Source organism: Chiloscyllium punctatum, chromosome 19, assembly GCF_047496795.1.
Source record: "Chiloscyllium punctatum isolate Juve2018m chromosome 19, sChiPun1.3, whole genome shotgun sequence".
Classification (NCBI taxonomy): Eukaryota; Metazoa; Chordata; class Chondrichthyes; order Orectolobiformes; family Hemiscylliidae; genus Chiloscyllium; species Chiloscyllium punctatum.
Window position 1 is genome coordinate 7340512 of NC_092757.1, and position 144179 is coordinate 7484690.

The following is a 144179-nucleotide window of genomic DNA, read 5'->3' on the forward strand; positions in this document are numbered from 1 at the left end:
CATTTTCCACACACTCGATCACTCGAGAGCAGACACAGGTCACTCCTTCGCAGTTCATAATACAGAGGGTGGAAACGTTGCTGTCCTGAAGGATTCTCTCCCAGTTTCCTGAAGACAAACGGAGTTTGGGAATTTCTGAATTTTGGTCTAAATTGTGGTTCATCCTGTGTCGTGAAGAAATGTAAACGCAGGGAAAACGTATTCACCCCGTTAACTGCCTGAGGGGCCTTCGGAACAGTGTCTCCTTTTCCTTGGAATGGGATCTCTTCCCTCGGGATCTTATCGTTTGTTCAATTCCCTGACATCCGGCCGTACACAAACAATGTCGGGGACAGAACGCTCCGGGGAATGGCAGTTATGGATATTCCGACCGTGGCAATTACACCATGGTTTGTTGACAGGGCACGGAGGTCCTGGTGGATATGCGAGTACAGAGGGGGCCATTCTTTTCCCAGAGAGGGCCACACCACCAGACCCATTGAAGATGGTCTGAGCTCCCCACCCAGCTCAGTGCAGTATCTGAGGTCTGAGAAAATATCCAGCAATACAGGACAAGCATCAATAACCTTCTCCGCTCTGTCAGGATAAGGGTCACCGTTTTCTCTCTGATCCCTCACACTCACTGTGTATCTGTTATAGCACCGACCTCCGAAAAAGGCTCATGGTCCACCACTCTCACTGCTGCATGCAGCACCTTCTCTCTCTCTTCCCTGCACTTCCACACCTCCCACAGTAAAAACATTGCATAGATACAACACTGTGGACTGACTCCCTCAAGATCCCTCACAATGACCCCCTCCCTGCCTACACTAACACTAACAGCAGGTCCACCCACTCTCACCCTCCCTCACTCCCTCCCTTTCTCCCATTCCATGTGAAACAGCCTGGAATAGACAGAAAGGGCCTATCCGTGATACAGCTTAACAAACTGATGAAAATGGATTTAGAATTGTGACTTGATGGAGAAGGAAGAGGTGTTGGTATTGCATTTCAGAATTTAGGCCCAGGATGACTGAAAGTACAGCCATTCTGTTGATTGGAGTCATATTTTGCAGCAGCAAAGGTTTATAAAATCCGAATGGTTATGGATAGGGTGGGTAGTCAGGGTTTTTATCCAGGTTAGGGGCGTCCAAAACTAGAGGGCATTGGTTGAAAGCGAGAGGGGAAGGGTTTTGATGAGGCCTAAAGGGCACCTTTTCATACAGAGGGTAGTGTGCATATGGAATGAGCTGCCTGAGGAAGTGGTGGAGGCTGATACAACTACAGCATGTAAAAGGCATCTGGATGCTGTCAGACCTGCTCAGCTTTTCCAGCAATTTCCATATTTCTTTTAAAAAATGCATTCAGTTTAACACAGGTATTCTGAATAAATAAAACATTTTATGTTTTAATGTCGCAGGGCCATGCAAACATATCTTTAAATCAACCGAGTCCATTTTTTGCTAAGGGTATAGCTCTATTTATGACAGCAGCAATGATGCACCTACATGGAACAGGGAATGTGATGGAGACCTAGTTTGGACAATGTACAAGGAGACCTCACATGGTCCAGTTTGGGAGAGGATAACATTATTGTGTGATTCAGCTCAGAGAGGGAGAAAATGTAATCTGCCCGAGAAGGAACGGCCGATATGCCTCGCCCTCCTTCATTGTTCCTCATCACAGCAATGTGTGCGAGCTAAAAAAAATTCTAAAGTCATCGTTACCATTTTTATTTTTATAGAATCCCTGCAGTGTTGAAACAGGCCCTTCGCTCCAATAGGCCCATACCAACCTTCCCAACCCATTCCCCTAACTATTGCACGTAAAATAGAAATCCCTGAACACAACAGACAATTTATCATGACCAATCCACCTAACCTACGCAGTTTGTGGTCGGAAACTGGATCACCCATTAGCAGCACACACAGACAAGGGGAGAATGTGCAAACTCCATACAGACAATCACCTAAGGCTGGAATCGAACCCAAGTCCCTGGAGCTCTGAGGTAGCAGTGTGAACCACTATACTACCCTTTGGGTGCTGCCGCACCAGCATTCATTGGAATCTACTCAATGCCTAAATCAAGGGGAATTCAGCCAAATCCAACTCTCCCAGGAGGAAATCCCATTGCTAACAGTTGTGTGAGTACAATATCTTCAGAAGCAGAATGGCGTTTTGGACAATCTTGCAATTTTTCCTTATGTCATGAGTACCAATAATATCTGGACAAGTTCTGTCAAGTTAAAATTGCAGAGATTTCGTGTGTGTGTGTGTGTGTGTGTGTGTGTGTGTGTGTGTGTGTGTGTGTGTGTGTGTGTGTGTGTGTGTGTGTGTGTGTGTGTGTGTGTGTGTGTGTGTGTGTGTGTGTGTGTGTGTGTGTGTGTGTCAGTGATTCATCTTTCCATCATAGTTTGAGTAACATTGCTCTGGATCATAAACGTGTTGTTTTAGCAGATTAAAGAAACTAGCCTGACTTGTTCCTAACACTGACCCTGACCCAGTCTGAGACCGACATCATCGGCTATATCACCGACCTGGTTACATTTAACATTTATTCTGAGCAGTGGAGGAGTAAGACTAGAAAAGGAAACAGTGACACAAAAAGCCGGGGAACTATAGACGGGTGAGCCTGATGTCAGTGGTGGGTAACTTGTTGGAGGAGATTCTGAGGGATAGCATTTACATACATTTGGGAAGGTAAGAGCTGATCGGGGTAGATAACGTGGCTTTCTGCATGGGAAATCATGTCTCATTAATTTGGTTGAGTTTTATGAAGAGGTGACAAAGAAGATTGTGGAAGGCAGTTTGGTAGACATTGTCTATATGCACTTCAGCAAGGTCTTCATTTAAAGAACAAAGAGCAAAGAAAATTTACAGCCCAGGAACAGGCCCTTCGCCCTCCAAGCCTGAGCCAATCCAAATGTACTGCCTAAATCTGTCGAGCAATTCCTAAGCATCTGCATCCCTCTAATCCCCACCTACTCATGCATCTATCCAGACGCATCTTAAATAAATCTAGCGGTCTTCCTCTACCACCTCTGCTGGCAACGCGTTCCAAATGTCCACCACCCTCTGTGTGAAGTACTTACCGCGTATATCCCCCTTAAACATTCCATCTCTCACTTAAAAAACACGACCTCTCGTTATTGAATCCTTCACTCTGGGAAAAAAGCTCGTCTCTATCCACCCTGCCTATACCCTTCATGATTTTGAAATCCTCAATCAGGTCCCCCCTCAATATCCTTTTTTCTAGTGACAATAAACCTAACCTACTCATCCTCTCTTCATAGCTAGTATTTCATTCTGATTGGTAAGTTTCAGTCACGTGGGATGCAGAAGAAGCTAGTCACAATGAGCTTGAAGGAAGAGGGATATTTTTCAGACTGGAGGCTTGTGAGCAGCAGTGTGCTGTAAGAATCAGTACTGAGTTCACTGCATTTCATCATTTAAGTAAAGGATTTAGATGTGAATGTTGGGGCCATAGTTAGTAAGGTTACAGATTACATCAGAAAGGTGGTGTTGTAGATTATTGCAGAGTACAATGAGACCAAAAATAGATGGTACAAAGGGGCAAGTTGTGATAGATGAAGTTTGATTTAGATGAATACGAGGTTTTGCATTTTGGAAAGGCAAATCAGGGCAGAGGTTATACACTTAATGGTAAGGTCCTGGGAAGTGTTGTGGAACAAAGGGACCTAGGGCTGTAGGTACATTGTTCCTTGAAAGTGAAGTCGCAGGTAGACAGTGTGGCGCTGAACACATTTGGCACATTTGCCTTAATCAGTCAGAGCATTGAATATAGGAGTTGTTGTGGCTTGGTGCAGGAGGTTGGTGAGGCCATTTTAAGAATACTGTGTACAACTCGGTTTTCTGCAGAAATGACTTGCACAGATGTTCAGGTCTGGATGTTTGAGCTTTAGGGAGAGGTTGATTAGGTTGAGGTGTTTCTCTCTGGAGTGTCAGAGGTTGAGGGGTAACATTATAGAGGTTTATAAAATCATCAGGGGCATGGATATTCTGAACAGCCATATTCTGTTCCCAAGGATAGGGGAGTCCAGAACAAGACAGCATACGTTGAAGGGGAGTGTGCAAATGATTTAGAAGGGACCTGAAGATAAATGTTTCACACAGAGACTGGTGTGTGTACAGAAAGTGCTGTCAGAGAAAGTGGTCAAGGCGGGTACAATCCCAGGAGGAATATTAGCCAAATGCTGGCATATGGGACAAAATCAGATTTGATATCCGATCGGAGTAAACACACAGGACAAATGGGACTGTTTCCGTTCTGCATGACTCTCTGATTCTATAAGAGGGATGACGAATAATTCTGAAAGGACCTTTCAAGTCGGAATTCTCTTCAGTGGAAGGTTATCGTGTCTCTGTGTTCACATTGATTGAAAGCTGCGTTAGCTAAATATTTGACAGAGAAGTGAGTTATGCATAATGGGACACAGATAGGAAAGTGGGGCTGAGACCCCAAACTGATCAGCTACAATCTTAGTATCTGGTGGAGCAGGATCAAATTATCTAATGACCCGCTCCTGCTCCTCAGTCCCATGTTACTGTGTTCCATTTCGCCCCTCAAACCTACTAGACAGGAGAAGTCGGAGGCTACTTACTCCTATAACCTGGTGCACAGAAACAGAGGTGACCATTCGCCCCTTCAAGAATGTCCCACACGGTTTGACATGATTTGGGAAATGTAATTGGAAAGCCCAGGCTGGGTATGAAAGAGGCCCCTCATCTCTCTTCTCAGAGCTTCCCCTCTCTGCACCTTGTGCTTCATTTGTTGGTCATGTTGTAGACCCAGATTCACTGAGAATACAGCCCCCATACCTCACCTAGGGATGGCTCACAAAATCATCTGGTCTCCCTGACTGCAACATTCAATAACAGAACATTTATGAAAATAACGCCCACTAATTTTCCAATAACAGAATATGAGAACATCAGAAACAGGGGCAGGTCATTCATTCCCCAAGCCTGCCTTGCCCTTCACTAAGATCATGATTGATCTGCTCTTGGTCTCAAATCCGCTTTCATACCCAATTCTTCATCGCCCTCAACTCTCTGACAGTTCAATATCCATCTACGTCCTCTTCAAATACACTCAGTCATCTAGTTCCACAACATTCTTGCAAAAATAAATCTTGACATTCAATATCATGTGTTTGAAGAAAACACGTGTTGTTCCTATACCATGGCCTATTGATATGAACAAAAGATGTTGACACGAGGGTTCAGGGAACAATGACTGGCCCTGATACTTCTGTTGACATCAAGGAGCTTAACAAAACTGGACTTAATGGGAATCAGAGTAAACTCTCTAGTGTTTGGAGTCAAACATGGCACAAAGGAAGATGTTCACCATCTCAGTCCTGGGTCAGCTCTGTGGGAGATCCTCAGGGTAGCTTCCTCTTCACAAAACATCTTCAGCTGCTTCATCAATGTCTCCACGCCCCCACCCTCCCCACCATACGATCAGAAGTGGGGATGGTCACCGAAGATTCCACAATGTTCAGAACATTTTGCTCCCCCGTCAGCTCCTGAACTGCTCTGTGTCCATATGCAGCAAGACCCAGACTCCATTGAGACTTGTGCTATTAAAGTGTCCGTAACAGTCATGTAACAACACTGCCGGACACTGCACCTTGCCACAGGAAAACAAGAGTTCATTCAGCATCTCATGTTGTTTTGACAGGAATATGAGGAAGTCATTTAGCCCATTGACACGACTGGAGAAGGACAGGGACAGCCCACTCAGTGCCTCCAGCCTATTACTCAGGAAGAGGAGTCTAGTCTGATGGACCACACCAGAGCCCCGAGAAAATATTTGAACGTGGTAACCTAGAGTCTATTTTTTTTAAATTTTAAAGCAAATGTAAAATGTCTGTTCCCGATGCAATGTGATAGGTCAGACTACTCGGTGTGAAGCAAAACACCATTATTTAAACACGAAAGAGAAAATTAAACCAAAGAAAGAGGAATTTAGAATAATGTAATTCTATTGGACAAGTTAACAGAATACTAGATCTAGGAACTATTACTAATGAGCTGTTCCAAATATAGGAAAGTCACATAAACACAGCGCCTGGCAAAAAGGAATATTCAGACACATTGTCAAAAACATTTCTCCAATCCAGGAATTAAAAACAGCATCAAGAGAAATTTCAGAGAGAGTAGCAGCCAGGAGACATTCTCTGAAGCTTCCAACTCTGTGGAGAACCCAACAGTTTCTGATGTCACAGAGAAACCAAAACCCAGAGATCCTAATCTGTGAGAGCTGGCCACACCCATTCAGGCTGCATTAAAATAAACACAAGGCCTCCCGAGCTGTTACTCAAATGGTTTTAACTCTCCAGCTTGGAAACGGTCTTTCAATCTCTCTCTTAAAAGAAACCAGGACAAAATAACCTCTTAAAGCTGCAGCATTGTCACACTAGTCAGTACAATGACTGTAAAACAGGAACCAGGGGTAACCAGTCAGGCTCTTGGCCCTGTCCAACCGGACGAGGTTGAAGCCAGTCAGTCCCTTGAGTCACTTACACACGGACAGTAGGAGGCCATTTCCATCTCAATGCACTTACACGGGGGCAGAATGAAGTAATTTATGCTGATTCTTGATGAATGTCTTATGCCCAAAACGTCGATTTTCCTGCTTCTCGGATGCTGCCTGACCTGCTGTGCTTTTCCAACAATAGACGCTCTACTCTGATCTCCAGCATCGGCAGTTCTCACTGTCTCCTAATCGATGCTCTAACATGATGACCAAGTGGAGCAGAGTAAACGCAGACAGACTGCTTGATGTTGTTCCTCCTGACTCCGTTGCTCATGATACACACGTGGGACTTTCACGTGGTTTTCTAGTGGTGAGCAGGGAAGCCATATGTCTTGTGTGAAGTCTCAAAAAGGTACCTTCCATCTCCGAGAAGCCAGCCTGATGTTCTCTATGCAGGGCAGGAGCTGATCGGAATGGATACCTGTTTCAGATGGAAGGTATTGTGGCTGCTGTTGGGGATTGTGAACAACATGATGTCCAGTACAGGGTCACACGCTGACTGCAAAATAACGCGGGGAGAGTTAATTTAGGCATATAAACTATTAGGAAAGTCACGTTAGACTGATAAATGGATTCTCTAAATTCAAATAATGCTGATCTTGCTCATGTTGATCTTGCCTAGTGAACGTCCTGTTCAGTGTAAACTGTATGCCTTACTCTGTCCAAGTCTTTTTCCATCCTGCAATCTGTCTGTCCATGCTTACTATGACCTGCCTCCACTGCTCATAAATGAAGTGTTTCCCTGTACTGAGATACACGTGACAATAAATCAAACCAATCAATCCTGGATAAAGTATGGAATTTCTCAGCCTGGCAATGTCTCTTTTGGAAATAAGTGATCTCTGCAACTCCTTGTGTTCAGCATCACCATGTCTTCATCTCTCACAGCTCTACTGATTAAACACTCAGCTTCTTCACTCTATACTCATGTTACCATCACCGGTGTCTGTTGTATGGAGATCATTCGTTACAAAGGAGATCAAATCTGTACAGAGTGCCCCAAATGTTCTCTCAGCAAGGCTCTACAACAGCAGGAAGATGGCTTTACTTATGTACTCGAATCATCTTACAATGAAGGACAGCATACCATTGACTGCACCCATTACTTACATAGGGTTTGATTCGGAGCAGTCAGCATAGACTTGTGAGTGGGAGATCATGCTTCCCAAATTTCTTAGAGTCCTTTGATGAAGTGACCAGGAAGTTTGTTGAGGGCAGAATGATAGACGCAGTCTCTATATATTTCAGTAAGGCCTTTGATAAGGTTCCACATAGCATGCTGCTCAGGAAGGTTACATCACTTGAAATGCTGGGGGAACTGGCTAATTGGATACACAGTTGGCTTGATGGTAGGAGCAGAGGGTTGAGTGGAAGGATGTTTGTTAGACCGGAGGCTTGGTCCATTGCTGTTTGTAATCTATGTTTTGGTTGAGAATGTACAAGCTATGATTTGTAAGTTTGCAGATGACACTAAAGTAATTGGGAGCAAGATCAGTGAGGAAGTTTATCAGAAATTGAAGCAGGGCCTTAATCAGGTGGGGAAGTGGGCCGAGAAATGGCAAATGGAATTTATTATAGAAGCGTGAGATCTTGCATTTTGGAAACTCAAGCCAAGGTGGGAGTTTCATGGTGAATGGAAGGGCCTTAAGGGGTGCAGTGGGCAGAGAGACCTTGGCGTTCAGGTGCACGGTTCTCTAAGAGTGGAGTCACAGGTAGACAGGGCAGTGAAGAAAGCTTTTGACACACTGGCCTTCATCAGGCAGGATATTGAGTATAGAAGATGGGAATTTATGTTGCAGTTACACAGCACTTTGGTAAGCCCGCACTTGGAGTATTGTGTTCAGTTTTGTCATCTTGTTATAGGGAGGATGTTATTAAATTAGAAAGAGTGCAGAAAAAAAAATAAAAATACGTTGCCAGGACCCAACGGTCTGAAGTTTAGGGAGAGGATAGACAAGCTAGGACATTCTTTTAGCGTGTATGAGACTGAGGGAGTCCTTATAGAGCCGTATAAAATCACGAGGGGTATGGATAGGGTTAATGCTCTCAGTCTTTTTCCAAGATTTAGAGAATCGAGGATTGAGAGGATCAGTTTAAGGTTAGAGAGGAAGGAATAAAAGGGCACCTGAGGGGCCACTTCTTTACACAAAGGATGTTACGTGGATGAACTGCCAGCAGATGTGGTTGTGGGGGTGGGGGTGGGGGTACATTAACAACATTTCAAAAGCATTTGGATAAATATGTGGATAGGAAAGGACTGGAAGGATATGGGCCAACTGCAGGGAAATGGGATTAACGCTGATGGACCTTTACAAGGTGAAGTCGAACCACTCTGTTAATTGGAGACCCGTGTTCAATTCCCGCCTCAGGCGACTGACTGTGTGGAGTTTGCATGTTCTCCCCGTGTCTGCGTGGGTTTCCTCCGGGTGCTCCGGTTTCCTCCCACAGTCCAAAGATGTGCAGGTCAGGTGAATTGGCCATGCGAAATTGCCCGTAGTGTTAGGTAAGGGGTCGATGTAGATATAGGGGTATGGGTGGGTACGCTTTGGCGGGGCGGTGTGGACGTGTTGGGCCAAAGGGCCTGTTTCCACACTGTAAGTAATCTAATCTAATCTAATCGGAAACAAACACCCAGAAAAGCTCGCCTCACCTTGCAATCTGTTCAAATATGAGCGACACAGATCTCCTACTTTCCACTATTTAAACAAAAATTAACAAGTTAGTTTCTTAACTTTAATAGCGAACACTAAGCAACAACTATTCACAAATACAAGCCCCTCTTTTCTTAGCTACTTACTATGTGATTCGAACTCTGTAAAAATATGCTGTTCCAACAACCCATATATTAAACATTACAATCTCAAGACCATACAGTCTCTATCTTCCCTGTTGTCTTCACTCTTCCAGCTGCTGATCTCCCTGGGTCATTTTCTTTTATTGAAAGTAGGTTTACACGAACATGTGTCTTTGATAGAGAGTGTTTGAGATGGCCAGTTAGCACTCCTGCTCTACAGCAGTTGCTATACTGTTGGATGGCAGCAGCTCTCCCTCCAGTGTTCAAAATGTTGGGTTTATATACTCCCCATGATATAATAATTCTCATAATTTGTTTGCTTTCCGGGTGTCCAAACAATAATATTCAAATTCAGTTGGCTTCTGGTATCCTGAGCATTATTTAAACTCTTTGGGTGCATTTGAATGACTATCAAAACAGCAACCAAAACTCAGGTATCCATTTCTTAGCTAATGGTGACATGTGGAACAGTGTGACCTTTAGCTGGCATCTGTGGTTTAATTTCTATTCAGCAAATCCCGTTATGTCTTAAAGTGCCCATACATGTTTTTGGACTCGTAACATCTGACAGAAAATAAAATGAACCAGCAGAATGAAAAGATGGCTACATTTCTTCTCTTCTAATTCTTAATCCCAATTTTATGAAATACAAAAGTATTAATCTCAGTTATATCATTCATATTAACTCTGCACACAAATATAACACTGCAATAAGTCAATTCTTATCTACACGTTTTCCTCTAAATCCGTGAAAACCCATCTGCTATCATATTGTAGGAGCTACATCATGTACATTTTGTAAGTTTAAAGTCGGTAAGATAAGACTCCAATGAAATAGTCTCATATTCTGGTCTTTAAATATTCAAAACAATGTGAGAAATTTGTTGTTGTCCACAACCATCTCCGACATTTGTTGGTCACATAAACATTAAAATATTGTCAGGCCAATACGAAACTTAATCATTCTTGTTCAATAATGGGGATGTTGTATTTATTTCTGGTGGATATTGAGTTTTTTCGTCATGTAGCCAATTGGCCACTCAATTCCATCATCAGCTTTCTATATCAATACATCTCCGAGCCCTATATCCCGAGCATCAAACACAATTTTCAAAGGTTTTCAAAATATTTGGTACAGCTATAACTGGTGCAGGGTAATTAGTCCTGCTTTAAAATTCTCAAATGCCTCCTGGCATTGTTCTGTCCAGCACAATTCTGTGTTCTTCTTTCGTAAATCCATCAGTGGTGCCAATACGCTGCTGAAGTTTGGAACAAACTTCCGATAGAATCCACTCAGTTCCAAAAATCGAAGCACCTATTTCTTCGAGGATGCTCGTGGAAATTCCTCAAAGCCCTTCACTTTTGTGTTCCATGGGGTCAACCTTCCATGTCCAATGTAATGTCCCAAGAATGTCACCTCTGCATTCGTAAATTCTATTTTCTTTAAGTTTATCACCAAGTTTGCGTCTTGTAATCGTTCAACATGCTCTGCCAAATGTATAATGTGAGCTTTCAATCATTGCTAAAGATCACTACATCATACAGATAAACTGCACAATTTGTTCATCTGGCCACAGCTCTTTTCCTGATTCTTAAATGTGGCTGGAGCATTATTCATCCATATGAAATACTCGATTAAGTTTTTTCTGTCATCTCCAGTATCTTTACTAGATAGTTTAACTGACTCCACATTTTTTTAAGATTTCAAATGGGCCACTAAACTTGTTTTTGAAGGGATTTCTTACCACTGGTCGCAATAATAATACGTGATCCCCACGGGAAATCGTCAAAGTTTCAGAGTTTTTATCTGCCACCTGCTTCACTCTGTGCTGTGCTCTTCAAATACTGTTTAGCAAACTCACCTACTCCATGTACTCTCTCCTTCACCTCACACACATAATCTAAGGGTGAGATTTCCGACGTAGGTCCTGTCAATTTATATTTAATTAATTTCAAATGACCTCTCACTGCATGTACGAATATTAGCTCAAAGGAAGTAAAGTGAGTACATTTATTTGGGTCATCTCTAATGTCAAACAATATAATGGGACACTTTTATTCCACTCATTCAGGTAATCAAAACAGTATGCTGTTAACATAGTTTTCAGCGTCTGATGCCAAGTTTTCAAGGCTCCCTGGGATTCAGGATCTGACGCACTTGATTTAAACTGCAGTACGCTGAAGCTATCCATGACTTCCTTAAAGAGCTGAACGGTAAAATGAGTCCCTTGGTCTGACTGAATTTTACTGCATAGCCCACAACGAGAAAAGAAAGCTACCAAGCCCTCCACCTCTCTGTTTATCTTTACACACCGTAATGGAATTGCCTCTGCAAATCTGGTATACACATCCATTATGGTCAGCAAATATTGTTTTCCACTTCTATTTTAGAAAGGGGAGCTACACAACTAATCACGTGAAATGTTCTTCGAATGCAGGAATTGGCAAGAAAGGTGCCGGTTTTATTACTACCTGTTACACACCCACCATTTGGTATGTATGTCATGTACAAAAGAAAACTACGTCCTTGTGCATTCCATGGCACTAGGAATGCTTCTGTACCTTAGGTGACCGCCTGCAGTTAGTTTATGAACTACCCATAACACTCTATGCTACCAGTAACACAATCTGGTGCACTTCGGCCCATTTCCCTTCTGCAGTAACCGATCGGGGTTTCCATTTTAATTTTATGATACTATCTTTAAGTTAATAACGTTACAAAATATATTCTGATTCTTTTTCTTTGTGTGTGCATGTGTATGTGTGTGTGTGTTTGCGTGTATCTGCTGTAAGTCCAATACCCTTTCTGGACAAAACACATCTGCCTGATCCTCTGCCTGTTCAGGTTTATCTTCTGCACCGTTACAGCAAACAGGATGTCAGTTCATTAAGCATCAACTCATTTGTCTTTTTAGTTCGTTTATCCTTCCTGCTGTAATATTTGACAGTGGGACCTTGTTACTATCCAGTCTGCAAAAATTCCTGGGTATTTTTTTCTTTTAACTCACCAATTCCCTCGTCTTCCTTTGGCTTCTGCACTACAAGGGGTGCCTCTCCAATCTCGCCTCATGCGAAATTGTTCCCAAGAACAAACTGTATTCCTAGAACTGACATTGTGTTTCTCACTGTCACTGTTACTTCCCAAATCCTGAGTTGGCATTCCATCCTGCTGTTACACAAGAGAATGCTTAATTTTTGTCCCATTTCCACAAATTTTCACGCACTTGATTAACATGCCAGAAAGAGTGAAACTTCTTTCATCTCTTACGATTAGCGGCCAAGAAAAAGTGAGGGCTGCAGATGCTGGAGATGAGAGTTGAATTGCGTAGGGCTGGAAAAGCACAGCAGGTTGGTGGCATCTGAGGGGCAGGAGTGTTGACGTTTCAGGCGTAAATCCTTCATCAGGAAAGTTGGGGGTAAGGGAGAAGGAAGGGGGTTGAGAAATAAATAGGAAAGTGAAGGTGGAGCTCGGTGGAAGGGAGCTTGGAAGGCGATAGGTAGATGCAGGTGGGGTGTGATGGTGATAGTTCGGAGAGGAGGGTGAAGTGGATCGAAAATAGAACATAGAACAATACAACACAGAACAGGCCCTTCGGCCCACGATGTTGTGCCGAACTTCTAACCTAGATTAAGCACCCATCCATTTACCTATCCAAATGCCGCTTAAAGGTCGCCAATGATTCTGACTCTACCACACCCACGGGCAGCGCATTCCATGTCCCCACCACTCTCTGGGTAAAGAACCTAACCCTGACATCTCCCCTATACCTTCCACCCTTCACCTTAAATTTATGTCCCCTTGTAACACTCTGTTGTACCCGGGGAAAACGTTTCTGACTGTCTACTCTATCTATTCCTCTGATCATCTTATAAACCTCTATCAAGTCACCCCTCATCCTTCGCCGTTCCAACGAGAAAAGGCCGAGAACTCTCAACCTATCCTCGTACGACCTATTCTCCATTCCAGGCAACATCCTAGTAAATCTTCTCTGCACCCTCTCCAAAGCTTCCACATCTTTCCTAAAGTGAGGCGACCAGAACTGCACACAGTACTCCAACTGTGGCCTAACCAAAGTCCGGTACAGCTGCAACATCACTTCACGACTCTTGAATTCAATCCCTCTGCTAATGAACGATAATACTCCATAGGCCTTCTTACAAACTCTATCCACCTGAGTGGCAACTTTCAAAGATCTATGTACATACACCCCAAGATCCCTCTGTTCCTCCACCTGACTAAGAACCCTACCATAGGTGGCAGGACAGGTACAACCCTCAAACTCTACAGCCTCAACGTTGACTTCACCAATTTCCAAATCTCCCCTCCCCTAACCTCTCCCAGATCCAACCGTTCAACCTAGCACGGCCCTCTTGAACTGTCCTAATTGTCCGTCTTCATTCCCAACTATCAACTCCACCCTCCCCTCCAACATATCACTATCACTCCCACCTATAACTTCTTATTGTCTTCCCAGTGACCCTACCATCGGCCCAGCTCCTATCTTCGTATTGATCTTTCAGCCACATTGTCCCTTCACCACATTCCTGATGACTGGTTTATGCCTGATATTCGATTGTCCTGCTGTTCGGATGCTGCCTGATCTTTTGTGCTTTTCCGGCTCCACACTTTTAAACTCCCATCTCCGGCATCTGTAGCCCTCACTTTCTATCGGCCTCTAATAGTATGAGATGAAAGTATTTTCACTCTTTCTGGCATATCAATCATTTCTCAACTATTAGAGACGGAGCAGATCCTGCATCTCACAAAATTATAACTTCTTGTTCTTCTCCCCCTGTTCATTCTGAGTAAACTTTATCTACAGAGGCGAATTCTTTCAGAGATCAGTCACTGCCTCCATACCCAACCCCTGCCTAGGCTGTGCAATTTCCTGCAGCACCTCGGCTCCACTTGGGGTCTCCTTTACCAGTTTCACTAATGCCACTGGCTTAGCATCTTCTACCACATCTTTCCCCAAAGTGCCTCCCTTCAACGACCATCGCTGTGTGTCCCAGCTTACTGCAGTGAAAACACTATTTTCCTGTTCCCTTCTTAAACCATTGGCACTGTAATTTTATGTGTTTCACGCCCTAATAGTGAGAGCACCTGAGGCCTTTCACCTCCTTTCAACTCCCTTGGTCTTCTTTTTTCATCTGTGGTAAACTATTGTGAGCTACTGTTCGTTTTGTAATGTGTGATCTTCCCTTCTCCCAATTTCTATCCCTCACAGGATGAAAATCCTCCCAAAAGCTAAATTTCATCTCATGCACCAATGCATATTTACTTGCCATTTCTGCCGCGCTTCTCACTTCTTGAACTTTCTGTTCATTCACATGAATTCTTACCATCACTGGAAGTGAGTGTTTAAACTTCTCCAGCAGAATAATCTTCCTTTGAGCCTCACAGGTCTTATCCATTTTTAAGTCCAGCACCCATCTTATCAAAATGACTGTGGTTAATTCTTTCAAACTCAACATAAGTCTGACCAGGTTCCGTCTCTATTTTTATGAACTTCTGTCTAAATGCTTCTAGTACTAATTCATAACCAATCAAAATAGCCAATTTGACATCTGCATACTCTCTTGATCCCTCATCTGATAGCGCTGCACGTACCTCACCAGCTGTGCCCACCAGCTTAGTCTGAACGAGCATTACCCATAAGTTCACTGGGAACGTCATCTGCCGAGCCATTTTTTCAAAGGAAATTAAAATAGGTTTGGATATTTTTCCCTCTGAAATATGGCAAGGTAGTAACATAGTTGTATACATCCCTACGTTCTCCCTTCATCTCCAACCTGTTAATTTAACTTTCTTGTCTAATTCCCAGCTTCTGAATTTGAAATTCTCTCTCCCTTTCTTTTTTCCTCTCTTTCTCTTTCTTCTCTCTCTCTGTTTCCATCTCTTTCTTTATCTTCTAACTTCAGTTGCCATATTTGCAATTTAGGTTTTTCTAACTCTACTGCACTTGTCTGTTTCTCTGATACATCAAAGTGCTTGACAAACTCCATTACAATTTCAGGCTAATGCTCTGGCAGCTAGTGGAAGTTAAAAACAATTGACAAAATATTAAGATGCAAAATCTGGTGTCCGTAATCGTGACCTTCAAACCAATGTTGATTGTAAACACCTATTTGCTTCGCAAAGTGAACCTCCCGTGCGCTCCTGGTCTGGCCTAGACGTGACTGCAGACACACCAACATGTGATAAACTCTTCAATGATCATGGAATCCACTAACAAAGACATTCTATTGTCTCAAATTGTTCCGAGGTCTAAAGGATAAAACCACACAGAACACCCGGCCCCAGCCTCAGTATCGGAAAAGGGAATGAGAAACACAGTCCTTTTGACTCTGCAGAGACCTCCTTCCTAACATCTGAGAGCTTGTGACAACATTTACAGACACACAGAAACATCAGGAATGGAGTAGACCATACAACACATTGAGTCTTTCCCATTCCAGTTCATGTTCAAACATCTTCTCAATGCACTTTTTCCATACACTGTTCACATCCCTTAATGTGAGTAACTTGTGAAGCTATAAAATAGAAAGTGCAGTAGTGCCTTGGCCTGTCGAGTTTGCTACCCAATTCAGAATAATGATACCTGGCCCTTTATTTCAACATCGTTCTCCTGCTCTCCCACCATCCCTTTACTGTCTCTAAATTCTTATTTATATTCAGTGTTTTGGCTACCAGCTGTGAGCGAATTCCCCAGGGTCACCAATGTATGAATGCAGACATTTATTCTCATCTCATGAAGCTAATGTCTGTACCTAATACTGTGGCTCCTTGTTTTAGACACCACAGCTGGGTGAATTATCATGCCTGCTTCCAATCTGTCTCACCCTATAAGAGTTTTATATATCTCACTGAGATCTCCACCCATGTTTAATGGATATTGTGAACAGCTGGGACCTGAGCACCGATCCCTATGATACCTCAGCAACCTTCCTCTGTTAAAATAAATGTTGTTTTTCAATTTATTTATTTAATGAATCTGGGTGTGACTGGCTGGTCCAGCATTTATTGCCTGTCCCTGGTTGATCCTTGAGAAGATGGTGGTGAGCTGCCTTGTTGAACTGCTGCAGTCCACTGTGGATTCAGTGATGGTACCACCATTGAATGCCAAGGAGCAGTGGTTAGATTGTATTTTAGTGGAGATGGTCACGGTCTGGCATTTGTATGGCCTGAATATTACTTGCCACTTGTCAGCCTGGATACTGTCCTGATCTTGTCGCATTTGGACATGGATTCCTTCAGTATCTGAGGAGCCACAAATGTTGCTGAACATGGTGCTATCATTGACGACCATCCCCACTTCTGACCTTAAAATGGAGGGAAGCTCATTGATGAAGCAGCCCTGAAGATGTTTAGGCCTAGGCCACTGCCCGAGAGACTCCTACAGACTTGTCCTGGAGCTGAGTTGACTGACCTTCATCAACCATGACCATCTTCCTACGTGTCAGGTATGATTCTAACCAGCGGGGAGTTTGCCTCTGATACCCATTGATTCCAGTTTTGCTAAGGCCCCTTGATGCCACACTTGGTCGGAGGCAGCCTTGTTTTAAAGGGCTGTCACTCTTACCCCACCTCTGGAATTCAGCACTTTTGTACATATTTGAATCAAGGTAATGAGATCATAAGCTGAGTGACCCTGGTGGAACCCACAGTGGGCGTCATTGACCAGGGTATTGCTGAGCAGGTGCTGCTTGAATGCACTGACACCTTCCATCACTTTATAGATGTTTGAGAGTAGACTGATGGGTTGTTAATTGGTAAGTTGGATTTGTTCTGCTTTTTATGTATAGGGGATACTTGGGGTAATTTTCCATGTAATCGGGAAATGTTGTTGTAATGATACTGGAACAGGTTAGCTAGGGCAGTAATAAGTTGTGCAGTTCAAGTTTTCAGTACTATTGCCAGAATGTTGTCAGGGTATGCATCCTTTGGAGTATCCAGTGTCTCCAACTGAATCTGGATGAATCTGGATATTGCGTGGAATGAATTGAATTGGATGATGACTGGTAACTGAATTAATGAGGACCACTGGAGGAGGCTGAGATGGATCATCCACTCAGTACTTCTGACTGAATATTGTTGCGAATGCATCAGCCTTATGTTTTGTCCTGAGGTGCTGGGCTCGACCATTATTAAGGATGGGGATATTTGTGGAATCTCCTCCTCCAATGACTTGGTTAATTGTCCATAACAATTCTCAATTAGAAGTGGAAGGACTGCAGAGCTTAGATCTGAACCGTTGATTGTGGGATCATGTAGCTCTGTCTATCACTAACTGCTTCTACTGTTTGGCACACACGTTGTCCTGGTTGATGGCTTCACCAGGCTGACACATCATTTTCAGGTATACCTGGTGCTGCTCCTGCCCTCAAACACACTTCATTGAACCAAGGCTGATCCTCTGGCTTCATGGTAATTGTTGTGAGGGGGAACTGCAAGGCCTGAGGTTGTGCTTCAGTACAGTTTTGCTGCTATTGCTGAGCAACAGCATCTTGTGGAAACCCAGACTTGCTGCTAGATGTGTTTGAAGTCTGTCTTATTTATCACGGTGATAGTGCAACTGAAAATGATGGATATTACTCTCAATGTGAAGGTGGGATTTTGTCCCTATAGTGACTATGCGGTGGTCACTCTTACCGTTACTGGCATGGGCAGATACTTCTACAGCTGAAATATTAGTAAGGATGTGGTCACGTATGTATTTTCCTCTTGTTGGTTCCTTCATCACCTGCCATAGACCCAGATCAGTAGATATATCCGTTCGGACCCGCCCAGCTTAATCAGTACTGTTACTGCAGAGCTACTTTTGGTGGTGGACATTGAAATCCCCCACCCAGAGTACATCGTGCGCTCTTGTCACCCTCAGTTCTTCCTCCAGATGATGGTCAGCATGGAGGAGAACTGACCCATCAGTTGAGAGAGGCTGGTACGTGGTAATGAGCAGGAGGTTTCCTTTCTCGTCTGTAAACTAACGCCATGAGACTTCAGAGAATACAGAGACATTGTTGAGGACTCCCAGAGCAATTCCCTTCCAACTTTATCGCACTGTGCCGCCAGGTCTATTGTGTCAGTCCTTCTGGTGAGATAGGAGATATCCAGGAAAGGTAATGGAGAGTCTGGGACATAGTCATCCTCACAGCATCATACCTTACAGACAATGTCAGGCTGTCGCTTGACGAGTCGGTTTATTTCAATTCACTGTTTCCGCCAGCTGTCCCATTCTAGAAACATGGCCATATCTTCGCCCCAAACCACTCAGATTTGATTTTACAAACCGGGCTTGAAACTTTACCAAAACCTTGTTGAAAATCCACATGTTTTACATCCATTGGTTTTCTTTCTTTTGTCTCCCAGTCTCTTTCTCAAACATAATTCCCATTTCATAGATCTATGTTAGTGTTTTCCACGGACATTACTTTCAGTCCCAATAATTTCTCCTCAACCAATTGCTTATTATGTTTTATGTTCCATGTACTATGTATTTTTCCACACCAGACTTGGTTTTCCTAGTATTGTTAGAAAGTTCTATGAAGACAGAACTGAAGTAGTCGTTTCATAGTTCTGCAATTTCCTTGTTGCCCTTTCTCCATTCTCTGGTTTCAGATTGTAAGGAAGCTGCACTTGTTTTCTCATATCTCTGATATTGACATAATTTGACAAGCTAGTACAGTTCACTCTTATAACCCCTGGGAATACACTCTTCAGATATGCATCAATTCCTGCCTTAAGCTACTCAATAATCGACCTTCCACACCACACACTCACAGGAGCATAGACAATGTTTCAAAAGAAATACAGCAAAATCTACATTATTCCCACTTTCCCACACCAGACCCATAGCTGGGAATTTTATGACACTTCCAAGTGTTCATCCAATCACTTTTTATTGGTTGTGAGGTTACCTGTGATAAGCCCCTCTCAGGGAGTGCATTCTAGATTCATACACCCTCCAGGTGAAAAAAAAAATTAAAGCCTCTGTGAACCTCCAATCTTTCACTTTAAAGGTGAGTTCCCTTGTTCTTGACTCTCTGACTAAAAGGAACAGCGACTGTCTATCCACCCTGTACATGCTCCTCGTTCGCTTATCCTTCTGAATCACGTCCGGCTCGCCTCTCTGTTCCAAAGTAAACAACCCAAGCTTATCCAGCCCCTGCCCATAGCTGATATGTTCCATCCCAGGGAATGTCCTGGTGAATCTCCTGTGCTCCCCCTCCAGTGTAATCACATCCTCCGTGTAATGAGGCTCCAAGAACTGTAGACAGCATTCCATCCCAGCCGAACCAAAGTCCTGTATAACTCTTACAATCGATGTCATGATGAATAAAGGATATACCGACAGTCGCGTGTGACTTCTTAACTAATCTATTACCCTGACCAGTCACATTCATGGATGTGTGGAGAAGCACCCTCTGAGCTTCCTAGTGTGCTGCCATTGACTGAGTACTCCCTGTCTGGTTCCTTCTTCCAAAGTGCATCACCTCATATTTATTAGGGTTACATTCCATCTGCCATTGATTTGACGATCTGACCAATCCATCTGTGGCTTCCTGTAATATTAACCCTCCTCCTCACTGCCAACCACCAGGCCAATCTTTATGTCAAACATAAACTAACTTATCACAACTCCCACCTCCTCTATCCACACCCCTCCAGATTCACAGCTATACCAGTTATGAGTACCACAAACAATAAGGGACACAGCATTGATCCCTGCGGTACACCAGGGGACACTGGTCTCCAGTCCCACAGTCTTCTCCCACCACCCTTTGCCTCCTGCCACTAAGACAATTTCCATTGTAACTTGTCATTTTTTCCTTGATACTGTAAGACTTTACTTTTATTTTTCAGTTTCCCATATGGAACTTTGTCAAAGGCCTTGCTGCAAAATTAAACCAGCAGCCTCCTCAAACTAATTCAATCAAATTCATTAGATGTGACTTCCCTCTAATAAAGTCATGATGATTATCCCGGATCAAACCTTGTGACTCTGATCAGAGTTCAATTTTCTCCTTCCCTATTTTCTCCAGTAGTTTCCCTAACAGTGATCTAATATTCGCTCGTCTATACTTCCCTGGTCTACCTCCACCACCCTTACTGTGAAGTGGAATCATATTAGCTGTTCTCCAGTTCTCTGGTATCTCCCCTTTTGTCAGATTCTAATTAATATTTTCAGTCAGGTTCTTTCCTCCCTTGTCTCCAACAGTAGACTGTGATCACACTCATCCAGAACTGGGGATTTGTCCAAATGTATTGCAGACAAAGCATCATAGATCGTAGATCAATCTTTTCAAAAGCTTTCCAGTCCATCTCCCAAGTAAAATAGATGTGAAGGTCTTATGTTACAATCCATCAATGTTCTCCAGATTCACACACAGATTGCCCCTTTGGTTCCTAATGAGACTATTTGCTGATTATTCTGTTCTACTTGTACATGTAGAATATCGTGGGATTCTCCCTGATCTCGCTTGTTTGCACTTCGCCATATCCCTGTGTTATTCAGTCCCCTCTCTGTTTCTACGTTTCTTAGTTTCACTTCAATCACCTCACATCTTTTGAAACTCGAGATCACAGGCTGAGTTTTCCCATTAGACAATCTTTCCATTTTAGGGGTTAATCTGGAGAATACCTTTTGCAGTTCCTCTGCTGTCAGCATATTCTATCTTAGATTGGGACTCCCAACTCTAAGTTTAGTCTCAACAACACTCTGTGCCACTGGTGCACGACATCTTCTATATTCCAATTATATTCACATGAATGTAACGCTAATTTTTACTTTCCCATTTGCATATGTTCTTCCCAATACCTTTCGCTTTAACTTCTCTTACAAGCTTACTGTGTGAGTTCTTTAAAAAATGTCCTGAATATCTAACTAAACGTTATGCATTTGTTATTCATTGCCTATGTCTACACGAATCATCTTCAAACCATTCCAAAAAATATGTTTGCCACTTATAGTTTTCCTTTCATCAATGCATGATCACACTCCCCAGTTTTGCCATTACCTTCTCCATATCTAGTAGCACGTTTTTGTAATTGAGTCTAACAGACACCCCGACTGCGGATTCAAGTTAACCGGTCTGTAGTTCACCACTGTCCATCTTCATCCTTTCTTCAACTGTTGTGTAATGTTATCTGCCTTGTCCAGATTGACTAAATATCTTTCGGGAATGTATTGGAAAATAACGTGAAAATCCTCAATGCAATCAATATGTCTATTGCTGCTTTCTCTGAAATTCTTGTATATAGTACATCTGGTCTGTCAGATTTATAAATACTCAATCCAGCTTGCTTTTCAAAGATGACCTCAACACGGATAGAATGATCTTAGACATTAAGACCATAAGACCTTAAGACATAGGAGTGGAAGTAAGGCCATTCGGCCCTTCGAATCCACTTTACTTACACAAGTCCCATGGTCACTTGACATTTCTGGGAGAATTTTTGGATATTCTTCCTTGAAGATAGACACAACGAAACTTTTCCTTTTCCCGGTGATTTCTCTGTTCTCTACAATAAATTATCCTGTCTGCACACCCACTGTCCCACATTTGACCTTGTTTTAACTTTTGTTTCCTACATTGATAGAAGCTTTTTTAGCAGTCTTTATGTTTTACTTTTGTTTGCATTCTTTTTCTCTTTTTGATTTTTTTTTCTCAGTTTCTTGTTCCTCCTTTGCTGGGTCCAACATTTCTCTGAATCCACTGCCTTATTACAATACATGGGGTTTTACTAAGATGCTTCTTTTGATTCAATAGGTAGAAGAAAGTGGGACTGAAAGTGATAGTCGGAGAGGGGGGTGGACCAGATTGATGGGAAGGAAGGTGGACAAATAGGAACGTTCAATGTGTGGTACTGAGTTGGAAGGTTAGACTGGGATAAGGTGGGGTTATGGGAAATGGGGAAATCCACCACGATCCCTTGTGGTTGGAGGGTCCCAAGGCAGAAGATGAGGCTTTCTTCCTCCAGGCTTCCGGTGGTTCGGGTTTGGCGATGGATCAGGCCCAGAACCTTCATGTCTTTGGCAGAGTAGGAAAGGGGGTTAGTGTTCAGCCACAAGACAGTGGAGTTGGTCAATGTGGCTGTCCCAGCCATGTTCTCTGAAAAGATCAACAAGTTGGCGTCCTGTCTCGCCAATGTAGAGAAGACCACATTGGATTTAATGCATGCAATAGATGAGGCGTTCTCTCTCCCTTCAACACCTATCACTTTCAAACCCACCTTCATCTACCGATTGTATTCTTAGCTACCTCCCCCTGCCACACTACCTTCCCATTTATCTCTCAACCCCCTTGGCCCATAAGCCTCATTCCTGATGAAGGGCTTATGCCTGAAACGTTGATTCTCCTGCTCTTAGCATGCTGCCTGACCTACTGTGATTTTATAGCACCACACTATTCGACTCTGATCTCCGGCATCTGTAGTCCCCACTTTCTTCTCACACCTTCAGGGCTTGCATGACTCAGATTTATAATGGTTACTTCAAATAAAACAAAAACTGTTGTGTACTCAAACATCAGAAACCCAATACATTGTGATCACTGTTCCCAAAAGGTCATTTACAGCAAAGTTTTCAATTAGCTCTTCTGATCATCCAACAACAATTCCTAAATAACCTTATCTCGAGCTCGGTGCTCGACATAATGTTAATGCAAACCATCTCACACGTGCTCATGAAATCCATTTTTCCCAGAACTACCATTCATTTGAGTTAACAGTTTAGATACAATTTAAACAGTACATTATTGCTGCAGTAGTCACAAATGTATAGATGTGAAGATGTTTCATAACGTGCCCAACATTTGTATTGCAGCTTTCATTTGATATATAACTCCCATCAATGTTTGCTCCTCCTTGCTGCTTTTTTTACACTCTACGTTACTAGATTCTGTGGAATCTGAGGAACGTGGGCTCTGGGGAGATTAATGGTAGAGATCATCTCGCCACATCATTTATGATCTACTCAAGCGTCATTGTGAGATTTTCCCCAGATCTCCTTTTATGCTGATGGATTAGTAAAAGACAATGATTTTAAACAGAGGTCACACAGTGACTGGAGAATTGTTACACTGAGATAATAGGAGGCCATTCAGACCCACCGATCTCTGTTGCAAGGGACATGGATGAGGATACAAACTATCTGAGACTTCTTTCATGAGAAAGAAGAAGGTAATTGACTCACGTGTCTGTTGTAATGGAACGGGAGAAGATTAATCACTCCCCCGGTCCCATTTCCGTGATACATGAGGAGACCATTCAGTATTTCCAGCCTATGGTGGAGGATTATGAGAAGACCCATCAGACCTTTCAGCTGTTTTACAGCAACAGGAATATTCCATAATCCCCTAACCCTCTAACGCATCAACAGCAGGAGGTCATTCTGGCCTTGGAGATGACAATATGGGAACACCAGAAAGACGTCAATCCATCGAGTTTGTACACCAGCAGGATGATGAGTCCATTCAGACACTCATGGCTCTTGCACAGCAATTGGAGCAGATATCTTAAAAACGTGTGCCCATCAAACAGGAATTCAAAGAAAAATTAAAGCTTTTTGAAAGGGAACAACGTACAATAACTGTATATATTAGGGAATAAAATATAATAATAAACTATTGTAACTTAAGGCAAATTATTAGAATCCATTCTTGAGGAAATTTGCAAAGTTATATTACAATCCATCGGAGACAACATGATTTTACAAAGATTAATCATCAGAATTGAAGTGTTTGCTTGAGTTTCTTAAAGATATGGCAAATAAGATGGATAGTGGAAATCTTGGAGATGGAATATATCTAGTCTTCCAGAAGGCATTGAATGTGTCGCTTCTCCAAAGAGTAAGTGGTAAGATCAGACAACATCGGTTTAGGAGTATTTTATTGGCTTGGATAGAGGATTGGTTAACCAACAAAATTCAGTCAGATGAATAAAATGTGTCATTTCCTTTCTTGGAAAATGCAATTTGTGGGCACCATAGATTTAACTTCTCATGCCTCAACTATTTGCGATCAATATTATTACTCGGTTGACGGGATATAAAATATTACAGCTACATTTTCAGATGACAATAATATTGGTGGGAAATTACTTCGGAATGATTATGCAAGCTATTTAAAACTATATGGCTAGTTTGGGTGAATGGGCCAACATTTGGCAATGAAAATTAAAGTGGATAAATATGGCCAGCGTAATAGAAAGGCTAATTATTATCTAAATGGAGAGAAACTTCAAAGTGCTTTGGTGCAGACGGATTTGGGTGTCTGCTTGCATATCACAGAAAACCTGTCTGCGCGTACCTCAAATAATGAGAAATGCAAACATAATTTCAGCGTTTATTTTTAAAGGATAGGGTAGAAAGATAGGGAGTGTTGGTGCAGCTATGCAAGGCATGAGTGAAGCTTGAACTGGAATACAATTTAGGTGTCCTGCAAAATGAGGTATTTGCATTGGAAGAAATTCAGAAAAGGTTCATCAGATTTGAAGTGTTTGTCTTATGAAGATAAATTGAGCAGTTCTGGCCTATACTCTCGAGTTTATAAGAGTGAAAGGAAATCTCATTGAGGTTTGTAAAATGCTAAACGTAATTGGAAGTGTAAGTGTGGAGTGGATATTTTTTCATGTGGCGCAATCTACAACAAGAGACCAGAGTCTTATTATGGGGAGATAGCAGGAAATTGGGACAGAGGCCGCGATGACATCAACCATTATTGTATTCAATGATGAAGCAGGTTCGAGGGGTTGGATTCGTCCTTCATATTCAGCATTTAGACTGTGCTCCACAGTAATGGTGGAGAACCGTGTATTAAACAGGAAGCAGGCACTCTGGGAAAGTGAGTCTTAATCAGTTTGATAGATCGTCACCAATGGAGTCACACAATGACCAGTTCTGGGTCCTCAAATATTTCAAATCTATGTCAATGATCAGGAGGATAGAACAGATATACAGATTCTAAGTTTGGTGATGTCGCTGTGATAAGCGAGCGAATAAATTATCAAGACAGGGCGGACAGTCTGCAAAACGATACAGAGAGATAAAGGCAATGGATAATAGTTTGGCAGGTGCAATACAACATTTCATTTACAGGAAAAATGGAAGGCCGTATGTTACTGAAATGGAGAAAGATTACAGGGCTTAATGATACTGTGTCCTGGAGGGTTCACTCAGACCCGATCAGGCATGGGAGGTTTTGCTCCATCCCTGATTATCTGCTCCTTGACACTCCAAGTGACCCCATTTCTCTCTATACATATGGAATGCATTGAAGTGTTTGGTTGGTGGTGGGGATGCTGTTTAGGAAAGTGTATCAAGGGGATGGCCTTTATCCAAGATACATTCATTCCTTTCTACATGGACACCCGAAGACGATGGGAATGGCTGCCTGCTTCTGAATGAAGAGGCTGTGGCTGCTGTCAGGACAGGGGTATTCACCAACATGATATACAGTGCATGGACACACTGTAACATTAAAAGAGAGAGTTCCTTCAGTTCCTCGACCGCTCCCCATTGACATGGCTACTCCACAGATGCCATGTACAACATCAGGAATCCCACGATGCTGGCAAAATAAGGATAGCAGCAGCTCCCTGCTGAGGGAGAAACAATATATTTACCTCATCAACTATTTTTATCCTCCATCTCCGAATGGTGACATTGATGTTGACATACAGGGAGATGATGGATATGTCACCCAGTCCTGCCTGGAAAGTTCCAGATCATCGAAGCTGAATGAAACACGACCCTAACAATCACTGACAGCACTGTCCTCCCCCTGGTGTGAAGCTGCAGGACATGTTGAAGGAGGTGACACCTCTCTGTATCTAGTTCCTTGTTCAATCAGGGTCCCCTGACACTTTGCTCCTGGGTTAAGTGTCCCTTGGGAAGCTGGTCTTGGAAATACCAGAGGGCACCCCGTTCCCCACACACACAGACTTCGTGGTTTCAGAGCTTCCCCTCTCTGCAGCCTCTGCTCCATTTGGTGTTCATGTTACTGACCCAGATGCTGTAACTGCAGTTCCCATGCTCCATCCAAAGTTGGGTCACCAAATCCGCAAGTCTCCCTGAATGTCTGAGGCAGCTCAAGGCACAATCTCCAGCAAACCTTCCCTCGCCCCTGCACTAACTTTTCAATAACAGGAGTCAGCCAGAATCCCTTTGGCTACAGATCCCCGCAAAATATTTTAAGAAGGCTGCTTAGCACCAAATCTTTCCTTATTTGAAGTATAGATGTGAAGTGTGCATTCCAGATATGTTGTGACTGGTCAAACCACGCGACATTAAGCAAAATATGATCTATTCAAATGCTTTAGTTAAAATGTAATCAAAGAAAAGAACATTTTAGGATAGCACAAACAATAGATACCGTACCGTCTTGGTATACACTGTTTGGCACAAAGACATATTCAAATACAGATTCTTACATGCAGTTTTCCAATCGAAGAGAAGTCAACATGAACTGAGATCGCAGAGAGAAAAGCAGCTGGGGATCATGTATTGAAACTTCCACCCCTTCTGGGACCCCGAACAGATTAGATTAGATTAGATTACTTACAGTGTGGAAACAGGCCCTCCGGCCCAATAAGTCCACACCGCCCCGCCGAAGCGTAACCCACCCATACCCCTACATCTACATCTACCCCTTACCTAACACTACGGGCAATTTAGCGTGGCCAATTCACCTGATCTACACATCTTTGGACTGTGGGAGGAAACCCACGCAGACACGGGGAGAACGTGCAAACTCCACACAGTCGGTCGCCTGAGGCGGGAATTGAACCCGGGTCTCCGGCGCTGCGAGGCAGCAGTGCTAACCACTGTGCCACCGTGCCGCCCACAGCTTCTGGATGCTGCAGCTAAAATCAAAACGAGAAAACCTGGTCTGGGAGTTCTGGCCACTGCCCTTCCATTGATACCACCGTTTTAATGAAACCTAAAGGCTTTCTCAGTTATTTACTTAAACTGTTTTCAGACAGCAGTTCTGCACCTCTGCTTTTTAAACCTCTCTTCAAAATGAAACTAAAGCGAAAGTAACGTTTTTATAGTGATAGTATCCTCTCAACTCCATCTTTAATAAACTCATCCATCAATATACAAAGTTGGATTCATTTTAGACCTCCTAATCGTCCTCTATTAGTACACTGCAATGCATGTGTATTACATTGACTCTGAGCATACAAATGTTCACAACTCGATTCAATTTCAGTCATTTTACTCCTGCCGCAGAATGCCTTTGTCTTTCTTCATCCAAGTCTCCAGAACGTGTCGAAAATTAAGTTTTCTTGCCCTGTCAACTATATAATTTCAAACTGATTGGCACCAATCGAAACATACGGGAATTTTCCTCACTAAACTTCACCAAAAACTTTAAGGGGTCACGATCAGTGATAAAGATTTGTCTCAGGTATGTTATTCGCAATTTAAATGCTGAAATGTTGTAACACCAACGCAAAGCTCAAGGCCTCCTTCCCCATTGTGGAATAAATCTGTTGGTGTTCCACTGGACACTCCAACCACACGTTACATAATGGAGCACTTCTCATCTCTCCAATGCTCCCTCTGAATGACATAGTTCCTCATGTCTCAGCATAAAATAATTACATACTTCTGTACCTCTTAATGTTGTAACCTCTTTAACTGCTACTTTTGGCCTATGCCAGTAAACCTTACTCTCACAGGGATATGTTTTAAGACGATCTCGCACATTCTTCTCAATCTCTCACAGAAACCAAACTTTGATTTCTGAACCAAATCATCACCATCAGCCATTTCAGCTTCTCATCTTGTCGTTGTCACTCTCTGCTCTTCCACACGAGTTCTCACGACTGCAGGAAGTGAATTGTTGAACTTCTCCAAAGTAAGCGTCATAGCTTTGCTTTGTTTTTAGTACCATTATACAACGTTCAAAATCACTTTGCTTGATTCTTTAAAACTCAATGTGCGTTTAACCAGGGAGCCTTTTTTAGATTCCTGAGACGCTGTCTGTTGGCTTCTGGCACAAGCTCATATGCACTTCAAATGGCTTACTGCACCTGCTCATAATGGCCAGATACCTCCTCAGATAGGGATGCAAGTACCTATCAGATTTGTTTGGATCAACTGAATCCAAATGGTCACTGGCCACTGCATTGGTGCAGCCACATTCACAAATGAAATTAAAAAAAGGTTTCCCCATTCTTCTCATCAAATTTAGATAATATGCGGATGCATTTAAACAGAACCCCATCAGGTTTTTGGCTACTAAAGCGTTGCTCATCCTGACTATCCTTCTCATCCAGCCTACCCTCTACCTTCATCTCCCCCTTTTATGTCAACTTTCCTCTCAAATTGCAAACGTTTGAAGTTGTAACTCTCTGCTTTTCTTCTCTCTTTTTCTCTCTTTCTTCTTCATTTCCTTTCCTTTTATTTCTACTTTTCATCATAATTCAAACAGTTTCAATTCCTTCTCATGTTCAATGTGCCTCATTTGAAATTGAATTCTAGCCATTTCCAAAGATCCTGATGGTAGTCCCAACAAATTTAATTAGAGTCATAGAGTCATTGAGATGTACAGCATGGAAACAGACCCTTCGGTCAAACCCATTCATGACGACCAGATATCCCAATCCAATGTAATCCCACCTCAAACCCATCCAAATGTACCCATCCAAATGCCTCTTAACTGTTGCAATTGTATCAGCCTCCACCACTTCCTCTGGCAGCTCATGTCATACATGTACCACCCTCTGCGTGAAAAAGTTGCCCCTTAGGTCTCTTTTATATCTTTTCCCTCTCACCCTAAACCTATGCCCTCTACTTCTGGACTCCCGGAACCCAGGGAAAATAATTTGTCTATTTATCCTATCCATGCCCCCCATTAATTTTGTAAATCTCTATAAGGTTCGACGCTAACGGTCATTTTGATTGCGAGCAGCAGCTAAGGTAAGACTGTTTGTTTTAAAAGTACTTACCGGTAGCGGGCAGCGGTGTTTTTTTTTCACTCTCTCTTCACAGAAAGAGCGGGAACAACAGGGGGAAGTGACGACGACCAGAGAGGCAGCCGAGACCCGGAAGCAGGTAGAGCGTAAGCTTACCTGGGTAGGTTTGTTTCCCCTTTAAAAGCGCGCAGCTGAAGAACCCGAGGCACGACGGAGGTAGTGCCTCCCACCCGCCCTCCTCCTCTAACCTAATAATAAGATCCGTTGTGGTAAGTAGGTAAGTGCTGAATTTTGATTGTTGTATTCTTTTAGACCCAGTTTTGTTTTAAAATAAAGGTTAGCTTTAGAGGGATGGCAGTGAAGGCAGTGCAATGTTCCTCCTGCAACATGTGTGAGGTGAGGGATGCCATGGACGTCCCTGCTGATTACACTTGCAGGAAGTGCACCCATCTCCAGCTCCTCCAAGACCGTGTTAGGGAACTGGAGCTGGAGTTGGATGAACTTCGGATCATTCGGGAGGCAGAGGGGGTCATAGATTGGAGCTATAGGGAAGTAGTAACTCCAAAGATGGCAGATAGATGGGTGACAGTGAGGGGGACTGGGAGGCAGCAGCCAGTGCAGGGACCCCCTGCGGACGTTCCCCTCAAGAACAAGTATACCAGGGGTAAGTGACGGGGCTCAGGCCTCTGGCACGGAGCCTGTCCCCGCTACTCAGAAGGCAAGGGTGGAGAAGAGCAGAGCAATAATAATTGGGGACTCGATAGTTCGGGGCACAGATAGGCGGTTTTGTGGGAACGAGAGAGACTCACGTTTGGTATGTTGCCTCCCAGGGGCAAGGGTACGTGATGTCTCTGGTCGTGTTTTCCGGGTCCTTAAGGGGGAGGGGAAGCAGCCTGAAGTCGTGGTTCATATTGGCACCAATGACATAGGGTAGGAGGAGTGCTGAGGATGTTAGACAGGCTTTTAGGGAGCTATGTTGGAAGCTCAGAGTTAGAACGAACAGAGTTGTTGTCTCTGGTTTGTTACCCGTGCCACGTGATAGAGAGTCGAGGAATAGGGAGAGAGAACAGTTAAATGCGTGGCTACAGGGATAGTGCAGGAGGGAGGGATTTCGGTACTTGGATAACTGGGGTTCTTTCTGGGGAAGGTGGGACCTCTAAACAGGATGGTCTGCACCTGAACCTGAGGGGCACCAGTATCCTTGGGGGGAGGATTGCTAGTGCTCTTGGGGGGGGGGGGGTTAAACTAACTCTGCAGGGGCATGGGAACGCAGACTGTAGCTTTAGGGTGCAGGACCTGGAGTGTAGGGAGGTTAGGAATATGGCATCAGTCTTAAAGGAGGGTGCCTGTAAACAGAAGAGTGGCTTGAAGTGTGTATACTTTAATGCCAGAAGTATACGAAATAAGGTAGGTGAACTAGCGGCGTGGGTTGGTACCTGGGACCTCGATGTTGTGGCTATTACGGAGACATGGCTAGATCAGGGACAGGATTGGCTGTTGCAGTTTCCAGGGTTTAAATGTTTTAGTAGGGTCAGAGGTGGGGGTAAAAGAGGGGGGGGGGTGGCTTTGCTTGTCAAAGATAGTATTACAGCGGTGGAAAGGAAGATGGACGAAGATTTGCCATCTGAGGTAGTTTGGGTTGAGGTTAGGAATAGGAGAGGTGAGGTCACCCTGTTAGGAGTCTTTTACAGGCCTCCTAATCGTCCTAGAATCGTTGAAGAAAGGATTGCGAAGATGATTCAGGAGAAGAGTGACAGTAATAGGGTGGTTGTTATGGGGGACTTTAACTTTCCTGATATTGATTGGGAAAGCTACAGCTCAAGTTCGTTAGATGGGTCAGTGTTTGTCCAATGTGTGCAGGAGAGTTTCCTGACACAATATGTAGATAAGCCAACAAGAGGTGAGGCCATACTGGATTTGGTTCTGGGTAACGAAACAGACCAGGTATTAGAACTAGAGGTAGGTGAGCACTTTGGGGACAGTGACCACAATTCGGTGATTTTTACTCTAGTGATGGAGAGGGATACGTGTGTACTACAGGGCAAGAGTTATAGCTGGGGGCAGGGAAATTATGATGCGGTGAGGCATGACTTAGGATGTGTGGATTGGAAAAGTAGATTCGAAGGCAAGAGCGTAATTGATATGTGGAACTTGTTCAAGGAGCAACTATTGAGTGTCCTTGATAAGTACGTACCTATCAGGCAGGAAGGAAAGGGTCGTGTGAGGGAGCAGTGGTTTAAGAAGGAATTGGAATCCCTTGTTAAATGGAAGAGGGCGGCCTTTGTAAAGATGAGGCGTGAAGGTTCAATAGGGGCGATTGAGAGTTATAAGGTAGCCCGGAAGGACCTGAAGAGAGAGCGAAGAGCAGCAAGGAGGGGACATGAAATGTCCTTAGTTGGTAGGATTAGGGAAAACCCTAAGGCTTTCTATAGGTATGTTAGGAATAAAAGAATGACTTGGGTAGGAATAGATCCAATCAAGGATAGTAATGGGAAGTTGCGTGTGGAGGCTGAAGAGATTGGGGAGGCACTGAATGAATACTTTTCGTCAGTATTCACTCAGGAACAGGACATTGTTGTCGATATGAATACTGAGGCACGAATAAGTAGAATGGATGGCTTTGAGATATGGAGAGAAGAGGTGATGGACATTCTGGCAAGGGTGAAAATACATAAGTCCCCTGGGCCTGATGGCATTTATCCTAGGATTCTCTGGGAAGCAAGGGGGGGAGATTGCAGAGCCATTGGCCTTGATTTTTGTGTCCTCTTTGTCTCCGGGAGTAGTGCCGGAGGACTGGAGGCTAGCAAACGTGGTTCCCTTGTTCAAGAAGGGGAGTAGGGATAATCCTAGTAACTATAGGCCAGTGAGTCTCACTTCTGTTGTGGGCAAACTCTTAGAGAGAATTGCAAGCGATAGGATTTATGCACATGTGGATAACAATAATGTGATCAAGGATAGTCAGCATGGTTTTGTGAAGGGCAGGTCGTGCCTCACAAACCTTATTGAATTCTTTGAGAAGGTGACTAAGGAGTTGGATGAGGGGTATTGGGCTAATGGTCGGATACTTGGTAGTGTGGAAGAGCAGAGGGATCTTGGTGTCCATGTACACAGAACTCTGAAATTTTTTAGTAAGGCGGTTGATAAGGTCCCCCATGGTAGGCTACTGCAGAAAATAGAGATATGGCATTGAGGGTGAGTTGGAGGTTTGGATTGGGAAATAGGCTGGCTGGAAGAAGACAGAGGGTATTAGTTGATGGCAAAGGTTCATCTTGGAGTGCCAGCACTAGGGGTGTTCTGCAAGGATCTGTTTTGGGACCATAGCTGTTTGTCATTTTTATAAATGACCTGGAGGAAGGGGTAGAAGGTTGGGTGAGAAAGTTTGCGGATGATATGAAAGTCGGAGGAGTTGTAGACAGTGAGGAAGAATGTGGCAGGTTACAGCGGGATACAGAGAAGCTGCAGAGCTGGGCAGAAAGGTGGCAAATGGAGTTCAATGTTGCTAAGTGTGAGGTGATTCACTTTGGTAAGAGTAACAAAAAGATGGGGTATTGGGCTAATGGTCGGATACTTGGTAGTGTGGAAGAGCAGAGGGATCTTGGTGTCCATGTACACAGATCTCTGAAAGTTGCCACCCAGGTAAATAGTGCAGTGAAGGCATATGGCGTACTGGCTTTTATTGGTAGAGGAATTGAGTTCCGGAGTCCTGAGGTCATGCTGCAGTTGTATAAGACTGTGGTGCGGCCGCATCTGGAATATTGTGTGCAGTTTTGGTCGCCATACTATAGGAAGGATGTGGAGGCACTGGAACGGGTGCAGAGGAAGTTTACGAGGATGTTGCCTGGTATGGTAGGAAGATCCCATGAGGAAAGGCTGAGGCACTTGGGGTTGTTTTCATTGGAGAAAAGAAGGTTTAGGGGTGACTTGATAGAGGTGTACAAATGATTAAGGGGTTAGATAGGGTTGACAGTGAGAACCTTTTTCAACGTATGGAGTCAGCTATTACAAGGGGGCATAACTTTAAATTAAGGGGGGGTAGATATAGGACTGATGTTCGGGGTAGGTTCTTCACTCAGCGAGTCGTAAGTTCATGGAATGCCCTGCCAGTAGCCGTGGTGGACTCTCCCTCTTTATGGGTATTTAAGCGGGCATTGGATAGGTATATGGAGGATAGTGGGTTAGTGTAGGTTAGGTGGGCTTTGATCGGCGCAACATCGAGGGCCGAAGGGCCTGTACTGCGCTGTATTCTTCTATGTTCTATGTTCTATTAAAGGTCACCCCTCAGCCTCTGACGCTCCAGGGAAAACAGCCCCAGCCTGTTCAGCCTCTCCCTGTAGCTCAGATACTCCAGCCCTGGCAACATCCTTGTAAATATTTTCTGAACCCTTTCAAGTTTCAGAGCATCTTTCCGATAGGAAGGAGATCAGAGTTGCACACAATATTCCAACAGTGGCCTAAACATTGTCCTGTACTGTCGCAACATGACCTCCTAACTCCTGTACTCAAAACTCTGACCAATAAAGGAAAGCGTACCAAACGCCTTTTTCACTATCCTATCTACCTGCGACTCCGCTTTCAAGGAGCTATGAACCTGCACTACAAGGTCTCTTTGTTCAGCAACACTCCCTTAAGTCCTGCTAAGATTTGCTTTCTCCAAATGCATCACCTCGCATTTATCTGAATTAAACTCCATCTGCCACTTCTCACCCATTAGCCCATCTGGTCCAGATCCTGCTGTAATCTGAGGCAACCCTCTTCGCTGCCTACCACACCTCCAATTTTGGTGTTATCTGCAAACTTACTATGTGTACCCCTTGTACGCGCATGCAAATCATTTCTGTCAATGACAAAAAGTAATTGGCGAGCTTTAGCTGGAATTATCCCTCGTTTTCTCACAGACAAAAGCAAACCCACCTCCAGCTTGTCTGCCAATTCCTACATCTTTGCCTTCATTAACTTTTGTAAAACCCCCAACTTCACTTCTTCCACGCACAGAGAACACTTAGTGACTTAAAAAAAATCTTTATACTCAAAACACTGTTGAAACCAACCGAATTCAAAATCCGGAACAAAAGACAATAACAACTATGATACGTGACCTTTGAACCCAATAGCCTCCTGCTGCATACTCTCCAGTGTCAGCATGAGCTTATTCTGGATTCTCTGGTTTCCTCCCGCAATCTAAAGGGGTACGTGTCAGGTGAATTGGCCACGCTAAATTTTTTGTAGTTTTCATGGATGTGTGGGTTACGTGCCTTAGTCGGATAGGGTAGAGGAATGGGTCTGGGTAGGTTACTTCTCGGAGGCTTGGTGTGGACTTGTTGGGTGGAATGGTCTTTTTCCACACTGTAGGATTTTAATTCTAAACCCAATTTGGTATTATCGATGTCAAAACGGTCAACCTCCGTCAGTTTGCAATGGACCAACTAGACTGACTCAAACTATTTTAAGTAGGTAGCTTGGATGCCAACCTTTTCTTATTTTAAAGGTAGATGTGACGTCGGAGTTCCAGATGTGATGCTACTGATCAAACCACTCACCATTAATTAAAACACAATATATTTAAACACTCTAATGAAATCGATACAAAAGAAGAGGAATTTGGAATAACTTAACTATTGGAAAACATAACTGAATAATGGATACAGTACCTTCTGCAAAGTAATTGTCCCAAAATACTAACATCACCTAAACACACCTCTGGGCAAAAAGGAGCATTCAACATGTATACAGTTCTCCAATCCAGGAGGATATAGAATTAAGAAATGTTTCAGGAGAGTAGCACCTAGGGATAATTTACTAAATCTTCCAACCCTTCTGGGACCCCAAGCACCTGGTGATTGTTACAGCTACAAGAAAAAAAATAGAAAGCCTCAACTGTGCGAGTTGGCCGTTGTTGCTACTATTTATTAAAAAAAACTAAATGCCTCTAAGTTAGAACATAGAACATAGAACAATACAGCACAAAACAGGCCCTTCGGCCCACGATGTTGTGCCGAACTTCTAACCTAGATTAAGCACCCATCCATGCACCTATCCAAATGCCGCTTAAAGGTCGCCAATGATTCTGACTCTTCCACTCCCACGGGCAGCGCATTCCATGCCCCCACTACTCTCTGGGTAAAGAACCCACCCATGACATCTCCCCTATACCTTCCACCCTTCACCTTAAATTTATGTCCCCTTGTAACACTCTGTTGTACCCGGGGAAAAAGTTTCTGACTGTCTACTCTATCTATTCCTCTGATCATCTTATAAACCTCTATCAAGTCACCCCTCATCCTTCGCCGTTCCAACGAGAAAAGGCCGAGAACTCTCAACCTATCCTCGTACGACCTACTCTCCATTCCAGGCAACATCCTGGTAAATCTTCTCTGCACCCTCTCCAAAGCTTCCACATCTTTCCGAAAGTGAGGCGACCAGAACTGCACACAGTACTCCAACTGTGGCCTAACCAAAGTCCTGTACAGCTGCAACATCACTTCACGACACTTGAATTCAATCCCTCTGCTAATGAACGATAATACTCCATAGGCCTTCTTACAAACTCTATCCACCTGAGTGGCAACGTTCAAAGATAGAACATAGAACATAGAAGAATACAGCGCAGTACATGCCCTTCGGCCCTCGATGTTGCGCCGATCAAAGCCCACCTAACCTACACTAACCCAATATCCTCCATATACCTATCCAATGCCCGCTTAAATACCTAAAGAGGGAGAGTCCACTACTGCTACTGGCAGGGCATTCCATGAACTTACGACTCGCTGAGTGAAGAACCTACCCCTAACATCAGTCCTATATCTACCCCCCCCCCCTTAATTTAAAGCTATGCCCCCTGGTAATAGCTGACTCCATACGTGGAAAAAGGTTCTCACTGTCAACCCTATCTAACCCCCTAATCATCTTGTACACCTCTATGAAGTCACCCCTAAACCTTCTTTTCTCCAATGAAAACAACCCCAAGTGCCTCAGCCTTTCCTCATAGGATCTTCCTACCATACCAGGCAACATCCTGGTAAACTTCCTCTGCACCCGTTCCAGTGCCTCCACATCCTTCGTATAGAATGGCGACCAAAACTGCACACAATATTCCAGATGCGGCCGCACCAGAGTCTTATACAACTGCAGCATGACCTCAGGACTCCGGAACTCAATTCTTCTACCAATAAAAGCCAGGACGCCATATGCCTTCTTCCTTGCACTATTTACATGGGTGGCAACTTTCAGAGATCTGTGTACATGGACACCAAGATCCCTCTGCTCTTCCACACTACCAAGTATCCGACCATTAGCCCAGTAATCCATCTTTTTATTACTCTTACCAAAGTGAATCACCTCACACTTAGCTACATTGAACTCCATTTGCCACCTTTCTGCCCAGCTCTGCAGCTTCTCTATATCCCGCTGGAACCTGCCACATCCTTCCTCACTGTCTACAACTCCTCCGACTTTCGTATCATCCCCAAACATGCTCACCCAACCTTCTAACCCTTCCTCCAGGTCATTTATAAAAATGACAAACAGCAATGGTCCCAACACAGATCCTTGCGGAACACCGCTAGTGACGGCACTCCAAGATGAACCTTTGCCATCAACTACTACCCTCTGTCTTCTTCCAGCCAGCCAATTCCTAATCCAAACCTCCAACTCACCCTCAATGCCATATCACTGGATTTTCTGCAGGAGCCTACCATGGGGGAACTTATCAATCGCCTTAATAAAATCGATATATACCACATCTACCGCTTTCCCCTCATCTACCTCCTTAGTCACCTTCTCACAGAATTCAATAAGGTTTGTGAGGCACGACCTGCCCTTCACAAAACCATGCTGACTATACTTGATCATATTATTCTTATCCAGATGTGCATAAATCCTATCCCTTACAATTCTCTCTAAGACTTTGCCCACAACAGAAGTGAGACTCACTGGCCTATAGTTACTAGGATTATCCCTACTCCCCTTCTTGAACAAGGGAACCACGTTCGCTAGCCTCCAGTCCTCTGGCACTACTCCTGTAGACAAAGAGGACACAAAAATCAAGGCCAATGGCTCTGCAATCTCCTCCCTTGCTTCCCAGAGAATCCTAGTATAAATGCCATCAGGCCCAGGGGACTTATCTATTTTCACCCTTGCCAAAATTTCCAACACCTCTTCCCCACATATCTCAAAGCCATCCATTCTACTTATTCGTGCCTCAGTATTCATATCGACAACAATGTCCTGTTCCTGAGTGAATACTGAGGAAAAGTATTCATTCAGTGCCTCCCCAATCTCTTCAGCCTCCACACGCAACTTCCCATTACTATCCTTGATTGGACCTATTCCTTCCCTAGTCATTCTTTTATTCCTAACATACCTATAGAAAGCCTTAGGGTTTTCCCTAATCCTACCAACTAAGGACCTTTCATGTCCCCTCCTTGCTGCTCTTAGCTCTCTCTTCAGGTCCTTCCGGGCTACCTTATAACTCTCAATCGCCCCTATTGAACCTTCACGCCTCATCTTTACAAAGGCCGCCCTCTTCCATTTAACAAGGGATTCCAAATCCTTATTAAACCACGGCTCCCTCACACGACCCTTTCCTCCCTGCCTGATAGGTACGTACTTATCAAGGACACTCAATAGTTGCTCCTTGAACAAGTTCCACATATCAATTAGGCTCTTGCCTTAGAATCTACTTTTCCAATCCACACATCCTAACTCATTCCTCAACGCATCATAATTTCCCTGCCCCCAGCTATAACTCTTGCCCTGTAGTACACACTTATCCCTCTCCATCACTATATCTATGTACATAGACCCCAAGATCCCTCTGTTCCTCCACATGACTAAGAACCCTACCATTAACCCTGCATTCCGCATTCTTATTTGTCCTTCCAAAATGGACAACCTCACACTTGGCAGGGTTGAACTCCATCTGCCACTCCTCAGCCCAGCTCTGCATCATATCTAAGTCCCTCTGCAGCCGACAACAGCCCTCCTCACTGTCCACAACTCCACCTATCTTCGTATCATCTGCAAATATTTTGACCCACCCTTCGACTCCCTCATCTAAGTCATTAATAAAAATTACAAACAGCAGAGGACCCAGAACTGAACCCTGCGGAACTCCACTTGTAACTGGGCTGCAGGCTGAATATTTACCATCTACCACCACTCTCTGCCTTCGACCGGTTAGCCAGTTTTCTATCCAATTGGCCAAATTTCCCTCTATCCCATGCCTCCTGACTTTCCGCATAAGCTTACCATGGGGAACCTTATCAAATGCCTTACTAAAATCCATGTATACTACATGCACTGCTCTACCCTCATCCACATGCTTGGTCACCTCCTGGAAGAATTCAATAAGACTTGTAAGGCAAGACCTACCCTTCACAAATCCGTGCTGGCTGTCCCTAATCAAGCAGTGTCTTTCCAGATACTCGTAAATCCTATCCCTCAGTACCCTTTCCATTTCTTTGCCTACCACAGAAGTAAGACTAACTGGCATGTAATTCCCGGGGTTATCCCTATTCCCTTTTTTGAACAGGGGCACAACATTCGCTACTCACCAGTCCCCTGGTATCACCCCCGTTGCCAGTGAAGACGAGAAGATCATTGTCAACGGTACTGCAATTTCCTCTCTTGCTTCCCACATAATCCTAGGATATATCCCGTCAGGCCCGGGGGACTTGTCTCTCCTCAAGTTGTTCAAAATGTCCAACACATCTTCCTTCCTAACAGGTATCTCTTCTAGCTTAACAGTCCGTTTCACACTCTCCTCTTCAACAATACGGTCCCTCTCGTTCGTAAATACTGAAGAGAAGTGCTTGTTCAAGACCTCTCCTATCTCTTCCGACTCAATACACAGTCTCCCACTACTGTCCTTGATCGGACGTACCCTCGTTCTCGTCATTCTCAGGTTTCTCACATACGCATAAAATGCCTTGGGGTTATCCTTGATCCTATCCGGCAAGGATTTTTCATGCCCTCTCTTAGCTCTCCTAATCCCTTTCTTCAGGTCCCTTCTGGCTATCCTGTATCCCTCCACTGCTCTGTCTGAACCCTGTTTCCTCAACCTTATGTAAGCCTCCTTCTTCCTCTTTACTAGACATTCAACCTCCCTCCTCAACCAAGGCTCCCTCACACGACCATTTCTTTCCTGCCTGATAGGTACATACATATCAAGGACACGTCGTATCTGCTCCTTGAAAAAGTTCCACATTTCTACCACATCCTTCCCTGACAGCCTATGCTCCCAACGTCTGCTCCTCAAATCCTGTCTTACAGCATCGTAATTTCCCTTCCCCCAATTGTAAAATCTACCTTGTTGTGCGCACCTATCTCTCTCCATAACCAAGGTGAAAGTCACAGAATTGTGGTCACCATCACCAAAATGTTCACCCACTAACAAGCCCACCACTTGTCCCGGTTCATTACGGAGTACCAAATCCAATATGGCCTCCCCTCTGGTTGGACACTCTACATACTGCATTAGAAAAGCTTCCTGGACACACTGCACAAACACCACCCCATCCAATCTACTTGATCTAAAGAGCTTCCAATCAATATTTGGGTAGTTGAAGTCGCCCATGACTACGACCCTGTGGCTTCTGCACCTTTCCAAAATCTGTTTCCCAATCTGTTTCTCCACATCTCTGCTGCTATTGGGGGGCCTATAATAAACACCCAACAAGTTGACTGCACCTTTCCTATTTCTGACTTCAGCCCATACTACCTCCAGAGGCAGATCCCCCTCAAACTTCCTTTCTGCAGCCGTTAGACCATTTCTAATTAGCAATGCCACCCCCCCTCCTTTTTTCCACCCTCCCTAATCTTACTGAAACATCTGTAACCAGGAACCTCCAACAGCCATTCCTGTCCCTCATCTATCCATGTTTCCGTGATGGCCACAACATCGTAGTCCCAGGTACCGATCCACGCCTTAAGTTCACCCACCTTATTTCTGATACTCCTTGCGTTGAAGTATACGCACTTGAGCCCATCTGTGTCCACAAGTAGTCCCTGTCAGTGCTACCTTCTCCACAGCCTCCCTACAGTCTTGGACATCCTGACACACAGCTAGCTTACTTGCTGGACTACATGTCCGGATCCCATCCCCCTGCCAAATTAGTTTAAACCCCCCCGAAGAGTGCTAGCAAACCTACCCCCCAGGATATTGGTGCCCTTCTGGTTCAGGTGCAACCCGTCCTGTTTATACAGGTCCCACCTTCCCCAGAATGCAGTCCAATTGTCCAAATATCTGAAGCCCTCCCTCCTACACCATCCTTGCAGCCACGTGTTCAACTGCACTCTCTCCCTATTCTTTGCCTCACTGTCACGTGGCACCGGCAACAACCCAGAGATGACTACTCTGTCTGTCCTAGCTTTTCGCTTCCAGCCTAACTCCTTGAGCTCTTGAATGACCTCCCCACCCCTCTTCCTTCCTATGCCGTTGGTGCCAATGTGTACCACGACTTCTGGCTGCACACCCTCCCCCTTAAGGATTCTGAAGACACGGTCTGAGACGTCTCGGACCCGAGCACCCAGGAGGCAAAAAACCATCCGAGAGTCTCGCCCATGTCCACAGAACCGCCTGTCCGTCCCTCTAACTAGAGAGTCCCCTATAACTAGCGCACTCCTCCTCTCCCCCTTTCCCTTCTGAGTCTCAGAGCCACAGACCCCTTCACTGCTGCTTACACCTGCAAGGCTGTCCCCCCCAACAGTTTCCAAAGCTGTATACTTATTTTTTAGGGAACGACCACAGGGGAACCCTGCACTGCCTGCTTCTTCCCCTTCCCACCTCTAACTGTTACCCAGCTACCTCTGTTCTCCGGCGTAACTATGTCCGTGTAGCTTCTATCAATCACCCTCTCGAATAATCCTCAGTTCATCCAGCTCCAGTTCCAGGTCCCAAACTCGTTCGGTGAGGATCAGGATCTGACTACATTTCCTGCAGACGAAGTCGGCAGGAGTATTGGTGTTCACCCCTACCTCAAACATCCTGCAGGAGGAACATTCCACCGCCTGCGCTGCCATGACAGTACACTTTGTCTCCAAAAACAAGAACACTGAGTCAATAACAGAGTCACTTACCTGTGGACTTTAAAGTTAGGTTAGAGGAGGCCCTACGAAAGTAGGACCTGGGGTCTATAACACACCCACTCAAATACTAATCACTTACCTTCCCGTCCAGCTATGCACTCCAACCTCACTTCCGCTGCCCGCTACAGGTAAGTAATTTTGAAACAAACTGTCTTACCTTAGCTGTCGTCTCCCGGGTTCGCTTTTCCTCGGCCGCTGCTCCCACTCTGTTCGCCGAGCTGGGAATTTGTGTTGCAGATGTTTCGTCCCCTGTCTAGGTGACATCCCCAGTGCTTGGGAGCCTCCTGTGAAGCGCTTCTGTTATGTTTTCTCATGCATTTGTATCTGCCGCTTCCAGTTGTCAGTTCCAGCTGTCCATTGCAGTGGTCGGTATATTGGGTCCAGGTCGATGTGCTTATTGATTGAATGTGTGGATGAGTGCCATGCTTCTAGGAATTCCCTGGCTGTTCTCTGTTTGGCTTGTCCTATAATAGTAGTGTTGTCCCAGTCGAACTCATGTTGCTTGTCATCTGCCTGGGTGGCTACTAAGGATAGCTGGTCGTGTCGTTTCGTGGTTAGTCGGTGTTCATCGATGCGGATTGTTAGCTGTCTTCCTGTTTGTCCTAAGTAGTATTTTGTGCAGTCCTTGCAAGGGATTTTGTACACTACATTGGTTTTTCTCATGTATCGGGTCCTTCGTCCTGGTGAGTTGTTGTCTGAGAGTCGCTGTTGGTTTGTTTGCTGTTATGAGTCCTAGTGGTCGCAGTAGTCTGGCTGTCAGTTCAGAAATGTTCTTGATGTATGGTAGCGTGGTTAGTCCTTCGAGTTGTGGCATGTCCATATTCCGTTGTCTTTCCCTTAGTCATCTGTTGATGAAATTGCGGGGGTATCGTATTTGGCGAATACGTTGTATAGGTTTTCTTCCTCTTTTTGCAGTTCTGGTGTACTGCAGTGTGTTGTGACCCTTTTGAGCAGTGTCTTGATGCAACTTCTTTTGTGTCGGTTGGGGTGGTTGCTTTCGTAGCTGAGGACTTGATCTGTGTGCGTGGCTTTCCTGTATACCTTTGTGATGAATTCTCCATTCGGTGTTCTTTTTACCATCACATCTAGGAATGGGAGTAGGTTGTCCGTTTCTTTCTCTCCAGTGAATTGGATTCCTGTGAGTGTGGCGTTGATGATCCGATGTGTGTTCTCTATATCTGTGTTTTTAATTATTACAAAGGTGTCATCCACATATCTGTCCCAGAGTTTGGGTTGAATTTGCAGTAAGACTGTATGTTCTAACCTTTGCATTACCGCTTCCGCTATGAGTCCAGAGATGGGTGAGCCCATGGGTGTGCCATTGATTTGTTCATATATTTGGTTGTTGAATGTGAAGTGTGTTGTGAAGCTCAGGTCCAGTAGTTTGAGTATGCCGTCTTTGTTGATAATTCACTGTCTTGTTGTCTGTTCGGTATGTCCAGAAGTTTGGGTATTGTTTCTCTGGCTAGGGTTTTGTCAATAGAGGTGAACAGTGCCGTTATATTGAATGATACCATGGTTTCATCCTTGTCTATGTGTGTATTTCTGATGATGTCCATCAATTCCTGTGTTGACTGTTTAGAGTGTCTGGATCCGCTGATCTGGTGTTTCAGTTTCTGATGTAGTTCTTTAGTCAGTTTGTGTGATGGTGTCCCTGGTCGTGATACTATGGGTCTGAGTGGGATGTCTGGTTTGTGCACTTTAGGTAGTCCATAGAATCTGGTGGTGTTGTTAATTTCAAGTTTCATTCTCTGTAGGCGTGCACATGAATGACAGATGGATGGGAGTTTGGTGTGAGGTCGAATCAGATTTGATTCTGCAGGTGTGAAGCCGGGGGCGTCAGCAGCAGATTATTGGCTTCATTAAGACTGTATTTCGTAGCTCAAGGTTCAAACAGCAGATGGAATAAACCAGTGGGATATATTCTGGGGTGGTGAGTATTTCAAGTTAGAAATGGTCAGGGCATAGTCTCAGGAATCAGCTCATCGTCAAAGGGATCACCCACAGTTATGACTTGTCTGCTTCAACCGCAGATATTGGCCAGGATGGGATGGAAACAGTAGAAGGAAGTGAAGTTTGTCACCAGAACAGTAGACAGTGACCTCTATGGTCTTAATATTTAAATAACAATGACAATGATACATGTTCTCCGCTGAAAATGTGTAGGTCACCCATGTGTAACACTGCCAGAGCAGAGAGGGAGACAGTAATTGAACACGTTCATTGATGTAGTTAGTTGTGGTCTGGATAGAAATTATCTGGATTGAGAGTTTCAACAGGAACAATAATAGTGGCAAGATGTGTAGACTATATGAAAGAACAGTAATACAGTCATAACTGGTTTATAGAACACAAATCTGGACAGTGACAATTATCAGGGATACCAACAAAAGCCAGAAGAGGATAATAAAAATATTGAATAATGAGAAGAGGACAATAGATCTGCTTGATAATAACAACCAATTAATTGCAGAAAGAATCCAACGTAGTCGGATAAACTCCTGTTTATTATTGGAATATTCCAGTCTATTCTTCTCAGATTCGGATCCATTGTTGGAACATTCCAGTGAAATGTTCTCAGATTCTGCTTCATACTTGGAAAATTCCAGTCAAATATTCTAAGATTCTGATCCTTTGTTGGAACATTGCAGTCTATTGTTCTCATATTCTAAACCATTGTTGGAATATTCCAGTCTAATGTTCTCAGATTCTGATCCATTGTTGGAGCATTACAGTCTAATGTTCTCAGATTCTGATTCATCGTTGGAGCATTCCAGTCTAACGTTCTCAGATCCTGATCTCTCCTCCCCCTCTCTCTGGAGCTGCTGATCCCTCTCAATGCTGTCGGTAATGGTCCCACTCATGTTATGGAATAACACGTTGATGGAGCCCATTTTACATTAAAATATGGAAACCCCCCACTGAGATAACTAGAATCCATGGAGTTTTGCATTAATCTCAGTCACTGAACAAACAGGCTCAGTTAACCAGTTCCTTGCATCACTTTTCATATCACTATAAATGGAACATTTACTGGGTTTGGATCGAATGGATGAGCGTTCTGGGGGATGCATCATAAATCCTTCAATGGTTTTCATCGTTTTTTCCTTGTATATAAGAGTATCAACAGAACACTGCCGGGGTCTACATATGTTCCACTCTGTTTACGAAAGGAGACAGCTATAAAATAACAGATTGGCTGCATGAAAAAGTCGGGTGGGCAAGTTTCTAGGTACCTCAACACAAAGTACGGTATTTATTGACCAGTATGAGGCTACTCCTGGTTTTAGGTGCTCTGTTATCAAATCCTTTCATAGCCTTGAGACAAACCATTGGGACGGCAGCTCAGAGACATGCCGAAGCAATTCTGTCCCTGTTGGCCTCTTACAGATGGAGAGGAGAAGGCCATTCAGCTCATATTAGCCTCTTGCTATTTGAAAATGTGGAAAGCTGGAATGTTGGCACATCTGCCAAAAAATCATTCAAAACAAAGAGATGTGTCTCTGCAGCTCTACGAGGTGTTACTGAGAGGGTACCAGGAGTACATTGTGTTGTTTGTGCTTCTGTAACTGAGAAGGGATGGACCTCCATCAGATACAGCTTAACGGCTGCTCGTAATGCACAGGTTGCTGTGACATTTACTGTCTCGGGTCTGTTACACAGGACAGGAGGAGGCCATTCAGCCTCTCGAGCCTGTTACAGTGGAACAGGAAGAGAATATTTAACATTTCAAGTCTGTTACGCAGTAAATATTTGTTTTAAATTTGTTATGGAATAGGAAAGACCTGATGTAAACATTAAAGTTCTATTTTTGAACAAGGCCAATTTTGAAAGTGTTAGGCGAGATTTAAATATCCTATTCGCAGGTAAAGGGATGGTTGGAACATGCAAAGCCATCAAAACTTGGATTCAGAGAGTCCAGAGCCAATGTGTTCCTATTATTGAGAGGGGCAAGGCTGGTGGGTGCAGGGCGTGCTGGATGGCTAGATATATTGATGCTCTAGTCAAGGTAAGGAAGAAGGCGTATGTCAGGTAAACAGAGCTTAGATCAAGTGAATCCCGAGAGGAATTTAAGGGCAGTCAGTGTAGAATCAACAGGAAATCAGGCCAGAAAAATGTGAATATCAGATGGCTTTAGAAATAGCGTTGATGAGATATTGAAGAAATTCCACAATTCCATTAATGGCAAAATATTGACTAGGGAGAGATTGGGGCCCCTTAAAGATCAGTAAAACTACATATGTGTGGAACCGCAGGAGATGGGAGGGACTCTAAACAAATATTTCCCCTCAGTATTTAATGCGGAGGATGGTACAAGAGCGAGATAATGAAGAAATATGTAGTGATACCTTGAAAAGTGTCTACATTACAAGGAAGTGTTGGACATTTTAAAGCACATAAAGGTGAACAAATCCCTGGTCAATTGTATCCCAGAAGTTTGTGAGAAGCTAGGAAAGAGTTTGATCAGCATTTTTCAGATATATTTGTATCATTGATTTCCACAGGGGAGGTGCCAAAAGACTGGAGGGCTGCTAACATTGTGTCATTATTTAAGAAAGTAAGGAAAAACCGGGTAACTATAGACCAGTAAGCCTAACGTCAATGGTGACTAAATTGTTGGAGGGGATTTTGAGGGAAAGGATGTATATGCATTTGGAAAAACAAGGACTGATGAGGGCTTTGTACATTGAAGATCACATCTCACTCACTCGGTGGAATGTTTTGAGGGAGTGATGAAGATGATTGATGAAGGCAGGACAGTGGATGTTGTCTTTATGGAATTCAGTACGAAAACCAAAATGTTCTCCAAGGTAGACTGGTTAGCAAGGTTAGACTGCCTGGGATCCAGGGGGAGCTCAGCATTATGATCCAATATTTTCTTAAATATTGGAGACAAGGCGTGAGAGTGGACATTTGTTCATTAAATTTGGAGACCTGTGACCAGTGGCGTGCCGCAAAGATCAACAGTGGGTCCACTGCCTTTTGTCACTGATACAAATCATTTACATTTGAGTATATGAAGTATGGTCAGTAAGTTTGTAGATAATACCAAATTTGGTGGTGTAGTCAACAGTGAAGAATGATCTCTCAGACTATAATGGGACTTTGAGGTGAACCGAGGAGTGGCAGATGGAGTTTATTTTAGATGAATGTGAGATGTTGCATTTTGGCAGACAAATCAAGGCAAAACATATAGGTAGTGTCCTGTCGAAAGTTGCCAATCAAGGCGAAATCCATAGAAATTATCGAATCCCTGCAGTGAGGAAACAGCCTGTTCGGCCCATCGAGTTCACACCGACCCTCTAAACAGTATCCCACTGGACAAACCCCTACTCTATCCCTCTGAGCCTGCATTTTCCATGGCTAATCCACCTCGCCTACTCATCCCTGGGTACTTTACTCAACTTAGCATGGCCAATCTACCCTTATCTGTATATCTTTATACTGGTGGAGGAAAACACATCATCCAGAGGAAACTCACGCAGACACAGGGAGAATGTGCAATCTCCACACAGGCAGTCATTCAAGGATGGAATTAAACCCAGATCGCTGCACTCTGAAGCAGCAATGCTAGTCAGTGAGCTGCTGTGTCACCTTGTGGTGCAGGTTGTCCGTTCCTTGAAAGTGCTGTCACAGTTAGACAGCGCAGTGAAGAAGGCACTTGGTGATCTTCCCTTTATTGGTTCGTATTTTGAGTCTAAACATTTTCTCGACATGTTGTATCTGTACAGGACATTGGTTTGGCCACTTTTGTAATACTGCCTTTAATTCTGGTCTCCCTGCTCTCAGAAAGATGTTGTCAAACCTGAAAGGGTACGGAAGAGATTTAAAAGAATGTTGCAGGTGTTGGAAGGTTAGAGTTACAGGGAGAGTTTGAATAGGCTGGGACTATTTTCAAGTGTTGAGGCTGAGGGGTGACATTAAAGAAGTATATAAAATGATGAGGGGCATAGATAAGGTAAACACTCAGTGTCTTTTCCCAGGATAGGCGAGTTGAAAATTAGAAGACAACGGTTTAAGGTGAGAAGAGAAAAATATAAAAAGGAACATGATGGACACCATTTTCACACAGAGACTGCTGTGTGTACGGATTGATCAGCCAAAAAAAGTGGTGGATGCAGATACAGTTACACCATTTAAAAGACATTTCGATGGACACATGCATGGGAAGCATTTAGAGGGAAATGGGCCAAGTGGTGGCAAGGAGTGGGGGGGGGGGGGGAGATGTTTAGGATATTTGGTCGGCATTGTCGACCGGACTGCAGGATCTTTTTTCTGTGCCGTACATCTCTGAGACTCTATTGCCTCTTGAGTGTCTAACACGGGAACAGGAGGAGGCTATTCAGCTTCTGAATTCTGCCAGTTTGTTTGCCCAATTACTCAGAGTAAAATACAAAAATACATCATTCAGATTTTGATGGAGATTTACAGAAGCAGGAGAATATCTTTTAGTCAAGAGAAGCTGTAAGGATTGTGAAGAGGCTATTCAGTCCCTCAATTCAATTCCACAGGAGCAGCAGATGAGCACACAGCTATTGGAGCCTGTAACACAGGAACAGACGGAGGACATCTATTTTCACAGACTTGGGATCAGGAGGCAGTCATTCGAGATTGGGACAGAGGAACAGGAGGCAGTCATTCACCCGCTCGAGGCTGCGACACAGGAACCGGAAAGAGTCACTCAACTGCTTGAGACTGGGACACAGGAACAGGAGGCAATCATTCAATTGTTCGTGACTGGGATACTGGAGCACCTGGCAGTCACTCAACTGCTCGAGATTGGGACACAGGAACAGGAGGCAGTCACTGAACTGCTGGCGACTGGGATACAGGAAGAGAAGGCAGTCATTCAACTGCTGGCGACTGGGACACAGGAAGAGAAGGCAGTCATTCAACTGCTCGCGATTGGGACACAGGAAGAGAAGGCAGTCACTCATCTGCTCGAGACTGGGACACAGGAACTGGAGGCCATCACTCAACTGTTCGAAACTGGGCCATAGGGAAATCTGGAGGCTGGTGAGGCCCCAGGGTCCTGTTACACAGGAAGAGGAGGAGGTGCCTCACTCCCCACCATTATGGGGCACCGCGAGAGAAGGGGATTTTGCTTGCAACAAACATAAATACATTAATAAGTTGCATTAGTGGTCCATTCAATCCTGCCCCACCATTCACTAAGATTACGGCTGATCTGATTGTGATTTCCTCATTCCATTTTACGGAGACTGTCCTCTCTGCAGTCTTTGCTCCATTTGTTGGTCATGTTGCAGACTCAGATGCTGTAACAACAGTCACCATGACTCATCCAGAGGGTCGGGTCTCAGGATGAGTCAGGATTTGAAGGGTCCAATCACAAGAATGAAAATACAAAATAATGGTATTGCCAGATGTTTAGTTCTCTCACATTCGCAATCAAACTCACATAACCAGCCCATGTATAATACATTCAGGATGGAGCACTGTGTAGATATGGTTAGCGTACTGCTGAATGCAAACCAGCAATATCCAGAATGTAACTCTGTGCAGCCCACACCAAACTTGATCTATAATCCTGGGATAAATATCCAGCGTGGGGTGCTGTGCAGACCGCACTGGATCATTCACATATAAACACGGGCTGTTCATTTTTTCAGTCACACTGTGCTAGATCACTGCCTAGTGTAGGGAAACTTGTAGCCCATCGTGAAAGTGACAGGATGTGCAGCTCCCATGCAGTTACAGCTCCATATCTCCACTGTACCTTGATAAGGCGTGCTGCAGATGTGAAAATCATTGCAAGGGAGAGATGTAAATGGAAACAGTTGAAACACCAATAGTTCTGATTAAGGCGAGTATCACACAAGTATTTAAAGACGAAAAAAACTGAGATAATATCCGTTGAGGTTTTGTGAATGGTGCAAGGAAGTAAGAAGGGGATGGTGACGCTATAGTGGTTGCACTATAAGCTTCCAAATCATGAATGGGAATTGGAGGAACAAATATACAGGGAAACTGGTGAGAGGTGCAAGAGCAATAGGATTATCATAACAGGTGATTTAACTTTTCCTAACATAGTCTGGGACATCCAGATGGTTAAGAAATTCAAGGGAACGTAATTTCTCAAGTCTGTTCAGGAAAGTTTCCCCAAGCAGTATATAAAGGGTCCAACTAGGGAGGGACAAACTCGACCTACTGTTGGGAAATAGGGATGGATAGGTGACGGTGGTAAACTGACTAGTGATATATTAATTTTAAAATGGGAGGGACAAAATTGGTCCACAGATTCAAGTTCTAAATTGGGGCAAGGCATATTTTATTGGAATTAGACAGGGGATTGCAGGGGGTAATTGGAGTAGTTTGTTTTCAGGTAAAAGGATGTCGGGCACGGGGGAGGGCTGTAAAAGTGAGTTAGCTCGAGTTCAAGGTTTACATGTTCCTGTGAGGGGGAAGGGAAAGTGAGGCTGGAAGAGAAAACCCTGGATGACAAGAGATAATGAGACTCTGACAAGAAAAAAAGGAGGCGTGGCTCAGGTTCAGGCAACTGGAATTAAGGGAATCCCTGGAGGTACACAGGGGATACTGGAGTTTAATGCTGAAGGAAATCAGGAAGGCGAAAAGGGAGTATGAGATAGCCTTGGCTGAGAAGATTAGGGTGAATCCAAATTCAATATAGTAAAAAAAAAAGAACAACTAGAGAGAGAATACGATGCCTTAAAAACCAAAGTGGGCGCGCATGTGTAAAACAACAAGAGATGGTTGAGGTCCTCAATTTCCCCTCTGTGTTTATCATGAAGAAGGACATGAAGACCTGTGAAATTTGTGAGTTTAGTTGTGATATCTTGGTGCAGTCCATATCACAGTAGAGGTGTTGTTGGACATATTAGAATGCACAAAGTCAGATAAATCTCTTGGTCCTGACTAGATATATCCAAGAGCACTGCAAGAGGCGAGAGAAAACAGTTCGGGGCCAATGTCCGGGATGACTGGGCAGTAGCAAATGTTGTGCCCTTCTTCAACAAGGGCTGCAAATAAATGCCCTGGAAATATAGACCAGTAAGCTTCACATCTGTTTTCGGTAAACCACTTGAGAAGGTTCTGAGATATAAGATACGCATGCATTTGGAAAGACAGAGTTTGACTTGGAGCAGTCAGTATAGTTTTGTGCATGGCAGATCATGCCTGACAAATTTTGCTAGAGTTTTTTTGAGGAAGTGACCAGGAACGTTGACGAGGGCAGGGCGGTGGACATAGTCTATATAGATTTCAGTAAGGCCTTTGGTAAGACTCCACATGGAAGGCCGCTCTAGAAGGTTAGATTGCATACACTCCAAGGTAAACTGACAATTTGGCGACACAATTTGTTTGACAATTATGAATCAAATGGCTATGGTGGACGTATGCTTGTTGGACTGGAGGCCTGTGACTAGTGGAGTGCCTCAGGGGTCGGTACTGTCTCCATTGCTGTTTGTTATCTATATCAATGATTTGGACGAGAGTGCACAACGCAAGGTTATTAAGTTTGCAGATGACACTAAAATATGAGGGATCGTTTGCAATGAGGAACGTTATCAAAATTGCAGCAGTACCTTGATCAGCTGGGGAAGTGGGCTGAGAAATAGCAAATGGAATTTAATATAGATAAGTGTGAAGTATTGCATTTTGGAAAGTCAAATTCAGGTGGGAGTTTAATGGTGAATGAGAGGGCCTTAAGGAGTGTAGTGGAACAAAAGGATGTTGGAGATCAGGTGCACAGTTGTCTGAAATTTGAGTCACAGATACACAGGACAGTGAAGAAGGCTGTTGGCACACAGGCCTTCAATCAGCGCATTGAGTATAGAAGTTGGGACGTTATGTTTCAGTTGTACAGGATGTTGGTAAGGGTGCAGTTGGAGTATTGTGCTCAGTTTTGTTCACCTTGCTCTAGAAAGGATATTTTGAACTAGAAAAAATGTAGAAGAAATTTACAAAGATGTTTCCAGGGCTAAAGGTTGTAAGTTACAGGGAGAAGTTGGACTGCTCAGAACATATTTCTTTACAGCGTAGAAAACTGAGGGGTTTATATAGAAGTGTAGATCTTATCAGATTATGAGAACCATACATAGGTGTGAATATTTCAAATTTTTTTTGCAAGGTTGGGGAACCGAGAACTAGAGGACATCTGTTAATGTTTGGAGAGAACAAAAATAAAAAGGAACCTGAGGGTCAACTTTTTTACACAGAGTGCGTTTTGCATATCGACTGAGCTGCCAGTGGAAGTGGTTGAGGTGGGTACAATAACAACATTGAAAAGGTAGTTGCATAAATACATGGATAGGAAATGAGCAAGGGCAGGAAAATGGGGTGAGTGTGGATGTAAATTTTGGTCGGCATGGACCAGCTGGGTCGAAGAGCCTGTTTCCATGCAATAGAAATGTATGACTGTAAATACGTGTGTTTCGGGATAGAGACAGAGAGGGACAGGCTGATAAAAATTGTCATGGAAAGATATGTTCACAGGTTTTAGAATGCTGAAATGAAGACATTTCGATAGAATCATGCAACATGTGTCAGTATTATGAAGAACTATGAGTGAATGGAATATTGCTGTGAGTTCAGGCGATGGAGAGTTTTGAATGAGCATTTATTCTGCAGCTTTGAAACTGGGAGTGAGCACAGCCGAGTCTTCGGCTCATTGAACGGTATAAAACAGTAATTTGGCTCAGTGTCATTTTCATTGAGTGTGACAGAGGGACTGTCTGTACAAAGCTGAGCTACTTTCCTGGTGCTACCTTACGAACTCACCTCATTAAATACCACCGACCCAACCACCTCTCATTGAATGCCAGCCCGAATCTCCCATCCATCATGATCGGAGGTACTCATAGTCGCCCAGATGTCCCTAGATCGCACTGGTGCCACCTTTAAAAGGCCGAGAGGCACATGGCTAAGGTTTCTCAGTTTGGAGCTGCCCTGTACAGTTTACCCCGAGCATGGCAGATAAGGGACAATTACACTACAGTTTGTTGACGGAGCATGGTGTGCATAGTGGATGGGCTAGTACAGAGGGGGACCATTCCCTTCCCAGGATGGGCCATGCCACCAGACCCACCGAGCATGGTCTGTGCTCACCACCCAGCTCAGTGCAGTATCTGAGGTCTGAAGAAATATCCACCAATACAGGGCAAGTATCAATAACCTTCCCCGCCCTGTCAGGGTAAGGGTCACCGTATTCTCTCTGCTCCCTCACACTAAATGTGTATCTGTTATAGCACGAACAAGGATCATGCTCCACCACTCTCACTGTCGCATGCAGCAGCTACTCTCTCACTCTCTCTCTCTCTCTCTCTCTATCTCTCTATCTCTGTCTCTCTCTCTCTTACCTTTGCAAAACCCCCCGTACAGTTAGAGAATATTCCGGAGAATACCAATTATGGAATGTTGTACACAGTGTTCCAAATAATGCCCAGTTTCAGGATAATGGCAGTTCCCAGTGTGTAACATATAAGAGGCAGGAATAGGGATGCACGTTTTCCAAATCACACACATTTCAAACCCTGTTGAGGCCATTCAGCCCTTCAACTATCTCTAGCATTTAATCAGGTCCCGGCTGATCTGATGCTTTCCTCAGCTTCATGTTACAGGAACTTTCAGTCATTTAACCCCCTGGGTTCCTGTCACTGACCAGACGGCACTCAAGCACTTTTACCCCAGTTTTCTTCAAGCGCCTGTTTGAGGGCATTTCCCATGGAATGCACTCTCCTAACAGTATATTCCATCAACTATATACTTTCAACTATATACAGACCAAACAAAAATCTACACTTATTTTATGGTTATAGATATCCAATCACACTGAGGTAATTCTGGTTATTTCACTTGACTCACCTTAAATATGAAACCCAAAACAGCTTCTAAACACGTCTTGTTATAAAATACAATTTCGAGCATAGAACGTTCTTACCCTAAGCCGTTATCTTGACCGTTATCTGAATTGTGACACTTTCCTTGTTATGAATGTTTCTCTTGCCCTTTGTCTGTGACTGCTTCTGTGTGTAACAGTTACAAAGTCTCCCACTCGGTTGGCAGGATGGCTGGTTTGTGATACAGAGGGAGGCCAGCAGCGCAGGTTCAATTCCTCACAGTGACAGACGTGAGCATGAAGGAGATAATCTCTCACCCTCAACCCATCATCCGAGGTGTGGAGACCCTCAAGATAAACCACCATGAGTGGTCTCTTTGTTGAGAGTTCTTTGGGACTCTATTCTATCAATGTTATCATTTTAATATTTTTAAAAATATCTTTATTGAAAAAAATAGATTTTTAATATTATAATAAACCAATAACAATACAACTCAAATAACTGATCAAAATTACACGGATGTGCATGTACATACAAAACAAGTTAAACACACTAAACGGACAGAGGAAAAACAAAAATAAACAATAAATAATGAATAAATGATGCAGCTCAGCATAACAAAATTATAGCTCTCGTTCTTCAAGAACATTAACTGATATCCATTTTTATGTTCATTATTCTTCCTCTTTGGATATAAACTGCATTAGATAATATCGTCAGGGCTGTATAAAAGCCCTTCTGAGTGCGGCAGATAAGCCTGTATCACCGTAATCCAAAAAGGTCTGCCATGTCTTATATAAATCTCTTTTTTTTTGGTGCACCATGCTAGTGAAAAAGTCCAAAGGGATATTCTCCATGAAGAGCTTACGATGACCCGGGGGTGGGGGGAGGGGGCGGCGGCGGGGTTTAAGACATCCAACACAACAGAATGCTTTTCCTAGCACAGAAAGTAAGGATATTATTTCAGATGTGCATCTGTGTAAAGTACCCTGGGCAAGTCCAGGAAAAGAGAAACCAAGTCCATCTCCAATTCAGTCCCCTCGACCCACTCTATCACACCTACCACAATACTCCAATATATCTGAAGCCTGCAGCAGCGCTGCAAGCAATGAGTAACAGTACCTGTAGTCATTCTACATTTCAGACATGCTGAACATAATCCCACTTTGAATTTTGAGAGATAATCTGGGGTCAGATAGAACCAGTGAAGAATTTTCAACTGCATGGAATGGGTCCTATTACATTTGAAATCCTTCGAACATTTTCACAAATATCCTCCCAAGTCTACGAAGTGGCCTGAACTCCCAACTCTCTCTCGCAGACATCACAAAGCTGCACAGTCTCGTCTGAGGAGACACTCTCCAACTAATATAAAGGGTACAGACAGAGAGTGCATTCTAAGCAATAGGCACCCACTTCTCTCTATTGGACCTGTAAGGGTCTGTTAAAAGTGTGTTTTTTTTTATAAAATCTCTGATCTGGAAACAAAAAGAAGAAGTCTCTACTAGCCAGTCCATACGTACGAGATATTTGATCAAATGATATCATTGTTTCTCCCTCAAATAGCACATGGTGGCTCAGTGGTGAGCATTGCTGCCTCACAGCACCGGGGTCGCGGCTTTGGTTCTGGCCTTGGGTGACTGGCTGTGAGGAGTTTAATATATTCTCGCCATGTCTGTGTGGGTTTCCTCCCACTGTCCAAAGATGTGCAGGTTAGGGGAATTGGTCATTGATAAATCACCCATCGTGTTCAGGGATGAGGAGGTTGGGTCATTAGACAGGGTAAATATAGAATGGAAGGGGAATGGGTCTGGGTGGGTTACTCTTCAGAGGGTCGAAGTGGATTTGCTGGGCACAAGGGCTTGTATCCACACTGTAGGGATTCTACTAATTCTAAATCACTCAAGCAAGGTACACCCCTGGCTGCCCACTATTTAATCTGGAATCCATTATCCCCGGATGACAACCCAGTATACCAATTACTGGGGTAAGAAATATGATTTTGGCTGTATTGCCCTCGATCTGACGCATTGTCATTCATGCTTTAACAGTATTGATAATTATTGGGTTATGACAATACTCCATCAATGTTGTCATTTTGTCTAAGGACAACAAGGATTCACTTTGTTGTTGAGCGTTCAACATCTAACCGTATTGACGCCGAGTCCTCAGCAGCCCAAACACTAATGTAGGATAAAAACAGCTTAAATGATAGCTTTTAATCTGGGAGATCTACTCCCCGCAATCTGTGGGGTAGTTGCAATTTGGTTAGCTTGATAAAGAGTTGCCAAATAAAAGAGCTAAATCAGCCATTACATCTCCGAAATACCTGTCTGGGAAACAGCAAAGGAAGCATTCACACGGGGTATAGCAAATGAGGAAGGACATTCATTTAATAAGAGTATTGGACCTGGTCAGGATATTGGAAGTGCTTCCCATCTTTGAAGGTCTTGTTTAATTTTGTCAATCACATGGACATCGTTCACGATAATAAATTATCAAAGACTGATGTAATGAATATACCAAAATAGAGAACCCCACCCCCACCATGATCATTTCAAAGGAAACCAGGATTTGCCCTCAACATCAGGTATTTCCCTAAGGCCTCCTATAGGCATGACCTCCAACATAGTAAAAGTAACCTTATAGACCAAAAACGCGACAAGCGAATTAATGCATTACATCACATGAGCTGCCGAAATTGTGGGATTTGACAAAAATCATAAGACCCTCATCTGTATCCAACATAATCTTATGTGGCATCTATCCCACTTCTGGTATATGCTGTGGTAATATTCCCAATTGTGCAGGATGCCACCGAATCCAAGATTGTTACAGGGATGGGGAAGAGATCCACCCTCATGTGGCATTTCTGTGGGTTAAAGAAGAAAATAAAATCCCTACTTGTTATGTGGATTTGCCTCCAGACATCCACCAGCTCTAGTTCTGCACACAAATCCACTAATTGCTTACACTATAACGAGGGTATTGGGGAAACTTTGGACATTCTGCCCACTGTGGGGTCAATAGGACAGTTGAAATCTCCTTCTACAACAATGCACCATGATGCGAGATAATTTAATTTGGAAAATGCAATTATCAGGATTTTAAGAGGGTGCACCGGGAGGCAATAAGCATTCAAAATACTGTATTATTTCCCAAAGTTCAAGGCATTGGGGATTATGATCCTCCCGTGAGTGTCTAATAATTGAGTAATTTAAATAGAAGATTCTTCCTATCCAGTATGGCTTCTTCCCTACTCCTAATATTAAAAGACGAGAAATAAACCCGATCAAATCCGCCCTGCTGTAACGCCAACTGTTCCTTGTCATCAAGGTGCATCTCCTGCAATAGGACAACATTTACCCTCTCCGCTTTAAGGCTACAAAGTACATGTTTTCTCTTGACTGGAAGATGCCCCCTCTTCATGTTCCAGGTACACCATTTAATAACATCATTATCCATATCACACTGGAGCAATATTTAAACTCTAGAGTTTCACATCGAATTGCACATCGCTGATCATTAATGAAAAAAACTCATAGAGCCTAAAAACTGTACAAACTAAGCTACTACAACTAACAAGCTCTCAAAACCTTCCAAAGCAAAACACATAAAGAACCAAAGGACGAAATATAATCGAAAGTTCCAATGACACTCGAAAGGGGAATTTACCTCCCCCACCCCGCCAACTGGGGACGTTTACATATCTTAAAACTTTAAGTTCTGCCCGCCACCAATATGGAATCCAAGGCAATTAACAACAAAAATAGGACTTGAACTGCCCTTCGGTTGGCACTTAGTCAACTTTGTAACTCCCTCCAGCTTGAGCTGCCCCCAGACACGAACAAAGAAAGTGAAAAAGAGTAGTAATACTAACGAAGAAGTTAAAAATGAGTACTCTACCCATCCCTGACTATAATTTAACACTGATTAGTAACAGAAAAATCCAACAAAATTTCTTTAAGGATGAGCATGATTATCTAAATATCCAGCTTACTTTAAAATGTCCACAAAGTTTTCGCTTTCTCTGCAGAATCAGACGAGTTCGTGGATCCATTGAAAGCAATACGGAGCACCACTGGGTACCGTAAGGAATACTGAATACCGAGTTCCCTTACTCTTCTCTTGATCTCATCAAAAGAATTTCTTTCCTGAATCCGCCGCTAAAAAATCCTGAAATAACATAATCCTGGATCTCGTGAATTAAGTCCTTCGGATCTTTTCCCTGGGTTCTGAAAGCTTCCATAAGTCTTTGCTTGTCCCCATAACTATGTAATCGAACAGGGACAGGTTGAAGGCGTTGGTCTGAGTCTGACTTCCGCGCTGTAACCCGATGAACTGTCTCACTTTTCACCCGTCCTTCCTCAGTTTCCAAGTGAAGGAATCGCTGCAGCCAGTTCTTGAAATTTCTTGAAAAAACTCACCGGCTGACCACCTTCTGTCCGCTCCAGCAAACCGTCGATGTGAATATTCTTCATCTTACCCCTGTTCTCGAGGTCGTCATCATGTTCGGTTAAGGTGCAGACCTGTTTTTCAATGGCGACGATCCTCTCCCGAGAGGAATCGATCACGGTCTCTGTCGCTGCAGTTCGGCGCTTGACATTGTCTGTTCTGTTTCCAAGGCTGTCAAGTTGCTGCTCATCTTTTGGAGCACGGCTGAGAGCGGCTCTAGCCACTGCTGAACGTTTCTTCAATCATGGCTTCAATCATTTCACATAACTTGGTGAACTCAGTGAGCAAGGCCTGGTGAGTAACTGGGTCCATGGAACGAGCAGAGTGGGCTGCAGCTTCAGCCTCAGGCATGCACGATGTTTCTGACGGGTGCACCGTGTGTTGAGACTTACTCTATCCTTTCCCCATGTTTTGTCATTGCCCTTTGACAAATCGGGATTAGTAAAGATTCTATCACTCTTTTAGTGTTGATTATAAGTCAACGGCTTGGATGGGGTGGGTTAGAGAACCACTTTGCCCATGTGTTGATGCAGAGCCCAGCAAAGCAGACCTTCTGGATCGCCGCCATCTGGTATTCCCCCTTGACATTTTTTCGATATTGTCATTTCATTTTACATTATATTCCTGGAGGTTCTAAAGCCGTGTTATTTGATACCACTGTCTACATTTCCCTGCACACTGCACATTGCTGCCCATTCCTCAATAATCCTTAACTCTGTTGTTATTTATGAACCTTCCGTCTGTGCCTCAAAAACATTAAGTATCTCTGCCCCCAATACTCCGTGGGGAAGAGTGTTCCAAAGACTCACAGCACTTTGAGAAAACAATTATAAACATTATGATCTGAGTGTGAGATTAGTTTATTTGTGTCTCCTTATCTGAGAAAGGATATAATTACATTGGAAGCAGTTCAGAGATATTTCATTTCACGTATTCCTGGGGCGAAGAGCTTATATTATGAAGGCTTTAACAGGTTACTCTTGGAATGAGAATGAAACATACAAGACGTTGATAAGAGTGGATTAGATATGTACCCACTGGGTGTTTGTATAGTCCAAATTTATTGTCATTGACATAGAATCTCTACAGTGTGGAGGCAGGGCATTCCATCCATTTAGTCCACACTGACCCACCAAACAGCACCCCACCTGGACGTGCCCCGCCCCTCCCCCAGTCTTATCAATGAAATCCTGCATTAACCCTGCATAACTAACCCACCGAACTTACGCATCCCTGGGCACTATGGGCAATCCACTTTAAACTATACATAATTGGACTGTGGCAGGAAACTGGAGCACCGGGAGGAAACCCACACAAGCACGGGGAGAATGTTTAAACTCCACATAGATGGTCGCCCGAGGTAGGAATTGGACCCAGCTCCTTGGTGATGTGAGGCAGCAGTGCTACCCACAGATCCACCATATTCCACCGTTAGTTCTGTTAGTAACTTGTGGCTGACTAAAGAAATCTGCCTGACTTGTTCTTATCACTGAACCTGACCCAGTCTGAGACCTTTATCATCAGCCATATCACCAACCTGCTTACATTTAAAATTTGTTGTGAGCAGTGGAAGAGTGTGACCCTCCATCCCCAGTCACAACTGGAGTGGGAAAATAATCGCAAAGTGGCATTTCATTCCAGTGGGAATTCTCTTTCCCAGAAGTTTGGGATGGCTGATTCTTTATATTATATCGAGGCTAGCTTCGTCTGATGTACCATAGACGGGGGGAATCAGGGATAATGGTGCATGCAGTTAAAAGTGCAGCTGGGACCACAATGAGATGAGCCACGACTTTATTTCCTGGTGGAGTAGTGTCAAAGGGCCGAATGGCCCACTCGTGTCCCTCAACCTTATGTTATGATGTTCCTTTCAGCCCTTCGGATCTGCTACACAGGGGCAGATCAAGGCCACTCCGATGGTTAGGTGTACTTTTGGCAATGTACTTGGAAAATCCAGGCTGGGTCAGGAAATGACACTCACCCCCAATCTCTGTTTCCAGGCTTCCCCTCTCTGCAACGTCTGCTCCAGATGGGGGCGTGTTACAGACCCAGATTTACTGTGAATACAGCCCCCATACCCCACCCAGCGTTAACTCAAACAAATCATCTGCTCACCCGAATGTAGCATTACACAACACAACTTCCGGGATAATAACCAGTTACTTTGCAAAAGCATAACATGTGAAATTACTAAATAGGAACAAGAGTAGGCTATTCGGCCCCTCAAGATTGCCCTGTAATTTAATATGAACATGGCTGATCTACTCCAGGTCTAACTCTACTTTCTTGCCGACCCCTCTCTAGGTTAGGGAATTCCAGACATTCACTACCTTCTGAGAGAAGACATCACTTCACATCTCAGATAGAAATCGATGTTCAATATTCGGTATCTATGTCCTCGAGTTCGAGAATCCACTCAGGTATGGTAACAACGTCTCAACATCTACGTTCTCAAGTCCCTTCTGTGTTTTGTATTTTTCAGCAGTATCACTCCTCATTTATTTAAACCCCAATGAATAATTGTCTCACCATTTTAGAGATTTTCAATAACACAACCCTTTCATCCCTGGAAGCCAGCTAATGAACCAACATAGTTATTTGCTGCATTAGCATGCTGAATTTATGTTTCATACATAGGAACACGCCAATCCCTTTGTACTGTTCTATTTCTGGAAGTCCTCTCCATTAAATGACAGCCTGCCTTTTGATTCTCAGTGTCATCCTCGAACTCGGATGTATATTGTACTCAGTTCCCTCCTTCATACTATCAGTATAGAGTGTAAATAACTGATGCCATCGGCCTGATAGCTGTGCTCCTCCAGCAGATATACCTTTATCATGAAGATCCATTAATCCTGACTCTCCGATTTCTATGTGCTCAGCAATCATCATCCCATGTTAATACGTTCTCCAACATCCTACGAGCTTCCCTCTTGTGTAAGAACTTTTATTTTGTAATACCTTGTGGAAAAGCTCTGGAAAGCCTGGTGTCTAACAGATCCCCTTTATCAAGTCCGCTTGTTACATTCTCAGGTATCTCCAGAAATACTTTGCATGATTTTACAGGGCAAAGTATAATTTCCCTTTCACAAAACCATTGTGAACCTGTGTGAAGCTTTTCTAAATGTCCATGTTAGCCAGGTTTTCAAAATTAAGCTCGTCCCATCTGCTTTCATTTGGCCCATATGCCTCTAAATATTTACCATCCATATGTTTATCCAAATGAGTTTTAAATGTTTTAGCTGTAAATGAATCTACCACTCTTCCTCTGGCAGCTCATTCCATACCCATACCACCCTCTGTGTAAAAACACTGCCCCAGCCTCCCTTGTAAATTTTGGCTCTTTCACCTTAAACCTGTGCCTACTATGGCTGAACTCACCCATCCTGTGTAAAAGACCTTGGCAATTTACCCTATCAATACCTCTGATGATTTTCGAAAATTCTATAATATCATCCCTCAACCGTCTACACTCCATCCAATACTAACTTCAAGAACAAGCATTTAAAGAAAAATACTGCAAATTTGAAACTATAGTAAACATGACAGGTAAACAATACTTAGTCAAACTTCATACTGTGATTTGTTTTTTTTCCCTATTACAAAACTAAGGCAGCATGAAACTCTTACTAGTGCCAATAAGAAGTCAGGCACCTGATATCCTTTGGCTAAAGGAAGTGATGATCTCGACAGTGAAAACGTATTTATGGCCAGAACTTTATACTGCCACATAGTCAACATTCTCCCTCCTGGTCTCCCTATGAACTTGTGTGATTGTGTCTTCTCTATCTTGCACTCAATAGAGAGAACCCCTTTCCCCATTCACACCTTAATTTTAACCCATTTTATATCATCTTCTCATTCACCACTGCTAAAAGCCGGTTTATCTTTGCCAAGCCCTCTTTTCCCTGTCATCAATCTCCCACCTCTGGCAAGGTATTAAAAAGCCAGATTTCCAATGCTTTTCAGTTGTGAAGAAGTGTCACACTGGGCTTGAAATGCTAACGCTGTTTCTCTGTCTCTACAGATGCTGACAGACCTGCTGAGTTTCTCCAGAAATGAATAGGCACAGAACAATTTTTCACAAAACAAATAACTAAGGATACTGGTAATAAAAATACCAAAATTGCTTGAGAAACTGAGACCTTTGTAGAGGGTCACTGAACCTGAAAGCTTAACACTGCATTCATTCTAGAAGATGCTGCAACATCTTCAGCAATTTCTGTTTTTGGACAATTTCCAAAGACGTATGTCAAAGATGCTCAAACATCCTGTCCAACATGGAGCGCCATACACTGGGAACTGAACAATAACGCATGGTGCACAAATTCCTTCACTCTGAAACTGCAGAGGTCTGGCATCACTGACACTACAGAGCTCTGTATCATGGTCAGGGAGAAAAAACAGAGGGAAACACAAATACAGAAGTTGGCATTGTGGAAGAGAAACGATTTAGATCATTACTTCAAATGGATTGAGTTAAAGTAACAAATTAGAGGCGTAACACCAGGGAGAGGCCGTCAGCAGAATGAGAACATGAAAATGCATGTGTTACCGCATCAGAAACTAGCTTAGGTCGAGAATACAGGGTTGATGGGTAAATGGATCTCAGTGTGAACTGCGGGACTGTCAGTAGAACTGAATTGTAGATATTGCAACTCAAACTGGGTTATCATTTGATGCTGTAGATCACAGCAGCAGCAGAAACAGAATTGTATTCAACGGCAATCTGTAACATTTTCCCGACGATAATTCATCAGTCTACCATCAAGCCAGTCCATGGTTCAGTGATGAGTGTGGGTGAACATGCCAGGGTCGGAATCACGTGGACCTAAACCTGTTGACAACCCATTAAAGCTACCGCAATTAACTGGTTACATTCCGACCAGCAGAACTAATGTCTGATGGAGAGGGGAAATGATCCCAAGACTAACAGATCAGATCTAAGCTCTGTCGTCCTACCAAATCCAAACATAAACGTCGATGATCTACAAAACAATTTACTGGAGAAGAGTACTCCACAAATATCCTCATCATAAATATCGGAACAGCTCTGTACATCAATGAAAAAAGTCAAGGATGTGGTGTCTGCACTATCCTCAGCCAGACGTGTTGAGTGGATGATCCACCTCACACTCATCATGATGCCCACAGAATCGCAGGTGATAGTGTTCAAACAATTCGATTTTCTGCCTGTGACATCAAGAAACAGCTGAACACAGTAGATACGACAGAGGCAATGGGCCCTGACCCCATTCCTGCAATAGGACTGAAGACTTCTGGTGCAAACAAGCCGTGTCCCTGGGGAAGCTGTTTCATTTCAGCTCCCACTTTGACATATCCCTGGAAATGTGGAAAATTCCTCAGCTATGTCCAGTCCCTGAATAGGATAATAATTATAATCTGACGATTTACCACCCCCTCAGTCCCATCACGACAGTCAAATTGGTGGGAATACTTTTTGACAAAGCTGTCAAGTAGCACTGAAGTAATCAGGTCAGTGTAGTTTCCGATAGGTTCCCGTGTGGAGATGGTGCAGTCGTGGACATATCATTGGATTACGAATCCACACCAGGCCAATGCTCTGGCAGCTGGTGGAAGTTAAAAAAAATAATAAAACATCGAGACCTAAAATCTTGTGTCAGTAATAATGATCTTGTGTCCAATGTTGATTGTAAACATCGATCTATTTCATCAATATATTTTCAGGAAGTGAATCACCCGTGCTTTTTTGCTCTGGACTAAAAGTGACTCCAGACGCACAGACATGGTCTCTGAATCGGCCAAGTGAGACACTCAGTTGTATCAAACTACTCTGAGGTCTTAAAGGATAAAACCTGACAGAAAACCCGGCATCAACCTCGTTATCAGAAAAGGGAGTGGATACACAGTCCTGTTGACCCTGCATTGACATCCTTCCTAACATCTGAGCGCTTGTGACAACATTTACAGAGCTTTCCCACAGATTGCACAGAAACATCGGGAGAGGAGGAGGTCATTCAGCACATTGAGCTTTCCCCATGCTATTTCATGGCCGAACATCTCCTCAATGCAATTTTCCCCACACAATGTTCATATCCCAAAATATGTTTAAACATTATGAAACATAGTGCTTCGGCCCATCAATATATAGGGAGTTCTCTGATAACACGTATTTATTAAGTACGATTTGACTGCAATGCGATTTATAAAGTGAACTATCATCTTTGCTTCAAATCTGTCCCACCCTGTCAGTTTTATATATCTCACTGAAATCTCCACACATTTTCCTAAAGCCCATATAATACAGGCCCAGTCACCCCAAACTCTGCTCCCACAACTAACCTGTCATCCCAGAGATCAGTCTGGTCATCCTTCACTGCACTCCCTCAATGTCAGGTTAGCCCTTTATTAGGTAAGGACACGAAAACTGCACACGACACTGCACAATGTTCGAGATGGGGTCTCACCAAGGCTCTGTACAGTTGCAGTAAATGACCCTTACTCCTGTTTTCGAAATCCCCTTGAATGAAGGTGAATAAACCATTTATCTTCCTACCTGTTTCCTGCTCCTGCAATATTGCTTTCAGTGACTGGTGTGCAGGGAGATCCAGATTCTTTGCACTGTTACAGCTCCCCACTTGCTGGGTCTATGTCGACTGTATACAGCGTGCCAATGCTATTCCCAGTGTTGACTTCCGTGTTCAGAACTCACTGTCCTACATGGACTTGGAAGGCTGCGCAGAAATAAACAAAAATGCAGCTTAAGTTCATTTATAGATCAACATTTTTCAACCAATCCCTTTTCAAATGATAGGCTGCCATTCAATTGATCCCATCAAAGCACACAGCCTCTTACCTCTGCCATTGCTCTCCATCTGCCAGGTATTTGCCCAATCACTCTACTTGTCTCAATCACCTTGGAACCTTTTGTTTTACATCCTCCTCATCCACTCAGAAGCTGACATCGTTTCGTGTTGTCAGCAGACTTGGGAATATTGCAATTGAGCCCCTCAACCAAATATATGATGTCTATTGGGAATAGCTGGATGCCAAATCTCGATCCTTATTATATCCTCCAAGCCTTCCATTCAAAAATGATTTTATACCTACTCAATGTTTCCTGCCAGCTCTCCCATTCTAAAACCATGACCATATATTAGCCCCAGCCCCACAGGATTCTAATTTGCACAAAAGGTTTGGGGCTTTATCAAAAATCTTTCTGAGATTCCAGTCATATCGCGTTGATACCTTCTCCATAATTTTGCTAACAGCCACTTTCTCAAACATGATTCCTATTTCATAAACCTCTGTTGACTTTTTCTATGCCAAATAATTTCAGTCCAATATTTTCTCTAGAACATTTTAGTTGCTAATTTCATTCTATTACCTTTTTCTCACCAGACTAAAGTTCCCTAGTATTGCGAGGAAATTTTATTTTGTTTTTTGTTTCTTCTGTGAAGGCATAACTGAAGTATTTGCTCCATTGATCTGCTATTTCTCTGTCCTCAATTATGTGGTATCAGACTGGAAGGAAGCTGCACTTTTTCTCTTAATTTTGCCCTTGACGTATTTTCAGAAGATATTACAAATTCACTCATATACCCTTTGATAAGATATTCTTCAGAAACCCATCAATTCCTATCTTAAGATACTGAATTATTGACCTTTCACAGCCATACAATCACAGAAGCACAGACCTCTTTACAATCCGAAATGCAGCACGGTCGACATTAGCCCCACTTCCCAACACAAAACCCGTCGCTGTGAATCATATGGCATTTCAAATGCACAATTACGTATTTCCTAATGATTTTGAGGTTAGCATGACAATTCTCCTCTCACGAAGTGCATCCCAGACCGCAACACACTTTGGATGAAAAACAGTCCTCAAATCCTCTCTAATGCTGAAACCCTTTACTTTAAAAGTGTATGCCTTTGACTAAAAGGAACAGCTGCTGTCTATCCACCCCGCCCATGTCCATTGTAATCTTATTCTCCTGATTCATGTTCTCTGCTCCAAACTAAACAACCCGAGCTTATCCAGCCTCTCTCCATAGCTGATATGCTCCATCACAGGGAACATCCTGGTGAATCTCCTCAGCACCCAGAACTACACACAGTATTCCACCTTGGCTAACAAAAGTTCCGTGTTACTCTTATAATCAATGCTTCGATGTGTGAAGGCTGCTTTTACGCTCCCGCACGCTTTCTCAAATTGTGTGTTACCCTGACCAGTCACATTCAGGGATATGTGGAGAAGAACCCTCTGAGCTTCCTAGTGTGCTGCCATTCATTGAGCCCTACCTTGCCTGGTTCCTTCTTCCAATGTACATTACCTCATATTTATCAGGGTTATATTCCATCTGCCATTGATGTGACCATCTGATCATTCCATCTGTATCTTCCTGTAACATAAGGCCTTCCTCCTCACTGCCAACCACCTGGCCAATCTTTGTATCAAACACAAACTTACTTATGACACCCCCCCACCCCTCGTCCATATTCAAAGCTGCATCATTTATGATAAGGTTTAAAATCAGGAAACATCAGCTTAAAGTTCAAAAGGTTTATTTGGAGGCACGAGCTTTCGAAGTGCTGCGTCTTCATCAGGTAGTTGTGCGCTTTGATGAAGCACTTGGAAAGCTAGTGCCACCGAATAAACCTTTTGGACTGTAACCTGGTTTTATGCAATTTTTAACTTTGTCCACCCCAGTCCAACACCAACACCTCCGAATCACAAATATTAAGAGACACAGCACTGATCCCCGTGGTACACCATTGGACACTAGCCTCCAATCGCACAAACAGCCTTCCACCACCACCGTCTGTCTCTTACCACTAAAGTTGATTTGGATGCAATTTGGCAAGTCACTAATGAGTCATACCTGTTCCCTGGTTATTCTGTTCCGCTGGGCACACTTGAAGAATATCTGGAGATTCTCACTAATTTTGCCTGCCAGTAGGTTTCCATGCCCCTGTGTTAATTAGTCCCCTCCAAGTGATGAATTTCCACCTTATTGCAATCTTAACTGGCCTGTCCCAGATCCTTCCATTATTTGCCTTGAATGTGGAATAGACAACAAGGGAAGCGTTCTGTTAATTGCTAACTTGTCATATGTTTTGTGAATTTCTAAATTTCAGTGACCTACCTCTCATTATTTGAAACTCTAGAGAACACAGGCCGATTTTCCTCATCAGGCAATCTCACCATCCGAGGGATTAATCTGGAGAATATCCATTGCACTTCCTCTGTGGTCAGTATATTCTTTCTGAGATTCGGTCACCAAAACTGTACACAATACTCCAGCTACAGTCCCACCAACACGCTGTGAAACTGCTTCAACGAGTCTTTACATCAATGTTCTGACTCTCTTAAATGAAGGCGAACCAAACTTTAACTTTTCGCTTACATAAATTCCTCCAAATACTCTTCACATTCATTGCATTTACGAACTCACTGAGATCTTATAGAAACCCTTCCGAAAATCCAATATATGCCACGTCTACTGATTCCCCATTATCTATGCTGTAAGAAACAACTTCAAACAATTCCGAAGTTTATCAAGCATGATTTCTGTATCAGAAACGCATGCTAATTCTCTCCATTATTGCTGTTAATTTCTAAATTACAAAAATGTCATCTTGTGTAATAGATTCCAACAGTTTCACTACAACTCTCAAGTTAACTGGTCTGCAGTTCTCCACACTACGTATTTTTCCCTTTCTCTGTTTGGAACCCTTCCATTCATGTATAATGCTTGTTTCACATTTATCCACAATAGTTTCTGGTCTCTGCAGAATGTGCAGGATAATAAAACACAGTCTCGACAGTGCAATTAATACTGCCATTGGTGATTTATTTCTGACATTTTGATAGGAAGTACATCTGTTTCGTCTTAGCAATGCTCAATCCAGCTTCATGTTCAAGTACTACCTTGTTACTGAAATGAATTGACTATATGTCTTTTGCTCCAGGAGTCCGATATGATCACTTGGTATTACTGGGTGATTTTCTGGATCTTCCTCCATGAAGACAGATGCAATGTAACTGATTGTTTTCTTGGCCATTTCCCTGTTCTCCACAATGACGTCTCCTCTCCCGATTACAAATTTCCACATTTGACCTTGCTTTTATTTTGTTTCCTTTGAAATATAGATGCAGATTGATGCAGTCTTTGTGTTCCTGTTTGTTAGCATGTATGTTCTCTTTTTCATTTCCTTTTCAGTTTCATGGCCTTACATTTTTGGATCGTTAATTTCGAATTTCCACAACAGCTGGAATTCTTCTGAAGTCACTTCCCCGATTAACATATTTTCTAATTTGTTATGTTTACCATCATTGAGTCACTTTCTCACTCTTTGGTGTTTGTACCTGAAATAAATAGACGCATGTTTCAGACTTTGCAGTATTTCTAAAAACACCCAGTCCTGACCAGATATATTCAGGAACACCGCAGGAGGAGAGGAGGATAGAGAAGAAATTGCGGGAGCATTGCTTGCCTTTTTTCTATCATCGCTGGCCAACGACGAAGGTCCTGGACAACTGGAATGTAGCGAATGCTGAGCCCGTATTCAAGAAATGCTACAAAGATAAATCTGGGAACTCAAAGACCAGAAATCCTAAAATCTAGTGGGTAGGTTACTTTAGAAGATTCGGAGAGATTGGATATACATGCATTTGGAAAGACAGGGTATGGTGCGGAGAAAGATTAGAATGGTACTGGAAAAGCAGAGCTGGTCAGGCAGCCTCCGAGGATCAGGCAAATTGATGTTTCGGGCAAAAGCCCTTCATCTAATTCAACACGGGAGTTTATGGAAGGGAGATCATGGCTCACAATTTTGTTGGAGTTCTTTCCTCAAGTGACCAGCAACATTGAGGAAGTCCGGGTGGTATACGTAGTCTGGATGAATTCCAGTAAAGCCTTCAATAAAGTTCCACATGGTACGCCACTCTGGAAGGTTAGATCGCATGGAATTGAAGGCGAGCTGGCAAATTAGGTACAAAATTGCCTTGATGGTAGGAAGCAGAGAGTAATAGTGGAAACATGCTGGTAAAACTGGAGGCCTGTGAATCGTGGAATGACTCAGGGGTTGATGCTGGGACCACTGCATATTATATATATCTATGATTTACATGGGACTCTACAGGCAGAATTTATAAGTTTGAAGACGGCACTAAATCAGGCGGCATCATGGAGAGTGAGGAAGGTTATCAGAAATTTCAGAAATTACAGCTGAGAAATGGAAAATAGATTTTAATATAGATCAGTGTAAGTTCTTGCATTTTAGAAAGTCGAGTCAAGGTTGGAGTTTCATGGTGAATGGTTGGGTCCTAAGGACTGTAGTGGGACAGAGGGACCTTGGAATTCAGGTGCATGGTTCTCTGGAAGTTGAATTAGAGGTCGACAGTGAAGAATGCTTTTGGCACACTGGCCTTAATTGGTTTATTTCCTTGTAAATGTTTACTGCACGCTTTCCAGTTTAATAACATCCTTCCTATAGCAAAGTGAACAAAACTGAACATAACGCTACCAATATGGCCTCACCAGCATCCTGCATAACTGCAACATAACATGAGTATCGAAATTAGGGAGCAATGTTGCAGTTATGCAGGCTGCTGGTGAGGCCAGACTGGTAGCGTTATGTTCAGTTTTGTTCACTTCGCTATAAGAAGGATGGTATTAAACTGGAAAGAGTGCAGAAAAAAATTACAAGGATGTTGCCAAGGTCTCAATGGTCTGAGTTATAGAAAGAGGTTGGACAAGCTAGGACTTTTTACTTTTGTGTGTATGAGACTGAGGGAGGATCATATTGAAGTTTATAAAATCATGTCAGGCATGGATAGTGTGAATGCACCCAGTCTTTTTTCCCCAGGGTTGGGCAAGCACAGATTAAAGGGCATCAGTTTAAGGTCAGAGGGGACAGAATAAAAGGGTACATGTGGAACAACTATTTAACACAGGGGCTATTACACATATGGAATGAGAAGTGGTTGAGGCGGATACATTCACAAAATTTAAAAGGCATTCGAACAAATACACGGATAGGAAAGGATTAGAAGGATACGGGGCAATGGCAGGGAAATGGGATCAGCGAGGATGGGCATTTTGGTCGGAATGGGCCAGTTTGGGCTGATGGGACGGTTTCCGTGCTGTCGGACTCTATGACTCTAACAACCATTGCTTGTCTCCCACTGAATGTTATATTGTACTTCGTAAATTCACTGAAGATATCTTGACACTCTAGCCTCCAGTCTTCCATGATGTTTGACTTGAATATTCAAGCATTCTATAATGTATGCAGACCCCTTGTAAAATACACCTTATAAATGCCATTATTCCTTAAAAGCTGCTTCAGACCAAGGTTAATAATTCGTCCTTCTGACCACACAACATCAAATCCGAAATAACCTGCTCTCTCGTTTGCTTCACAACATACTCTTCAACCCACTTCATATACACTTACGGAACTTATTTTTCACAGCTTCAGCTGTCATAGTTAACGCAGTTTAGATACAACTTGCGACCATCCAATAAGACTGCGGTATCCTAAGTAGTTGCCTATCTAATTTCCAGAGGATATGATGCTTAGACGTTCTGCTACCGTTTTGGTTTCGATATGTGCCAATATGTGCCAATACACCAATATGTGCTTCTCCTTGCTATCTGTAAGCTCTACCTGAACTGATTCTGTGGAAGCTGAGGGACAGGTCTGTGTCATAATTAGTGACCGACTTGGACAAGACATTCAGGGAGGCTCACCTCAACGTTGAGATGACCTGAAGAAATGTCCCACAATACTGGGCAAGCAACAATATCCTCCTCGCTCTGTTAGGATAATAGTTATCTTATACTCTCTGCTCCCTCATGCTCACTGTATATCTGTTATGGCACCTAACCCCGAACAAGGTTCACGTTCTGTGTCCAAATAAGGCTCAGGCAATACCACTCTCACTATTGAACTCAGCCACTAATAATACTATATGGATTCCAGACTGTCGACTCCTCATTTCAGATACCTCACACCTCCCTCCACCTACACCAGCACAAACAGCAGGGTCACCCATTCACACTCTCCCTCCATCCCTTTCTCCCATTCCAGGAGAAGCAGCCTGAATAGAATAGAAAGGGCCAAGCTGGGTAGTGGAGTGCCCGATATGCTTTCCTTCACTCCCCTCCCCCCCCCCCCCCCCCCCCGTCATGTAGGGAGGACTCTTAAAGAGCTGGAGAGGACCAGGACGCCTCGTGTGGAGAATCTGAAACATCCACGTCCTACTGACCAGTTATGGAGCAATGTTCAGTGAAATACAATTCTCACTTTAAACCCACTGGAAGTTCATTTCACTTCCAAAAAAATACACAGAGACGCAGACGCAGAAATACACAGACGAGCACACACAATACTTACAAGGAGATAAGTATACATACACGTATAAGCACACAAATACATATACAGTGACATACAAATCGACATAAATACAGATCGAAACACAGGCTGAAACACAGACAGACAGATGTAGACGTAAACACACAGATAACAAGCACATAGACAGACACGCACATACACAGGCACACACACATACAGACACACACAAACAGAGGCACAGATACACACACACAGACACACGCACAATCACTTACTCACATACAGATACACATAGTCACAGACGCTAGTGTCATTAAGACACAAATCGTTATGTTTTTGATTTGTAAGGGGATCAAGGATTCTAGGGAGAAGGCAGAAGAATGAGAGCGAGGTACATACAAGAAATTATTGAAAGGAATTTCCGACTCGATAGGCTGAATGGCCTCAATATGCTCATTTCCTTAATGCTCCTGCGGTATTATGATATCAGGCATTCTCTTCCTGACACAGCAGCAGAGGCTGGGTGCGATCAATATTTGGTTGGAGAGGATCAGCGGGAATGTGGAATAGGTTTAGAGTCCGGAATGGATTATGTTCCTAGGTATACTTAATTATTCTGTCCTTATGTTTAAAAAGAGGTGGTGATTTGATGTTCAGTTAACATTGTTTTAAAATAACAGTCCCCCAATGAAATAAGGACGCCCCTTTCCTTTTAGTGTTGTGCTACCTGTGGTGTCCTCATCCTCAGGGAGCAGTAAAGACTTGGTTATTGAAGGTATTCAAGGCTGAGCTCGACTGATCTTTACTGGACAGAAGGGTCAGTGTTTATGGGGAACAGACAGGAAATGGATGGTCAGACACAATCGGATCAGCCATGAACACTCTGAATGGTGCAGCCGAATGGGCAACTTCTTCCCCTATCCCATGTGTTGTTCCCTCCATCCACCCTCGGGCTGTAAGAGAGATATACTGCTGTCCCTACCCCATGTGTGGTTCCCTCAATCCACTCTCGAGGCTGTAACAGAGATATACTGCTGCCCCATTCCATGTGTTGTTCCCTCAATCCACCCCGCGATGCTGTTACAGAGTTGGGGACCACTCCATTCAGTCAGACCGGATTGTTACAATGACACAGGAGGAGACCATTCCGCCCCTCTAAGGAATTACACAGGAGTATCGAATGAAATAATTCAGCTCGTTCAGTACACTACATAGTCCAGGAGGAGACCATTCAACTCACCTGAGCTGTTACACAGGGATAGGGAAGCTGTTGTTTACAGGAAATAGAAAGTAGAGATAAATGTTTATTTTCAGGCTGCAAAGCTGTAACTGATGGAGTGCCTCAGAGATCACTGTGGGGTCATCAATGATAAACAATCTGTATCAAAGATCTGGAGGAAGGGAAGGAATTGGCTTGGAATTCAATTAGCTCGTACACCAAGATGGTCATTCAATGTGTCGTCAAATGGAGGTTGTGAGTCTGCAATGTGATACAGGCAGGGAAGGTTAGTGAGCAAACCTTCAGCAGAAATAACATAAGGTAAGTTGTCTATTTTGGCATGAATGTTGAAACAATGGTAAACAATTTAAATGGAGAGAGATTGCAGAAATCTGATACAGGAGGTTTCCATGTTCTGCGACATGAATCATATGAAGTCAGATGGATCAAATGATTTGGAAGGTAAGTGGAATGATGCTGTTTTTGGCAAAAGGTATCAGGTTTAATTTCAGGAATATTTTACTGCATCTGTACAGGGCATTGCTGAGACCATACCTGAGTACTGTGCGCAGGATTGATCCCCTAACACCAAAATAAAAAGATATAATTATTTTCGAAGATTTTCAAAGAGGTTTCCCTTTACTCATTCTTGGAATGCCGGCCTTTTGCTATGGGAGATCAGTGTTGATCCTAGCTGAGAAATAGCATTGAACCATCCATGATTTTCTGAAAAGTGTATCAGCTGGATGCATATTATCTACTGTCAGGGAGACTGAAGCTATAGAATAAACTTTAAGAAAAAGATGCATTTATATTAACACACATACTATGAAGACACCTACCAATATTTACAAATTACACAGACACATGTAAGTATGTCTTCAAATTATAAAGTGGGGACATTTCGTTGCGATTGGAAGGAATTGTGTACAAGAGCAATGACGCACCTGCATATAATCCATAATCAGGTTTTCTAGAGAATGTTCCAGGAGATCGCACATGGTCCAGTTGGATGGTCAGTTGACAAAATTGTATGTTGCAACACAAAGAGGGAGAAAAATGTTCCCTGTCTGAGAAGCAGCAGCCGATTGATCCTTCTCTCTTACTTCGTTCCGCCAGATATCGAAGTGTGAGGGCATAAAATCCTCGCGTCATCTTTACCACTTCTGAAGGATTCCTGGTGAGGATTCATTGGAATCTCTCCGCTGCCTGAAACGAAGGGAATTCAGCCAAATACCACTGTTCCAGAAAGAAATCCCACTACCAGTAGCTTGTGTGAGCAGAATAACTTCAAAGGCAAAATAATATTTGGGCCACTCTATCATTTTACCATTTGTTTTGAGTGCAAATTGCTGTGTCTCAATTTTTTCTAGAAAATGGTCTGTTCTGAGACCTAAATCATTGGCACAGCACTCAACTGGCAGCAATAAGATAGGTGTAACCAGTGGAGGAGTGGCACTGGAAAATGACATAGTGACCCTCCAACATTTATTGGAGCACAAATGAGAAATTCTCAAAGGGCTGTTCAAGTGGAAATTACATTCCCCAGAGGATTGTGGTGCCTGGATATTTGCATTTATTCAAAGTTGATTTTGGTATGTAGTAAAATAGTATACAGACAGAAACGTGCTGCTGTGACCAAAAGCACATGGAGCGGTGATAAAGTATCTAATAGCCCACTCCTGCTGCTCAGTCCTATGTTGCTATGTTCTATTCAACCCCTCACAGCTCCTACAAGGAACAGATGGAGGCCACTTGCTCCAAATACCTGGTCAACAGTAACACAGGGTCTCATCAGACCCTCAAGACTGTTACACATGGTTTGGAGTCCGTTGGAAAATGTTATTTGGTTCGAAAGACGCCTCTGATCACCTTTACAGAGTGTTTCCTCTCTGCAACTTGTGGTTCATTTGTTAGTGATATTATAGACCCAGGTTCATCGTGAATACATTCCTCATACCTCAACCAGAGATGACTCACAAAATACTTTACTCTCACTGATTGCAACGTTCAATAAAAGAACATTCCGGAAACTTATAGCCATTAACTTTGCAATTACTGAATATGAGGACAAAATGAACATGATCAGGTCATTTGTATGATCAAACCACTGCATAACATTATGGCTGATCTACTGTTGACAGTAACTCTGCTTTAATGCCCAATTCTTCACCCGTTAGCTCTCGGACAGGTCAGAAATCCATCTACCTCCTATTTAAATGCTTTCAGTGATATAGCTCCCCAGGTCACTAGCCCAGATAATTCCTGACAGTGATTACCTTCTGTGAGATGAAAGTCCTCCCTACACATACACCGTCACCTATTGATATGAACAAGAGGTGAATACGGGCTAGGGAAAGAGCGAATGGCTTTGATATCAAAGCAGTATTGGACTGAGGATGGCATCGGCACCACCTACTTATTTGAGCTAAATGTGGATCAGGTTTAACCTTCCCACTGGACGAGGTCTTTTAGAACACAACTAAAGAGGTTTGGGGTCAGTCGTCAACAATCCTCTCAGTCCCAGGACATCTCTGCAGGAGATCCTCAGGATATGCTCCTCAGCACAAGTATCTTCAGCTGCTCCATCAATGTATTTTCTTATCATAAGATCTGAAGTAGGTATGATGACAGAAGATCACAGAATGTTCAGAACATTTATTCCCCCTTCAGCTCCTGAACCATTCTGTGTACATGTGCAGGAAGACCGGGACAGCATTCTGGTTTGTGCTTATAAAGTGTCGGTAACATTTATGTAACAGCACGCCAGACACTGCACATTTCCACAGTTAAAAGAGAATGTCATTTAGCATCTCAAGCTGGTTGCACAAGCGTATGAGCTAGCATTGAGGAACAGGAAGAGCGACGTACGTTCAATACTCCTGCTCTTAGACAGGAAGAAGAGTGGTCTGTTCAGTGCATCGAGCTGCTAAACAGGAACAGGCAGAGCACAATCAGAGGCTATGCATCCCCATGACACAGTTATACAGGAACAAGGGGGGTCATAGATAGTCCAACATGACAAACCAATGAAAACGAGACTGCACTGATAGAGGACTCCATGATGTTAAATATGGTTCCATTGTTTGTAGAACGTGTGCTGCTTTAACATAGTTTGCTGGCAATGAGGAAGGAAGCCAAATCATTTGTGCCAAGTCTCAAGGATGTATTTTCCATCTCCGAGAAGACACACCCATGTTCTCTATGGGGGTCAGAATCTGGTGGGAATTGTTAACAGTTTTACGATGAAGGTATTGTGGCTGCTGTAGGGATTGCAGACAACGAGACTTTCTGTGCAGGACCCATACACCAAATTCACTGTATTAATGTGGGGAGAGTTTATTCAAAACTGGCGCTCTGTCTCTCTCATGCGACATGGGGATTGGGTGTGGAGTGAGGAGAATATTCTCAGAGGCTTTTAAACTATCGACAATCATGCAACCCGAGTAAAAAATAAGCCATGGGATTTTTCACCGTATCAGTGTCTATTTAGAACATCGTGAGTGACTGTCCCTCCTCATCAAGTTTCAATGCAATCGCCTCTCATTCTCTCACAACGCCAGAGATTAAACTTCACTGTCTCCTCATGGTACCATAATCCCAGGGATTAGTCTGGTGAAACTCCATTACACTGTCTCTGTGGCAAGGCGATCATTCCTTACAAAGGAGGGAAAGTCTGTCCACAGTGTCCCAAATACTGCCTCAACAACACTTTCAGCGATGATCACAATAACTCTTTTTCCTCTTAGACATCTCCACTTCTTTCCTGTGATGTAAAACGACTTTCATTCTCTCTACGATTCTGGAAAGAGTTAACGCTTTTATAATGAATGTATTTTTGCTGCTGTCGGGTTTATGGATAACATGACGTTCAATGCCGGATCACGCACCAATTGAACTGTATTAATGTTGGGAGAGTTCATTCAAACGCCTGAACTTCTCTCTCTCTCTCTCTCTCTCTCTCTCTCTCTCTCTCTCTCTCTCTCTCTCTCTACCCCCCGCCCCCCCAACCCCTCTTTCTCCTCTCATTCTCTCTCTGTCTCAGTTGAAATAGGGAGTGGGGGTGGTTGTGTGGAACGTTCTCAGAGGCTCTTATACTATCGAGAATAATGTAATCTGATTTTTGTAAAAAGCCATGGAACTTATCAGTGTATCATTGTCTGTTTAGAATATCATGAGTGATTGTCCATCCCCCTTAAGGTTCAATGCAATCACCTCTTATTCTCTCACTGAGCTTTACTCACTGCTCATGGTGCCATCATCCCAGGGATTAGTTTGATGAAACTTGAGAGAAAGTCTATCCACATCACCCCAAATACTGCCTCAACAACACTCTCAGGGATTAAAAAAAAACATCTTTTCTCTCACTTAGATATCGCCTTTTCGTTCCTGTGCCACAAAAAGCCATTCCTTCTCTATGCACTCCGACTGACATGGAATTTATTAATCCCTTACATTTGTACATCAGCATCAATAAAACCAGCACCACAGATACCTATGGAGATGCCCATCACTCTCGGGGAGAATTTCAATGAGATAGAATACACCTAAAATAGGGGATGATCATGTACCTGAATGGAAATGAGATGTAGCAATACAGAAAACAGGCAGAGAAAGGGAGCTATCTTTACCTTTGTTCTTCTCTCACAGGATGTATGCAGCCCTGGTCAGGGTAGCATGTTATGCAGATCTTGAACTGAGTGACTGGTTCAGAGGTTCCACAGGACAGTAAAGAGTAAAACACATAACTATGGGTTTGTAATGTTACAACACAGAATAAATCTTCCTGCTTAATTAAAACTAGCATCAGAGAAAAGAATTATCCCATGCGGTAATCTGTGATAATTCTAGGGTCCAAATCTATTTAAAGTAAAAATTAACAACTTTGTTTCTTTAAGTATAACAGAGAATAATAAACGAACTATTTACAACTTCTTCCTCCAACCTGTCTTTGACCTTTCCCCTCCACAGTACTGGTCCGATTAGACTCCTAATTAAGATTTATGAAACAAAACTTCTTATCTCAAAAGCAGGAAGCTTTCGGTACTTCTCCATATTCCTATCTTCTTTTCTTCTTGGGGACTCTGCTTCACCAGTTAGTAATCAATAAAGACACCTATCGGAGAGCTTATTTTTCAGGCAGTCTTTGCATGCAGGTAGCTTGGCATTTCTCCTCTCAACTGTTCAATTTTCCATGGTCTTGTACCGCCAAAGTATTGGATTGTATCATTGGCTGTTAAAATTGTCAATATAATAAATTGAAACTTGTTTGAAGGTGGGTATTTTGGGGTATAATCTAAAATGTTTCGCTGAATCTGTTTCGGGACAATGAGCTAATTGGGTTGTTCGACCAAATGTTTCATTACATCTATTTTTCAGAACCCTTGGTGCTGATAGTTAGTTATTGTTGGGGTTTAATTCCCTCAAAGTTACAGTACACTCACGTGTTCATCACAGAAGTCACACGGAAACCTGACGAGGGAAGCATGACACATTGACTTCCCTAAAGGACTTGAGGCAAGCAGATGGGTTATTATAACAAATGATAATGGTTTCTTTTAGGTTCTAACAATTTCCTTCATGAAATATCAACAGACTATTATTCTGTGGTTCTAGGTAATGAGTCAATTGCTTGACCACCATAAACTTGTTCAAAGAACATGTTGTACATCCTCAAGAGGAATTATTTAGTGACGGACATGTGGTTAGTAGGAACTTTTAACTGTTGCATCTGGATCGTACAAAGGCACAAATAATCGTGTATTTAGAAGTTGCACTGAGACTGAGGACGAGACTGGAATATCATGATGGTGGTATTGGACAGGATTAGTGAGTGAGGAGGGCATGGAGACGTAAATCTGTGACCGATAAAATGGGTTATGGAGTTAGAGAACATTCTGGTTCCTTCTCGCATATCAGTGAGTAATTTATAAATAGTAGTTTGTTAGTTATAATTTATAAGGAAATGAATTTTTGTTTGGAACTGAAGACATTGACTTGCACTTTCCAAAATGTATGTATCAACCTGGTTTAGTAGACAAATACAATGACTTACCAGGAACACTAACTATCGCGAGAATGGATTAGTAACCACCTTGAATAATCCAAAGGATATCCTGGATCTGATATGCTAATGACATCCGAGGCCGAGAAAGCCAGTAAAGACCCAAGGGTAATATCCTGTCCATTGCTGGAACATTCCAGTCTAATGTTCTCAGATTCGGATCCATTGTTGGAACATTCCAGACTAATGTTCTCAGATTTTGATCCATTGTTGGAACATTCCAATCCATGGTTCTCAGATTATGAACAATTATTATAACGTTCCTGTCTAACGTTCTCAGATTCTGACCTCTCCTCCCGTCTCTCTCGAGCTGCTGATCCGTGTTAGTGCTGTAAGTGATGTTCCTACTGAAACTATGGGATAATACATTGAATAGAGCCCATTTATCTTTCAACGATGACAACTCTCTTCTGTGATAATTAGGATTCACGGAGATGGTCATTAATCATATTCACTGAAAAAATTACCTCCATTTAACTTCTTTGAGTTCAATATTGATTTTATTAAAATTCAAAAGAACGTTTAAAATTTACTCATTTAGCTTGGGATATGTGGGGTTTGCTGAAGAAAGCAATATTGGAGATGGCAGATTGAATGCATGTAATCATTCAATCTGCCTCCGATATGGGAGTAATGTCAAAGGATTGTCAGAACATAAACAAGCTTCTCCGTTTATAAATGGAAACATACAGTCTGTAACTACTGATCAGTGATTATGTCAGTAAAATATGGAGAGAACTTTTCTAGTCCATAATCTGACAGGCAAATGTGCCTACGATAACATGAGTTATAACAGACAAATGGCATATATATGTTAACAGAGAATATGATGTGACACACATTTCAAATGGTTAGTCGAGGATCAGAGAGGCAGGTGAGGGTCATGCTGTTAATGTTGTCGATGTCAATCAACTGTGATTAAGTACCATGCATTGGTTTTCAATTTCAGTGTGATTATGATATTGGGGACATGGCTGCAGAGACGGAGAGAGGGAACATGATATTTCCCAGTCATCAGTATTGGGATGTTACTCTTTATGAATCATAAGAAGATCAAATTCCAGGATACATCTCCAATGAGGAATGAGGATAGCCAATATTAACCATACGACCAGAAGACATTGGAGCAGAAATTTAGCCTTTCAGCCCATTGAGGTTGTCCACCATTCACTGATGGCTGTTAAGCTTCTCAACTCCTTTCTTCCGCTTTCTATCTGTAACCCTTCATCCCCTTTACAATCAAGACCCTATCTGTCTTACTCTTAAATATACTCAATTATCTGGCATTGACAGCCTTCTGTAGCAGTGAATTCCCTAGATTCAGCACTCTCTGGCTGAAGAAGTTCGTCTTTATCTGTGTTTGAAAAGGTCTTCACTTTACTCTGGCCCCTTGGGTCCTAGTCTCCCCTCCATTGGAATCATCTTCCCAAAATCCATCCTGTCCAGGTCATTCAATATTATGTAAGTTTCAATTAGACCTCTAACATCCTTCTGAACTCTATCGAATATAGACCCAGAGCTCTCAGATGTTCTTCATATGTTAAGCTTTTCATTCCTGGGACCACTTTCGTGAATCTTATCGGAAAATGCTCCATAGCCGGTACATCCTTCCTAAGATATGGGACCCAAACTGTGCACAATAATCCAAATGTAGCGTGGCCAAAATCTTATAGAGCCTCAGAAGTCCATTCCTGCATTTATATTCAAGTCTTCTTGAAATAAATGGAATCATTTTATTTGCCTTCCCAACTGCTGACAACCTGCAGGTTTACCTTTCAAGATCCTTGGATTAGCAACGCCCGACCTCTCCCCCCTCCCCACACACACACACACACACACACACACACACACACACACACACACACACACACACACACACACACACACACACACACACACACACCCCACCCCAGTCTTCTGAACTTGCTCACTATTTACATAATAGTCATGTCTTTATTTTTCCTGGCAAAGTGCATGACCTCACACTTGCCCACGTTATACTCCACCTGCCACTTCTTTGCTCACTCTCCTAACACGTGCAAATCCTTCAGCAGGAGAAAGTGAGGACCGCAGGTTCTTGAGATCAGAGTCAAAGAGTGTGGAACGAGAAAAGTACAGCCAGTCAGGCGGACTCTGAGGATTAAGACATTCAACGTTTCAGTCATGAAGCCTTTATCAGGAATGAAGTGGGTGGGCGGAAAGCAGTTGAGAGATGAATGCGAGGGGCTGAGAGGAAGGTAGCTTGGAAAGCGATGGCTAAATGAAGGTGAAAGGTGAGAGTGGAAGGTGGAGTGGTTAGATGGGAAGGACGATAGAAAGGTAGAACATTTCAACAGGCTGTGCTCAATTGGAGGGTTAGATCTGGGATAAGGTGGAGGGAGGGGAGATGAGGAAACTGGTGACATTGTGCTGGATACCGTGTGGTTGAAGAGTCCCATGGTGGAAGACGATGCGCTTCGCCTTCCACCAGACGTCCGGAGGCTAGAATGTGGCAGTGGAGGAGGCCAAGAACTTGCATGTCCTTGGAGGAGTGGTAGGGGGAGGCGAAGTATTCAGCCAGTGGGAAGTGCGGTTGTTGGATGTGTGATGGAGATTGTTCCCTGAATCGGTTTGCAAGTTGATGTCCTGTATCCCCAATGGAGAGGAGACTAGGATCAATGGACAGAGTAGATTAGGTGTTTGGATGCACAGGATCTTCTCTGCCTGATGTGGAAGGATCCTTTGGGGCCTTGAATGGTGTTGAGGTGGAAGTTGTTGGCACAGGTTTCATACCTCTTGCAATGGCAAGGGAAGGTGCCGGGAGTGGAATGTGGCTTGTTGGGGTGTGTGGGGGGCGGAGTGGGGGGGGGGGACGCGTGAACCGAACGAGGGAGTTATGCAAGGAATGGTCTCTGCAGAATGCTGGTGGGGAGGCAAGCATATCTCGGGTGGTGTGGTCTGACTTATGGTGGCAGAAATAGCGGAGGATGATGCATTGTATCCTGAGGTTGGTGGCCTGGAAGGCGAGGATCAGAGGAGTACTAGAGGGTGCCACTGCACCCTCCTGCAGCCGAACCACCTCTTCGATGCTACCTATCCCTCTATTCCATCTTTGCACTGTTTGAAAACGAAGTCAGAATGCCCTCAGTTCCTTCATGTAGACCATTAATGCAAAAAGCGAATTTTGTGGTCCCAACACTGAGTCTTGAGGAATACAACTTGTCACTGGATGCCATCTTGAGAAGGTCACTTTTATCCCCACTCTCTGCTTTCTATCAGACAGCCATGCATCTGTCCAAACTAGCACCTTGCCTGTAACACCAGGGGGCCTAATCATTTTCAATAGCCTCCTGCATGGCACCTAATCTAAAATTTTAGAGAAGCAGGTGGATAACATTTCCTGGTTCTCCTTGGTCAAACCTGCTCTTTACTCCCTCAAAGTATTCCAGCAGGTTTGTCAGGCATGACCTCCCATTGATGAAACAATGCTGACTTTGCACTATTTTACTAAATACTTCCAAGTATTCAGAAATCCCATCCGACACGATGGATTCCAAGATGTTACCTACAACAAAGGTTAGGCTAATCAGTCTGTAATTTTCCATCTTCTGCCTAACTCCCTTATGGAATGGAGTGTCACGTTAACAATTTTCAAGCCTTTCCTGATTTTAGTCATTCCTGAAAGATTACCACTTTCACTTTCACTACCTCTTCAGCTATCTCCCTTACAATTCTTGGGGATAGTCCATATGGTTCAGGTAATTTGTCCAAATTCAGGCCGTTCTGTTTTCTAGCATGTTCTTCTTGGTGATGACCACCATACTCAGCTCTGCCCTCTCACTCTCTTCAATGTTTGGGAAATCACTCGTGTCTTCCACCATGAAAATTGATGCTAAGTTCCTCATTCATTTCTTTGTTTTCCACGACTGTCTCTCCAGCATCATTTCCAGTGGTCCATATTCACTTTTGCCTCGCTTTTGCAATTTATCTATCTGAAGAACCTCTTACAGTCTCCTTTCTATTACTAGTTAGCTTACGTCCATATCTAACCTTATCTGTCCTTTTTTTGCCCCCGTTAGTCTTTGTAAGTTTCCCAATTCTCTCGTTTCCCACTGCCCCTCACCACATTATACGCTTGCTCTTTTGCTTGTATGCAATCCCTGACTTCACTTGTCAGCCCTGGTTGCCTCATCCTCCCTGTAACATACCTGTATTCCGAGGCAAGAATCTCTGCTGTGACTCCTGAATTAATCTTGTAATCTGCTGTCATTGCTGTTCCCCTGTTTTTCATGCTTGACCCCTCTCCCAGTCAATTCCACCCAGCTTCTCCCTTATGCCTCTGTAGTTGCCTTTATTCAGCTGAAATGCTGTTACCTCTGATTCTATCTTCTCTCTGATCATTGCTTCCGAAGTTTACATTCATCCTAATCTCACTTACGTATCCTGCGTCATTAAATCAAGTATTGTCTATTCACGAGTGGGCTCCACCAGAAGTTGCTCCAAATATCCATCTCATAAATATTCCTAAAATTCCTTTTCTTATGAACGATGTTCCCAGTTCCCCTGCATATTGAAATCACCTATGATTACTGGACTTTGCCTTTCCTATCTTTATATGGTTTCTATCTCCTAGTGTATCCTGTGCCCCAGATCCTGACTACTCTTTGGAGCCCTGTACAAAACTTCAACTGTGGTTGTCTTACCTTTGTGGTTACTCAATTCTACCCACGCAGATTCTACGCCATTGACCTTACTTCCTTTCTTACTATTGTGTTAATTTCATTTCTTACTAATAATGCAAATCGAATCTCTCTGCCCACCTGCCTACCTTTTCTATAGGACAAATATCCTTAAATATTCAGATCCCCTTGCAGCCACATCTCCGTGATGCCCCTCTCTTCATACCTGCCGATTTAATTCATGTCGCAAGCTGATTTACCTTATTCCTTATACAGCATGCATTCAGTTGTAACCCCTCCAGTCCCTGTTCTCATTGTCATTCATTTCAGCAGTGCGTTTGAAGTTTGATATGTTAAATATTTCTCGATGCTATATCCTATTTGTGTCTGTGCTGGGGATTTTAATAATCTCTCCTTAGTTCTGTACTCTTACCTCCTCTTTTAATTCAGCTGTTCTAATTAAACCCTATAACTGCACACACACACACACACACACACACACACACACACACACACACACACACACACACACACACACACACACACACACACACACACACACACACACGTAATCGGTTTACAGCCCTGGTTAGGATTTACTCGGATTCTGGTCCCAGCACGGTTCAGATGACGACTGTCCCATCGGAGCAGGTCCTTTCTTCCTCAGAAATAAAATGTATTTATTCAACACAAATACGAGTATAAAAGATTTTTCTTTACATACCAAAATATGAAAACTACAAAAATGCAATATTGTTAAAATACACTTACCTTGTGGAGCTATATAAATTGTAATGTGAATTACAAAACCATGGAAGTGGCGTGCAAACGTTATCAATCATTATTTGACCCAGAGCTGAGATCCTGATTTCACCTCTGCCAGTGATTCCCTTCACTGAGATTCCACCCTGCCTCTCACGCAGTGTCTAGAGGGGCTACAGGTTCCTGTTTTCCCAGAGTATTTAAATTAATCCACCGTCTCCCTGGAACCAATCTTTTTTTCTATCGGATTGTGTTTAGCTGTCAGCAACTCAGCTCTGGGATGTTATTGGCGATAAATGATCTGGGATGACAGCCAGTATCAGCATGGTTCTCAGAGGGTATGGCACCAGAAAAAGTGCTTACAGTCTGTGAGATTTACTAAGATAAGTTTCTGTGTATTTCTCTTCATGCTGTCTCCTGATCTAACTTCACATTCGTCTGACACCCCTGGCTTTGCCTCACTCTGTCACTCCTTTTTTCACTCTGTTTATCTCACTTCACTGCTTTTTCTCTCTGTTTATTTCTCTCCCTCTCAGTCTAGCGCTGATCATTCCCTCTATTTTCAAGTTGCCAAGTTGGAGAGCTCATGGACACATGGTGGGCTGAATGGCCTCCTTATGTGTTGAATTAATTCTGAAGTTCTCTGACCCACAGTAACAAGTTTTGGTGCCTGGAGAGACATGCTGGTCCAGTGAAGGACACAGTGGACAATTAACCAATATCTCTTCCTATTTTCTGACATGCAGCGTCATCGAAATATCTGTTCAAACAAACAGATTCCTCGTATTAAATCAGCACACTTCAGACTGCCAGGCTACTGTGTTCAGAAGCCTCTATTTTTTTTTCTGTTGGTCTTAGCAGCACTGGGATTAATCTCGAACTCCTCCTCAGTCACTGTACCTGTGGACCTATTGCTGTGGTTCCACACATCCCACCCCACCGCCGCCACACACTAGTTTAAACCCTCATAAAGGACGATAGCAAACCTGCCTGCCAGGAGATTGGTGCCAGTTCAAGTCCATCCCGTCCATCTTGGTTATATCCTACCAACCCGGGAATCCCAAAGATCCATTTATCAGAGATTTTTATCAATTCATGTGCATCCCGTCCTTCTTGTGTGTATCCTACTGACCCGTGAATCCCAATAATCCACATATTGTAAATTGCTGCCAGTTCAGGTTCATACCGTCCTTTTTGTGTATATCCTCCCGACTCGGGAATCCCAATGATCCACATATCGGAAGTGCTGCCTCCCAGACCAACTCTTTGATCGTATATTTAACTGTGCTACCTTACAATTCCTAACCTCACTCGCACGTGACATATTCTAATGTCTCCAAAATTCAAATACCCTTTCATCACAACTCCAGCAAGGCCTTTTCTTTAAACTGGATAGACTTGATAATAAAAACTTAAGTGTGACGTCAGGAAAGTAAGACCACTGAATCAGTCCAATGACCACCAGATCTGATATCTATCCCCGCCACCAAACCTGTTTGACAAGGCATACATATGGACCATCTATTTGCAGATGGACGAGGATAAACAGAAGATGAGAAAATGTCAGAGCAGATGGATGTCATTCAGCCTGTTTACTCCGCTTTGCTATTCAATTGGATTCTAATTATTCTGCTCCTTTCAATGGCTGGGTTTTTACCCAGCATCCCCAGCGGGTCAGACAGTGCCCAGTGTCGTTGTTTGCACAATCCTGCGAAGGGAGTATCCTGTGTCAGGCAATGGCGTGTGGGGAGTCCCAGGGGTGGCATAAGGAAAGGCTGCATGTAGTGACGATGGACTGAGGGAACTGAGAGAGATGGAATGGGCATCCTGGGACACTGCACTCAGACAAGTGGGCGGGCAAGATTCCTAAACACGCAGAGGAAACCGCGAACCACAGCTGCTTTTACAAAAACCTGTCACATTTGCTGCATTTCTCCATCGAACAAAAGCAAAAATACTGTAGATGGTAGAAATCGGAAGCATATGCAGACACACTGTCGAGAGAGAAAAGAGTTCATGTTCCCAATGCAGACCCGGGAAGAATGTACAAAGTCCACACAGACAGAGTCCAGAGATTGTAAATGAACCCAAGTCCCTTGCACTGTGAGGCAGCAGTGCTGTGTCACTGTGCTGCCCAATTATGGATAATTGGGGATAGTATAGTTAATCCGTGATCGGGATTAAGAGTCCTGAAGGTTGTGTTGCCTACATGGTGATCGGGTTGGGGATATATCTTCTGGGTTGCAGAACGTGGAGTGGGAGGGGAATGATCCAGTGGTCAGGGTCTATGTAGGTATCAACGGCTTGACAAACAAATGACAATGAGAAGAGTGACGGGTAATACAGGACTGAACTATGCATTCAGTGTAATGAATAAGGTAAATGAGCTTGTGACTCATCCATAAATTGGCAGGTACGACATAGTGGGCATTACAGTGTCATCGATGCAAGAGGATCAGGATGAGGAGCTGAATATTCAACGATTCTCATCCTGTCGAAAAGATAAGCAGGTAGGTAGACAGATAGCGTTGTCTCAGTATTAAGAATGGAATTGAATCAATAATAAATAATAAGAAATGAAATAAGGTCAGATGGTGTAGAAGTTGTGTCGGTATAATTGTGGAATCAAAAAGGTGGAAAAATGTAGTTGGAGTTATATACAGGGAGCTCGGGTGTAAGATACACCAGGAGCTAGAAAGATCTGCAGGAAAGGCAAAGTTACAAATATCATGTGGGATTTTATTATACAGATGGTCTGGGAATTCAGATTGATAGTGGTTGGCAGGTAGAGGAATTTGTGGAATGTCTACGAAATGGCTTTTTGGAGCAGCTTGTGCAGGCAGACTAGATGAGGGGAGCTTAAGGTGACAGTGATCATAATATGATTGAATTTACTCTGGAGTTCCAGACAGAGAAGTTAGAATCTGTAATAACGGCATTACAGCTGAATAAAGGCAATTGCACAGACATGAGTGAGGAGCTGGGTAGAATTGACTGGGAGACGGGCACAGCAGGAAAGACAGTGCAACAGCAATGGCAGGAGATTTTTGGAGTAATTCAGGATCCAGCAGAGATTTATCCTGAGGAAAAATATGCTTATATAGGGAGGATGGGACAACCATAGAAGACTAGGGAAGTCAGGTATAGCATAAAAGCAAAAGAGAAATTATATAATGTGGCAAAGTGCAGAGGGAAACCTGAGGATTGGAAAGCTTACAAAGACAAAACAGAAGGCAAACAAAAAATAAGGAGGGAGATTATTAAATATGGTGGTAAGTTCGCTAGTAAGATAAAGGAAGTCTGTAACAGTTTCTTTCGATATATAAAGTATAAAAGAGCGGCAAAAGTGAACAGTGGATTGCTGGAAAATGATACTGAACAGATATCAGTGGAGAACGAGAAAATGGCCAAGGAAGTGAATAATTACTTTGCATCAGCTTTCATGGTGGAAGGCACGAGAAAGACCTTAAACATTCAAGAGATTGAGGGGCCAGAGCTGAGTATGATGGCCCCCACCATGGATAACATGCTAGAAAAAAATGTAATGGCCCGAAGGTGGGTAAATAACCCTGACAAGATGGACTACATCCCAGTGTTATAAGGGAGATAGCTGAAGAGGGAGTGGAAACAATCGTGGTTATCTTTCAGGAATCACGAGAGTAAGGAACGATCCCAGAGCACTGGAAAACCACGAACGTGAAACCCCTTTTTAACAAGGGAGTCAGGAAAAAGACAAAAATAAAACCCTCCACGAATAGTTTAACCTCTGTCGTGGGTAAGATCCTGGAATCAATTGTGAAGGATGAGATTTCTGAATACTTGAAAGTGTTTGGTAAAATAGGGCAATGTCGGCATGATTTCATCAAGGCAGGTTCGTGCTTGACAGATCTATTAGAATTATTTCAAGAGGAAATGAGCAGCTCGACCAAGCACAGCCAAGGGATGTTATCCACCTGGAATTAAAGAAGGCCTTTTACAAGGTGTCACACAGGAGATTACTGAGTATGATAAGGGTCCGTGGTGTGAGAGGCAACGTAGTGCTATGGATAGAAGCTTGTCTGTCTGGCAGAAAGCAGAAAGTGGGGATAAAAGAGTACTTCTCAGGATTGCAGCTGGTGACGAGTGGTGATCCAGAATGCTCAGTGTTGGAATCATAACTTTTTACTTGTTACATTATTAAATCTAGATGAGGGAGTTGAGGGCACTCTGGCTAGATTTGCAGACGATACAAAGATAGGCAGATGGACAGGTCGTATTGAGACTGAAAAATGATTTGGACAGGTAAAGAGATCATCAGATGCATTCCAACGTTGGAAAGTGTGAGGGCATGTACTTTGGCATGAAGAATAAATCAATGGCCGATTTTGCAAATGGCGAAAAAATTCAGAAATCTGAAGTGCAAAGTGACTTGGGAGTTCTAGTGCAGGGGTCTCTCATTGTCAGTTTGCAGGTTGAGGCAGTAGTTTGGAGGGCAATTGTAATTATGATTGGGAGCATTTACTACGAGAAAAATTGAACATAAGAACTGACTGTATATGGCTCTGGTCAGACCACATTTGGAGTATTGTGATCATTTTTGAGCTCCATACCTCAGGAAGGATGGACTGGTCCTGGATCGTGTTCAGAAGATGTTCACGTGAATGGTCATAGGAATGAAAAGCTTATTGCATGAGGAATGTTTGAGTACTCTAGGTCCACACTTGATAAAGTTTGAAAGGATGAGAGGGAATGTAATTGAAATAGACAGAATACTGAATGACCTGGAGAGAGTGGATGCTGATAAGATCTTTCCATTGGATTAGAATCCGAGGGCACAGCCTTAGATGAAAGGGATCACCTTTTAGAACAGTGATAAGGAGAAAGTTATTTAACCATAAAATGGTGAATCTTTGAAACGTATTGCCACAGAAGGCTGTGGGGACACGTCATTGAATATATTTGAGACGGAGATAGATAGTTTTTGATTATCCAGGAGATGAAAGATTATGGAGAGAAGGTCAGAGAATGGGTTTGAGAAACCTATCAGTGATGATTGAATGACGGAGCAGACCCGATGGGCTAACTGTCCTAATTTATGCTCCAGTGTCTTATAGTCTTCTGGTCTAAACCTTAAGGAAGTACCTTGCATCTCTGAGAAGATAGATTCATGTTCTTCATGGAGGTCAGAAGCTGGCGGGAATAGTTAACTGTTTTAGAATGAAGGTATTGTGGCTGCTGTCGGGGTGGTGGATAATATGACATTCAGTGCAGGATCACACACCAACTGCACTCTATTAATGCGTGGAGAGTTTATTCAAAACTTGGACCTCTCTGTCTCTCTCTCAATGGGGAGTAGGGGTTGGGGTGGGTGGGTGTAACGCCCGTCCAAGCACTTAAACTATCCCGAATCATGCATCCTGAGTGAAACAGCAGTCATGGAATTTATCACCTTCTCATTGTCTGTTTAGAATATAAGGAGTTATTGTTCATTCCTCTCAGGGTTCAATGCTATCACCTCTAAGTCTCTCACAGCGTTACAGATCAATCTTCATCGCTACTCATGGTGCCATCATTCCAGAGATAAATCTGGTGGAACTCCTCTTCACTCTCTCTATGGTAAGGAGATCACTCCGTATAAAGGAAAGAAAATCTGTCCACAATACCCCAACCACTGCCTCAACAACACTCTCAGGTTTGATTACAATAATTCCTTTCCCGAGTTAAGCTGGCTCAATTTCTTTCGTGTGACATTGGAAATAATTAAGTTACAATGCACTGCCACTGATGTAGAATTTAAAAACAGCTTCACATCTGTAGGACAGCATCAATAAAGCCAGCACCAGAGGTGCCCATGGAAATGGACATCACTCTTGGAACAGACTCAATCACAAAGAATGCATCTAAAACAATGAATGACTACCTACCTGAATGGAAATGAGCCGTTGGAATATGGGATGCAGGCAGTGGAAAGGAACTAACTTTCCTTTTGTTCTGCCCTCACGGGATGTTGTGCAGCGATGCTCAGGCCAGCGTGATATGTCAATCTTGAACTGAGTGGCTGTTTCAGCTGTCCCACAGGACAATAAATAATAAAACAAATTGCCGTGCGTTTGTAGTTAAAGAGAGACTTGACCGGAGAAGGATGACCCACTGCCTTCTCTAATGGGCATAAGGCAAGCTGATATCAACAGATTATTATTCTGTGGCTCTAGAATACGAGCCAATGACGTGACCCACCATACACTATCTGCCCATCTTTCAGATTTTATGCAGAGAACAAGTTAAACATCTCAAGTGCAATTATTTTGCAATGGACACGTGGTTAGAAGGGACTTGAAACAGATGTATCTGGAATTAACAAAGGCACAAACGATGGTTTATTCAGGAATTGAAATGAGGCTGAGGAGGGGACTGGGACGTCTTAATGGTGGTACTGGACAGGATTGGTATGTGGGGAGGATATGGAGATGTACACTCTGAAGGAGAAAACGAATTAAAGAGGTTGAGAACAGTACGTTTTATCCTCACGTATTGGTAAGTAATTTGTAAATAACAGTTAGCTAGTTATAATTTCAAAGGAATGGAATCTTTGATTGGAGATGAAAGCGTTGGCTTGCCAAATCTTTCCAAATCTGCATATCATGAGCATCGAATCAGTTCAGACCTTTTCACTAAACAGACAGAGTAACTTACCAGGAACACCAACTATAGCAAGGATAGGATAGTAGCCAGCTTGAATAACCATCAGTGCATCTTCAATCCGCGATGCTAATGATATCCAAGGCTGGGGAAGCCAGTAAAGACCATTGGATAAACTCCTATCCATTGTTGGAACATTCCAGTCTAATGTTCCCAGATTCTGATCCATTGTTGGAACATTCCAGTTTAATGTTCCCAGATTTCCAACTCTCCTGCCCTTCACTCTGAAGCTGCTAATCCCTATTACTGCTGTTGGACATGCTCCCGCTCACACTATGGGATAAAACACTGAAAGCATTCCGGTATTGATAGAAGAGAGAAACTCTCTAGGGATACATACGATTCATGGAGACTGACATAATTACAATCGCTGAACAAATAGCTCCAGTTATCCCCTTTGAATTCAATGCTACTTTATTAAAATTCAAAATAACTTTGAACTTTTATGCATTCTGGGTGTGATATGCGAGTGTGACTGAAGGAAGGAATGTTCAAGATGGCAGATTGATTGTGTGTAATCATTCAGTCAGACTTGGATATGAAAGTAATGCCAGAAGTTTAACGGTACATAAACATTCTTCTTTGTTCATAAGTACAGAAATAAATCCCGTAACTACTGATCAGTCATTGCAAAATCAGTAAAACATTGAGAAAACATCTAACATCCATGATCCATGTGCCAAATAATAACATGATTTACAACAAACAAACGGCAAGAATACGTTAACAGAGAATTGCACATGACAAATACAGTTCAGATTGTTATTCCAGGATCAGGGAGGGCAGGTGTGGGTCATGCTGTTGATGGTATCGATGTTAACGCACTGTCATGAAGTGTCATTTAATGGACTTCAATTACATTGTGATTATGATATTGGGGAAAAGACAGAAGTTGGAGAGGACTGGGGGTCATGGCTGATTCGACTGTGTGGAGGGACAATGATGTTCCCAATGGCCAGAATTGGAAAATTACTCTTTATAACTCATATCAAGAATAGATTCAAGAATACATTTACAATGAGGAATTAGCAGAGACAATATTAATGAAATGCATTTATGCAATATAAAATACAGGAACAAAATGATTTTTTGCACACAGCACTATATTCAAAGTACAAAGAGATAAGGTTGTTAAAATACACTCCTGATATTGAGCTATATAAATTGAAATGTGAATTACATAACTAGGAAAGTGGTATGCAAACTTTATCAAACATTATTTGACCTACAGCTAAGATCGTTATTTCACCTCAGTCAGTGAGTCCCCTCACTGAGATTCTCTGGCCTAGTCTCTCATACAGTAACGGTGGGGGCGGGAGGGGGGGGAGGGACTGTCGTGGAGGAGGGGTGATGGTTATCATTTCCTGTTGCTCTTGGCACAGTCTATTTAAACATTCTGATTTCTCCATGGAACCAGTCTATTGGCCTAATGGGTTCTGTTTAGCTGTCAGAAACCCAGCTCTGTGATATTGTTGAAAATAAATAATTTGGGATGACAGCCAGTATCAGCACAGTGCTCACAGTGTATGGCGCCCAGACAAAGGGCTTGCCGTCCAGAGGAATTTCTAAATAAAGCTTCTAACTTCTGTCTGTCCATATTTACCTACTGTAATGCAGTCTTCTGATCTATCTGACTTCACCCTCATCTAACACCTCTTCCTCTCGCACTCAGTCAGTCGCTCCCCTTTCAATCCTCTCTCAGTTCATCTCCCTTCACTTGTTTTCTCTCTGTTTATTTCTCTCTCACACAATCTCTCTTCACACACTCTCTCGATCACCAGTTGGAGAGCTTGCGTCTCTACGATGGACTGAATGGCCTCCTTCCATGCCATAATATTTGAGGTTCTCTGACCCAGAATAAATACTTCCTGGACAGACATGCTGGTCCGGTGACAGGTACAGTGCACAATCAACATTCTCTTTTCCTGCTCTTCTCTGGTGTACAGCTGCCTTGAAATGTCTGTTCAAACAGACTGAATGAAATTCGAGCAGTCGAGAAGACGTTCATGACTGTGCATTTCAGTCAGGATTTAATGAAGGATGAGATTCAAGAATAACATAAGCAATGAATGAAAAACAGGGCAACACAAGAAATGGCAGCTGAGTACAACACGTGATTCCAAGTACGTTTCATGGCATCAACAATAGATTATCAATCCAGAAAAATCAGCTCCTGTTCTGTGTATCCAGGTTGAATCCCGCCACAGCAGATGGTGGAAATTCAATTCAATAATGTAAAAATATCCCTGGAATTAAGAATCTACTGCTGAGAATGAAATCATTGCCAATTGTCAGAAAAATCCACCTAGTTCACTAATATCCTGCAATGAAGGAATCCTCACCTCGTCTGTCTGACATGCAACCCCAGACCCAAAGCAATGTCATTGACTCCCAATCGCCCTCTGAAACGGTCTAATGAGTCATTCAGTTATACCAATCACTACAAAGTTTCAAATAAATGAACTGGATGGACCACTGGGCATCGAAATGGGCACCTGAAAAGTCAACATTAGAAACATCACTGTAGAAACTGCAAATTCTTCCTTACTAACATCTGAGTTTTAGTGCCAATATTGGAACAACTGCCTTACAGACTAGTCAAGCAACAGCCTGACATAGCCATACTCACGAATCATACCTTACAGAAATAACAGAAATTAAACATGGACCACGTAACGTCGCTCCTCAGCTGAATCAGTCCTCCTCCATGTTAAACAGCACTGGAGAAAGCACTGACTGTGGCAAGGGCACAAAGCATATTCTGGCTGGGGGATTTCAAAGTCGACCATCAAGTGTGGTTTTGGCAGCAATACTACTGATCATGCTGGTCGTCTCCTAAGGACATAGCTACTAGTTTGGATCTGCAGAAGGTGGTGATGGAATGAACGAATGACGAAAAACAAACATACCTGACCTCATCCTTACCAATCTACCAACTGCAGATGTACCTGTCCATGACAGTATCGGTAAAAGTGACCACCACAATGTCCTTGTGGAGACGAAGTCTATTGTCTCCATAAACTGTATTGTGTTGTGTGGCACTATCAGCATGCTAAATGGCACAGACTGAACAGATCTGGCAACTCAAGACTGAGCGTCCATAATACACTGTGGACCATCAATAGCAGCAGAACTATACTCCAGCACAATCTGTAACGTCACAGCCCAGCATAGCCCCCACTCGACCATTACTATCAATCCAGAGGATTAAACCTGGTTCAATGGAGAATGCGGGAGGGCATGCCAGGAGCAGAACCAGGAATATATAAAGAAGAAAATCTGCTGAAGCTTCCAAACAGAAATACTTCCGTGCCAGATAGCATAAACAGCAAGGGACAGACAGAGCTTATCGATCCCACAACCAATGCATCAGAATTAAGCTCTGCAGTCCTGCTAATCCGATCGTAAATGGTGGCAGACGATTCAACTCACCGGCGCAGGAGGCTCCACAAATATACCCAACCTCAATGACGGAAGAGCACCGCACATCAGTGCAAAATATAAGGCTGAAGCTGTCGCAGAAATCTTCGGTCAGAAGTTTTGAGTGGATGATCCATTTAGGCCTCCTCCAGTGGTCCCCATCATTACAGATAGCAGCCTTCAGCAAATTCGATTGACTGATATCAAGAAACGGTTGAAGGCATTGGTTACTGCAACGGCTATGGACCCTGATAACATGCAGGCAATAGTCTTGAAGGCTTGTCGCCAGAACTTCCCACTCCCCTAGCCAAGCTGTTACAGTATGTTTACAAACCGACGATGGGGAAAAAAACTGCTCAAATATGTTCTGTATATAAAATGCAGGACAAATTCAAACCGTCCAAATACTGCCTTATCAGTCTACTCTCTATCATCAGTAAAATGTTGGAAGGTGTCACCAACAATGTTATCAAGCAGCACCTGCTCAAAAATCACCTGCTGAGTGACGCCCAGTTTGGATTTTGCCAGGGTCACTCAGCTCCGGAACCCGTCACAGCCTTGGTGTAAACATAGAAAAAGGAACTGAATTCCATCCCTTGACATCAAGAAGCCCTAACAGAGATGGTATTGCGGGCCAACACTCCATTATTGGGATCATACCTGACAGATAGGAAGATAGTCATTGTTGTAGGAAGTCAGTCATCTCAGCTTCAGAACATCTCTGTAGTAGTTCCTTAGGATAATGCCCGAGGTCCATTCAACTTCAGCTGCTTCAACAATGACCTTCCTTCCATCAAAAGGTCAGAAGTGGGGATATTCGATGATGACTGCACAATGTTCAGCACCATTCACAAATGGTCAGATACAGAAGCTGTCCATGCCCAAAGCAACACAATCTGGGCAATATCTAGTCTTGGGCTGGTAAGTGGCAAGTAATATTTGTGCCACATAAATTCAGGCAATGAATATCACCAATAAGATTCAGTATAACCACTTTGTATTCAGCAGCATTATCGCCACTAAACTCCCTCACTATCAATATCCTGGGGGTATCATTGGCCAGAAACTCAATTTGACTCGCCACATGAATATAAGAGCAGATCGGAGGCTGTGAATACTGTTTGAGTAACTCTCCTCCTGACTACCCAAAGCCTGTGCATCATCTACAAGGCACAAGTCAGGAATATCCTCACTTATCTTAATGAGTGCAGCCTCAACAACACTAAGGAAGCTTGGCACCATCCAGGACAAAACAGCCCATTTGATTTGCACCACATTCACAAGCATTCACTCCCTTCACCACGGTCGCTCAGGAGCAGCAGTGTGTACTATCTACAAGACACAATAGAGAAATTCCCCAAAGATCATCAGACAGCTCCTTCCAATCTCACGAACATTTCGATCTTGAATGACAAGGGCAGTAGACTTTTGGGAACACCACCACCTTCAAATTCCCCTCCAAACCAGTCAATATCTTGATTTGGAAATAGATCGCCGTTCCTTCTTTGTTGCTGGGTCAAAACCCTGGAATTCCCTTCTTAATCACTAGATGGTCAACGCGCAGCAGGTCAATTGCAGCAGTTCCAGAAGGCAGCTCAGCACCTCCGTCTCAAGGAGGCAATTAGGGATGGGCTAGAAATGCTGGGCTCATCCAGCGATGCCCATATCCAAAAAAAATTGTTTACAAATAGTTCCAAGTCGAGCATCTCGATGGGACAGGTTATCTAATTTGAACACGAAGAGGAAAGCAATGTTTCTAATATTGAACATTTTTAGACTTTTCTGTTATTAGAAGGGTGTTCAGTATTCGATGACATATTGTAGCTGAGTGCTGTGATAAATTGCACTTGTTTTGTTAAATTCAACAATACTGGCGTAACAGAATCGATTCTTCAAAAATACCAGACAGAAAATGGCAATCATCGTAGAGACAATGTGCTCCCGCCAGATGAGACTCATCGATAGAAGCTCACATTTAAAATATTAATGGACGACTGGACGACACTAAATCCTTCCACCGTCTGTCACACAGGTGTTAACATTGACCAGAACGTGAAGTCAAAACAACATACAAATGCCATGGTTACAAGCGCAGGTCAGAGACTTACAATTCTGCATTGAATAGTAGACCATATTATCATAAGGGCAAGAGATATAGCAATAGATTTAGGCCTTTCAGCCTATTCCTTCACTCGGAAACTGTGCTATTTTATCATAGTCTCTATGACTAGTGGAAATATCTTCTAAACGCTGACTGTATCAATCTTTGCAGTAATCGATCAGTTTCTATCAGATGCCTCGCCTCCCATTCTTCTAAATTCCGTCGAGTATCGATAAAAGTGCCCTCAACTGCTGCTCATATGACAAGCTGTCATCCCCAGGATGGATCACCTCCAATATAGCCCATTACATTGTCAGCAGTATGTCTCCTCTCTTGTATTCAAGCTCTCTTGAAATGAATGCTAACATTGCATTTGGTTTCCTAACTGCCAACTGAACCTGCACATTAACCATAAGACAGGACGAGTGCTTCAAAATCCTTTTGTGCTTCAGATTTAGTGGATCCTATTAGAACATAGTGTCTGCCTCTATTCCGCCTACTGAAGTCCACGTTCTCACACGTTTCCATATTGTGTTCCATCAGCCACTTGTTTTCCCACAGTCCTAAACTGTCCGAGTCTTTCTGAAGCCTCCCCACTTCCTCAATATCACTTGCCCATCCAAACATCATTGTATCATCTGCAAACTTAGCAAAAATTCCCTCACGTCCTTCGTCCAGTTGGTTCTTGTATAAGGTGTTTCCTGACTTCCGAAGGACTGTCCACCATCTACAAAGGACAACACTCTAGGCGTTGACTCCATTCAGGTTAACATAGTGGATTGATTGGAATTACACCTGTAAAATCTTCACTCTCTGCACCACCGACACTCAGTAGGAGCACACGCCTCCCCCTTTTGTTGTGAATTTACCTCATTATGGTGACACAGGACTTGAGATGCAATATCCCAGTCTATTGATGTTACTCTATGTTGACAGTAACTGTGTGGTGCTCACACCGACCAATGTCACTGTGTGTTGATGACGATGGAGGGAGGTGGGGGAGGGGTTGGCTATGAAGAATGACTGTGTGACTGTTCTGTTGCAATCTGCCCCAACAGCCTCGGATGTACCTGTGTCCTTTGTCACCGCTGCAAGGCATGAGAAGTCTTCCTGTGAGTCAAATCAAGGAAATGATAGGCCTGGTCGGTGTGCCGGGCTGAGCACTCAGATCCTGTCTGGACCAACTGGCAGAGGTAATTAACTACATCTTCAGATTCTATTCCCCGAAGCCGATGTCCCAACCTGCTTCAAGAAGGTGAAGAAAGTAAGTGAGAAAGCTCATTCAACGTTCCTTAATTGTTACTGCTCAGTGGCTCCGACCTGAATAAGTATGAAGTGATTCAAGAGGCTGGTTATGGCCCAAACCACCTCCACTCTCGCAACTTGCCCTGAACCCCAATAATTTGCTAACTTATGTCATGTGTCCACAATGAATATCATATCCCAAACCCTGCACTCATCCCTGGGACAGCTGGACAACAAGGGCACCTACACTAGACTGCTGCTCATTAAGTACAGCTTCACCTTCAACATCAATATCCCCAACAGACTGATCACAAAACCCCATGACCACAGTCTCATCTCCTCCCTCTGCCACTTGATCCTCAGCTTTCTGGCTCACACACCTCTATCAGTGAAGATAGGTAACTGCACCTCCTCCACAATAACATTCAACACATGAGTTCCAGAAGTATATGTCCTCATCCCCCTACTGTACTCCCCGTACATCCACGGCGGTGTCCTCAGCCCCCACTGTACTCACTGCACACCCACGGCTGTGCCTTCAGTCCCCTACTGTACACCGTGAACACCCATGACAGTGTCCTCAGCCCTTTACCATTCTCCCTGTACATACCCACAGCTGTGTCCTCAGGCCCCTACTGTACTCACTGTGCATCCACACCCGTACACCAATGGCTGTGTCCTCAGTCCCTACTGTACTCACTGTACACCTATGGCTGTGCCCTCAGCCCCCTACTGTATTCTCTGTACAACCATGGCTGCGTTCTCAGCCCTTTACCATCCTCCCTGTATACCCACAGCTGTGTCTTCAGACTCCAACTCTACTTCCTGTACACGCACACCTGTTTTGCCAAGTTTCAAACAAATGCCATCTACAAGTTCGCTGCTGACACCACCATAGCAGGACGGATATCAAACAACGAAGAGTCAGAACATAGAATGGAGATAGAACTTTTGGTGGCTTGGTGTAATGATAGCAACCTCTCTCTCAAATACAGCAATGGTCAAGAACTGAAGATTGACTTCAGAAAGAAATGAGGGGAACACACTCCCATTTACACCGATGGTTGAGAGAGTGCAGAGTGTCAGGTTCCTCGGAGTGGCGACGACTTCCTCGGAGTAACAGTGTCCTGGACTTCTCACGTAGGTGTGACAGTCAAGAGGTTTCAATAACGCCTCCCTTTCCTCCGGTGGATCAGGAAATTCCGCATGCACTATCTCGACAAATGCATCATTGAGAGCGTACTGTCTGTGTGCACAACGGCCTAGTATGTCACCTGCTCTTTTCAGGACCGTTAGAAACTACAGAAGATTGTGTGCACAGCCCATGCCATCACGGACTCCAACCTGCCAACCATTGACTCAATTTACACGGTTCGTTGCCGCAAAAATGCTGCTAACATCTATCCCAGATTACTGAGGGAAGTGAGGGACGAAATAGATGGGGCTTTAACAGATAACTTTGTAGCATCCTTGAACACAGATGATGTCCCGGAGGACTGCAGAATTACTAATACCCTTGTTTAAGAAGGGTAACAGGGATATTCCAGTTAATTATGGACCAGAGAACGTGACGTCAGGTGTAGGGGAGCTGTTGGAGAAGATACTGAGGGGTAGGGTATATTCTCATTCGGAAAAAAATTGGCTTATAATGATAGACAACATGGTCTAGTGCGGGGAAGATAAAGCCTTACCAACTTCATAGAATTCTTTGAGAAAGTGACAAAGTTGACTGATGAGGGAAGGGTTGTAGATGTCAAAAGAGGAAATGCTGGAAAATCTCAGCAGGTCTTGCAGCATCTGTAAGGAGAGAAAAGAGCTGACGTTTCCAGTCTAACTGACCATTTGTAGATGTCATGTACATTTACATAAACAAGGAGTTTGATAAGATTTCCCATGTTAAGGTGATGGAGAAAGTGAGGTTCCATGGGTTCCAGGATATGCTAGCTACGTGGATAAAGAAGTGGCTGGGCAACAGGAGAACAGAGAGTAGTAGGAGAAGGGAGGTTCTAAAGTGAAGAACTGTGACCAGTGGTGTTTCACAGGGATCTGTGCTGGGACCACGTTTGTTTATGATACATGTTAATGATTTGGAGGAAGGTATTGGTGGTCTGATTATCCAGTTTGCAGATCACACTAAGATTAGTGGAGAAGTAGATTATAAAGAGGACAGTCAGAGAATGCAGGAAAACATAGATAGATTGGACAGTTGGGCAGAGAAATTGCAGATAGAGTTCAATCCGTTCAAAGTGGAGGTGATGCATATTGGAATATCACATTCAAGAGTAACTATACAGTGTGCGTAAACATCCTGGTGAAAAGTAATGTGCAGAGACTTGCAGATGTTCAGGTCCATTGTTCACTGAAGGTGACACCGCAGGTCAGTGGAGTGGTCAAGATTTTTTAGACAGGGCATTGAGAACAAGAGTAAGCAGATCATGTGACAGTTGTATAAGACTTTGTTTCAGCCACATTTGGAATATTGCTTCCAGTTCTGGTCGCCACATTACCAAAAGGATGTGGATGCTTTGGAAAAGGGTGCAGAGGACATTCACCAGGATATTGTCTGGTATGAAGGACGCTAACTGTGAAAGGATGTTCGTAGATTATTTTCATTGGAAAGACGACAGTTGACAGAGGACCTGATTGAAGTCTACAAAATCATGAGAGGTGGGTACGATAGAGCCATTTAAGTTTTTTACTGGACAGATACATGAATAGGCAGAAAGTAAAGGGGTACAGACCCTCAGAAAATAGGCGACTGGTTTAGACAAAGGATCTGGATCGGCACAGGCTTGGAGGGCCAAAGGGTCTGTTCCTGTTCTGTAATTTTCTTTGTTCTAACATTATCAAAGTCTCACCACACCCCAGTAGTGATCTCCTGCAACCTCTATAATCAGGCTAGACGATACAGAAGCTTGAACAAACGCAGAACCAGGTTCAGGAACAGCTTCTTCCCAGCTGTTGTCAGACTGATGAATGGACTCTCTAATCTCAGATAATGCTGATCTTGTTCATGTTGATCTCGCCTCGCGCACGCTCTGTGCAAAGTAACCTAATGCCTCTCAGACATGTTTTACAGCCATTGTTCTGTACATCCTTGCTTACTATTATCTGCCTGTACATTGAGGGAGGGACACGCACACACACAGCAAGGGAGGGACACGCCCACACACACAGCGAGGGAGGGGAAACACGCTAATGCGCACACACAGCGAGGGAGGGACACACACACACAAACAAACACACACACACCAAGGGCGGCACGGTGGTTCAGTGGTTAGCACTGCTGCCTCACAGTACCAGGGATCCAGGTTTGCTTCCAGACTTGGGCGACTCTGTGTGGAGTTTGCACATTCTCCCTGTGTCTGTGTGGGTTTCCGTTGGGTGTTCCAACTATTTTGGAACTTCCTTTCTCCCAGACTTCTGTAAATTGGCAACTAAAAGCATTCTATTCGAGTGCATAATCGTCTGAAATGGTAACCGCCCTGCCATGGACCATAAAAACATACAGAAATTTGTGTGCACAGCCCAGACCATTACTGAAGCCAACATCCCATCAATGGACTCCATTTATGCTTCTCATTGTCGCAGAAAGTCTGGCAATATCAAAGATCTCTCTCACCCCGACAATTATCTCCTGCAACCTTTTCCGTCAGACAGAAGTTACTTAGGCTGGAAAACGTGCCCCATCAAGTTCAGGAACACCTTCTTCTGTTCTGTTATTAAACTGATGAATCGACCTCTCTAACTTCAAATAACATTAAGCGTGCTAACGTCGATCTTGCTTTGCACGCCACCTGTGTGCTATAACCTAGTATGCCTCACTCTAAAACCCTGTTATCTCTGTTTTCTTGTCTATGACCACGTGCCTACATTACTCGCAAAATAAAACCTTCTACTGTCCAGAGGACGTGGAATTGTGGAGTTTTCTGAATGTTCCTCTCACTGCTCACATAAGGCAACTTTGGAACTTCCATACTGAATATGCTTCAGTAACTTATTTATATAAATTGACAAACATCTTAATGCAGTTTTAGAACATAGAACATAGAAAAATACAGCGCAGTACAGGCCCTTCGGCCCTCGATGTTGCGCCGACCGAAGCCTACTTAACCTACACTAGCCCAATAACCTCCATATGTTTGTCCAATGCCCGCTTAAATGACCATAAAGAGGGAGAGTCCACCACTGCTACTGGCAGGGCATTACGTGAACTCACAACCCGCTGAGTAGAAAATCTACCCCAAACATCTGTCCTATACCTATCACCCCTTAATTTAAAGCTGTGTCCCCTAGTAACAGCTGATTTCATTAGCGGAAAAAGGTTCTCACTGTCAACCCTATCTATACTCCTAATCATCTTGTACACCTCGATCACATCTCCCCTACACCTTCTTTTCTCCAATGAGAAAAGCACCAAGTGCCTCAGCCTTTCTTCATACGATCTTCCTACCATGCCAGGCAACATCCTGGTAAACCTCCTCTGCACTCGTTCCAATGCCTCCACATCCTTCCTATAATATGGCGACCAAAACTGCACACAATACTCCAGATGAGGCCGCAACAGTGTCTTATACAACTGCAACATGACCTCAGGACTCAAGAACTCAATTCCTCTACCAATAAAGCCCAGTACACCATATGCCTTCTTCACAGCACTATTTTCCTGGGTAGCAACTTTCAAAGATCTGTGTACATGGACACCAAGATCCCTCTGCTCATCCACACTACCAAGTAGTCTACCATTAGCCCAGTAATCCATCTTCTTGTTACTCCTGCCAAAGTGAATGACTTCACACTTAGCTACATTGAATTCCATTTGACAAATTACTGCCCAGCTCTGCAACTTATCTATATCCCGCTGTAATCTGCCACATCCTTCTTTGCTGTCCACAACTCCACCGACTTTCGTGTCATCCGCAAACTTGCTCACCCAGCCTTCAAGCCCCTCCTCCAGGTCATTTATGAAAATGACAAACAGTATAAAAATGACAAACAGATTTGGTCTTAAGCAGCAAGTTCTTTCGCTTTTTGGCCTCAGTCCAAACCAAAAGTGATAAGTACAATGAACTTATTCATTAAGACCTATGAATTACTGATTCAGATTGAAATGAATATGACATTAGCTGGGAAATAGGATGAAATGGGGGCAGTGGCTGTGGAGACTGCATTGGGAGTACAATGATATTCCTCAATCATGATCACTCTTTCTGACAGATAGAATTAATCATAATTCAGAAGGAAACTGCCAACGTTTGGGAGATGCAATGCTGAATAACAATGTAAACTGAATAGGATAATTTTAAATATGATAAAGTGAACTATATTTTTTTATACACATCATTTAATCATTGGGAATACTGCTTGAGGAAGGGTTAGCGGAACTGAAATATTAATTCGGATTTTTCTTCACAGATACTGCCAGACCTGCTGAGCTTTCCCTCCAACTTCTTTTTTGTTTTGTTGAGATTGATAATATTGTTTACATCTGGACAGGATACTTGTATTTACAACAGACACGGATAACACATTTGAATGGCAATGGGGACAATAAAGGAGAACAGCAGTCGAGCTACAGCTCATTCCAAGCTGGAAGATACGGTGGACTGAGTTTCCATCACCTTTGCTGTAACAATTTGGTGATATATATTGAAAGGTTTGGAGAGTGGGGAGATAAACTTGATCAATGAAGGACACAGAGTTTTCCATCATCAATAATCTATTCCGATTAGTTCCTGAAGTTCAGCTGCCTTTAAAATGTCTTTTCAAACAAAGTGGCTTGCCTGAGTTTTGCAGGATATTCTTAAAAAGATTTATTTTTCAGTTGAAACTTCAAAAAGAAACAGACTTCAGCTGTAATACCAGTGTCACAGACGCACCAAATATAATAGGAATGGGAAAGTAACTCATTCTCCAAATTTAACCAAGTTTAACACGTAGACCTGTCACGAAACATGAAATATAATGACATGGAAGTATGAAATACAAACTGAAAATGGTGGAGAAATGCAACAGATGAGGAAGTATCTGCAGACAGAAACAGAGTTAACCTATCGAATATGATGAGACACTGTTCTGAAAAGTCACATTGGAATCAAAGGTTAAGTCTGTGCATCTCTGCTCAGATATTATCAGACCTGCAAAGTTTCGCTCCAGTTTTTTCTCTTTCTTTTTCATTCTGAACTGTGACAAATTGTCTGATCTGATTGATAAACGCAAAGCCATTATCTCAGTTGAATCTCGAGTAATTTGTTATGGGAATTAAATTTGAAATTATGAAGTACCTACGTTTGACAGGGCTCTAAATATCGCTGACGTATTGCATTGTGAGAACTTGCATGAAAATATTGAAACAAAGGTAAAAGTTGCTGCAAAAAGCTCAGCAGGTATGGCAACATCGGCGCAGAGAAATCAGAGTTAACGTTTCGGGTCCAGTGACACTTCTTCAGAACTGATTCTATCTAGGAAAATGTTGTTGATATGCAGAAGAGGCTGGATAACTATTAATGGAGACTATTAGTAGCTACCAATAGAGGGTGAGTAATGTGAGAACTAGGCATGGTGTATGGGTAGGGGGCAAAGACATTGGGGAGTTCAGGCGCTAAGATTATTGAACTTGATTGTGAGTGTGAAGGGCTGCAGGGTCGGTACTTGGAAAATGACGTGTTTTTCTTCCAGCTTGCGCAAAGCTTTCTTGGTACATTGCAGCAAGCCTGATACTCAGATAATGGCCAGTAAATAGGATGGATTATTAAAGTGGCAGGCAACTGGAAGGGCAGGGTCTTTTGCAGATGTTCAACGTACATGTTCTGCAAAGTAGCCACCAAGCCTCCTCTTCAATTCCCCAGCATCGAGGCGACCACATTGTGAGCAGCGACTGTCGTCGGCGAGATTGTGGAAAATGTTGGTAAGGTGCTGCTTCATCTGGGAGGTATGGTTGAGTCCTTGGATAATGAGGAGTGGGCAGTAAATGGAGAAGTGTTGCATCTTCTGCAGGGGAAAGTAAAGTGGACATGCGTTGGGGGGGTGCAGGGAGGTGTTGGGAGTGAATAAAGAGCGGACAGATGTGTCCTGGAGGGATTGGACCCTGCAGAAGGCCGACAATGGAGGGGAGGCGAATATGTGTCTGGTGGTGGCATCTCACTTGTGTGTGTGTGTAGGGGGGGAGGGTGGATGCGGCTGATGGTCTTCTGCGTGTGAATGCTGGTGAGACTGTAGGTAAAGATAAGGGAAGATATGCTGCAGGAGGGAACGGGAGGGGGCGGCTGGACATGCAGGAAATGGGTCAGACCTGGTTGAGGACACGCTTGACAACAGCGCTAGGGAATCTTTGTTTGAGGAACATTGTGGGCATTTAAAAGGCTTCCTTGTTGAATTTGGCATCATCAGAAGAAATGCGGTGGAGATGGATAAACTGGGAGAATGGAATGGAGTCTTTTCAGGAAACAGGGTGTGAGGATGCATACTCCAGATAGCTTGAGGTGTCGGTGGGTAAATACTGAATATTGTTGTGGTTGTTCTCTCCACAGAAATGAAAACAGAGATGTCGAGGAAAGGAAGGGAGGAGTCACAGATAGATCAGGAGAAAGTGAGGGAGGGGTGCAAATTCAAAGTGAAATGTATGAACGTTTCTAATTCTGGACAAGAGAGAGAAGCAGCAGCAATGATAACATATTTGTGTCGGAGAAAGAACTGTGGAAGGGGGCTGGAATATAACTGGAACAAAGAATGACCTATGTGTGTCATGAAGAAACAGGTAGAACGCCACCACGTGTCTATCCATGCAACCCCTCTGTGTGGCAGGAGCAGGCTGAAGCAATGGGTCTGCTCAGGCAGTTCTGTTTGTGGATTTTCAGGAGGAGATAAAAGCGAGCTCTGCTATCAGAGGACCATCAGCTTGGGGCCATTCAGGGGGGAGGGGTCAAGTGGGGCGGGAATCTCCAGATGAAATGTGGTCAATTATCGTAGTTGAGACAATGGCCAGATGTGCCATGTTGGGGTCATGGTCCAGGGAAAGATAGGAGGACGTATCTGAGAGCGGGTGCTCAGTCTCTGCAATGTAGAGGTCAGTCCACCAGACTACAGCAGCACCACCCTTATCAGCACAGGCTGAATAACACATTTAGGTTTGAATCTAAGCATATGGACTGCAGTTAGTTCAGAGGGTGAGAGGTTAGATTCGGAGAGGTGGAGAAGAGAAATAAAGACAACCAATATCACGTCTAGAGTTCTTAATGAACAGATTGAGTTCAGATAAAAGGGTAGAGGGAGGAGTCCAGGTGCAGCGAGAGTGTTGGAGCTGTGTGACGGTGTCTACGGGACATGGAGAGGAATCGTGTCCAAAACAATGGGCACAGAGGGGAAGACAACAGAAGAACAGTTCAACATCAAGTCGAGCCCGAAATTCGTTAAGGTGGTGGCACGGAGAGGCTACGTTCAGACCTTTGTGTGTCTCTGGCTTGTCCTCAGATGGATGTGCAGACCCAGTCAAAGTGGTACTTCCTCAACTGTATGTAAGGATACGAGTGATAGTGGTTCATGTCTTTTTTGTGGTGAGTTGATGTTTATGTATCCGGGCGGCTAGTTTCCTGCTTGTTTTTCCAATGTAGTGTTTGTTACAGTTCTTGCAGGGCATTGGGCTTATTCTTCCTGGAGCAGAACAGACAAAGGTGTGAACTTATTGCGGTGCTCAAAATTAAGAAAAAAAGTAGCAGAGTAAAACAAGAATACTCTGTTTCCAATAGTTGGCATTACAGCATCAACGAGTTCTAATTTCAAGGCTGTCAGCAATAGAGCTAGGAGTGAAATAAGGAAAAACGTATTTCATGAGCGAGTAGTTTGGATTTGGAATGCACTGCCTGGGAGAGTTGTGGATGAAGATGCAATGCAGAACTAGATATATTTGGAAATTATGAATTTAATGGGCTACAGAGATAGGGCTGGCAAATGGGAGAGACTTGGGAGATATTTCTGAAGCTGATGCACACACAGTGGCAAATGGTCTCCTCTCGTACTTTAAACTTTTGTACTCTGTCAAGTGTCAGATGCGAATAAAAGTAAGTATCAGGATATTTTCCATTGTAAATTCACGGAAACATTTGATTTTTCGGTGCAGCATAAGCATTTAAATGCAAATATTGCAAGGTCAGCTCCATTATGAAATCTAATTTTTACTCACACCATGATTACTTTAAATGTTGTATTCCAATTGCTAAACCAAATATGCTATCGTTTTTGCACAAATCTCTTTAAAAATGTCTGATTTTGCATTCACATGATAATACGTTCATCATTTTTTTCACTGTTCACATTCATAATCAAATTTCATACTTTCTAAAAATTGACAGTTTTCAACTTATTGTTCCCTGAAATTTGATAACACAGATCATTTATTTAGTTTAATAGTCAGTGTATGCTGAATTATTACCATTTCTAAACTGCTGGCAAGTAGCTAAAGCTTGCGCATTTCAGTGAGAAATTAAGCTGATTAATTACATGTGAATGTATAAGAACGCTAATTCCGTTTGATTGTTCAATCGTTTGCTCACTCTGAACATGTACTCGTAAGAAGCAAACCAATTTCAAACTATTGGAGTTATAATGCATTGTTTGAATCCTGACATTGAATATGTAATTCTGATCACCCATATAGTTAGCTACCATTTTGTGTTTTTCGATATAAAATGAAATGTGCGTTCTTTACTTCTGTGTTCGAAAATTTTGACAGGAGTTTATATTTTAGTTCCATAAATATAGAAACACAACATAACTGTTTTCAGAGATTATAACTCAGTTGAATAGTCTTAGCTCACACCTTATTTTTGACCAATTTACGAAACATAGCAAACATCTGATTAATACATGGGTCACCCAACAGATTATATCTGAAGAAAACAACAGCAACTAGCAAGTCAAGAATCACGTTAATAACTGAACTTGGCAGCTTCTGTCTGGTGTATGTTATCACACACACATTTTGTACTAGCACTCAGGTGACAGTACGCTCCATAACTGGACTTTTTGGGCTAAAGCCACTCCCAGCTTCCTGATCTTATACTCATCACTCCCTCACACGTTCAACAATTGATGAGAATTCAACAGATGGGTGATACAGGAAACATGGAACAGTGCAGCACAGTAAATGCCCTCCGGCCCTTGACGTCTTGCCAAGCTTTTATCCCTACTCGAAGAACAGACTAACTTGCATGCCCTTCATTGTACTATCATTCACGTGCCTATCCAATCGTCGCTTAAATATCCCTAATGAAGCCGACTCTACGACCGCTGCTGGCAGTGTAGTCCACGCACCCACCACTCTCTATGTCAATAACCTACCTCTGGCATCTCACCTAAACCTTCCTCCAATCATTTTAAGATTATGCCCCCTCGAGATATGTATTTCCACCATGGGAAAAGTCTCTGGCTATCCACTCTATTTATGCCTCGCATAATCTTGCACAAAAATATCATGTCACCTCCCATTCTTCTTTGCTCCAATGAGAAAAGCCCTAGCTCACTCAACTTTTCCTTGTAAGACATGCCCTCCAGTCCAGGCAGCATTTTGGTCAATCTTCTCAACACCCTCTCCAAAGCATCGTCTTTCCAGTAATGAAGCAAGTAGAACTGAACACAATATTCCACATCTAGTCTCACTGGAGCTTTTTTGAGCTGCAGCACAACCTCTTGGCTGTTAAACTAAATCCCCTGGCCAATCAGAATACCATACGTCTTAACAATCTTATCAACTTGGGTGGCAACTTCGAGGATGATATAACATGGACTATGGACCTCCACATTGCCAAGAATCCTGCCTTTAATCCTGGATTCTGCATTCAAATTCCACCTGCCAAAATGAATCACTCCACACTTATTCTGGTTGAGCTCCATCTGCCATTTATCAGCCCAGCTCTGCATCCTGTCAATGTCCCATTACACCTACAACAGCTCTCCACATTATCCACAACTCCAACAAATTTGTTAAATGATAAAACTTACTAAAACACCCTTACACTTTACCATTCATGTCATTTATAAAAATCACAAACAACAGCAGAAGTCCCAGGACCGATCCCTTCAAAACACCACTGGTCACTGAGCTCCAGGCTGAAAACTTTCCATGTACTACCAAACTCGGTCTTCTCTTGACCAGACAATTCAGTATCGATACAGACAGATTTCCCTATATCATATGCATCCTTATTTTCTGAATGAGCCTACCATAGGGAAAATTGTCAAACACTTTCTAAAATCCACGAACGTCATATCCACTGCTCTAAATTCATCAATGCATTTTGTCCCATCCTGAAAGAATTCAATAATGTGCGTGAGGCATGATCTTACCTCACAAAGTCATGCTATCTCTAATGAAACTCTGAATTGCCAAGTAATCTCAAATTCTGCCTCTCAGAATCCTCTCCAATACTTTACCCAATGCTGTAACTCCCAGGATTATCCCTATTCCCTTTCTTAAATAAGGGATTAACACTTGTCCCCCCCACCCCACAATCATCTGACAGTACTTCAATGGACAGTGAGTGTGCAAAGGTCGTGGCGGAAGGCGCCACTTCTTGTGATAACTTCGGGTGTTTCCTGTGTGGCCCAGAGGATTTATCTGTCCTTATGTTTGTACTTCAACCAATCTATACTTCACCTCACTTAGTCTACTCCCTGCCCAACCAATTGACTGATTGACTGATTTCAATTTCAGGGCTGCCATCCCGAGCAAATACAGTTCACAACATCCTGTGAACCACGGAATGGAAAAAATGTGAAGGCACGATGCTTTCCTAATGAAGGACTTCTGCACATAGTTTTCACTCTCCAGCTCCACGGGATGTTTCCTGATTTCCTGTGCTTTACCAGCGCCACACTTTTCGACTCTGATCTCCAGCAACTGCAGTCATTTCTCCATTATTGAGGGCTGACTCCTCTGCACCACTGAACAGGGAATTAATCACCATGGATTCATTGTATGTGGAGCTGACTGTTCAATTCTAGAATGTTGCATTTGATGAATACATTAATTTAACAAGAAATCACAAATCAACAGTCCCAGAGCTACAATTTTGGTTCATGGATTATGCAGCTTGATAACAAACAGTAAACGACTGAGGAACTCCGATGTACAGAGTATTCCAGGTGTTATATTCCAGGCTGGATGTTCTTTAGCTTAATGCTGGGAATAGTATCAGATAGACAGATGTGAAAACGGAACGAGGTGACATGTGGAAGTGTTACATTTTTGCCATCACAGAGACATGTCTGAGGGAGGTCAGGGCTGACAACTCAATATCTGTTTGGTACAAGAACGAGAGGCAGGGCAGGAGAGGGATAAAAGAGGAGGTGGAATTGCAATGTTAATTATTGAGTCAATGACTGCAGGAGGGAGGGATGATACCTTGGAAGGATCTTCTAATGACGTTTTGTGTGTATAGCTCAGGATCAAAACCATGACAGACACACTGCTGGGGATATATTATAAACCCCCAGATAAAAGAAAATACAAGAGCAGATATAAAACCAAATTTCTGATTTGTGTAAATACAATAGTAGGATCATTATATCCAGATATTTCAATTCCAAATAATCATTAGGGCAGTGATAACGTTTTAAGATGGGGAAGATGTCTTGTAATGTAATCCAGAGAGCTTCTTATATCAACATGGAGCAGCTACAACAATGGGCGTTGTAGTGCTGGGCATCACTATGAGGAACGAAGCCAGTTAGTTATTGCAGGCAGGATTGGGAAAGCATTGCAGCACCAATGATTGTTACGCATGCAATTTTAGCATGTTAAGGAAAAGACCAAAAGACAACGTTCCGAAAAATAAAAGGTTTTTGGACTGCTGAGGCAGATTGAATTAAAAATAAGTCAGGATATGGCCACAGTACAGTTCCTTCTGGGTGAAACTAGCAGAAAGCGTCGGGGTTTTGGGGGGGGGCGGGGGGGTCACATTCTCAAAATTGAATAGATGACAGTGTCACTGCAACATGTTGCGCTGAAGATGAAATTTAGGAAAACAAGATAAGAGAAGCTTCGTCTACAAATATACAGAATGGAATTAAAAATGATAGAGCCGCTTAAAACAGGTCTAAAGTGAGCAGGTCAATGGAGATCCCAGAAGAAGAGTTAATGTATAGGGATAAACTCAAGAAAGTAAGTAGAAGAGCAAAAAGGGGAATGATAAAAACATTAGCCGTCAATATTTTCAAGAATTCAACGACATTTTTATCTGTGCATTAATGGTAAGAGAATAACAAGAGGAATGGCGAGTATTCGGGACCGAGGAAGCAGCCTGTACACAGAGCCAGAGAATATGTTAAACACGTACGATATATCGGTCTTTGCTTTGGAGAAGCAGTTTCTGGATTCAGTGACGGCTCCTGACAGTGTGCCTCTGAGCAAATTGAAACAGATGCTGAGGAAGGTTTGGAAGTTGATGCAGGACAAAAAGTGGGCTAATCTCCAGATCCGGATGAACTGCAAATTAGACTGATGTGGCAGAAGAGGAAGGGGATTACAGACTCTTAAATGTTTTGTATTTTTTTTGTTTTGCCTCTGGCCACAGAGGACGTGCGATTAAACAGGACAACATCTAATGTAAGTTCAACTTCCACTCAAAGTGCTAGAAATAAAACATGGGGACTAAAAAGCACCAAGTCTCACATCAATGGGAGGGAAACCATTGTAGAAAATTGAGAAGGTTGTTGAGGCTGGATCACTAAATATCTTCAAGGCTGAGATGGACAGATTTTTAAAGAAGGGTTACAGGGAAAAGACATGAAAGTGGAATGGGGGTTATCAGAACAAATGTACCCTAATTGAAAGGAAAAGCAGACTCAGTGAGCGGATGGACATGCTGTCGCTCGTATGTCTAATGGTAAACTTTTCCTAATAGCCTGTATTCACTGAAACTTCAACATCTCTCCCTCTGGAGTGAGACACAGTTGGGAATGCAATCAATAGATTCAAGGAATTAATAAATGCAGTACTGATCGACAGCAAAGCCCAGAGCTCTGCGACAATGCGTATTGGCTGACAGGGTGAAGATTTGCATCAGTGCAGTCACTACGACCAGAAGGAATAGCTCAGCAACACATCATCCACGCATAGGGTTGGTGTCAAGTCGTGCTTAAGGCCTAAACGCTTCATCACTGTAGGGGATAATCAATAAGGTGGCTCGCCCAAGACGAGTCGAGGATCAAGCATCTGTTTTTACTAGAACAGGTGTCAAATCATGAGCGCTAGTTGAGATCATCGCTGGAATGTGATTGGAGGATCGTTTGATTGTGCTGACCTGCTCTTGGTGGATCTTCATGCTGGCTTCAGCCGAACGCCAATTCAGGGACCAGACAACCGAGGAGTTGTGGCCTCAGCATCCACTCGCAGCCCAGGCCAGGGCATTCGCAACACATTCAGGGTTACTGTAAAGAAAGTGGAGGAACTTACACCGGTCGATAGGACGGTATTCCTCAGGAAGATTCTGTTCGAGTGCTGCGGGTTTGATGCAGCAAACATGTACTACCTGCAGGATTTCCCTAGGACAGGCTATTTCAATGTGATTTTCGGGAGCGTGAAGCAGTGCTAGCAGCTCCTGAAGGTGTTCAAACAGAAGGAAGGGGTGCCTCTGTTCTCCATCTTGTCGGCAGTACCGTTGTGTGTGCTTCCTGCACAGAGTAGAAGGGTTGTTACGATTCATATGTCCAACCCCCACGCCCCAGCAGCTGATGTCCTGACCTTCCTGAGAAGATACATCCAGGTCGAAGGAGAAAGCACTGTAGTAGTCGACCCTTTCAGGATCTGAACCAGCATGCGGCAGGTAAGGGTAACCCTAATGGTCGATGCCAGTGGGAACATCCTCCAGCTTTGCAATCGGAGGGAGCCGAGGTTACCTGATGTACGCAGGGCACCTGAAAGTGTGCCGAACTTGCGTGAGGTTAGGACACATGGTGGCAGACTGTAAGGTGACTATCTGTCGAAACTGCTAGCAGGAGGGTCACCCAACCAAGGAATGCAAAGAGGCCAAGAACGGTAATCTGTGCGGAGAGGTGGAACATAAGTACAAGGCCTGCCCAAGACAAGTGGCTGCCACCTATGCACGGACGGCCTGAGGTGGCAACACGAGCTGTAGACCACTAAAGACCAGCAAGGTACCACGTACAGGCAGGGGATCGGTGTCTGGTGGCACCCAGAAGGAAGGACAGGCTGGAGTGTAGCAGGCGGCAGCCAGCGGGGAGGTGCAACAGACAATCCAATTTCCTACAGGACAGACAGAGGTAATGCAGGAGGAGGGAACATGGGGGCAGAGGAGTGGATTCCTGTAAAATAAAAGGAAGAGGAAAACCCTGCAGGTCCCGAAAACCAGCCAGCAAAGGGGGAAACGAAACCTGCATGAGGAGCATCTGGGCAGCTCTTCGGATGGTGAGGACGAGTGTAAGGAGGGTCGTCACCAGGAGAAGAGACAAAGCGCCGTGGGGACAAAGGAGGTCAGAAACCCCCAAACAGGAAAAGACGAACACTTTGAGGGGACTGGTAAAGACCAACCTCCACCCAGTGACAATCACGAGGTACCCATTGCCCCACAGCTCCAAGAAATTGGGAGAAACGATCCTCTGACAGTTCCGCTGTCAAACAGAGACCTGGACTGTGCGGTCACTGGTCCCAGCCTGATGACACCAGAGCGGGGAATTGGTCTCAGCGTGGATTTGAATAGCTACCTCAGACATACGAGGGTCCAGCAGTTCGCTTACACCACAGGAAAGCCAGACAGCTACCCCAGAGAGGCAGGTCCAACAGAGAATGGACACTGGTAACATCATAAACTGTTAAAATGGGGTTACAAATTGCCAGCATTAATGTGCATAACATTAAATCTGCTATGTGATGTGTTTCTACATTGGCCTTCATGGCCAATGTTGAAGCTGATGTCCTGTTTCTGCAGGAATGTGGGATATCGCACCTCACTAGCTACCTGAGATGGTCGAGCTTGTGGGCCCATGGGCCGTCGATTTGGTCGTGGTGCAACGCGATCCGTGCCTCCGGCCAGAGTATCCATCACCATCTCCGTGGTTATGGAGGTGGTGGACGGGAGCCTGTTCGTCACTGTCGTCATAAACAGGAATGCTACCCAGAGACTGATTAATGTGTACGCCTCAGTGGGTAAGAGTGAACGGCTGGCCGTCCTGTAATAGCTTCCTCTGTTGCTGGCTACGTCCAGGCCGGTCATTCTGGCCAGAGACATCAACTGTATCATTGATGCAGATGGACAATCCGGGGATGAGCTGGAGGGGCAGTAAATTGGACACCCTGACGGAAACAGTGAAAGATGCCAAGCTGCACGACGTTTTCGGCACCCCTGTAGACGGAGCACTGTGTAGATATATGTTGTAACGGGCAGACGGTTCTATGCACTCAATGATAGATGACCTGTTTGTGTGCCGAAAATTCTCCGTCAGATCCACCGACGTCAAGCCGGTGTTCTTCTCTGACCACTGCCTTCTGCTGGTCGACTGTCACCTACAGGACGAGAAATGATCTGGTCAGGGAACGTGGAAGCTGAACACAAAGCTGTTTACCGCAGGGAACATTGAGGAGCTCAAGAGGAACACCGCAGGTTGGAGGACCATGAAGCCCCTTTTTGAGTCTCCAGACTGGTCGGACACAGTAAAAGGGAACATCAAGAGTTTCTTCACCCTCAAAGTTGTTCAAGAGGCGAGGGAGAGGCGGGCAAAACCGTTCCAACTCCAGGAAGCTATGCAGAGCCTGCTTCTGCTGCAGACGATGAGGGCCAATGTCATGGAGGATCTCCAGGAGGTGAAGGGCCAGCAAGCCTCGCTCTTTGCCTCAGAGGACTCCAACATAATCTTCCCGTCCAGGGTCAGCTCCGTGGAGCAGGACGAGACGGGCTCACATTTCTTCTTCCAGAAGGTGTACAAAGAAGGAAGAAGATGGTTCACGAAAGTGGTCTCAGGCTGACTCCATGAGGATCAGCAAAACCTTCTATGCCAGCCTGTATGACTTGAAGCCAACCGACCGCGCAGCCTCCCAATCATTCCTGTCATCTATCACGGCGGTCTTAGATGACAGAACACGGGAGAGGCTGGATCGGCCGTTATCTCTGGATGAGCTGACCATGGAACTCGATTCCTTTGAAAAGAATAAAACTCCCGGAAGTGACGGCTTCCTGGTGGAGCTCTATTCTGCTCTGTGTGACCTAATTGGCCAGGACCTGCTGAAGGAGTATGTCAGTATGTTTCTGGCAGGTACTGTAAGTGAATGCATGAGGAAAGGCTTCATCACCCTTGTCTACAATTGGAAGGGGAGAGGGAGGAAATCAGAAATTGGAGATCAATCTCACGATTGAATGCGGATTACAAAATTCTGTCCAAGTTCATCGTCAACCAGGCCAGGACTGCTCTGGGATCAGTGAATAACCCTGACCAAACCTGTGCTGTACTGGGCAGGAAGATCGCTGAGAGTCTCGCACTCCTCAGGCATACGATCGCCGACGTGCAGGACAGAAGGTTGGACACCTGTCTCATCAGCCTGGAACAGGAGAAAGCCTTTGACAGGATATTGCATACATACATGAGTGATGTTCTCTACCAAATTGGCTTTGGGGAGGGAGTCTGCAATTGGACCAGACTGCTCTACACCCACATTGTCAGTACAGTCTCAATCAATGGGTGGGAATCAGATTGCTTCCCTGTAAGATCTGGAGTCAGGCAGGGCTGCCCTCTCTCTCCTTCCTTGTTTGTGTGCTGCATAGAGCAGTTTGCTGAGTCCATCAGGAAGGATGCGAGCCTGACAAGGATGACTATTCGTGGCAGTGGGGGCCGACAGGTTAAGCCCTTCCTGTACATAGATGACGTCAACGTTTTCTGCTCGGATCCGTTGTCCGTGCACAGACTCGTGCATATGTGACCAGTTCGAACGGGCCTAGGGGGCCAAGGTAAACCGAGGCAAGAGTGAGGCCATGCTCGTCAGGACCTCGGCCGACCAATTCTCCATCCCCTTCACCGTCAGGATCAACCACCTGAAGGTGCTGGGTATTTGGATCGGAGGGAATGGCGTGTGTGCCAAGTGTTGGGAGGAGCATATCAGGAAAGTTAGTCAGAAACTGAGCAGATGGAAGCTACGGTCGCTGTCCGTCGCTGGAAAAAAAAACAGGTCATCAGATGGGAGGCACTGTCTTTGCTGTTATATGTGGCAATGGTCTGGCCTATTCCAAGAACCTGTGCCATCACAGTCACCCGGGCCATCTTCCATTTTATATGGAGAGCAAAGGTGGACTCGATGTATAAAGATTTGGGCAACGGGGGAGAAAACACAACCAATGCCACCCTCATTCTGATGGCTACCTTTGTGTGTAGCTGCATCAAGCTATGCGTGGCTCCCTGGTACGCAAACACCAAGTGTCATTGGGTACTGAGATTCTACATGTTCCCGGTTTTGCAAAGGATGGGTCTGGCCTCGTAGCCGCAGAATGCTCCAAGTTGTTGGACTGTTCTATATCAGCTGTCCTTCGTGAAGAAATTTATGAACAAAAAATCCTATGATCACAAGTCCATCAGGAAGTGGACGGCACATAGTATCCTTGAGTCTCTTCCGGAAAAGGAGAGGGCTGATCCTGTTGAGCGGTTTCCTGGGCAGTCTGTCAAAGCTATTTGGCAGAATGCCTCATTGCCAGAACTTTCAAACAAGCACCAATATATGGCCTGGCGGGTGTTAAGAAGGGCTCAGGCTGTGAGATCCTGTATGTAGTCCCGGATTCTCTGCCTCTCCGCACGCTGCCCTCGAAGTAGTTGTGGAGGGGATGAGACTGTCACACAACTCCTTCTGTAATGTGTCAATGCAAATGAAGTCTGGAAGGAATGCAATAGTGTTTGTTGAGGTTCGTTTGTTGAGCAGCTCTCTGCTGCAGGACTCCACGGTCTACGGTCTGTTCCCTGGGGCGTACACCGAGACGAACATCAACTGTGTCTGGAGGATCATCAACTCAGTCAAAGGCGCTCTTTGGTCTGCCTGAAACCTGTTGATCTTCCTGCTGAAGGAGTTGAGCCCGACTGAGTGTTGCAGACTGGCACATTCCGAAGTCCAGGACTACATGATGAGGGATGCGCTGAATCTTGGGGCAGCTACCGCCAAGCACGGTAATGTCTGTCCACCAAAGAAGAACAGGTTGTCCACTCAGTAAGTGGGCTTCGCTGACACCTCAGCTAAATGTATGGATGGTTAACATACAGGCTTGCATGTACGAAATATTAATTCTAATCTCTGTATCTAAAGAAATGTAATGTGCACATATGAATTGCATCATCAGTTGTATAGATCAGCAAAATATTTTACGAATAAAGTATATTTTTGAAATTAAAAAATGTGTTTCCCTCCTTCCCTAAACAAATTGTTGAGGTTCGTTTGTTGAGCAGCTCTGTGCTGCAGGACTCCACCTGGAGGAAGGGTTAGAAGGTTGGGTGAGCAAGTTTGCGGATGATACGAAAGTCGGAGGAGTTGTAGACAGTGAGGAAGGATGTGGCAGGTTACAGCGGGATATAGAGAAGCTGCAGAGCTGGGCAGAAAGGTGGCAAATGGAGTTCAATGTAGCTAAGTGTGAGGTGATTCACTTTGGTAAGAGTAACAAAAAGATGGATTACTGGGCTAATGGTAGACTACTTGGTAGTGTGGATGAGCAGAGGGATCTTGGTGTCCATGTACACAGATCTCTGAAAGTTGCCACCCAGGTAAATAGTGCAGTGAAGAAGGCATATGGCGTACTGGCTTTTATTGGTAGAGGAATTGAGTTCCGGAGTCCTGAGGTCATGCTGCAGTTGTATAAGACTCTGGTGCGGCCGCATCTGGAATATTGTGTGCAGTTTTGGTCGCCATACTATCGGAAGGATGTGGAGGCACTGGAACAGGTGCAGAGGAAGTTTACCAGGATGTTGCCTGGTATGGTAGGAAGATCCTATGAGGAAAGGCTGAGGCACTTGGGGTTGTTTTCATTGGAGCAAAGAAGGTTTAGGGGTGATTTGATAGAGGTGTACAAGATGATTAGGGGGTTAGATAGGGTTGACAGTGAGAACCTTTTTCCACGTATGGAGTCAGCGATGACAAGGGGGCATAGCTTTAAATTAAGGGGGGGGGGTAGATATAGGACTGATGTTCGGGGTAGGTTCTTCACTCAGCGAGTCGTAAATTCATGGAATGCCCTGCCAGTAGCAGTGGTGGACTCTCCCTCTTTATGGGTATTTAAGCGGGCATTGGATAGGTATATGGAGGATAGTGGGTTAGTGTAGTTTAGGTGGGCTTTGATCGGCGCAACATCGAGGGCCGAAGGGCCTGTACTGCGCTGTATTCTTCTATGTTCTATGTTGTATGTAAATCTATGTGGAGTGGTCGATTGACATGCTGTAAGTAGCAGAATAGGTTGCAATACTTTGGTTCGAGAGGCTTCAGTGAGCAGCAGCTCAGCGAAAAGTGCAGGTAAGCTCAGGTAAAGTACCTTTAATGCTAGTCTGACAGCAGTCGAGAAGGCAGTTAGGGCAGTCACATGGTCTACCTGCAGAATTTGGGTGATCAGGGAGACTTCCAAAGTCCCTGATGACTACACGTGAATGGAAAGTGTTCGGGAGCTGTAGCTGGCTGCTCTCAGGGTCACCTGAGATATGGAGAACTTCATACATAAGAGCTTTAGTGAGGTGGTCACACCCAAGTCCCGCCATTAGCCTGTTTCTGCAATGACTGTTTTCTCCCAGTCCCATGTAAAGATCCATGCCCTGAATTCATCTTCCTTACTTGTCAGACCTGTTGCCTTTAAATAAACGCTATTTAATCCAACAGGCGTTCTTGGTTCCTGTCGTATTCCAGGCAGAGAGTAGGTGGGCGACCATTCGGAATGGAAAAGGAGTAGGCAGAGAGTGCAGGAATCCCCTGTGGCTATTCCCTTGAAAACTAATATATCATTCTGGAAACTAATTTTGGGGGGTGGGGGAGTGGGTGAGTGTCGGGAAATGACCGTTCAAGGGAAAGCAGAAGTAACCAGGTGGGTTGCAGTACAACTTGCGCTGGGGCAAAATGGAAAGGGTAACGATAAACAGGGTCTTAGAGGTAGAAAAGTCGATTGTTAGGGGGACAGATCGGAGATTTTGTGGCCTCAAACGGGAATCCAGGATGGTGTGTTGCTTCTCAGGTGTCAGAGGACAGGATGTCTCCGAGTGGCTGCAGAACGTTCTCAAGAGGAAGGCTGAGCAGCCAGAAGTCATTATGCACGTTGGCACAAATGACAGAGGTAGATCTAGGAATGAGGTACTACAGAGTGATTACAGAGAGCGAGGAGGAAAGTTAAAAACCAGGACCTCGACAGTGGCAATCTCCTGATTACTTCTGGTGTAATGAGCTAGTGAAGGTAAAAATAGGAGAATATGGCAAATAAATATGTGACTAAAGTATTGGTGTGGGGGCAGGGATTAAGATTTTTAGATCATTGGGAACTTTTCTGTGACAAAGGTGACCCGTTCAAGAGGGACAGGTTGCACATGCACTGGAGGGGGCACCAATATCTTCATAGCCAATTTTGGTCCTGCTACAAGGAAGAGTTGAAACTAGATTGGCAGTAGGTGGTATTCTCAAGAGCAGCGAGCCAAGTGCGATGCTGGAAAGAGATACTATAATCAGGATTTGTAATGTGAAAAGACAGGTCAGGCTGAACCAGGAGGGGAACAAGGAATGCCTGTTGGATTAAATTGCATTTATTTCAATGCAAAAGGGCTGAGAGGTTAGATCGATGAATTCCAGGTGTGGATAAGTCCGTGGGACTGGGATAGTATCGCTATTACAGAAATATGGTTGAGGGATGTATAGGATTGACAGCTAAACGTACCAGGGTAAAGTGCATTAGGAGGGACAGAAATGGTGGAAAGAGGGGAGGGGGACTTGCATTTCTGATTAAGGGGAGTATCACAAAACATCAGAGATGAAAGAACTAAAGGATCAATCAGGGTCACTTTCCGGGTGGGACTAAGAAATAAGAAGGGAATGATGACATAATAGGTGCTTTACTATGGGCCCCCAAATAGTCAATAGTAATGAGAGGAACAAAAATATGTAGAGAGATTGGGGAGACTTGCAGGAACAATAGGTTGTCATAATAGGAGTTTTACTTTTTATAACACAGACTGGGACTGCCAGAACATGAAGGGATTTGATGAGATGGAATTCACTAAGTGCTTCAGGAAATTTTCCTCAAGCAGTATGTAGAGGGTCCTAATCGGGAAGTGGCAAAATTTGAACTTTTCTTAGGAAATAGGTCAGGACAGGTGAGTGTTTTGTCAGTGGATGCGCAGTTTGGACCCGTAACCATAGTTCTATTAATTTTTAAATAGTTATAGAGAAGGAAAAAAAAACTTGTCCACAGATTGAATTTCTAAATTGGGGCAAGGTGAGTTTTGACTGAATTCGGAGCTTGCCGGGTTTGATTGCAGTGGTTTGTTTGCAGGCAAAGGGACCTCTGGCAACGGGAAGCCTTTAAAAGTGAGTCAGCTAGATTTCAAGATCTATATGTTCCTGTGAGGGTGAAAGGAAAGTTGACAGGAATGGGGAACCTTGGATGACAGGAGATATTGAGGCTTTGACAAGAAAAGAATGTCGAGGTGTGGCTCAAGTCCAGGCAGGCCAGATCAGAGGAATAACTGGTGGCATACAGGGATACTGGGGTTTACTGAAGAAGGAAATCAGTAGGGCGAAAAAGGGCTGTGAGATAGTCTTCGCTGAGAAGATCACGGTGAATCCAAAGGGGTTCATTCTGAATATTAAAGGAAAAACACTAACTGCAGAGAGACTGGGACCCTCAAAGTCCAAGCTGGGCATGTATGCGAGGAAGCATAAGAGATGGGCGAAGTCCTCAACAAATATTTCTCCGCTATGTTTACCGTAGAGAAAGACATGAAAACTTGGGAATTTGGGGAAGTTAGTGTTGATATCTTAGAAACAGTCCATATCACAGGTGGTGAGGTTTTGAATGTACTAGAATGTTTGAAGTTGGATAAATCTCATGGTCCTTAACAGATAGATCCAAGAGAACGACAAGGGGCTAGATAAGAATTTGCGGGGACGATGGCTGATAAATTTGATCATCATTAACCACAGGTCCGTTTGCAATGTTATAACCACCTGAACCTCCCATCACCACCACCCCCAAAATACACAATCTAGATGTAGTTACCGTACTGATGTATCCTCCACTGGAACAGGGGCCAGCCAATAGATTTATAGTGGGCATATTTGCCCTGACCATGCACAGGAAGTGTGAATATGGCTGGACATTGCTCTAATTGCTCTAATTAGACAATCTTGTGTCTACAATACACAATGCCCTTCAGCACTGCTTTGTATAAACTCACAAACACGTCATTTTTTGAATTCATTTCAAAGCCAAATGTCGTCTGTTGTCACAAAGCTCGTCCGTCTACAGGGTAATCTCATTCTTGATTTACTTTTCAGAGAACTTCTAAATGACCCGAGATTCCAAAATGGCTGATATTTAAAAAGGTTTATTGGCGTCCTTTCGTTTCTGCATAACAGATAATGCCTCAGGCCGAACGCTTTCAAGTCTTTAAAAAAACCCTGCATAATCAAGAGGATCTGGCCAGCTCTGTAGCGGGGCAGGTCTGTTCAGTTTGGGGACTAGTTGAGTCAGAGTCACTGTTGAAATTGGATGCTCACCCCCCTCCTTCTGCACTTCTGACCTCATAACCTGCAAGCATTTTGTGTCAGATTTACTGTTTGTGCTAAGGGGTTTGTTAATTGCGATTGGTGCAAGTATTTTGGTAGAGCAGCCTTAATTCGGGTTAGCCTGCCAGTTGGATAGGATAGGTTATTCGGCTTTTCTAGCTTCAGTTCGTGCGCTTCATGCTGTAATTTGGGAAATAAATCATGTTTGCTGAAAATACTGCAGTCTGACCAGCTAATTCACTCTGCGAATATCCACTATACACTTACCTTTAACAAATAATAATGTTACGGTCTTGGCTACTTGCTTAAAAATTTTTGAGGGGTCGGAATTTCTCCATAACAGATCGGGGGCCCTTTGCAGGATTTAGGCAGCGAGTGGCAGGTGTTAGTGTCTCTTATTTTGTGTGTTGATTTGGCTTGGTAAACAGAGCTTCAGATAGCAATGGCTCTTGCAGGAACCAAGGATGTTTTGGAGGTGGAAGAAACGACCTTGGGGTTTTACAAAATGCACATGAGTCCAAGCTGCAGGAATTAGTAGACAAACTGCAGTTGAAGTTGTCTCCTAATGTGTGGAAAGATGAGATGATTGCAGCAGTAGCTCTGCATTCAGACTTGCTGGAAACTCCATCAGGATCTGTACAGATGATTAAACTCCCAGCCCAAATAAAGCAGCTTGTGTTAGAAGCAGAAATGAAGCAATTTGCATTGCGAATACAATTAGAGGAGAAATAAGCAGGACGAATAGGTTTCATCCAGGAAAGATAAAAAGAAGAAAAAAAAATGTTTAGCAGGAGAAAAAGAAAAGGAAAGAGCTTTTGAGTTTCAGAGATGGACATTTAGAATGGAAAGTCCGCTTAAAATAATGGAAATAAAGGCTGAAGGTAAGCTTATGGATCTGGGTAGTATGAGGATGTAAAGAAAGTGCACATGAACTTGTTCCAGAAGCCGATAAACAACATTTCAGGAATCTGAGGAGTGGCCCAGGTCAATGGTATATTGAGTTTGAAAGGATCAAATTTAGTAATTTCGATAGATGGATAAGAACATTAAAAATCAAGCAAACCTGTGGTGCACTTAGAGAGTAACTATTTTGGAGGAATTCAAAAATTCGCTGCCTGAAGTAGTGCAAACTCATGTGGGAGAGCAGAGAGTGTAGATTGCAAGGTTAGCAGCTGAAGTGGCTGAAGCTTATGAATTGGCCCATAAAACACTGTTTGGCATCCAGACTCAAATTCAGTCAATGAGGGAAGTCAACTTGGGCAAAGAGAAATCCTCACGTGGAAAGTGATATGTCGATCTCAGTGAAGATCATTAGGATAATTTACCACAGGGGTAAAAAGGAAACCCAAGAAGAGGGCAAAGAAGTTAATAAACTCTGCTGTTTTCATTGCAATGAGTTAGGTCACAGAAAATCACTCCGTTGGAGCACTAGGACACAAAGATGTAGGAAAACATGATAAGCCTGGGAGTTTTGTTGGAGTGGTAACAGAAAGCACAGTGGAGGCGAGAAAGCTGCATCAGAGTGTACAAGCTGATCGGAGAGTGTTCAAGGAGGAAGTGCCGAATCTGTTTCTAACATATACCTTCAAAGGGAAAGTTTATTCACATAAGCCAGAAGTAGCAGATACAGAGGATGCAATATTAAGGGAAACCGGATCCTCTCAGTCTGTGATGCTGAAAAATGAGGAGATATATACTCCCGAGGGACTATTTCCGGAAAAGCTCCTATTAAAGGGAAGTCAGTGTGAGACAAATAAAAAGCACACAGTTATGATAAGCGAGGGTAGAGTGTCCAGTGAAGAGTGAAAAAATTGTGATAGGAGTACTGGATAAACTCTCGGCTCCAGGAATACAATTTTTCCTTGTAAAGTATGCAGCTGATTCACTGGTAAGAGTGCTGCCTGCTCTGGTTAAAATCCAGTGGAGACACAGCCAACTGAAGCAATGCCTTATCTTGGAATCTTTTCTAAATGTGGGGTAACAATGTCCCAATATCACGAGTTCAAACAGGAGAGACAAAAAATGTAAAGCTAAGTAAGCTGAAGTGGCATTAGGAGATACTTCGTTCCATCATATAGTTGAGACAAAACAAGAGAGAATAGGTGATCATACAAACATGTTTAATTCAGCAAAACTAATTGGGTTACAGCAGAAAGATGAAATTTTTAAGTAGTTGTATCAAAAGGGCATATACAGTAGGGATTCTGAATGTATCCCTGAGTGTTATTATATAAAAATGGTGTCTGTATGAGGATATGGAAGCTATCACACACTGAAGGAGATGAGAAATGGGCAGAAATTCATCAAATTGAATTGCAAATGGGGTACAGAAAGGAGGAGCTGCAAATGAAGCATGAATTACCACGTGGAGTTCATTTCGGAGTGAGGAAAACACAGCCTAAAATAGAAGGCATTCTTACTAGACTACACTGCATCATCATGTTGTTGAATTTTACCAGACGTGAAATACACGTCAGGTAATAAGAAAACCACAGATGTTAATAAAACCTGAATCTTTAATAAGTATTCCTGCAGTTGAGGAACCTTTTACAAGAGTTTAATTGATTGGCTAGGTTCCCTAAATCAAACAAAAAAAATGTGAATCAGTAGTTGTTAACAATAATGGATGTATCTCCCAAATTTCCAGAGGCTATTGCATTATGCAACATCACAGCGAAAAGGATTGTAAAGGAAATAATCTTTTTATAAAATATATACGGACTACCAATAGAGATACAGTGCGACCGAAGTTCAAACTTCACGTACAAACAGTTCAAGGAAGTTAACGGCAGCTCTGTAATAAATCAATTCAAATCCACTGTGAACCATCTAAAATCGCAGAGAGCATGGGAAAGGTGACATCAAACTTTAAAATTCATGTTGAATGCTTATGGTAAGGATTATCCAGCTGATTGGGGTAAAGGAATTCCATTTGTGCTTTTTGTGATCAGAAATGCACAAAATGAATTGACCAAATTCAGCCCTTTTTAATTAGGTTATTACGAGGTAGGACCGTTAAAGTCGAGTAAGGAGAAAATAAAATCAGAAGTAAAAGGCCACACTATGTCTCAAATTTTCCGGAACGATTTAAAAGCATTGGGGAGTTGGTTAGATGACATTTAGAAGTATTGCAGAATACACCTGAACAGGAAGTGGACAAGAAATCAAAAATTTGCAATTTTGCTATCGGGGAAAAGGTATGTTTGTTACTTCCAGTGATGGGGGGATCTTGAAAAGCAATAACTGGTGAACCTTATCAAATAGAAAGAATGTTGACTGAGGGTAACTACTTGATTGGGACTCCAGAAAGATATCTCACAGAGTATGTCACGTGACTATGCTCAAAAGGTACTTCGACAGGGAAGGAGAGCAACAGGAGAGGGTGTGAATTATTACAGTACAGGATTCTGAATTGAACGTTCCTCAAATTAAAGTGAACAATGAGGAAGTTTTCTAAAATTGGGCTAAGTTATTGAGTAACCTTACTGAGGAAAAAAAACTGAAATGACCTGATAGAATTGTTAGTATTAGATGGAGGGATATGAGGAAATTAAATGGGAAATAGTACCTAATTGTGCATAATGTGGAGAAAGGACATGCTGTTCCGATTAAGCAGTATCCTTATAGGCAAAATCCTGTAAAGTTGGCACAGGTTCAGAAGGGATTGAAAACGTGCTCCAAGATGACATAATCGACCTGAGTTACAGGGACTGGAACTCACCCAAAGTCACGGTACTGAAACCAGATGGTACCCGACGATCATGTGTGGACTATCACAAAGTCAATTCAGTTAATAAAAAAGGATGCATATCTAATTCCCCAGTTGGAAGGCTTTACTGGGAAGGTGGGATCAGCAACTTACATTTCGTATGAGCTACATCTGAATAAGCGAAGCCTTTCAAGGTAGCTATAAATGCGAGTGATGTGGGTGTCGGTGCTGCACACCTGCAGGAAGACGACGAGAAGACAGAAAGACTTATTGGTATTTATCCAGCAAGTTAAACATTTATTGGTAGAAATATTCAACAGCTAAGAAAGAGACTTTGAGCTTCGTGTTGGCACAACAACATTTCAGTTTTATATTATTAGTAACGCATCTGTGACAATAATCCATTGAAGCTTTCGGAGAAATTTAAGGACAAAAATGCGGGTCTGTTTTGCTCGACCCTGTAATTTCAGCCACACAATTTGAAAATTGAGCATGTGACAGGTCTTGAAAACATAATTGCCAAAGCATTGTCGAAACTTGAATGACAGATCGACACACTCAGTGGTAGGTGTATCACACACTGAATTTGGATGTAGCTCTGCAGGTTTGCATTTTTATACTAAGTGAATGAATATGTGTGTTTTTGTGTACGAACCACTACTTTTGGTGATTTAGAGAACTGAAGACATTTTTGGATACTAATGATTCAGTTTTATATGGTCTCTTCACAAGGTTATGTTGTGCTTGATTTTTTTGTTTCAGAGAGGTTCTAACCGACGCAAGGTTCCAATGTGTCTCAATTTTGAACGGCTCACTGGGGTCCTTTGGTTTATACCAAACTGGTAATGCCTCAAGAAGAAGGCTTTCAAGACTTAAAAAAAACCCTGGTATACTCAAGGTGACGTGGCCAGCTGTCCACCTGCGCAGTTCAGTCAGTTCGAAGGCTATTTAAGTCAGGGTCACTGATGAAACTGGACGCTCTCCCCGTTCTTCTGTCCTCTGTATTCGTAACCTGTGGCTTGGATTGTGTAATTTTTACTCTTTTTGTCAAGGGGTTTGTTTATTGGGAATGTTGAAAGCAATTTGGAACAGCATCATTAAGTCAGGAAGTCAGGTTCGCATCGGATGAGTTATTCGGGTATTCTATATTCAGTTGGTTGTGTTTCATTACTTAATGTTTTAAATAAATTCTTTTTGTTTAAAACTCGGCGGTCTGACCAGATAATTCACTCTGGGGATATCCACTATACACTTACCTTCAACAATTAGCAAATATATGGTCGGGGCGACCTGCTTAAAATGTTTTGAGAAGTCGGGCCTGGTCCATAAAAATGTACAAGAATCTTGTTCATCTAAAGTCATGGTTTAATGAGGAAGGGAAGGAATGAATATGATATTGGCTATGACACAGGAAGGATTGGGGCCAAAAATTGAAGGGACCCCCTCAGATTACAAAAAGTTCTTGATCAAATGGGTTAATCGGCCACCAATAGCAGAGAGAGTTTCATCTCGATGAATGCAAGGTTAAGGCAATAGTGTGTGTTTGCTGCTGTCTGCTGCACCAGGAATGGGATGATTTTATTCCCCATCTCCTGGGTTCAGCTCATCTATGTCCTTCGTCATCTTTGAGAGGCCTTATTCTCCTGGTTAAGTCTTAATGTTAATGTGTTTGTGCAATATCTTTGAATTATCATCAACCTTATCTGCCCATGCTATCCCATATCTCGCTTTGGCTTTCCTTATTTCTCTCAAAATAGTGCCCCACTCTCTGTATATTGATTCAGAGATTCAATTCAATAAAGTTGTCTGTATCTAAAGTGAGTCTGTCTTTTATTTTTGAGTGGACCTTCAATAACTTTAGTCATCCATGGTTTCTTAACCTTACTAGCTTCACCCTTCACTCTGAAAGGAACATAATGCCTCTCAACTCACGTCATCAGACTGTTGACTGCCTCCCCCTTGTCAGACATTATTTTACCTGCGAAAGACTACTCCCATCAAACTTGGACAGTCCTTGTCTCATGCCATTAAAAAATATGGTATTTCAATGAAAAAGATAATATTATTGGAAGGCGTATTGTTTTCCACTAATAGTTATGATTGCAAATCCAAAAGTATTCTCCCATGTTTACTTCCGTCGCTTGCCCAAACTATTTCACAAAACCTGGTCTCGTTTTGCTCCTTCTCTGTTAGGATGATCCACGTACTGATAAAGAAACTTTTCTTCGAGACATTAGTCAAATTATTCATGATTCAACCTTTTAACACTATGGTGGTCACAATCATTTCTTCAGAAAATTAAAATCGCCATTACTACAACCGTATTAAGCTTATATATATCCGAGATCTCCCTACATGTCTGTTTCTCAATTTCTTTCTTACTGTTAGAGAGCATATGGTGCAACAACGTCAACGTACTCTTTCCTTTCTTATTTTTAATTTCTATCAATATATTTTCAGTGAACGATTTGTCATAAATGAGCATAGAGTGCAATCTCTTCAAAGTGATCTTAAATTTCTTATTTTTAACACTACCCATGTATTTTACCTGATGATTTTTGAGAAATGACTTCTCCAGTTACACCAATAATTTATCCCTTATCCCTTCATCTAAAACGGCAGGACTCCCCCTCTCCACCCACCGTATGCCAATTTTTCTATCCATTCTATGACACCTGTCACCTGGAACATTGAATTGACAGTCTTGAAAATCTCTCAGGCGAAAGTGAAGACTGCAGATGTGGAGATTAGATGTGGAGATTAAGGCCAGGCAGCACCAGAGGAGCAGGGAAATCAACGTTTTGGGAAAAAGGCCTTCAACAGCCCTTTCCTGCTGAGGGGCATTTGCCCGAAGCTTCAATTTTCCTGCTCCTCGGGAGCTGCCTGACCTGCTGTGCTTTTCCAGCATCACACTATCGACTTGAACACCTCTTCACCAACTTTCAGTAATAAATATGATATCAATCCTATGTTCTTAAACATGCCCTGAGTTCACCAACCTTCCCCATAAGGCCCCTTACATTTAAATACATGCAACTTAGTGCTTCAGAATTACTGTATACTCTGACTCTCTCATCTTTCGTTTCTAATGGACATGCTGTTTTCACCTTCATAACCTTCTCTATCCATCCATTAACACTGCCAATTAGAATAACCCCCTCGCATTCTCAATAAATATAATGTCTCCCTATATAGATTGAGTAAAACTCCCTGCTAAGATATTGGTTGATTTCCAGCTTAGATTAGACCAATACTTTTAGAACATGTGTTTTCTATTCCAAAGCACATTCCAATTTCCCAAAAATCTAAATCCCTCAACCACAACCCAGCTCTTCAGCCATTGATGTTTCTCCTTTAACTTTTCGTTCCTCCAGCAGTTGGGCTTGGCATTGGGAGTAAACCACAAATTACTACTTCTAAAGTTTTATTTTTAATCTGCCTCATTTTCTGAAATTCACTCTGTACTGCTTTAATCTTTTCCCTAAAAATGTCTTTCCTACCAATATGTACAACAATCTAGGACTACTCAATCTCATCTTTAACAATGTGCTTGAAAGGTTTAGAGCCATTCTTAAGCCGAACTCAAACCATCGTAAACTCATGCTCATGGCCACAGAATCTCCTGCTGATGCCTCTGACTGAAAAACCCACTATAGCAATAATTCTACTCATTCTTCTCTAACGCTGCCTAATATAATAATCGTGTCATCAGTCGAATAAATATTGGACTCTTTTGCCTCATAAAGACAACCTTCTTCAACAGTTCCAAAAAGTGAAAATCTTTTTGATAGAGGAATAGTCGCCGGAGACGTTTGAACTACCTTCTCATCTTTCCAGGCAGTCACCTTTTATCTGACTGCTTTGCTGGATAGTGCTTTTTTCTAAATCTTCTCGCCAAACTCTCTGTGGCATAAATGATATTATACCTAAAAGCAGGATTTTTCACAACAACTTATTTATATGTTACCTTTCGTTACCTATAGATGATAATGTTAAAATGGAAGAAAAATAATGCACATCAAACATATAAAAATTAGATAAAATCAACCCTTCAGCTAATTAACTCAATATAAATATTCATCTTCAATATATTCCTCGAAGAAAAGTCTTCTTCTGAGCCAAAAACAGACAAGACTCGCCGGAATGAAGGCACAACTCTTTATTTTTTAAAAAAAACGTTTAATTTTTCGAAACAGAAACAAACTTTTGCAGCGTTAAAAAAAGAAACCTTTAAAACCATGTTAAAACAGGAAGTGTTGGTTTTGTTTATGCCATTTCTGAGTTTACCATTATTCTTTTGCTGCTTTCATCCTCTAAGATAGCAATATTTAATTTTAACATTCTTTTACTTTTTGTCTTCTGTGAGAAATGTTATTTATCAACTCTTATGATTTCTATACATTTTGCTTCATAGCCATTTTGATGTTGTTTTTAGTAACCGTTTGCTGGCATTTAAATCGTTTTTCTTTAATTTATTCATGGGATGAGGGAGTCGCTCGGTTAGACAGAACTTTTTGTCCATCCCTAGAGGGCAGTTAAGATTTAACCAAATTTGTGTGGGTTTGAAGTCATCCACAGCTGAGACCAGATAGGAATGATGGTTTCTGTCCCTAAAGGAAACTCGTGAAACATATGGTTGTTTCTAACACTGAGCAATGCTTTCACGATCATCAATAGATTCTTAATTTCAGGTTCATATTGAATTTGACAGCATTTGAACCCGAGTGCCTAGAACATTAACTGGATGAGCAATCGGCGATAATACCACCAGGCCATCACTGTCGTGCTTTTGTTGACTTCCTTGTTAAGCTATGTATCACTTTTCATCTTTTTACAATTCCTTATCCATTAAGGATTGCACTTTAATTGAGGTGTTTTGATTATCTCCCGAAGTAGTTACCACTGTTATTCAACTGTCCTGCCATTTAATGTTTTTGCTTAGTCTACTTGGGCAAATCGCTTCCTCAGGCCAGTAATGTTGTCATTGCCCAACACTAAACCTCTCGTATGTGACTGTCTTCACTGTTTCAACCTGAATGTGAACCTCCAGCATGCTGTGCCACTCTTTATAAGATGATCCTTACGACAATATGATTTATCACTCCTTTCTCATTAGGTAATAAAAAGTCGGTTCTCTGGTTGGTTTCATTACACGTTAATCAAAGAAATAATCCCTTATAGATTCGATGAGTCCTTTCTTTGTGTCGCCCCTTGCAAATTAATTAATCCAGTCAATATGCATGTTCAAATCATTATTTCCTGGTTCATGCTATTCCCTACTTTGAAAGTAGTTTGCCGGAGTGGGGGGTGGGGGGTGGGGTGGGGGGCGGTGCGGGGGTTGTGGGCTGCAAATGCTCCTCCCAATGGGTTTCTTTCAATGTGTTCTATTTCGAACCGGACCGATTCATCATTTTAGTCCCAGGTGTTAATATCTTTTCTTAATACAACCTTGATATTACAATTGACCAATACAGACACTCCATTTATTGTACCCGTGGACATTTGACACCCCAGTCCTGACCTTGCTTTAATCATGTTTCAGTAATCCCCACCATGCTATATCTATTTATCTCTGTTTGAGCTATTAGCTCATTAATTTTATTCCAAATACTGCACGCTTTTAGTTAAATAGTGCAAGTGACTGACATAGTGTGAATTCCAGGAATCCAGGTTGTTCTTGGGAATGATTTAGCAGGGTCCAAGTTGGGAGCGACACTGCTTGTTGTGGAAAAGCCCAAGGAAGACCAAGAAGCTGAGGAGTTAAAACAGAAGTATCCTGGTATTTTCCCAAACTGCACAGTAACCCGATCCCACCGTCATATGTCACAACATGAAGCACACAAACTAAAGACAAAGATGAAGGAGTTGAGTTTCATTTGGCGGATACCCTGTTTGCCGTAATGGTGCAGGGAAACCTTGAACTGGCAGTGGGTCAGACAGAAGTGTTTAGTCCTGTAAGGCGAAGGGTCGTGCAACGGACAGACAAGACGATAAAAGATATATATGTGGATGCGTACTCTGAAAAGAAGGCAAAGATATTCCTGAGGGTTATTATCTGAAAGATAGAATCCTAAGAAGGAAATTGAGACCATGGCAAATTACTGCAGAGGAGGAATGTGCCGATGTGCACCAGATTGTCTTGCTGCAAACATAGAGAAGGGAAGCGTTAGCGTAGCACATGAGCTACCAGTGGTATGTCATCTAGGGTAGAAAGACTCAGGCTAAGGGAGAACAACATTTCTGTTGACCTGCAATGCACAAAGATGTGGTTAATGTTTTGCAGGTGTGTCATACGTGCCAAATGGTAGGTTGACCACAGTCAGTAATGAAAGTATCATCTCTATTGCCAATTCCCAGATTCGAAGACCCCTTCATGTGGGTTATAAATGTGTGAAAAGGTCCCCTCCTGAAAAGTAGAGGAGAGAGAGAACTGTATAAACAGGTGTTAGTTACTGCCTCACAGAGCGAGGAATCAAATCCAAATGTTGTGGATTTTGTTATGCCTCAAAATATGTTAAAAATGAAGAAGTCCTTGAGCTTTGGGACAGATTCATAAACTATCTGTCTCAGGAGCAGAGAACGCAGCTGAAACGTTCGTTATTGCACTATGAGGACATATGTAAGAATCACATGAGTAGAAGTAATGCTATTGTACAAGATGTATACGTAGGGAATACTATTCTGATAAAACAACACCCATATCAGCTTAATTCTTTCCAAGCCAGACAGGTCCAAAAGGAGGTGGAGGCCATGCTCAAGGAGAACATCATCAAACCAAGCCCGACCGAGTAGAGCTCACTGATAGTCTTATTTCCAAACTGAACGTGTTGGCTAATTCTGTGTGGATTATCGGAAGGGTCTGTTTGCATATTTTACGACTTTAACAGTCGATTATTCTGTAACTCATCTTTTATAATTAAGTTTTCATTCTCCTCAATTCATTTCCAAGTCAAAAATCCTCTGTAAATGCTTTCAATGATCGAACTTTCTAAACTTGCTTAAACAGAAAATTCCTGACATTGATGTGGTGCTGTCGAGTACAGCAGCAGCAGGAGCAGAATTATATTCAACTACAATCTGTAACTTTTGCCTCGTATAATCCATCAGACTACCATTACCACCAAGCCAATCTATGTTTCAGTGCAGTATGAGTGAACATGCCCGTTTCAGAACCAGGTGTGCCTAAACCTAATTGCAACCCGCTAAACCTACCACAACTGACTGCATGCATTCCAAACAGTAGAACTGACATCTGATAGACAGGGTGCAATTCACGCGTGGCAAACAGACCAACAGTCCTGCCACATTCGTAAATGTTGATGGACCATGAAACAGCTCATTGTTGGAGAGGGCTCCACAAATATCTCCATCCTAAATAATGGAACAGCCCTGCACATCTATGTAAAAGTCAAAGATGCAGTATCTGCACCATCCTCAGCCAGAAGTGTTGAGTAGATGATCCACCTCACCCTGATCATGATGCTAAAAGATTCAAAGATGCCAGTCTTCAATTAATTTGATTCACTGCACGTGACATGAACAATCGGCTGAACACAGTAGATTACGACAAAGGCAATGAGCCCTGACACCATTCCTGCAATAGGCCTGAAGACTTGTGCTGCACAACAAGCCGTGTCCCTGGGGAAGCTGTTTCATTCCAGCTCCAACTCTGACATCTCCCTGGCAATGTGGAAAATTGTTCAGCTATGTCCAGTCATCTCAGGGGGGAATACTTACAATCTGACCAATTACCACCCCCTCAGTGCCATCACGACAGTCAAATTGGTGAGAGTTCTATTTTGACACAGCTGTCAAGCAGCACAGAAATAACCTGCTCAGTGTGATTTCCGATAGGTACCCATGTGGAGATGGTGCTGTTGTGGAAATAGCACTGGATTACTAATCCAGATAAGGCTAATGGTCTAGCAGCTAGTGGAAGTTAAAAACAACTAATAAGATATCGAGATTTAAAATCTTGTGTCAGTAACAGTGACCCTGAAATCAATGTCGATTGTAAACTTCAATTTGCTTCCCAAACGTACTTTAAGGAAGTGAATTCTGATCTGATGAACTCCATGCTTTCCTGACTTAGCCTAAAAGTGACTTCAGACACATAGGCATGTGATAATCGTTTCAATGATCTCTAAACCGGTCAAGCAAGACACTAAATTGTACTGATGTGCTCCGAGGTTTGGAAGGATAAAACCGACAGAACACCCAGCTACAGCCTCAGTATCGGAAAGGGAAATGGGAAACACAGTCCTGTTGACCCCGCAGACACCTCCTTCCTAATATCTCTGAGCTTGTGACAGCCGTACCCAAGCTGTCTCCTGATCCGTATAGTGTCTAGAAATCCTTAATTATATCCCGTGTTTTGGCTTCCACAGCCTGATGCCGTAGAGAATTTCCCATGGTCACCATTCTCTGAGGGCAACACTCCCATCTCAGTACAGAGCGACCTGCCTGTACCTAATACTGTAAGATATGGTTTTAGACAAAGCAGCCAGGGGAATTATCATCCTTGCTTTCAATCTGTCTCGTGCTGTCAGCGTTTAAATATTTCATTGAGATCTCCACTCATTCTCCAAAAGTCCAAGGAATACACGTCCAGTCGCCCCAAACTCTGCTCACTCAACAACTCTGTCATCCCAGAGATCAGTCTGGTCATCCCTCACTGCCCTCCTTCAATGTCAGCCTTGTCCTTTATTAAGTAAGGAGACCAACATTGCATGCAATACTGCAAAATGTTTGAGATGGGCATCTCCTCAAGGGACTGTACAGTTGCACTAAGACACCCTTACTCCTGTGATCAAATCCCCCTGAAATGATGGTCAACACACCCTTTACCTTCCTACCATTTTTGTGTTTCTGCATATTGCTTTCATGACTGTTTTACAGGGAGATCTGAACTTTACAATGTTGCAGCGACCCACTTGGTGGGTCTGTGTCCACTGGTTAGTGTTCCAATATCATTCCCAGTATTAACTTCTGGCTTCAGAACTCACTGCCCTGCACTGACCATGGAGGTCTGCGCAGAAAAAAACAAAAGAAGGCATAAATCCCTTTAAAAATCAAAATGTTTCGCCCAATCCATTTTCAAATGATAGGTTGCTGTTCTATTGTTTCCACCAAAATACACACCATCACATCCACCACCATTGCTCTTCATCTGCCACGTATTTGTCCATTTACTCTACTTGTCTCAATCACTTTGGAGCTTTTTTTTAAAATATACTCCTCGCCCAGTCACAATCCGACACCATTTCGTGCTGTCAACAAACTCGGATATACTGCATTTGATTCTCTCAACCAAATGTTTGTGATGTATTTGGAATAGCTGGGGCCAAAGCACCGATCACTGTGACACCCAAAGATCCTTGCACTTCAAAACAGAATGTTCTATTCCTGTTCACTATTTCCTGTCAGCTCTCCCATTCTAAAACCATGTTCGTATTTTAGCCCCAACCCTGTAACAGTTGGGTTTGCACACAAGGCCAGAGTTTTTACCAAAATCATTCTGAAAATTTAAATGCTCTGCATCCATTGCTTCACCGTATGTATAGACCAGTCAGTTTCTTAAATATGATTCCCATTTCATGTTGACCCGTTACGTAAGAACTAGGAAAATAAATAAGAACATGGCAGATCATTTCATTGCCTCAGCTCTACTTGCCCGTCCGCTGACCGTAACCATTAGTTCCTTTACTACTCAAAAAATTATCTATCTGAGCTTCAAACACATTCAATGACAAAGCTTCAACTATTTCACTCAGCAGGGAATTCCACTGATTCAGAAACTTCTTGGTCAAGACGTTCCTTCTGGATTCAGTTCTAAATCTGCTCTACCTAATTTTGAGACTTTGCCCTCTTGTGCTAGTTTCACCTGCTACTGGAAACGTCCTTTCTATTTCTATCTGATCTATTTCCTTCATAATTATGTATGTTTCTATCAGATCCTCCCAAATTCTTTCAAATTCCAATCATTATATAATTCCAGTCTACCCAGTCTCTCCTCATAAGCATAGAACATAGAACATAGAAGAATACAGCGCAGTACAGGCCCTTCGGCCCTCGATGTTGCGCCGATCAAAGCCCACCTAACCTACACTAACCCACTATCCTCCATATACCTATCCAATGCCCGCTTAAATACCCATAAAGAGGGAGAGTCCACCACTGCTACTGGCAGGGCATTCCATGAACTTACGACTCGCTGAGTGAAGAACCTACCCCTAACATCAGTCCTATATTTACTCCCCCCTTAATTTTAAGCTATGCCCCCTTGTAATAGCTGACTCCATACGAGGAAAAAGGTTCTCACTGTCAACCCTATCTAACCCCCTAATCATCTCAGGAACCAACCTAATGAACCTCCTCTGTATCCACCGCAGTGCCGGGACATCATTTCTCAAGTAAGGAGATCAAAACTGCACACAATACTCCAGGTGTGGTCTCACCAGCACCTTGTACAGTTCAACATAACCTCCCTGCTTTTGAACTCAATCCCTTTAGCAATTCTATTTGCCTCATTAATTACCTGTTGCACCTGTGGACCCACTTCTATGATTCATGCACAAGGACACCCAAGTCCCTCTGCACAGAAACATGCTGCATTTGTTTTAGCATGCAGGTAATAGTCCTTTTTACTGGTATTCCTACCAAAATGGATGACTTCAGATTTATTACAATCGTACTCCAGCTATCAGACCTTTGTCCACTTACTTAAGCTATTTATGTTCCTGCATAAAGTTTAACATCCCTCTGCACACTTTGCTCTGTCACTGATTTTAGTATTATCTGCAATCTTTGAAACATTATATGTGTTGTCCAACTATAAATCGTCCATGTAAGTTGTGAATAATTGCGGTCCTAGCACTGATCCCTGAGGCACACCATCATTTGATGATCAGAAACTAGAAAAACAAACACTCATTTATTCCCACTAATTGCTTCTTGTTAGGTATCCATGTTAACGCATTACCCGTAATGCCACACATCTTTACCTTCTGCAGCAGCTTTTTTGTGGGCACTGTGTCGAATGCCTTTTGTAAATCTCGGTACACCGCACCTACTTGGTCTCCGTGGCCATAATGTCTTCATAGATTCCAGTAAGCTAGTTAAGCATGACTTTCCTTTCATGAACTGATGCTGTGTCAGCCCAATTGGACGATTCCTATCGAGATGCATTGCGATGTATTCCTTGATTACAAATTGCAATATTTTCCCCACTACACTTAATGGCTAACTGGTCTATCGTACCCCACCTTTGTCTACATCTCTTTTTAAACTGTGGTGTCTGATTTCCTGTTTTCCAATCTGCTGGAACTGCACGAGAGTCCAGTGAATTTAGAAAAATTTCCACAATTGCATTTACTATTTCTCCCACGACCTCTGTTAGTAAATTGTGATGCATTCCATCAGAGCCAGGAGACTTTTCTACCTTTAGCTCCATTAGCTTGCTCAACACTATCTCTTTCGTGGGAATGATTGTTTCCAGGTCCTCACCTACCTTCATCGCTTTGACAATTACTGGCATGTTACTAATGTATTTGACAGACAAGATCGACAAAATATGGGCTCAAATCCTCGGTCACTTCCTGATACCCCATTACTGAATCCCACTTCTCACCCTCTAAAGGACAATTGCTTACCTAAGCCACGATTTTTGTTTTATATGTTTATAGAATCTTCTGCTATCTGTCTTTATATTCTGAGGTCGTTTGCTCTCATAATCTCTTATGTTTTTGATAGCGTTTTTGTTGCTTTCTTTTGACGTTTATATTTTTCCAAATCTTTTAGTTCCCCGGTGGTCTTTGTCATTATTTATGCCAGTTATTTTAATTTGATAGCTTCTCTTATTGTCTGAGACATCCACGACATATTACCATTTTCCTTCAGTCCTTCCATTTCCCTGTTATATACTGTTGCTGAGCACTTGGAAAAATTGCATTAAAAGCCAGCTAGTGTACATCAACGGTTCCACCTTAAAGTCTTTGCTTCCAGCAATCTTTAACAAACTCCTCCCTCATCCTATTGTCGTCTCCTTTGTTTAAGCATAATACTCTGGTATTGGATTTTATCTTCTGACCTTCCATCTATATACTGAGTTCAACCATGCTTTAAGTCCCAATAATTTATCCCAATACATTTATTTATTAATCTCATTCTTTATCTCTCGAGACTAAGGCTTCCCAGTTTTGCTGGGAAGATTTGACTTCCTTGGTTCTTTTTCTTCTGTGAAGACAGAACTAATGTATTTGCTTCATAGTTCTGTCACTTTCCTGCTTTAATGCTGTATTCTCTGGGTTCAGACTTTAACATAGCTGCACTTGTCTTCTCTTACCTTTTCCTTTGACAGTTCACTTTTATAACTTTTATTAATAATCTCTTCAGAAACCCACCAATTCATGTTCACACCATGCAATCACAGGAGCATAAACTCTGTTCTGTCAGAAAATTCAATTAGATGAGCACATCAGATCTGTATAAAATACTCCAGGTACAGTCTCACCAACACTCTGCGTACCTCACGCAGAATGTCTTTACTTCTATCGGAATAAATTACTGTAGAAGCTGCAATCTATACTGAAAACCACACGTGGTAGGTATCACAGTGAGTCAGACAGCATCAGTGGAGAGAGAGCATGGAGCTCTACCCCGCCTATATACTGATTCTGTTTAAACAAAATCAAACCGAAATTTTAACTTACGCAATTTGCGTATGTTTTTCCCAGTACACTTTGTTTTTTTTTTCTCTGTTAACTTACTGCAGGAGTTCCTGAAAATCCTCCTGAGTGTCCAACTATACCATATTCACTGGTTTTTCCATTGTTTACATTCACAAGGGGTATCTTCAAGTAAAAAGTTTACAAATTTTGACTACCCTTTCAGAAATCTAGAATCATTCTCTTGACGTTTGCTATCGTTCTCTAAGTGTCCAATGTCAGAATCTTTATAATAAATTTCAACAGATTCCCTACTGTGGATAACAGATTAGCTGGTCTGTAGGTCTCCACTCTCCCTCCGCTTCGCTTCTTAAATCCTTGGAACGCATTCATAATCTTCCAAATTGGAATGGAAAAATACAATGATCCTCAATGCATTCAATCTGTGCACTGCTGCCTTCTCTGAAATTTAAGTATGAATTAGATCGGGTCTGTCAGGCTTATCAATCCTCAATCCACATGTGTTTTCAAATACTACCTCATCACTGATATGGATGATTTTAGCGTTTAGTTACACAAAACCCATGATTACTTGGTATTTATTCCATGAAGACAGACACTAAGTAACTGGTTAGTTTCCCTGTCATTTTTTCTGTTCTCTACAATAAGTACCACCTTCTGATCACACAACACCAATTTCAAAGCAGTCTGAACTCTAGCTCGGTGCTCACTATACTGTTAAAGCAACCTAACTCGCACACCCTCATGAAATCCATTTCCCCAGCATTAAAATTCACTTGGGTTAACACTGTTCAGATGTAACTTGAAGCTGTCCATTTTCATTGTAGTACAAACAAAACTTGGATATGTAACTTCCTGTTTTGTAACATAAACAGCATTTGTATCACAATTTTGTCTTTGAGATATAACTCCCATCAATGTTTGCTTCTACTTGCTGTTTCTGAGCTCCACCTTACCAGATTCTGTGGAATCTGAGTGACATGGGCTCTGGGGAGATTAATGGCAGATTCAGGCGAGATGTTGGTGAGGCATATCTTAACATTGATGTCATCTCATCACATCTTACCCATTTCTCTCAAGTGTCATTATGACATTTTCACCAGATCTCCTGTTATGCTGGTGGAGTGAAGGAGGACAATGATCTTTCATCAATGCTGTGTATTCCCCCAAACAGCTGAGACTGCTCTAAGCTGCATGGGAATCTTTCAGCAGGCTGGTGAAGTGTTGCTGCTGATGTACATCTGGGGTACCCCATCAGATCACATCTGGGGTAGTGTGTACAGACTTAATTTCCTCACTGGGAAAATTGAAATTAACTCAGATTATTCCCTCAACTGATTTGTGCAATGGCGGTGTTAAACATAGAATTCCTACAATGTGGAAGCAGGCCATTTGACACATCGACAGCACATTAATCCTCCGAAGATCCGCACATTTAAATCCCACTATTCCCCCCTGCTCCCTAACCTAATCTCTTTAACCTGGCATTTTCTTTGACTAATGCACCTTACCTGCTTATCCTGGGACTGGGAGGAAACCGGAGTACCTGATAGAAACTCTTGCAGGCACTGGGAGAATGTGAGACAGTGATTCGAGACTGAAATTGAACCTGGATCGCTGGTTGTGTGAGGCAGCAGTGCGAACAACTGAGCTATCCAGTTGTCGGCAACACGACGTGCCTGCACAATTCAGCCATCGAAATGTGACTTAACAGCAGGGATATTCTGTAAGTCCCCAAACTTGTCACTGAGCAACAGAAGGAGGACATTGAGACCTTGAGCGCCTTGGTCAGGAACAGGAGCAAGACATGCAAGACATCGAGAAAATAATGTAGGAACACCGGGACGATATTCATCCCATCGAGACTGTAATGTAGGAACACCAGGAGGACATTCAGCCCATCACGTGTGTAAAGCAGGAACAGAATGAGTCCATTCAGCCACTCATGCCTCTTACACAGCAATCGTAACAGATCATTTACAACCTTGTGAATTGAAGGGGAATTCCAAGGTTCTGGAAAATGAAGAACTTCGAACAGCCAACTTCACTAGGGAATGAAAAGTGATGACCAAATTATTGGGAATTGAAGACAAATTGTTAGAATCAGCGATTAAGGAATTAATAACAGGATATGTTCAAATAAAACCACAATCAATCGCACTGAACTTGATTGACTGAAGGATAAATCAGGTTTGAATTTTTTGACTTACATTTTTAAAAATATAATCTGACAAACAAGGTGGATGAAGGGGATCCTATAGATGTCTTAGTTCTGGACTTCCAGAAGGCATTGCATAACGTGCCTCACAAAAGATTAATATGCAAAACAAAAGCAAATAGTATAAGGAAAATGTATTTCGTTGGAGAGGCGCTAACGAATAAATGCCATGATATGGAGGTGCTGGGTTGGACAACGTCAGAAAATGCAAGATACCAGGTTATAGTACAACAGTTTTATTTTGAAAAACACCAGCTTTGTTCCCGCTGTTCAGGTGTGAGTGAGAGCAGAAGACCTTAGGCATATTATTTATAAGGAAAAGATCAAAGGGTTGGACAACTCATGCACGTGAATTTCACACATCGAAGTTGTCTCCCAAATCTTTCATTAGTTCGAATGGAGGTACGGGTTTTGACTGATTAATATGCAAACCTGAGAATTTATTTCAAGTCGCTGCTTGGAGATAACTTAAGGTACTAACGATGTACAGGAAGAGACCCCTCCGGACAGACTATGTTGTCGAGGCGTGAGGTCTTGTTTAAAGTCTGCCTTTGTCTTCTCCTGGAGTCAGACTGATTTTATTTCCAAAGTATGAGTTTATAAAATACCGCAATGACTGACTGTATACAAATTGTATATTTTTTACAAAATGTGATTTATTGGTATGAGACAGGGGAGTGAATGGATGTACATGTGAGAGAGGGGGAGTGTGAGTGTGCGCGGTGAGGAGAGGGAGAGGTGCGTGGGTGTATGTCGGGGGAGAGCGAGAGGGCGTGTGTACCTACGTTAAGACACAGCCAGATTTGGCTGATCCCTTTCCCCACACACTCACTCCGTGGTTTCAGATGTTCCCCCTCTCTGAATCTCTGCTCATTTTTTGTTGTTTATGTTAAAGACCCAGATGCTGTAACTACAGTCCCTATGCTTCATCCAGATTTGGGTCACCAAATCATCAGGTCTCTCTAAATGTGAGAGGCAGCTCACAGCACGACCCGCAGCAAACCATCCCCAGCCCATCCCCTAAGTTTTCAATAACAGGAGACAGTCAGAAGCTCCTCAGTTACAAGTTAGATGTCTGGTTCTTTATCATGAGAGTCGAGGGGTTCCCTCGTGTTGCTGACTGCACGGTCAGCTGAGTGTGACAAATACAGGCGCTCAGTGGACAGGCACGTCTCACAAAGCGACTGCAACCCCTTGACCAACATGGATAATCACATGGGACACACCAGGAAGTGAAAACCAGCCTAATACATACTATTTCATTGTTTAAGAGCTTCACAATGCCAGCATTCGATATATTCAGAAGCCAAAAATAAAACACCAGGGAATAATACAGAAAAACAAACAATGAATTAAATGATAACATGTTGTGAAAATATGGATAAGGAGACAGGACGAGTGGGAATAACTGGAGAAGTGAGACAATGGTGGGTCCAATCACAAAAATGGGAACATCAAATGAAAACATTGGCAGATCAGTTGAAATGCTTCATTACATCAAAATCTGAATCTGCCTCACAGAACCAAACAAGACACCATAAGCTGGGACAAGGTACTAGCCAGAATGGAGAGTTGTGCAGACCATGCTAGTGGAGTACTCCATAAACTGGACTACCTGCCCAGCATGGGGACCATTGCAAACCAACCCATATTGCTACTATACCTGCACAACAGAAATGCTTTAGAGGGGAAGATTTGCAACCCATGCAGTGGGTGATAGTAAATGGGCTCCCACAAATATATGACACTGCATCTCCACTGCATCAATATAAGTCAAGAGAGAGAGAGAGAGAGAGAGAGAGAGAGAGAGAGAGAGAGAGAGAGAGTATGTGTGTGTTTTGGTGGCGATAAATATGAAAATTGTTGTTTGAGAGAGAACACACGTGGAGGAAATCAGTTTAAATGAGAACACTTGACCAGGGTTTGGGTTATCAATATAGAGACACTGAGGTTTGTGCCACAGACAGAGGAAACGATGTGGTTCAAAATATTGATTTAAAGACATTGCCAGACCCAGCAACAATATAAATCAATCCTCACAGAAATTATGGGGATTCTGGGGTCAGGTGAGAACCGAGCCTTGGAATATCGACTCAGATTTGCAGGTTTGAATTTGGGAGTGTCAGCAGCAGATTATTGATATCATTAAGACTACATTTCATAGCTCAGGATTCAAATAGCAGATAGAATAAGCCAGTGAAGTATATTCAGGAGATGTTAATCATTATAAATAGGAATGGTTAAGAAATGGGTCAGGAATCAGCTAGTGGCCAAAGGGATCACCATAGTTGTTATTCGTCTGTTTCAGCCACAGATAATGTCCAGGGATGGGATAAAGTCAGAGGAACGGAATGGTATTTGTAACCAGAACAGAAGACAGTGACCGCCAAGCTTTCAATATTTAAATAGGGCTGTGATAGAATGAATTTTGGTTCATAGCTGAAAAAGGAGTAGGTCAACCGACAAGGCATAGTGCCAGAACGAAAGAAGGAAAGTTGTTCGTGGTGGTTTGGAGAGTGAATGCTTACAGAGTATAGTAAATGAAAAGAAAAAAAAGTAAATGATTAATGCAAATAATAAATGGACAGTGAAATTTATCAGGTACACCAACAATAGCCAGGGTAGGATAATAAACATATTGAATAATGTAAAGTGCATCTTCGATCCGCCTTGGTAATGGCCACAAATGATATGTAGAAAGAATCCATACATAATAGGATAAACTCCTGTCCATTGTTGTTACATTCCAGCTAATGTTCTCAGAGTCAGATCTCCCATTCCCCTCTCTCTGTAACTGCTGATCCCTGTTAGTGCTGTCGGTGAAACACCCACTCATACTATGGGATAACACATTCAACGGTGTCCATTGAATCATTAAAATATGTAAACCCTCCACTGGGATAAGTACAATCTCTGGAGACTGCCATTCATCACATTCACCAAACAAACAGGTTCAGTTAACCAGTTCCTTACATCATTTTACACATCCCAATAAAAGGGAACATTTACTCAGTCTGGACTGAGTGAATGACTGTTGCCGAGGGATAGGTCATAAAACTTTCAATCTTTCTAATCTTTCTTCCTTGTATGTAGGAGTATTGCTGGAACATTGTAGGATTGTATATGTACCATCCTATTTATAAAAAGGAGACATGGATAGAATAACAGACCAGATGCATAAAATGCCTGGTAAGGACGTTTCTAGATACCTGGAGTAATACTGCTCGTAGATTGAAATGCCCTGGCATCAAACTATTTCATAACTTCGAGGCACCATTCAGAGCATTAAAATTGCTGCTCAGGAACAGGGAGAAACACTTCCGTCACCAAATGCCGGTTATAGAGACATAGGAAGACATAGGCCTTTCGGCCTGTTACATAGGGACATGTGGAACTGATCAGTCTCTTGAAACTGTTATTCGTTCACCTTCTCAGACCTGTATAACAAAAGCAGAGTCAGCCAGCATGGATTGCTCAGTTAATGAGAAATAAAATATAAATGCAACATTCTGATTTTGATGGTATTTTACAGAAACAGCAGAACGATTTTCAGTCAATACGAACTGAATGGAATGTGAAAAGGCCATTCAGTCCTTCACTTCCATTACACAGGAGCAGCAGGAGAGCACAGAGCTATTTGAGCCTGTTATTCAGGAGCAGCAGGTGGAGAGCACACAACTATTGGAGTCTGTTATTCAGAACAGAGAACATAGAACATAGAACATAGAATATAACAGCGCAGTACAGGTCCTTCGGCCCTCGATGTTGCGCCGACCGAAGCCTAGCTAACCTACACGAGCCCAATAACCTCCATATGCTTGTCCAATGCCCGCTTAAATGACCGTAAACAGGGAGAGTCCACCACTGCTACAGGCAGGGCATTCCATGAACTCAAAACTCGCTAAGTAAAAAATCTACCCCTAACATCTGTCCTATACCGACCATCCCTTAATTTAAAGCTGTGTCCCCTAGTAACAGCTGATTTCATTAGTGGAAAAAGGTTCTCACTGTCAACCCTATCTATACCCCTAATCATCTTGTACACCTCTATCAAATTTCCCCTAAACCTTATTTTCTCCAATGAGAAAAGCCCCAAGTGCCTCAGCCTTTCCTCATACGATCTTCCTACCATGCCAAGCAACATCCTGGTATACCTCCTCTGCACTCGTTCCAATGCCTCCACATCCTTCCTATAGTATAGCGACCAAAACTGCACACAACACTCCAGATGAGGCCACACCAGAGTCTTATACAACTGCAACATGACCTTAGGACTCCGGAACTCAATTCTTCTACCAATAAAGCCCAGTACACCATATGCCTTCTTCACAGCACTATTTACCTGGGTGGCAACTTTCAAAGATCTGTGTACATGGACACCAAGATCCCTCTTCTCACCCACACTACCAAGTAGTCTACCATTAGCCCAGTAATCCATTTTCTTGTTACTCCTACCAAAGTGAATGACTTCACACTTAGCTACATTGAATTCCATTTGCCACCTTACTGCCCAGCTCTGCAAGTTATCTATATCCCGCTGTAACCCGTCACATCCTTCTTCGCTATCCACAACTCCACCGACTTTCGTGTCATCCACAAACTTGCTCACCCAGCCTTCAAGCCCCTCCTCCAGGTCATTTATAAAAATGACAAACAGCAATGGTCCCAAAACAGATCCTTGTGGAACACCGCTAGTAACTGCGCTCCAAGATGAACCTATACTATCAACT